The sequence below is a fragment of the Pezoporus occidentalis genome, unplaced genomic scaffold, assembly GCF_034315485.1.
Source record: "Pezoporus occidentalis ecotype Australia unplaced genomic scaffold, CSIRO_AGI_Poc_V1 ctg171, whole genome shotgun sequence".
Taxonomy (NCBI): Eukaryota; Metazoa; Chordata; class Aves; order Psittaciformes; family Psittacidae; genus Pezoporus; species Pezoporus occidentalis.
This window is the reverse complement of record NW_026913543.1, coordinates 743,933-887,794: the sequence shown is the minus strand read 5'-3', so window position 1 is coordinate 887,794 and position 143,862 is coordinate 743,933. Positions and strand designations below refer to the sequence as shown.

At 41.9% G+C, this 143,862-nt stretch overlaps 2 protein-coding genes and 2 long non-coding RNA genes across 6 annotated transcripts; all 4 read left to right on the top strand.

Annotated features, from left to right (window-relative positions):
* Positions 1-31,376: 31,376 nt before the first annotated feature.
* Positions 31,377-38,381, top strand: LOC134161272 (uncharacterized). 2 transcript variants are annotated; one of them, XR_009963918.1, is made up of 4 exons: positions 31,377-31,598; positions 33,874-34,009; positions 35,758-35,919; positions 37,041-38,381. It is a non-coding gene; the product is annotated as an uncharacterized LOC134161272 (long non-coding RNA). The 2 variants fall into 2 exon arrangements; XR_009963917.1 differs by having other exon boundaries at positions 36,926-38,381.
* Positions 38,382-54,300: 15,919 nt separating this feature from the next.
* On the top strand, positions 54,301-69,829 carry SALL4 (spalt like transcription factor 4). Of its 2 annotated transcripts, none has more exons than XM_062613952.1 (4): positions 54,301-55,071; positions 62,828-65,362; positions 66,005-66,312; positions 67,684-69,829. In XM_062613952.1, exons 1-4 carry the CDS (start codon positions 55,002-55,004, stop codon positions 68,104-68,106), a joined length of 3,336 nt encoding a protein of 1,111 aa, XP_062469936.1. In that variant the 5' UTR covers positions 54,301-55,001; the 3' UTR covers positions 68,107-69,829. The 2 variants fall into 2 exon arrangements, with proteins under 2 accessions (XP_062469936.1, XP_062469937.1); XM_062613953.1 differs by lacking the exon at positions 54,301-55,071 and adding an exon at positions 55,534-55,744.
* Positions 69,830-72,105: 2,276 nt separating this feature from the next.
* On the top strand, positions 72,106-79,407 carry LOC134161246 (uncharacterized). Its single transcript, XR_009963901.1, has 3 exons — positions 72,106-72,255; positions 77,215-77,268; positions 77,587-79,407. It is a non-coding gene; the product is annotated as an uncharacterized LOC134161246 (long non-coding RNA).
* Positions 79,408-80,930: 1,523 nt separating this feature from the next.
* On the top strand, positions 80,931-143,594 carry ATP9A (ATPase phospholipid transporting 9A (putative)). The gene is made up of 28 exons (XM_062613949.1): positions 80,931-81,168; positions 91,781-91,925; positions 92,219-92,332; positions 95,687-95,795; positions 102,462-102,520; positions 103,376-103,427; positions 103,992-104,086; positions 105,263-105,343; positions 106,623-106,698; positions 109,759-109,835; positions 110,418-110,578; positions 111,375-111,517; positions 112,229-112,341; positions 114,765-114,977; positions 120,031-120,192; positions 125,589-125,681; positions 126,526-126,609; positions 127,452-127,622; positions 130,110-130,208; positions 130,489-130,578; positions 130,707-130,851; positions 131,508-131,572; positions 132,354-132,509; positions 133,861-133,925; positions 134,724-134,832; positions 136,104-136,161; positions 137,935-138,138; positions 138,954-143,594. Exons 1-28 carry the CDS (start codon positions 81,101-81,103, stop codon positions 139,088-139,090), a joined length of 3,144 nt encoding a protein of 1,047 aa, XP_062469933.1. The 5' UTR covers positions 80,931-81,100; the 3' UTR covers positions 139,091-143,594.
* Positions 143,595-143,862: the final 268 nt, after the last annotated feature.

Below are 143,862 nucleotides of genomic sequence, written 5' to 3'. Positions count from 1 at the left end.
GGTTGCGAAATGCATGTAGAGAGAAGAAAAGGCACTCAGCTTAAAGGGCAAACACCTTTCTAAGTAGTGACAATATCACCCATTCATTTAATTCTTGTGCAATAAAATATAGCCATTTTCTCAAAATTGTTGCATTTTTTATTACTTTTGGCCTTTTTCTTTTTCTTTTTTTTTTTTAACCAGAAAATTCCCAAAGTGTGTGAAGTGTTTCATGGCTGTATAAAAAAGCTTTCTGTTGCACCCACTTTGCTATTCAGAATATGTATTTGTTTGGGTGGAAGGCAGATTAAGCCAGACTCATGTATTCCATTTGTATAATCTGTGGAAATGTATGAGCTAGGAATGGATGTACAGCAATGTATTCATGTATTACTTGTCATCTTCATAACGAATGCTGCCCTCTCTTTAACACTAAAGCAAAAGTATGTTGCAGTATGTGGCTGTATAACTGTGCAGCTCTGTAATCATGGCATAATTTAGAGTTTGGATCTGGGCTTGGAGTGATATTAATTAAGCAAGGAAATTCCTTCTCTGTCCATGATGAGTACAAGCAATGCCTCAGATGTCCTAAGCCTGTCTTGCTGACCAAGTACATCAGAGAGACAAGCTGATGTTAAATGGTTTTCTGGTAAAATGGCTACAAACACAATTTTTCCCTTTTTTGCCTTTTCATATAAAGCCACTGGCAGTGCAACCTCCTTTCTTTGTTGGATGCCTATCACAGAACATTAGGGGGGCAGAAGATTTAATGCAGTGAATGTTATTCTTTCTGATTCAGTTCTAAGATTTGACTGCTAACATGATGCTTTATTTAGTGCACTCCAAGCTAACCTGGAGCTAAAGTACCAAATTCATCTCTGTTGCATGTTCAGTGGTACAGCCATGGCTCAAAATATGCTGAAGTGGGTGCAAATCAAGGTTTTTTCCTCTCTGTTTCACTGTACTCTCCCACCAGAGGCTGGGAAGATGTCTGCAAGTGGATATTGTATTCTCCTAGGTGGAATTACTGCTTTCTGATAGTCCTTCTATGTCGGTGCAATAGCTGGACTTTGAATATCTGAAATTATCCACCACTATTAGGACTTGATGCATGTAAAAATGCTGCCGAGGTTCAGAAGTCCAAGATTTGCTTTTAGGGTGGGAATGTGTGGCCAGGGTGAGCAAGATGTACCCAGGACTCATCTTGCAAAGTGTTGGGTGAAATTCAGTTGCAAGCAGCAACATTTTTCATAGTTATGTGAAAGGCCTTTTGATAGATTGATTGTTCATAATCAATCTTTCACTGTGACTACATTGAAATTAAATCATATTCAGGTTCACATCCTGGCAACAACACAAAATATGATAGTTTAGCAGCTGGCATAATGATTCCAAGTTTCTGATCTTTTTCATTTTTAGCTCTGTTCTAAATATGAGATTATATAATGCACTATGGTCTCTGTAACAGCCTCACATGGCTTTACGTTATAATTTCACATCAGTTTTACCTCAGAGTTTCTAACAGGTCAAGTAACCTTCTGATTTCATTTAAAGTTTCTATTATTCTCTCCTGAAAGGGAAAATCTAGCTCTTGTTTGGACAGCTTTGGTAACTCCAAAGGAAAAATTGGGCATTATAGTGAATACAAAAGATTCACTTTCCATGCATTAGGCCTTTCAATTGCTTTCTTAATGCAAAGTTGGACAGGAGAGTATAGGCAGGAAAAAAAGATCATTTTGTGTCCATGGTCAGATGTCAATATTGACAAAAATAAATGGAATGTAACAATAGATCCTTGCAAAGATGAAGGTCATATGACTAAAATGTCTAACTAGACCTTGCACTATAGCTGTATCTTATTGCTGTTTGTGATAAATTGATGGGAGATTTTTTCCCCTTAGTTTAAAACATGCAAAAGGAAGGAAAGTCTGGAATTTTAAAACTACCTCATTTTAAGCAGCAAAATTGAAAGTGAATAAGAATGGAAGCACTTGGGGAATAAAATAAAATTAAATAAATTTAAAAAAAAAAAAAAGAAAGAAAGAAAGAAAAGGAAGAAAAAAAAAAGTCAGAGAAAAGCCTGAGGAGGTCAAGAGTATTTGGTCTCACTGAGGTCTGTGCACATCAGTCCCTGCTGCATTTTTCAAACTTTCTTTCTTCAAAACTGAGATGATGCAAACTGCTCCCTCTGCCCAGGGGCTGTTTGGAAATTGAGTTAATTAGTGATAGTCTGTAAACTCATTGTGTCTTAAACTGAGAGGTTTTTTCACTTCTTGCCTAAGCCAATTCTTTTATGAAATCAGCTTTTGAGATTCTTCCAGGTTTTTTTTCCTCGTTAACATCATTGTTTTAAAAGTAAAAAGCAAAGATATAATCTTGACGCTGTTTAACACTGAAGCCTTTTCCCCTAGAGATACTTTCCAATATGCAGCAGCAAACACAGCCCTGCACAGCACCATCAAGTTGGCTCATACATGTATGCCTGAGCAGAGGACTTCTGACCACATCGGCAGTGTCACTCAGGGGCGACCAAAGACTAAACATCAAGCAAAACCTGCTTTGATTCACAGGGGTAATAAAAAACTTAATTTGTGTTTGAGACCTTCCTCTTGGAGCCTCTTGACACTTTTGAAGTGCCATCATCTATATAGTCTCTAAGCACAGTTTCTCTGCTTACTGTAGCATCTCGTGCCATTGGTGTTCCTACCTCTTTTTCTCTTATTGTATGAAGGTCTATCACACAGGTTATCTGAATGCCTGCATATCTCTTGTGAGACTAAAAGATAAGCTCTTAGATGCCTATTGTTCCCTGTTCATAAATATTGTCAGATATCTTCTGTAAGCCAATTTAAAACCAAAACAACTAATTAAAAAAATACTTCAAGTACTTTAATTTGTAGCTGATTTATAGGCACAAAAGCTATTCTCTGGACTCGAAATTTTTTTTAAAAACAAATTACTCTCTTTTATTACCACTACAGTCTAAAAAGTTCCTTGTGTCTTCTCTTGTATGTGGAAAAATTGACCATTAGCTTAACTCCAGAAGACAAAGCGGTAGACAAAGGTTTCCTAACCATGGCATTGTCCTTCCAGAGTGCTGAACAGCCCCGCCAAGTTTGTTTCAATTACACTGCCATTTCCTAACTGAATCCAAGATATTTCTTCAAAAGGCTCCTCTGGTTTAGGGTCATGATCATAGGTGGAAGGTCAGTTAGTCATTTGCTGAGACATTCACTTCTCACTCAAATAATCTTTCATAAATCTTAAAGGAATGCAACAGTTTATGCCAGAAGAAGCAGGGAGGGTGGATGGCAAGAGAAGCTAAAAGATAGTTACACAAAATATATTTCTTCAAACTCAGTGTATTAGATTTTTTCTCTTTGTACCTGTGAAAAATTAGGCTGTTTCCCTTCCTCTGAAGTGGAAGGAGCTGGACTGCTCCCAAGCACAGAGGTCTTTGTCCAGCACTGGTGCAGGATCTGCCAGGGCACTTAGGTCAACGTACCTATGTCCGTTGGTTATATATACATACACATGTGTGCATAGAATAACGCTGGAATTAGCCACTCTTGTCTCTATGTGCCAGCAGAGCTCTTGTGGGGACATGAAGGGAAACGACTGAGAAAAATCCACCTGAAATTTCAATACAACCGTCAGGTCCAGGTTGTTTTGTTTTCTGATCATCTTGGTTCAGTATGTAGCAGTGAAGGGACCTACGGACGCAAACTGAGACCTCCAGATGGCCCTGGCAGACATGGCACTGTGTTCCTTCTTAGCTGGTGTCCTGAGTGGGTCATCTGGCTACAAGGGGATGTGATGCTCTGAATTGCCATTTCCCATCCATCAGCAGCTGGACCCCAAATGCTCTTCAGCAGCGCTGCTGGTAACTGCTGGGGAGAACTGGCTGCCTGGTTTCATCCTCGATCTGAAACTTTAAAGTACTGCCAATTTTAGTGCAATGCCAAGAGGCATTGTAGAGATTAGACAGAATCATTTCTCTGATTCTGAATATGAATAGTAACACTATGGGAAATTCTTATTCTAAATGTGATCAATCTGGCTCCTAGACTGCTGTAAGTGTGCCTGGGGCTTATCTGATCCTGGTGTAAATACAATGTGCCTGTCCCAGAAAGCCAACAGTGCTGCCACTGAATGGCAAAAGAAAAGTATGTTAAATAGATAGTAAAATAAACTATTACTATTTATCACATGCAAAGAGTAGAGGAAGAAATTCCAGCATACTGTTAGCTGCGTTGGAAAATGTACAGAAACTGTGTCAGTGCTTCAGTTTTCCCATGTAACCAAGTTTAATTATACTCTTTCCACAAGGGTGTTTTTCCTCAATTACAATAGTTTGTGAAGTTTGTTAGGTGAATGTTGTTAGAAAACATGTCGAGTATTAGTAGCAATATACCAGCACTGGTTTTGTTGCTTTAAAAGAAATACTGACTTCATAAATCTATGCTGTGGATTTATCCCATGAAAGCAGGATTTTTGGTGCCTCTAATAAAAATATATATGGGCTGATTCTCCCCTCATGATTGTCGGTAGAGCACAACAAAAGAGTTCTCCCCAGCGTTTCTGAACATGGGTTTGATGATGAGGTGTGAAATGTTTCAGTGATTTGTTTTGTGTTTGTTCCTTTCATTTCTAGATCATTCATGACAAACAGCAATGTATCAGCAGGACGAGACAATTTACCGCTGCATGAGCTAAAAGGTGAAAAAAGTTCCATACATTTTATATCCCTTTTGTAGTCACTATAGTACACTAAAGATGACCACGGGTCACAGTGCTTGTACTCACCGTAGTTTATGTGACAGTAATTCTTTCAGATGATCTCATCCTATTTATTTTAGCGTCCTTAGATAAGGATGATCATTGCCTGGGCTTTCTTTCATAGCAACCCCTTTCCTCACAATTCAAATGATTTCTTTCTTATTAAAATTTAAAAAAAAAAAAAAAAGAAAAAGCAAAACCAACCCTCAGCTGAAGCTTTTCCCCCTTCTCAACTAAATGGATTTTTCCTTTGTTTGTACATGACAATCTGGGGGGGGAGAATTTTGTGCTTAAACTACCCATGTGACTGAGTCACATGCGTATCAGCTACAAAAGGAGCTTTGGCATGTTATGTATAAATCTCCATTAGGAGAGAAAATAGGAAAGTTTTACGTGACTGGTATCTCATTCACAATAATTAACTCATTAGCCATCTAAAACTACTGTACAATCAAGGTCAAAACAAGCAGGCAAAAGAAACTTTTTTCTCACCCTGTAGCGCCTGCAGGAGTAGTTGGTACCGGTGTTCTCAGTCTCCAGTTCTCACGGTACAAAGTAAGTCTTTATAAATCTTAAAACCTACTGTCCTGATTTATGCAGGAAAGGAGACCTGGGTGATAACGTGGTGTCTCTTATTCTGCAGACATTTCCCCTCCAGCAGCTATAGAATTTGTTGCTTGGTCTGACCTAAATTTGATGGGGAGGCAGAAGTCTCAAAGATCATGATGCATTTCATGGAAAGAGCTGTATATCAGAAAAGGTCATCTGTATTTCCAGACTGCAGAGAAAGGGCTGTAATGTGTTCAGTCTTTACTAGACTTTACTGGAGTATTCTACTGCACAGTCTTCAGGAAACCTTTATTAATTTCATTGCTCATGCAACAGAAAAGGCTAGAAAGATAAAAAGGTGAGTGAAAAGCTATAGATACACGTCTCTTTCCAGTTTGGGACTTACTAATGAGGCTACAGCTCATGGCAGCTTGTCTTGGATGTCTTCTGATGGAGCTCACTGCCAATCCATCCTGCCTCCATGAGATGGCTTGGTGTGAGCTCTGATAGCTCCCTAGTAATCTGCTTCATCCTGAACTCACCTGGCTGTGAGTGCTGACACATCATTACCATTCTTCTTCCTAAGAGAAGGAAGAATTCTTCATACAGGAGCTCATAGAGTGAATCCCCCTGTGATAAGAGTGTGACTGAGAGCTGTGTGAGCACTCACTGTCTACAGAGCAGGCACAAACATGCACACATGGCCCCTGGCCTTTTTTACCTCTGGAATATGCAGGGCTCGTTGGATGTTAACCTGCTAACTGGTGGGATCCAGCCCTGAGGGAACCTCCAGGTAGGTGTTAGCCCATCTCCTGTAGTCCCAGCGCAGACTGGGCCTGGTGCTGTGTCTTCCTTACCCCCATTTTATTTCCCATGCAGGATAGCAGGCAGCAGGAGCTGTGCTGCTGTGAAACCCCAGAGGAGACAGCCCTGCTTGAGCGCGTGGTGAATAGGTGAGGTCAGCAGCAGCGGTGATGAGCTCACCTCCTCCCCATAAACACCAAAGTGCCTTGTCTCCACTTAGTTATCTCACTGTAAAATCCCACTGCAGGTTTGCTGGCTGGTTGTAAAAAGACACCTTTGTGTCGGTGAAGACAAAGCTTTACAGATGCTGGTTCAGAAAAGCTTTGAATTATGCACAGGTCCAGAGACGTGTAAATCCAGCAATGTCAGATTAAGTGCTCTTCTCACAGTCATGTTTCCAATGTAAATTATTAATTTAAAAGCTGATTTCCCTGACCGTTTTCTTCTATGTCAACAGCTGCTCTTTCTGTAAGAAATCCCCCAGCAAGAAAATCTCTTATATGGGGCAAACCACACGGGTGTGGGGACAACAGAGTAAAATTACTATGATTTTTCTCCTTAATTTGAAACCAATACTGAGGTTTGTTCCCAGCCCTCTACCTGCCAAAGATAAACAAGCCCTTTCACCTCCCACCATATAAAACTGAAAGGAAACAAGTTAAAACAGCCTGGGCAATCTTTGTTTTACCCATTAGCATTTTATGTTAATTTTGAGTGAAATCTCTGCTAAAGATGAGTTCCACTCTCTGAGAACACACCCACATCCCTCGCAGTGGAAACCCAGTGTAACTCTCCTGCAGGACATTGACTACTAGGGCAAGATTCCTTCTTTAATACTAGGCGAACTCTCTGAAATGTTCTGTGCTCATACTGGCTGAAGAAGTGCTCTAGTGTTTTAGATATATCAGGTTTGTTGCCTCTGTTTCAGCCAAGCATTTGCATTGGTGTGTGCTCACGTCCCAGCGGGCCAAAAGAGGCCCAAGAGATGGTACTCTTCCAGACAAAGAGGGTAGAAGAAGGATGGTCTCAGCCAAGTACTCCGATTCGCTTTCCTTTCTCTTCGCAGCAGACGCTGGAGCTAAGTGGTTGTTGTTATTAAGCTATAAAACAGGAGTCTGCATGAGGAGAAAATGGGCACATAAAATCCCCTGCAAAAGGCGACATCGCTGTGATTATTCCGGTTTTAAGAGGGTTTTTAATTTGTCCATTGGAGAAAGGAAACACAGCTTTTGTGCAGAGGTTCTGCTAAATATTTTTATGACAAGCGGCACTGAACATGTGGCAGAGGCAAGTTCTCTGTAGGTGTGAAAAGGTTCTGGGGCCAGCTGAGCTGTGTCAGCTGAGGGCATGATCTCTGCTGGAGAGGGAAGCAAAGCATAGCTTAGCCTCCAAAAAGCTGTGACAAAACAGGGTGGTTTTCAATATCATGGCCTGTCTGAGAGATTGACTTCTCTTTTCATGATACGTTAATAATGTTGGAGCAAGGTGAAATCAGGAGGTGAAGGTGAAAAATAACAAGTAGGCGTTATCCCAAGCAGCCCGTGTCAGCGTCTGCACAATTTCCACTTGCGATGAGCTTGCTCCAACACTTGTGGCTGCAATTCATTGTCAGTGGTACGACACGGGCTGGTTGTGTGCCATCCCCAGTGGGAACTGTAGGAGACAGCGCAACCTTTGAGAACTCTAATGTTCCCTAAAAACTTTGGGGACCATGTCCACTCTATTAGTCTTTTTAAAACTGGAGTTAGAGCATGCTCCTCTGTTGGAGCAGGGAATCTAATAGGCCACTAAAGGCTGTGCACAACCACCCTGGCATTCCCATACACTGCCAAGCACAGCGAGCCTTGGATTTACAAGGTCAGTCTGCAAACTGGTCTTGACTTGCTTTTGCATCTTTTCAATCTCCTGGCCTCACAGTTTTGGTTCTTAAGCTTCATTGCATGCAATCCTTTCTTTTTGAGGCAGTATGAAACTCCCGCTTGCATTTAGTGCATCAGCAAGAAGCAGCTTGACTTTGTGCTCTGGGCAGTCTACAAAGGAAGTCTCACTAAAATTGTTTATAGTCATAACTGAAAGGCACTTCCTTTCATACTTTGTTTTAAATGCAGCTCTGATGCTTGCTAATAGCAAAATACAAACTGGTCCCTGCACTTGAAAAAGCTAGCAAAGCACATAAGTGATTCTGGGATTTTCTTGTTTCCACTAAAAATGGCCAATGTCCTGTATTTGCACGGTCGCTAACATGATTTAGGTCTGGCCCGCTAAGCTCTTTTCAGTGTACTGTAGGTCTAATTGTATGATTTTTCCAAAGAGGAACACCAGCTTTCTTCCCCCTTTCTATGGCACAGAAACGCCCCTGCTGTGAACCTGCACCCGGGCTCAGCATCCCAGCGGGGCACAGGGGGGCACTTCCAGCCCCACTTCCTTCACCAGGCAGGGAGCGGGGGTCCCCAGGGCTTCCCTGCTCACCTCCGGGCACTGCTCTTTGGCGTTTGCCAGCTTGCAGCCACACCTGCTCAAGGCCACTAAACTCTTTTATGGGAAAAACACCTTCATACCTTCCAGTAAAAATCATTGCCGAGGTTCCCACCTCCTGTGCTTCCCTTCCAATTCCCCTCTGTATCTCCATTCTGAGCCCAATTCCCTGCCAGCCTGAACGATCCCACCTCTGTTTTTTATACATTTGGTATAAACATTTCCTGAAGCTCATAAACACCTCTGTCATTTATCAGTGCAGTGAAAGATGTTTATTGCCTAAATACAAAAACTATGATGCGATTAGAGTTAGGGAGGCTCGCTGCCTGTTCCCTCATAGTGATGTTCCCGAAAGTAGGGCCAAATCTGGGGCCAGGTTTTCATACTGAATGCAGAGGCCCCCTGCTTTTTAATTACTCATAGTGACGGTTGCAACTTCCAGCATTAAACAGTGAGCACTGTCTGACCAAAGCCCATTTTACAGCAGTTCTGGTATGTACCAAATTGAAGGAGGTAAAAGAAAAGGGTTGGGGTGGTGGGGGAGGAAGAGGAGATCTATAACTGGCATGTTAATAAAACTCCAGTTTGTCACTTCAGCAGCACACCCTGAGTGTAATAACTAAGCTTCCTTTCTATACCCCCTATGAGTTCCTTTGTATTGACAGATGCCATTTGTTCATTTACGACGTGATAATAAAAACCTTCAGTTTTACTGAATGTTGTTCTTTTCCTCCCCTGACACTGGGGCACCAAATGGTTTGTACTGCACTCAGCAGGCACTTTTCATTAAAGATCATGGCATGAAAATGAACTGTATTCGAAAACCATTTAGTAGAAGAAGTTCTGGTATTGAATAGGCTGCATATAAACCTTCCCCAGCTAGGAAGCAGCTTCCTGGGATCCTCCACACACATTTGCACACACATGCTGAAATAAGGGGTGTCTTTATGTTCAGGCAGTGCTGCTGCATTTGGGAGAGTCCAAGTGCTCAGATTCCTGTAGCAATTATTGTATGTTGGTATCAGTTTTCTGTAACTTTATTTTATTTATTTTTAATCTCTATCTGACTTTAAACAGCTCAAAAATCCTTTTGCCTTGTCTATACTTCTTCAAATTTATGATTTCAAATGTTTCCCAAAGTCTTCACACAAACACATAGATTAAGCCAAAACTGTGAATTCGGATGGCAGGAAACTAGCATTTGAATTGATAATTAAGCCTTTAGTCAGGAATGCTTTTAAACATCAGCTCAAACTATATTTTTAAGTACTAGTCAAAATTCAGCCTTAAAGCACCTAAATGTGACTTGGTTTGGAAAGACACTGAATGCTTAGAATTCCCATTGACCTGATAAAAAATACAAATGCATAGTTTTGGGTTAGACTCATCTTTGAAAATTATGCCCATAAGTTTGCAATGCTTCATCCGAAATGTAACACTATAAAACAAGTAAAAAAAAACCTTTAAATGTGTTGAACATCACTTGTTCAACACATTTTATGTATCTACTTAATATACTGGAGGATAAATAGTATTTCTATCACTCTGCAGAGGAGTCTGTTGTAAGTCTAGTAGACAGCTGTATTTTTTGCTGAGTAGTAAGTTTAAGTTTATTATAACTAGCAATGCATAGCAATAATCTGAATTATTATTCATAATTAAAATAAAATATTGTTAAAGCAAAATTAATTGGGTCAAACTGGAGCACAGCCACATACTGTACTAATGGAGTATAAATGCTCTCAGCATTCTTCCCAAGGCAAAGCTCTAGCAATACATGAGAAGCTTCTGCAACGCTGCGATATGACAATGTTAGTCTCTTTATTTTTTATTAGTATTATTATAATTCCTCATATTTCAATGTATGTGGCAAAATATCTGCAAATGAAGTGTTTCCTAACCACAAAAGAAAAAGGTAACAATAACTGTTATCATCCTTCCCTGATCATCCAGGAGAGACGTTTATCACTAACATTATCACTTGTTGCCAAACAAGTACAGAGATGTTAGCCCGGAGGATGAAATAGTTTAATCATGGGGAAACAATTTGCAGTGCACAGATCTCAGCTGGTTCCCCTTTCATCTGCTCTCAGTTACTAAGCGACTTCTGAAAATCTGGTTTGTAGCTGTAATAAAATTCATTCTATGGTCTCGCACACACACACCAAATGGTTTGCCTAATTCAGAAGCGTTACAATCATCTGGAACAAAGACAGAACTCGTAAGGTTTTTTTGGGTGGGTAGTTTGGGTTTTTTAATCACATAAACATAATATTTATCTTCTGAAAAGAAAAATAAAGAGGGCTTCTTCCTCCTGATTTCTCCTGGGGAAAAGAAAACCAAACCAAAGCAAAAACCTAACAAAACAACAAACAAAGAACAAACCAAGCAAACAAATCCCCAACCAAAAACCCATTGTGGTCAAGTTAGGCAAATTGTTGGAAAGATAAATCAACTTCGAATTTAAAGTGGCATTAACATCTCAATATCCAAACCTCATAAACTGTTAGAATAACACAATGGTTTCAAGTCTATATCCACACATGCTCAGGAGCATATTCTCCATGTTAAATAAACACAATATTTAATCTAAGGAAATTCTGAATAGTTGATAGAACTCAAGGAAGAGGAGAAATTTCTGGTATTAGCACAGGTAAAACCTCTGTGAAATCTCTTTCTGATCTGAAGTCTGTGGGATTCTTCACAATTATTTTGAGTCTGTATTTTTGTCCTTGTGCTCCTGGAGCAAATCCGGTGCCAAGACATCTTCTGACTCAGAGGAACAATATAGTCTGTTATAACATTTGGACTTCAGATGAAAGTTCTGTCTTTGAAGCATGTAAGTAACTTCCTCACTGAAACGTCTTGCTGAATTGGTAATACCCCAAGAACATCAGGCTGACTTCAGATGACCAGAAACTGCTCTGCTGCATTAAGACTGAAGCTTCCCTTGGACTTCATGTGTTTGCAACCCTGAAGTTAGCATACCTATATCCATTTAACATGCTTTGTTGAACTCTATTTCTCTGTTTCTTCGTGTGATATTGAGAGAAAAAGGCCACAAAGCTATTTTTACTCATTTTTTTTCTTTTATGTTAGGCATCATTGAGATCTCAACTTGCAACTCAACAGCCTGAGCATGAACTTCAGGCTTGGTACATGGTTTGCAACCCATGGAGTTTTACTAAGTACATCGGAAGTGTAGATAAAAGCACAGATAGCATGAGGAAGTGGAGGATGTGCTCATAGACTGTGTATCAGCAGGTAGTTTTGGATTTGGTTTCACTGTTTCTTAAAAGTCTTCACTTAAAGCCACCAACCCTGTTTAGCTGGACTGAAACAGCTGCATGGTGGGTTTCGATACCCTTACTCACACTGAATATGACTTCATCATCAGAAGCAACCCTGTTGAATTAGAAGCCATTTTTGTTTATTTACAGAAAGAGTAGATTGGGATTATTTATCCTTTCATCTTTCATGAAAGATTATGAAATCTGTTTGAGTGGCAGGTTACAATCAGCTTCAAAGTTGATTGAGCAGATTATAGATGTAGGGTTCAGATTTATCCCTAGATTTGTAAGAGCCATATGATGGAATAAGCCGTATTATGTGTGTTCTCACTCTCTGTATAGTTATGGTTTTAAAACACGACAGGTATATTTATTTAATAGCCCCTTTTTCTTAGTATGCTCACAAATATTTATTAACATGTTTTTGCTATAATATCAGTATATAAAAATGCATTTTTTAATGCATCTAATGCATTCTAATGCATCTAACGCTCCATAACACTCTTTAAAAATCTGTGCATTGGAATTTAAGAAATGGAAATAAATGTCTAATGTTTTTCATCTTATCTCTTCCTCTTGCACAAAAATTACTTTTGCTGAGCGACAGATAACATCTCTCAGCACAAAGCACTGGGGTTGATTCAATATGTTCCTCACCCTTCTTAGGCTCAACTGCTCATCAGGGTAAGGCAGGCCGTTATTGTGGTAATGTAATAACCAAAAAGAGAAAGTGCTTGGTTCACCCTGGAAAAGGAACTAGTAGAAACCTGTTTACAGCAAATCACCAATGCAGCATTGAAGGTAGGGCTTATGTACAAAGGAAAGCAAAGGGAACCTTCTAATTCTTGTGAGCAAAAGCAAGGAAGTTCAGTTAGGTCAGGATGTCTCTCTATCATCAGCATGTCAGATTGTGTCTGTGACTTACATCAGTCCCTGGGAGAGATTTATTGTTTGCTGCTTTACAGAGGGTACATGTAAGATTCAAATGCTCAACTTCCAGCCAGCAAGCAATGGAGCAGAAGTTAGTCCCGAAGTGTGGGGTAAGTTAAGTGACAACAGAAGGTAAGAGGTTAAACTGGTGCTGGCCAGTGGCTGGTTGGTTTGTAAGAGCACTGTTTTCTACCGGCTAAAGCAGTATGTCTGCCTTACCCCCCCCCACCTCGTGCCTCTTATGTCTCTACTCACTCCTTACACTTCTGAAATGCTGCACTGTCAACCTCCCAGTGTGGTGATTTGGAGAGTTCACAGCGTGACGCAGGGCAGCTCCAGTCCATGATTCACTCTTGCAGCTGGATTAAACAGAAACAGCCAGGTACCGACAGCTGGGCAAGAACATATAATCTAGCCACCAGACTACTTGGCCTGCTGTTAAAGTCCATGATTTGCTCACGGTGGCACAGGAGTCAGTGCAGGTTCTGTAGAGGGCACAAAAGGGGTGCATATGGCAACATGGGGCCTCTTGCAAACTTCTGGCAACAATTTTCCCATCAGATATAACATCTCCATGTAGTTTGCACAGCTCTTAAGCACCATTATTAATGACAAAGCTCACAAATACTAACTTAGACAGGAAGAGCTGCGTAGAGGGCAGTGTGCTGGCTGGGGACACTGACTGCCCATGTTTAGGTCCTCCCTTGACCGCAAACTTTCTGGGCAACCAAATGCAATTTAGCTGCTCTCTCTCTGACTCAGTTTCACCCCTTATACAGGGAAATGCACAGATTAAATATTTCTCAATGTCAGCATGATGTTGTGACATATCATATTCAGATACTCTGTAATAGGGACCATATAAATTCCATAGCTACTTTATCTGATCCGGTAGTCATGAGGCTGCCTGTCTGAAAGTTGCTGCTCGTGATAAGGAAACATTCCTGCTCTTAAAATTCCTTTTGAGAAAAGAGCAAGGAAGGTCTCAGCCATGTTCTGGTGAGCAGGTGCCTGATTAATGATCACACAGATTAATGGTCACACACCATGTCCTGGCCCAGTGCTGGCACTTTGTTAGGTGAGAGTCTCTGTAATGTGCATCCTGAACCCTGGAGAAGGGGCACCTATTTGACAGGCACCTCCTGCCACGTTTCTACAGTGCTAAGGTAGACCTGGAGCCCAAACCGAAACGTCATCCCTTTTCAACAAACTATGCAAGAATTTTAAGTTACTATTCTCATGGGTTTGGCTTGTCATATTTTTTTAAACAGCAAAATAATGGAAATTAATTATTATAATTCCATTTGCAAAAGCAATTTTTAATGTATTTATATATGCTTAGAAGCTCTTGATTTTACCCACTTATGAATGAAGCCAGTTTAAATTTTATCTCTCTGTAGCAGTTTTGCACCTAGTTTCAGCCAGTTGCAATAGCCTCTGAATATCTTTGTTCATTGTGGGGTGGCAGCTGACTCTTAAATTTAATATGGTGCTGTATTATTTATCTTCTGGTGTCAAACTACCCAAAAGAACTCCAGAACACACACATATTTACTCCATGTGCAAACAAAAAGAGGTTTCCAGGTTACAAATACCAATGGCAACACTGGAAACGTCTCAGCTAGGCTGACATCATGACAGCGTCCATGCAAATCCTTGGAGAAATGCCATTAGTGCTACTTCTGTGAGCCCAAAGACTGAGCAGCTCTAATGCTGTCTGTACACGTGAGCTTTCAATCCCACGGCAGCAAAGTCACAGACTTGTAATCTTTGTGTGTTTGTTACCAAAATCTCCCCATTTCATTTCATCTTCACACAGTCTTACACAGTTAATTTAAATAACGTGTTTATTACTACAGCAATTCACAACAAACATGACTTGTCCAGTTCTGTTTAGAGAGCATGTAAACGTTAGAATAAAATAACAACAAAGATCACACCAGTGAAATCGCCATCTGTATTTAAAACTGACCTCAAGTCTTTCCTGTAACAGAAATACCACTGTGAACATTCTGAAGCTTTTGGGACCTAAGCTACAGTATTTTCCATTTTTAACGATATACATCATTATCTTTTGTAATGGCGGTTCTTTACTGTGTACATTTATTTATGTTTTGTTGCTATGGTAGTTGCTGCTGGGTTTGAAAGGTAGGTATGTATTATCAGTCAACTGAAATCAGATTAATTGCGCTCCTTCTAATACAAAGATCTCAAATCAATACAGTGTTCACCTTGTAAAATGCACTTCTTTTTTTTTTCATGCCTCCTGAGATCAGATGCATTAAAATCCACGTGGAACTAACTTTTCTTTCTCTTCTCACCCCCACACTTCCCCATATGTGGTTCTGATTTTCCCCTCAGGGTACCTATGGGAGGTCTGGAAAACTCTTGGGAGCTTTCAAAGAATGTTAATATGTATAACACTGCAGTTTTTAAATAAAACATGTAAAGATTTTCCTTTTTGAGGATAAATAAGTAAAGCTGCTACTTAAAAACTATTTGTAAGAAAAAGTTCCCTCTTTCCATAAAAAAGCTTAATAACATTTAATGGTATTTCATAGCATTTGGCACCCATAGCATTAAGCATTTACAGTTCCTTGTAAAGTGTCTGGGCAACACTGACTTTTAATTCTCCTGACTTCTTTTTTTGTTGCTGTTGGGATTATTTTTTTTTCCTTCTTGGTAAGAAATTTCTACCTAATGGTCTTGTACAGCATTTGCTAATCCTTAAGCATTTTGTTTGCCCAAGAGCAGAATCTGGTCCCTGGTATCTATGCTGATCTTTACAAACCTCTTTTCTCTGCTGTGATACTTACTGTGAGTACTGTGATTGCAATCACAACTGGGAGCAGAGCTTTCTGCTATAAGTAATTCTACAGATAACAAGATAAACATTTATAAGATCAAACTCTCCAGCTCAAGCACACATGCTGACACAAAGACATGAGCACCTTTGGGCAGATGGCAATTTTGTGGTGGTGATCAACATGCATTAAGTTATTGGTTATAGCTGCACTCCCTCATTTTACCCTCACTTGGAAAGTTAGCTAGTCAGTGCTTCAGATAAAGTCTGTGAAATTTGATCACTGGAACTAAAATGGATGGCTTAGCTGCCTAATCTCCTCCATCCCGTTATCATCAGCTCCCAATCCCCTCCCCACACCACCTTCAAAATTGGGAAATAGCCCCAGACTTATGGGAATATGCTGCTGAGTTAAACAATTCTCTGAGACTGTGTGGCCTCAACCACAGGCTGCAGGTGGACCTGATGATGGGACCCAAACAGGGAAAATTAACTTTTGGAGAGGTTATAGCACGTTTGTCTGACAGATCAGCTTGTTAAAGTTGATAACTGATTGTGTTGATAGTAATAGTATCTGAAAATGTCTGCTAATATATTACTAATTTGTATAATCTGTCTTTATTCCAGCAAATTACCTCTGAAGACTAAATCCTCACAGACAAGGTATGCTATTTACAGTAAGGAGTTTAGCAAGTCTGGAGAATTAGATCTCTCTCATCAATGCAGTGCACTCATCAGTGCAGCACACAGGGTACAACAATGTGTTTAAACCAGCCCTCTGAATGAACTCCTGCAATGGACATAAGGATTTCTTCTGTTTCAGTGTGCTTTTCCTTAAAAAAAAAAAAAAGACTATTTCTCCATAAGTGCGGATTAAGTTAAGTTTTCTGCACCATGTTGCAGGATTGGTTACTGCTCCCATTCCTGTGGATACACAGAAAAGCCAGACTTGAGGTGAGGAGGCAATCCCAGCTGTGTTTTTGTGATGGTTTTCTGCACTGGAAAGGATGGTGTGCTGGCTGCCACTATCTGGTACACTCATGCATCTTCCAAAGCAAACTCTTCTCAGCTTTGCTAAATGCACATAGGCCTGCTATCTTAACTGTGTGTATGTTTTGTTAATGGAAGTTCCTTTACTAGAATTACTTAATGGGAACAAAAAATAATATTACTCCTGACAGTACATGTCCCTTTTACATTGATAGATATTACTGAGCTTCACAAAGGGGGAAAATTTTATTGATAGCAATTGTGAAGTACAACTAAAATCCTAGTTTAATAGGAGGTCTTGATTCCATACAGGAGCACATAGACATTATAATAAAATATATTAATCTTATCCCAAATTTGGACTGAATTAGGTGCTGGAAATAATTTTATCAAAAAAGGGTCCTTCCTTTTTCAAATTACTACAATATCTGTGTGAGAAAAGATAACAAAGTGGGACAGAAAGCAAATGGATTGGGTTGATAGTCTGAATCTCTGGCAGTTTCAATAATACATGCTCATTATTAGGTTTTAACTGAACACCTGATTCCGCATGTTGATAAAGTATCCCCCTCTACCTTCTGTACTAATGCATTTCCAAAAGATACGAGCCTCTGGTAATTAACCCAGATGTGATTATCTAAAGTGTTCTACAGGAATGTTGAATTTGCCAGTTTGACACTGGTCTGTAGGATCTGGGCTCCTGCTTCTGGCTGGGAGCAGCGTCTGCACTCTGGGCAAGAGTGAAAATCTCCCAGGTAAAGACAGAATGTTGTACGTGGCACTGGGGACTTGGCTTTAGTCTTCACAATGTGCCATAAGGTTTGCTGTGAAAGTAAGTAAATGATGGTCTATTTTACTCTATCATCATTAAACAGTATATATTTATTCTATTTAATTTCAAATCAAATGTCCTGTATCCAAAAAGAGAAGTATTTCTGACCCTGCACTCCCCATCCCCCTTACACAACCAAGGACATATTTAAAACTTAAGGGCAAATGTTCCATAAAACACTGCCCAACCCTTTGCAAATTCCCTGCATAACTCTCACATGCATCCTCTAACTTTAGTCCATCCCTACTCCAAAGTTGTAATTTGCCCTCCAGTCCTTTTTTTTTCCTTCTCTTTTTTCACAATCTTTGAGATGACAATTAGCTCAAGAGATGCATTTAGAGCTTTGCTTCAATTACAGATCCCTCCTCTCAAGCTATATGCTCCACTGTTTTATGCTAATTTAAACATTCTTTTGCATGAAACATCAGTCTGAATTCTCTAATTGTTCCCCCCTTATCTGAGATTTGTCTCGTGCTTTCCACCCATGGGTGTGGTGATCTGCATCCCACATAGTCCCAAAGGCTAACTCTTTTGCCTGGGCCGAGGTTTTGTTAAAGAAAATCCCTTGAGACAGAATCACTAAAGCTAAAGAAAAATAGCAGTATTAGTGCTGACCATTAATAGAGTCTTTTTCTCTCTAGAAATCTCACAAGCTTCACAAAGCTGAGTAAACGTTGTCATCTGCATTTAACAGGTACATAAACTGGGGCAAAGAGCAGAAGGTTACATTTGATAGATCAGGACAAAGACAGATCTGATATGGAACCATAGAGGTTTGGAGTATTTGATACTTGAGGACATTATGCCCCATTTTTCCTTAAATGATGATATAAAAGGGTGATATAGCTGAGCTACAAGGTTATCATGATTTTCCTTTCTCTTTATGTCCGTCAGTTTTTGTGGATTTTACCTGGAATACATGCAGGTGATCACTTGAAGTAAATGTTACTCCTCCTGTGAACCTCAACACTTCTGTCTTCAGCTTAACTCTATCAGTGCTTCCCAACCCATCCTTCCAAGATATTCCTTCTTTCTTCTGTGAAAACACTTGGGTGCAGAACACATTTAAATAATGTGTTGCAGGAGAAACATTAGGTTGAGGTACCAGATATCAGGCTACCAAATGCTCTGAAGCAGTCACTGGAAGAAGCAGCACAAGATGCCCTTGAGGATTTCAAGGAAGCAAAGAGAGCCTCTCTTCATGCCAGCAGTCCTGGCTGAAAAATGATGCTGGACTTAATGGCTGCAAAGACACAAAATCGTATGACACTTTCATTCCTGGTTGTGCTCCTCACCCCCAAATTTGTGCTGCTGTATATTAAGCATCCCCCTTGTGAAGTTAAAGTAGCTCATAAAAGTGTTAAGTAAAAAGTCAAAACTTACATGGGAACTGTTACATTTTCTCTGTGTGGCCATAATGAGGTTATTTATGGTACATGTAGGAAAGATTAAAGGTTTTCATAATAAAGGAAAGCAAGAGCTCAAGAATTGGGTGCCTCCTAACAGCACTGACTCTCAAGACAGGATAAATCACCCAAGCAACCATTAAAACTTCAAGAAGATTGCTTGTAAACCTCCAAGCAATGCCAATAAAGCATATTCCTTGCCATATAGCAGTCCATATGGTGAAGCTCAGCAGTTTTTCAAAACTGAGGGCTCTTCACAATTTAACCCTACTGTCTTTTTCCTTAGAGGGCATAGCGCAAATGAACCACTATCAAATCAATGCAATCTTTAAATGTGGGAGGGCAGGGAACATGGAGAGCAGACTCAGGAGAACTTAACTTACCAGGCTTCTCAGAAGCATGGAGATGGGCTGGATTCCTGTGCTAAGAACTCAGTGCCATTTTTCATTATGCTGCTTCTTGGGGGTCTGCCATCATAACACAGTGTTAGAGGCATGTTTTCATGGGCTCTCAGGAAGTTAGGAAAATATTCCAAGGCTTCTCAAGGTTCTGGTTCATTTGCATTTTAAAAAGTCAAGTCTGCCCGTCCCGTCCCTTCTACTCTGAAAGGCCAAGGTAGTGAAAACTGCAATAAATCACAATGTAAGCTTGCATGTGGCATAACATCAACTGTGTAGAACACAGCCAGAAGTCCCTCCTTAAGTTTTACACCAGAGAAAAGCCCCAAACCAAAGATATAGGTTGTTATTTTTATTTGTTAGTTTAGGGGTTTTTTTTAGGTTTCCCTTTCTTTTCTTTTCTTTTCTTTTCTTTTCATTTCCCTATTTCTTTTTCAGGAAAACCTAACCTAGAGTTAGAAATGCGACCCTACTGGCTCAGCCTATGCAGAGCTAAGTACTGAAGAAAGCAATGTCAGAGTTAATATGGGCCAGCACTTGCCTAAGAACAATTCCCAGAGACTGATCATGTCTGGGCCAAATCCTGCAAGCCTTCCCAGTGTATTTCTCTCTTGTTTCATTTTTTTCAAGCCTTACTCAAGAGAAGTTACCGAGTCTGATCTTCATGTTAATTCTTAAGCTTGATTTAAGACAGTAGAGCAAATTTATGAAGAGCCCTAATTCTGCAGACTGCAGATTCCCCATGGCGACATGCAGCCAGCTTCTGGGGAATTCTGGTAACAGACTTCCCACAACAACAGCTTGATTCCCACTGAGGGATTTCTAGTGTTATTACATAATAAATAACAATGATTATAATAAAGATAAGGAAAACCTATCAGTATTCAAATAATTCTGATTGAAGCAAATGTTCACATTTTGGCAAATACTTCCTCACCCACCCCCCCCCGGGCTGTATTGCATGAAAACAGTCCTGGGAGGAAAAGGAAGTAAATCTAAATCACTTATAAATACATTAACATTGGTCACTTGTGTAAATCAATTGAACTAGTACATCAGCTGATATGAATTATCGTTCTATTAGTTTTCAGAGACTTATTCTAAAGCTGTGCTGAGGTAATTGTCTTATTCAGTTGAAATCAGTGGATATCTTTGTTCAGTGACTTTGGTGCATATGTGAACTGGGACTTAACAATAGAGGGAGATGGATCCAAAGTGCCTGTCTATACAAACTACACTATCACAGTCTTCAATGCAAAGCCTGCAGAGGGTTCCCTGGAATAAGCCCCTCCAAGGAAAGTGGGAGCATAGATGTAGTAAGGCAAACGCTGGAGGGACCAACATGCATGAATCTCCAGCAAAGGCTCAGTCATGGTTCTCCTGCCATTGCTTGCACTAATCTAGGAAAATCTAGTCCAACACTTAACATGTAAATGGGGAGAGAGTTTTCTGTCTGGGGACACCAAGTTGCATTTCATGCATAGCCAAAATGTATTTTCTTTGTCTGTGGGAAGGTCAAAAGCACAGAAGATTCAGACCTACAGTCAGACCAAAGCAGAGGAAGAAAATTGGGAACTAATATTAAAACATTTTGGCCACTGTGATGCGAGTCCACTAAAATTCCTATTTATTTCTGCTCCCTTACTCCCCAGAAATGTGTATGTTGCCAGTACAGTGTCTGTATTTCTTTTTAAGTGCCCTTCTGAATTAACCATTGTATTTGCAGAGCAGAATCGTTCAGCAATCCACCCAGAAATGCCCATGAGATTTGAAGGTAGCCTGGAAATCTTTCAAAGGACACCAAAGATAACTACACTGGGTCTTCTATTGCATTTCCATTTTATGGCATCTTTTTATATTCTGTAGTAGGCTTTTCTGAATAAAAATGAGACAGCCTCTTAAGAGGCCTTTTTATTATTTGCATTTGGCAAAAACAGCCTTAATGAGCTGTTAAGAGTCATTCCCCAGTCCTATTGTTGGCGATGCATGGGAGCCTGTAAAGTGTTGAAAAGCCAAAAGACAATTTATGATCCCTGATGCTATCCCTTCCTGAGACAATTCTTCAGAAAGGAAGATATCTGGGGAGTAGGAAGTCCCATTATTTAAATGCCTGAGTAACTTTTACTGGAGTCATAACTGTGGAATTTGCTATTTTCATTTCAGAACTGTTTACACTCTCTGTGCTCACTTTAAAAGCAGCAATGTCATGCCTGCCCTGCATGTTCATTCCAATCTGCAGCACTAGAGAATATGAAGATGACTCAAAGAAAATTCCCCATTCATCCCCGGCATTGAATAAATAGCACCAAATTCCAAGCAGACACTAATCAATTTATGAATCTGTTATATTCTTTTCCAAGCAGCACTCATGCTTAATATCTGGAGGCAGCGGTCCTTTTGTCAGCACTAGTCACATTAGTCTGGTCCACACAGGTCTGGAAAGTGTAAAGGAACTCAGATTTACTGACATATGGACAGGAGGGTTATTCAGCACAGTGGGGAAAAAATGAAACAAAGAGTTTCACAGGTTTCTGAGGCAGAGCGATGTGTGGTTCTTGGCATTGTTTTCGCTTTGAAAATGGGCAGCAGCCAGTAAATGTCGGAGGTGTTTGTTAGTGACTGAGGGTGCTGATGAGACAATCAAATATTTGTGACAAAGGCAAAGACCTTGGACGTTATCGTTGACACCCAGACGTCTCCAGAAAAGAGCAAATATTGCATTCTTTGTATTGTCTCTTACTGTAAATGACAAAATGACATCTTTTACCATGCTCATGTGTATTGATCTGCTTCAGCCCTTACTAACTTAAATACTGTAAATGGATGAGGGATAGGTTTGTCTGTTTGACAGTAATTAAGTGATACTCTCAGTGTCTTAACAAAGAGATGACCCAATGAGGCCTTACAACCAGTGCAATTGTTCCTACTTTGAGAGCTGTAATCACTTCTACTATTAATGAAAGCAAGGAAGATATTAAAATAGTTGATGATTCAAAGCACTCTTTAAGAAGTCAGTTTTTACGCAGGAAATATTATCTTTTAATAAAAACAGACAGTATTCTCATTGTGATATTTCCAGCACATTCCTGGTCATATAATCTCAGCAAAACTCAGGTGTACAATAAGCATCCTACACAGACACCCAGCACTCAGAATTGATATATAAGAAGAGGGAAAAGTCATTCAAATGGTTAATTGAAGCACCTGGGGAAGCTTGATATAGTGACTGGGCAAAAGACACCACACCACAATCCAACCAACAAATGGCTCTAAATGCTGTTGCACCTCTGATAAGAAGCTCTCTGCTACAATCTGTCATTGCAAGATGCCTGTGTGTCACCCCAAAGGTGCCGAGTGGCTGACAGTTTAAAAGAGAGCAGAAGAAACCCAAAACTGCTACAGAAGTGGATTGTAGCCAACTCCAAGACCCCTGATCTGAACAAGAGGTGGGTCATCACCTGATTTTGCTGTGTGGATCTGCACTCACTGGGACATTTATACAGGGAGCATGGTGCAAGTAGTTCTGATAAGCAGGAGCCCCATGGGGTGCATCACCATAACCCAGCCCAGCATGGAGGGACTGGTGCCTTCCTTCCTTCCTTTAGTCCTTTAAGGGTGGTGGAAATCTCTAATGGGTTTGGAGGGAGCAATCTCTAATTCTGGGTACCACTGGCACAGATAGAACCAGGCAATGAGAATTCAGGCCATTGCTACATTTGGGATTTCATCTGCTTACAAAGGGCACACTGTGTGCTTTATTTGGATTTAGATGTATAATTTAAAAAACTATTTTTACCAAACAATTGAACTTGATTGCCTTCCTCTTATTGATACATGTAATAGTCACTTATGTTCTACTGTAACAGAATAGTGTCCAAAAATAAAGTAACTTGGTTTAATAAAACTGCCAGCACTGTTAAGCCTACCTACTAGTAAGCATGATAAAGTATCAGATCCTGCAGTGATTTTTCCAGATCAAATTTCCATCAATTCTAGCCTGTGCTTAATCTCTAATTTTTTTCAGGCACAATAATACTCTTGTATCTGAATTTGATTTTTAAAATCCTCTGAAACTTCAGGGTCTGACTCTAACCTTGCATCCCGAAATGCTCAGAGTGACTTTAAGACTTACTCCTTCTTCCATTAATAGCAATATAACCACTGTGTAATTTTGTCTTCCATCGGGGAAATATTGCCTTGCTGTTTTGTTCAAGCTCATGTCCTTTGTCTGAAATGTAATCATCAGCAATTACCCATGTGCAGAGCATTTTGTCACAGTTACTTACTGCTCACGAGCCAGCCCGACACAGTAAACAGTCAGATGTGAGGCCAGCCTCTCGCTGGTGGAAGCGGCTGTAAGAAGTGTGACAATAAAGAGATGCAAATCCACAACAGCTGGATTCTTGGCTCCTCACTTGGCTTCTGATTATTTGAAAATGTTCTTTCCTTCTGTAATTTTATTTGCATAAAAACACAACACAATAATTTGACGACTGCTCACCCTCACACCGTGCATAGGAGCAAAACAGCTTAACACAGAACTGAGCAATCAATTATTTTTTTTTTTCCCCTGAAATCACACATCTTTCACTTTCTTTTCTATGGTGTGACTTACAAAAGTGACTTACAGTGCAGCTGGGTTGTGCAGTAAAATGAGTAATTCGTACTTGTTAAAAGAAAGGATTATTCTTCTGTTAACTCACAGAACAAAGCTTCCCAATAAATGTTGTACTCTGCTATGCAGTGAGTGCTTTTGTCCAGTTCATAGCACAAATCATACTGTTCCCCGGTGCTCATCCACAGCAGTGTTCTTTAATGCTTAACTCAGTGACCTCACAAAAATAATTGGTGTGAAGCAAATTTACTTAGCCCTCTGCCTTTATTTGCAGTCTGAAAGGCTCAGAGAATTGTGCATATTGTTTATGTAAATGAAGAGGGAGAAAAGAAAACAGAACGTTACTCCCCAGATAAAGATGGGCCCATGCACAGAAGAAACACAGGGGCTTACTTAGCATGATGTCCCTGCCTGCATTATAGACACTTAATGAAAGATGCTGATCGACTAATGCAACTGCAAATCAGTTCAGTGACTGTGAAAATCCATTCCAGCTGCTGCGATTTAAAACAGTTAACATTTCTGATGTTGTTTTTAAGTTAAAATTTCAGGTTTAACTGTGAGTGTTGACTAATAATTATCCCCCAGATGCAAATAGCAATGATTTATGAGCAGATTTCTGTTGATTTACAAGTGAAAGAATAAGCCCAATTCTCATTTCTCAGTATAAATCTGTATTTAAAAGCTCTATTTGAAACTTTGGGGATTTTTTAGTTCCAGACCCAGGCCCTTGTTCCCGACTGTGCCTTCATTCTGCGCTGTTAGCACTGATACAGTCAGTAGCCTCACGCCTGGCAGCCCCTTTCATAGCAAGAGCCTTCAGAGAAAGGGGTGGGAAGAGTGCTGAGGAGCAGATCAAAACACTGATTATTTGTCTGCGTATATATTTATATGTATATGTATGTAAATCTTCCCCGTGCTAAAAAAAACAACCCTTTGGTTTAGAACAGGGTGATAGACATAACAGAATAGTTTTGCTTGATGTGCATGTGATATAACCATACCACAAAAGCAGCTTACCAAACAGCTTGCAGAGATTAGCTAACAAGAACTAAGCTATTCTTTTCAGAAGGTGTTATTAGCATATTTTTCATCAATACTATACTTAACAGCTACTACATAGCAGGAAGTGGTATTTAACCTCTTGTTACAATGTAACAAGATTACTTTGTATGGTTATGTTACATTCCATTCATAAAGGCCCTCCTGTGTCCAGTTAATTAGATTCACTGTTTGGCAGCATTAACTGGAAGAAAAATGCAACAGAATGTATTTGGAATATTGAGATTTTAAACTTGGTTTGGCTTTAATGTTATACTGAGAGCTATATGAAACTTGATGTTGAGAGATAAATGGCATTCAGCAAACTATTCCATCAGGTTCTGATGAATACAGGCGTTTATTCACTTAAATTCCCAATGTTTAAAGGAAAGCTAATTCTCGAAGTTATAGTCACCTGAAATAGATGAACATCACCTGATCTGGGGGCAAAACCAGGTGAAACTATTTTTCCTTGGTATGGTTATAAAACCCTGGGCTAGAAAGGACTCCTCTTCAAAGATTTGTGCTTTTCAGTGAATTATGGCTTGGTTTGGAAAAGGGCAGGAGCATTCTGAAGACATTTATCTGAATTTAGAATTTGGAATAAAGCTATAAAGCAGGTGAGTCCTATGGGATGTTGTATTTCTGTTATGAACAACATCTGTGGCCCTAATGATCTTTTTCCTGAAGATTTCCTGGGTTGCTGCAGTGCTATTTGTTATTCGGAAGATCCAAAGTTAGCTAACAAAAATATAATGTGAAAGAAAGAATAAACTTGTAGCAGCTGCTTCTAGTTTGGCAGAGTTACAGCAGCAGTTCTACCCCTTTGTAAAAGCTGTTCTGTGCTTCTGCACAAAAACCTTGGAAAACAGTTAACCAAGCCTGCTCTTCCATCTCCTGTGAAAGCATGGGTTACCTCTGTGGAAAAGAAGAGGGGAAAAAAAAGGGCTCATTAAATTCAGCAATGTAGCTTAACAATGCTACTATTTTGCTGTTTGCCTGTACAATGAGCATGCCTGGCTGCAGTATTACAGCAGCAGTTTCTTGTGCAGCAGCACAAAAGACACATCAGATCTCTTTTTTTTAACTCTCCTTCCACCCACCTTCCTAAGACTCCTCAGCACAGGCCTTACCATCGGTGTATTTTTCTTTAGCCGAAGAAAAATCTACATTGGGTTTGTGCCCAAGATTTAAATGTAAGGAAAACAAAAAAGGAAAAAATCTTGCTGGGATTCTTTTTTTTCCTACATGAAAAATGTAAGTTCTATTGAACTGCCTTTTAAAAATATTCTGAAAGTGCTAACATGTCATCATGAGTTTTACAGGGTGCCTGCTTAGGTGGGGGAGTTAGATGAGCTACAATCCTGAGGACAGCCAGAGAACAAAGTGTAATTTATGCTTTAGGAGCTTGTTGATGCGGATTAAATCCACAAGTGAAATCATATGCTAAGAAAGGACCGGAGGGGGGATGAGATGGGATCTGGCTGAACCTTTGAGTCTACCCTGGCTTTTCCAGGAGGTAGGATGGTGTTTGCTGTGGGGCATGGAGGTGTCCTCCATCTCCCTCCTGTGTATACAGCCCTTCCTGTACACGCTCCTCATCCTTTCTAGTGCAAAGACAACGTTCCCTGACATGGGTAGCAATTTTCTGGTGGATGGATGCATGCCTCATAGCTGCAAGCGGGAGTGCTGAGCTGCAGCGTCCCACCAGGCTGCCCAGCCAGCATGCAAAAGGGGACCCCTGTTTGTGCTTCACATGCTGCTCCTACCGGCAAACATCTTAAAGTAAATCAGCTTTCACCCCAACTTCACAGCCAGACCTCTTCCTGCTCTCCTGCCCCTTGGACAGGGGAGCCAGGTGAATGCAAAGAGAGCACCTAGGCAGGCCACCCTGCCATGCCATGGGTACACTGAGCCCTCCAGGCCTTGCCCCAGACAAGCAGTGCAGTGAATCTCAGCTTTGCCACTGCTCCTTCTTGGGATAAACTCTTTAAAAGATTTTGTTTGCGTGTTTCCAGGCTGCAAAGTTAATTTAAAGGGACACTGTCAAGGTTAGCAAGCTCAGAATTTGATTTGACTGGCCATGCGTGTTTCCTAATAATTGTTTGAAAAAGTCTGCATAGTTCTACTTCTTTTTCCTCTTTCTTTTTTTTCTCTTTCCTCAAGAAAAAGATATTTCTCCAGGGAAATATATCAAAGCTGCAGGTCAGACTTCATAGGCAATCCTGCTAAATCTGCCCAGTGTTCGTACATAATAGAGGAAAAGCAAATTGGAATGAAAGCAAGCTTCCTTTTTAAGTTTTCCAAAGAAATGGGTTTATTTAAAAGAAAAAGCAGCTGACCCAAGAGGAGGATTTTATAAATGCTGTACAATTCCTTAAGCAAAACTCTTTGAAATCTAAAAAACAAACAAACATAGCAAGTATTTGTCAGTGGATTATGGGGCACTTATTGACTTCCACAGTGGTACCCACACTTCCCAGGGTCACTCTTAAATAGTATCCCCTCACATCTGCTGCAGCCCCTCCAGATACAACTGCTAAATCCTGTCATCCAGACACTGTAATTACTGTGTGCTGGATTTATCAACTATTCAATCAATAACCTATAAGATGTGTATCCTGTTATATCTGTTTGCAGAATCTTCCTTTTTCTCCCTGTTACTATGACCTTTATGAAACAGAACATGGCGAAGCTTTTGGGTTCTCTGCTTCTAGGTTTTGGGTTTTTTTCAGGAATGAAATGAGGGCACCTGATTTGTTTCAAGGGCAGCTAAGCCTTTTAGGTTTTTTATGCTCTTAAGTTGTAGAGAGACACTAAGTAAATATGAACCCTGAAAGTTACTCCTGGTTCCAACAGGACTGCACTTACTTTTTGCAGGTATTCCTAGGAAAGCAAAGGATACTGTGATACAGGTACTCAAAGAAATCCTTGCAACACTAGGGCCACCATCAACAGATGAATTAATAACTGAGGCATTTGGAGTCCTTAGCATCTGAACATTAAACTCATATAGTGTCTCTGCAAGTCCACTACAACTGTGCACCCTATCTATCATCACCATTGGCTGAGAGATCAATGAGTTATTTTAGGATGCTGTATAGTATGGATAACACTAACAAAATCAATGCCTTACAGAATTTTATACAAACAGCGCAATGCTCAAAAAATAACTTTCCAAGTTTCATTTGTCACGTCTTCTCATGGCTCTTAAAAATACCACTTGTTTCACTCCCACTGGTCGGGATGGTGAGCACATTTTATACTGTTTATCAGGATCAGACCCATAGTGTTTTCTTTTACACAGAGATAAAATATTTTACCTCTGCAGATACAGTCCCCCAGAACTGTTAGAAATACTGCAAATGAAAACTGTGAAACACTGTGAATTTAGTTGAAAAGTTCCATTGCAACTAATTTGTTATTTTTCTGCTTTCAAGGCTAATCAAACTGGGTTTGATTTTAGTTTTTCCTTCTCTTTTCTGTAAGTTTTTCGTTTTTTTTTCCCCTTCTACTGCCACAATAGGGACTGAGAGAAAACAAAACACAAAAACAAACAACTTTCTTCTTTCTTGAAGATTATTATCGAAATAACTTCTGAAAAGCAGCTTGAAATTGAATTTTTAATTTTGCTTTTGAGACATCACATATTTCCTCATGACGGCCAAATCCCATGGAATTATTTCTGCAAACGAAAGCAAGGCGAGAGCCCTAGCTGAATTTTCCATGTGTTTCTACAGCCGCTTGTGGATGTTTCTCTGGACTGCCACTGCAGGAAGACCCGAGCTCGCTCCAGCAGAGCTCACTCCTCGTGTACGTGCGCGGATGAGGTCCCACAGCCCCCCGGCCCCGCAGCCCCGGGAGCTGTCCAGCAAGGGCTGGGAGTGGAGCGGCTTCTCCACCAGCAGGAACGGCCAGAGAGATATCCTGAAAGCCGACAAAACGCTGCTTTGCTCCTTTATGCTAGGCGAGAATTGAGGACTGTTTGTTTTCACCTCCTGTAGGTCTCACAGAGCTGCATCACCCTCCCAAAACAAGAAGCTGCAGAGGGAAGTGATGTGTGACAAGTTGCTTTATGAGCACAAATGCCCAGGCAGGCACCCTACATTTACAGCCTCGGTGTTTGCACTGGACAAACGTCCCGCAGCCCACAATACCCTCACTCTAGCTGCAGAGCGGGTGCCTCCTTCACCTTAAATTGTACCTGCAAAGGAAGGATTCACATACTACCACGGGAAATATGGTTCTGTTCAGTTTCCTCTAAAGCTCTGTAGTGATATTATAGGGTTTTAAAGCCTTCATTGTATCACCTATGTGAAAAATGAGTATCTGAAGAAATTGTCTTAACCTCCCTCTGCAGGCAGCATCTTTTTTTTCCCAAAAAAAAGCTGTGCCGTGCTTTAGGACTCCTTCCATCTCACTTCCCACTGGTAAGGCATTAAGCTTGAGACCAAAAGACAACACATCTGCTCCACTTGTTTTGTAAAAAGATAAGGGATAACTATCTATAAGGGATCAGTTATTTGGCTATAACTCAGCAAAGTACAGAGCCATGCACCAAAATTTAAATGCACGTGTTCTCTTGGGATTACTTATATGCTTAAAGTCGGGTGCATGTGTAAGCGGTTGGTTGAATCAGGGCCTAAAATGGCAAGCTATTGCTCAGTATCAATTTTACATTAAAGCTCATTCTAGAGCACCATGGTAAAATAAATCTTTATCTTAGCTACTTAGTACTAATGAAAAACAATATTGTCAGTACTTTTCCTATAGCAATTCACTTAAAGAGAAATGTACGATTACAGAGAATGTCTAACCATGCTTCTTGATCAACCTGATAATTAATAGGCATAGGGGAAAAGCCCAGTATTTCTGAGTGCTGATCAGGCAGCAAAGGCACTCCAAACATCTGAAGAAAAAACAGTTTGTTAATTGCTGTCTAGACAGTTTATTGCTGCAATAAGATCAAAACACAGAATACTGAGGTTTGTGGTATGAATCATGCAGACTAAACAATTGTTTTATTGCATTTACAGAGCACTTGATTTATAATGCAGTCAGCTTGGTAATAAAATTCCTCCATTGTATATCCTGAATAATTTCACATCTTTTCACATCTCTCTGTTTTAATTCTATATCAGGATGCTTTAAAAATGTCTGGATGGAGAGGGGATTACTGTCATGTATATATAAAGTTCCTTATCTTGGGTCTCTGTTATATCATCACTGAGCATACAGAGTTCAGCTGAGCCTTGATCAGCTGATGGTATTCTGGATACATTGAAGAACAGATTTATTGGGCTGCAGCCTGGAGTGAGTGCACTAGAGGGGAAATCAGGCTGTCCCATTGCAAGAGGTTTCATTCTGCTTCACATCCAGCCAAAAGAGGTCAATCAGGCAAGTGACTTCTTTTAAAAAAAACTTTATTACTCTACAAAATTTTAGTCACTGAGAAGAAAGATTTATTTGTCCATTTCTGTGGGTACTCCAAGGTTGAAGGGGAGTTTTTCTGGGAACTAAGAAACTCTTGGGATGATGGAAATTCCTCTTGTTTTAATTTAGCGCTGAGCTGGGATAAGGGAATAATTGCATGAAATCTCAGTCTGTGCAAAGTGCCAACTTTCCCTGAGAGCATAAAGTGATGTTGTCTGAGTCTTTGTATGAGACAATTTTGTTAGGGGTTGGATTTCTTTTTTTTTTCTTTCTTCATTTCCTTGTTTTAATAAATTATGATCATTCCAATGTCCACGAAGAGCAGAGAAGTAATAGACCAGATTGTAGCTCTAGACCAAAATCAAACCAGAGACCTAAATCTGGAGGATCCTAATTTCATAAATTACAGCCTGCAATCCTGGTCCCATAGGTTACAGGAGAAATGTTGTCATTGACTTCAGTGAGTCACTGTTACACCTACAAATGTGGAGAACTGTTTCCTGATAAATCTGAGAGTGCAGGGGTAAAGCAGATACTATTTCTCACTTTATAAATGCCTGTTTAAATAAGATTTTGAAGTACAAGCTGTTTGGGTAAGTTTAGATAAGTATCTTTGGTATAAGTATTGGGGGAAGGGGGAGAAATTCTTCTGAAGAGTAATCCCCTGCTTAAGAAGATCTGTGCTGTCTCATTGTAATATCTTAACTTGAATACCGTCTCTGTAGTTGTATTTCAAGTTAAGCTATTTAAAAGGGCAGGCCTGACTGGTAAAATATGTCTGAAGTGGAGGTATCTTTGCATATATCCACACTAGGCTTCACCATAAAGAGCTGATATTCCTTTTGGTCAAATGGAAATTCTTTAAGCTATTTAAGCACTAGGTCTGTATCAAGACTGTTCCATTCACAAAGCAGCTGAAGGGACTCTTCATTATTTCCTGGTTCAAACTGCACTCCAGGGAAATGACAGAAAATACTCCTGCTGCTTACCTTCCTGGTGTGTGGAAATCAGTCCTGGCTCCCTAAAAATCTCCCAGTATTACACTGCCTGTTTGCCTTGTAATTCCTCTTGCAGCTCTGCAGGAAGATCAGAGTGGCTCCATTTCATGCTGCACCTGGACCTCTAGCTTCTACCTAAGGCAGAACTAACCTTCCTGAATGTCCTTAGTGCATGAAGAGCCAAATCTGCAGGGGAGAGATGGTCCCTGAGAAATGTAGAGGCAGGAGTGTCTTGCAGAGGAAGAGCACTGAAGGAAGGAGCCAGCGTGAGTAAAGGTAGGTCTCTGCATACCAACCTGGAGAGTGTCTTGTGACTGATCCTACAGGCCTTGCGTTTCTGGAAAGCAAGAGTCTCTGAGCACACTCAGGTGGTGATCCTGCTGAAGGGTGATGCACTTTCAAAAGAGACCCACAGGTTCTTGGAGGACAGACAAACTCAGGCACACAACCCAGTGAAGAAGGGAAAGGCATTCGGCAGATACGATGTTCCCAAGAATACCACCTCCACAGACTTCTTTCTTTAAACGACAGAGAAACGAATACAAGCAGAGAACAAGAAAGTGCCTTTTTAAACAGCTTGTTTATTTATTTTTTAACGTAATGGTAGTCTTAGACAAAAGCAAATACTAAAAGCCACCATGATAGGGCAGGGCAAGACAGGCAAACAGGCTTTTAGCAGCATAAATCAATGTCTTGTGAACAGAAGGATGCTGAAAAGAATACCTGAGATGTAAACAGAACTCGGTAATCTTGCAGGCAATTTAAGAACTGACCACTTAGACCTAGAGATTTTCATGAGTAAAATTGTAAAGTAAATCTATAACGCTGATGTCAATAATGCAGAACTATAGTTCTCCAGTTTTGAAAGTCCAGATAAATTATTTGGTTACTTTCTAACAAAATGGAGCATCTGTTGCTGCCTGGGAGGATTTGGCACCAAATTAGCTGCTGGAAATAGCAGTAAAAGCTCTTTTTCAGAGCCCAGCTTCTATGCAGGTATTTCTTTAAGCCAAGTAAATATTTTGAGAAATGGTGCCTTAGTTTTATGTGTTAGGACACTGGCCCACATCACTAAAGCTACAAGAGGGTTTTTTTAATACCAGTTCAGGAAGTTTTCTCTTCTGGATCTCCAATGCTTTGTGTGCAATACAATGATGTCAGCCACCAGCGCATTAAGCAAAATTTGTGGTATGACTCCTGCATGTGTTGCCCAAGATGCTCTGGAGTCCTTCCTCTACTGCAGAGGACCTACCTGACAGCTCTTACCCACCCCACTACAAGTGGCCAGAATACATGGACAAGTCAAGGTATTCTTATGAAGAACTTCAAGAAAAAATTATGGAAATTTGTTTTGCCTACTTTTCAGCCTAATTTTGATTTACTCATCCCCAATGGCCTTGAGTGTGTTATTGTAGAGAATGACTTCCACCACCTGCTTGGAGTGTGAACCCAGGCAGGAGGGCAGCACAGATGATGTGTCCTCTGGTCCAAAACTGTCCTTGAGACAAAAGAGCAGAGGAATTTATGGTGGAGAAAGGCAGACTGAGAGAAGGTTGATGTCTAGGGAAAGACACCAAAATGTTGTAGATATGGTGAGCAACAAATGTAGGTGCTGAAAGGCATTATAGACCAAAGACCCAGAGAGTTACAGCATGGCAGGCAGTGTGTGACAGCCAGTGCTCCTCTGGCAAAGCACCTCCTCTCCCATCAGTGCAACAGAAGCTGTTACAAGCACACGTACTCGGGGGCAATCAGTATGCTTTCTTTTACATGGCTTTAAATGCTGTTAGAAGTATTTCTGTCATTTATTGCTACTCAATAAAGTTTTATCTTGTGAAAGTCATGATTTATTTACTCCATCTTGCAGAACAGACCTGTGCACTCTCCCACATCAGCAGCCCTTTACCAGATTCATAAAATGTGTTAACAATTCATTTAAAATTCATATACTAGCCGAGTACAGTTCCTTCACAACACTGCACCAAGTAATATAAAGCAGCACGTGCCCTGACATATGGCACACTGTCAGCGTATGCTCTTATGGTCTCTCTCAGCTGTAAGTACTTCAGTGTGCTTCTGTAATTGCTCTTGTGCCCAGCTAGTCAAACAGCATCTTTCCATTTTCCAGTTGTCACAGAGATTTTGTTAATTTTCCTTCCCAGCTACCAAGAAAACAGATTGTGAGAAGAGCTGGTTTAGAGACGGACTGGTCAAGAGTTTATCTCCATGCTTTCAGTTTATCAACTACTTGTTCAACTGGGGGCTTTCACCTGCCCAGACAAGATGCAGCTTTTTGCTGGTCTGTGTGAGTTATACAAGCAAAAAGGTAAGGTGGGAATCAAAACGAGGGTTTCTATCCCAGTGTGTCCCTCTAAGAAAATCATCTTTGCCTGCAGCTCTTCCAACAGTCCTTCTGAAAGGTGCAATCATCACGTGGCTTCAGTGACCTTTTACTAATGGCTGTGAAATATCTCTGGTTATTCATTTTCCCCAGTATATTTGGTTTTACTGCAGCATACCTGCTCACAGCACAGATATTTTCCTTTGCCAGCACCAAAGGACCCTGGCTTTGAACCTGACCCAGAAGCATCTCACCTCCAGGGTCTTTGCATCAGGATGCCACACTTCCAACCTCATCCAGGTGATGCAGACTTATGGAACACGGTCTCAGTCTTTGTTACCCTCTGGTATGTCACAATATCTGCATAATTCCCAACCCAATGAGGTGTGAGGGATCTGTGATATCTCTGCAGCCTGCTTGTTTCCTTGTATTCCTATTTTAACAGGGGTGTGCACGTGCAAAGACAGCCTGATATTTGTGAATTCCAGAGGGAAAACTACTGGCCATTTTGTGCTGGCCTAAACAGCAATGATAAAACTTTGGGGTGTGGACAGGACCCAAGTGTGTGCTTCAGGCCTTAACTGTCCTTCAAAAGAGAGCCCAGCTGGGTGACTCTGCTCTCTGTGAAGTTAGCAAGAGTCCTTGCTGCATTCCTCACAATGTTGCTACACACATTTGTGCAATATTTGGCTTCTTTGTGCAACATAATTAATGAAACATGTCTCATTGGCACCAGCATCCCTAGGGACCCCAAAGCAAATGGGAGCCTTTGAAGCCTTACAGGGTCTTAAAAGCAGAAAATATTTACCACAAGTTTATTAAACCAAGCTTTACCGGTAATAAATTAGCAGCCTGTAGACATGTCTTTTTCTTGAGGAGCTGACGTTAATCTTTTAGAGAAATATCGTAACAATTTAGAGTCTTCATAGCACCTTTCAATCTTTCCATTCGCATGCTGTAGGTACACTTTGCTACTAAAACCTCTAAGTTTGGTGGGGTGTCCCTTCCCAAGGCAGGTCCTCTTCAGGAACCAGCACTGAAGCGAGGGACTCATGTCCATATTCAGTTCTCACAAATTCCATGGAAGACATCGAGACTTATCTAGCACATACAGGTGCATGTGAGCAAAACCCCACATATTATACCATCATTTTATTCCTTTCCCATAGCCACTCATCCGTGACTCTGGAAGCATTTTAATGACTTTATCCTGAGTCTCAGTGATTGAGCTGGGGGTGGTTGATAGTCTGTCCTGTCCCTACATCTGCAGTTCAGGTTATGTGATCTTACCGTGCTGTTTTAAAACCGCAAAACACTGGGGGTGTATTTACGGATTTGCACGTCCCTTACACTGCACCATTGTATGGTAAATTATATTGGAGCCTTTCCTGAGCTCATTAACAAAAGCCCATTGTTTGAGGGTGTTATAGATCCCACGTGCTCTGCCCAGGAGTTATGCTTGTATCATGAAAGTGTTGGCGAGTTCACATGAGAACTGTTTTCTAGTATTTCTGTGTGGATTTTTAATGACATTTGTGCAGGTGCACAGCTTAAAAAAGGGCTCTTTTCTTAGCCTACAGGGGTCTTCCAACATTCAGCTGGAGCAGCAGTCATAGCAATGCTTGTTTTCAAAGAGTGATCTCAAAATGTTGTGCTGAATTCAGTTTTGTTTATTAACAGTATATTTGAGTATCTTTCCTCTAAATTGGATATATGAATGGGGACCAGCTTATGCAGTTCAGTGAAAGCTAAATCAAGTCCAAGGCAATTGCAGTTGAGGATGTGTGCAGATTAAGAAGTTACACTTAGAACATAAACTTTTAAATAATAAATGCTGTCTTAAGTTAATATGCAATAAAGATAGGATCAGGCCTTCTGTGTCAGTTAAAATTTTCCTCACTGTGTTTGACATAACGTGGTAACTATTAAAAGATCCAAAACCTGTGGACTGAACTGTGACATCTGTGACAGAAGAGCTTGGAGACAAAAAGGGCTTTGAGTGTTCTTGCCCCATTGCACTGTTCCCAGTTCTCATCCCGAGCTGGCTCTCCATCCCTTGTTTTTTGTGTGTGTGTGTGTGTGTGTGTTTTCAAGCTGGATCAGTTCGCTGCACTGGATGTCAGACTGATTTCACAACTAGATGGGTCAGCACAGGAAGGACTGTGGTGCATGGAAAGAAGCAATGTGGAGGGAATCCTGGATTGTTGGAAACCACAATTGCCTCAAAACTCGCCGTAACATGAATCCACAGATCAGGTTAGTCATAGCCTGCGATGTGCAGCTGATGACTGACCCCATGGGAGAATTGCTTCCCAGCAGTGTTGTGCAAGGGGCTGATACTCTGTCTTCCCAAATCCTGGAGGGCTGAAGCTTATTTGCACTCCAAACAAGGCCCAGTTAGAGTTTACCGTGCAGAATTGTCCCTCTCTAATATAATTCAGCTGTGTATGTATTTCATTGCAAAGAAAATATGCCTATGACTTCCACTAGGTTCCTTCTTCAATGGCCGTTACGTTAGTGCTTAATGTCCATTTGACTTACACATGCTAAAAGTACGTTGGGCAGGATTCTGAATAAATGCAAATCAAAGGTGAATCATCTAAAATATTTGGAGTTACAGGCACAAGCGGGATCCAAGTCAAGCAACTTGTCCTAGTTTCTGTCACACAAATACTAACCCTTTATAAATCATTAATTTCCAGACTGTTTATTATCCAGGGGAAGTAACAAAACAGTAGTATCACGTAACACATCCTAAGAATGCCTTGTTCATTTTAAGAGCAAATAAAACTAAATAGCACCAAGTTGTTAGTGATGCAGCCTACGAGACCAAGCAGAAACACAAAAAGGGGACCTTAATCAGGCTGAGGCCACAAAATAAACAGGGGAATCGGTAAAAAAAAAAAAAAGAAGAAAAAGGAAAAGGTTGGACAAGAGTGACTTCACATGGACTATCTTCACATAGATACTCTTTGTTTACTGTCACGTGGAAATTGCCTCTGCTCATTACATGGTGGGGCTTTCACCGGGGACACTGCAGCAGTGCTGTTAGAGCATGAATGGTTTCCACAGCTGCTGCTGCTGTTACCCTTAGCTGCCTTTCTCACAGGAATAATTTAACACCTATCCACAGGCAGAGAACTGAGCACAGCACCGTTTCCAATAATAATCACCAAAATTAATTACTCCATCAAGAAAGCAAACTTCTTGTTGTTTTGTTAGCACAGCCCCTCCTCTAATGTGTTTATCATGTGTTGCCCAGGAGTTGCTTGCGATGAAGCAATGACATTCATTCCCATCTGAAGATGAAGCAGAGAAAGAGCAATAGTGATGTTTCTCTTTCCTATAACTTCACTGAAGTTCACCTTCCTGTGCAGCACCAGCTCCAGGGGCATAGAACGGATCCTGCCATGGGGAGAGGATGCTGCAGCCCACAGACACCAAGGCACAGAGATTCAATCATTCACCTTGTTCCAAAATATCGTGACAGGCTTGCAAGCAGGAAGATGAGAGTTAGATAAAATAGGTGAACATTCTAATTTATTTTGCAGCCTTTCAATGGATAGTGCTGACAACTGAGAAAAGTGCAGCTGTTTATTCCTCGTGGGTTTGCTAATACAGCAATGCCAGGAATGGGACTGCTTTGGTACTGTCGAACCACAACAGCACAAAAAGTTTTGGCTTTTTGTCAATTTAGCTTAAATGACTCCCCACTTTAACTGGTAAAAAGTCCTTTTCTGGCCAGTATTCCAGAGTTTATATTGAACTGGCTCTTTTGCTGGCCTGATTAAGTACTGAGTAAAGCATTGTAGTTCTAAAAGTGCTGTTAGCAAAACTAATCCAGGCCTCACATGTTATTTTGGTCCATATGTTAGTTATTTTAGTCTCTGAAGGTTCCCAAACACTATATATTTACCACTGCCCTTTAAAGTTCTTGTTAGTTACAAAATATTAGAAACATAGTTTTATCTATAAAATGCATAATTAAATTAATCTTTACCATACTTTTTTTTACATCACACAGGAAATATTTCAGTCTGATGAATACCATGGATATATAATTAGTACTTTCTACCATAAACTAGATTATAACTTACACTGTCCACCCTGGCTCCAAAAATCCTTGCAGATTTTAATTCAATTGCTGCACTTTATCTGGATGAAAGCATTTGAATTCTATTATTATTATTATTCAGTATGGATGTGTGCCTTTATATAGGTTAGATGTGGTAGCAGTTTTAAACAGAAGTTTAGTGGAAGTCTCAAATTAGGCATTTTGCGTCTATATTTAGGCATCTACCAGATTTTAAATGCTGAACATCTAATTTTTCTAGCTGAGGTTTGCCTAAGTTAGGGTTTAATGGGACTCAAGGCTGGAGGATAAAAATAGAGGGAAACTAATTTTGAGGTATTTCTGAATTTCAATGGGAATAGGGCTCAGACTCTTTTGAAAGCCCTCTTACATGCCTGTCTGCGCCTTTCAACGCTTAAACACCTTTCAGAATCTGGCAGGACGCTTTGGATAAATGTTTAACAGTAAACCCAATAAAATCTGCTTGTCCTCTTTGATTTGTTCATTCCACTGCCTGAGAAACATTTAGATATTCTTGGCACCCAGACATCCCTTGAGGTAGATCTGCCCTTTTTAATTTCAGCTGAAGATAAGTTAGATGTGGTTGCAATTTAAAGACCTTTTAAAAATGGGATCCTGGAATTAGCCGCGCACTTCTATATTTAGGCATCTCCCACATTTAAACACAGAGCTCCTGGTCACGGCATTGATCTGCGGTTCCTCGCTGGTGCCGAGGGCTCCGCGGGGCGCGCAGCCTCCGCAGGGCTGCTGCAGGAAGCAGAGGCAGGCCATTTATTCTCCTATTACAGAGCCATTCCTGTGTTTATACCATCTTGTTTAGCTTACTCCTAATGCACATCCTAAGACGTACCTCTAATACACATCCTAAGACATGTTTATGAAAATTCTTTATAAGCAAAATATTTTACTTCCATTGAGTAAGTTCAGATACAGAACAGCCTCAGCACTATGGGCTGGTTCAACTGCACTCTGGCTCTCTCCCTGTGCATCTTTCATTTAAAAATTCAGCCTTCAGCCCACCCACATTACCACAGCAAGACCCAGTAACTGTAACATATGGATTCTCGGCCAACATTGTGCTGGTTTTGCTAACATGTTTGGCAAGCAGTAATTATTCTTCTAAAGATTAAATACCACTTAGAGCTGCAGAAGGTAAGTTGTTAGCTGGAGAATGAGCAACTGGGCTTTGGACTTGTTTGGGGGGTTAATTCTTTAAATGCTTCTTCAGAGCAGATAGCATATCCCTTTATGAAGCACATATTCCCAAGGTGTGATCCTCCACTCTCTGCTAATCAGGAAATCTGTTACATCAAATGGGCTTGAATCAATGGCACCAGTGAACTGGCTAAGCACCAAAAACCATGCCTTGATCTGAAAATGATCTTGAGCATTTACAGAGCCCACTGACTTCATTTGTGGGTGCTCAGCACTTCTGAAAATCAGGCAAGAAGCTTTTAAAGATTAAACAATACCCTGACTCCATCAGGAAGTAAAATCATTTAAAATTTGAAGAGAGACACATAAAAAGGGGACATGACATCCAAGAGATATTTTATTATATTAGACAGCAAATTCATAGGAAATGCTTTTTCAGAGAAGTGATTTATTGCACTGTGGGACTCATGGCCACCAAGACAAGGATTTTAAAGGTTTCATGCACAGACTAGATGACAGAACTATCTTTGTTTAACTGTTATAGCTAATGGCATTTATGCAAGGGTTGTTTAACCTCATGCTTCAGGGCCTAATCCATACTCTGATTTTCAGGTCAAGATGAAACTTAATGTGGTGGCTGATTATCTTGCATGGTCTTTTACATCATCTTCCCTGAGCATCAAAAGATGTTTAGTACCAGAAGTGGTTAATGAATGATACAGACACCTTCCCCTTGCCCTGGTTTACTTCTACATGGTAATTTTTGTTGTCATAAAATCAAGTTTTGGTGTTCACACATTGCAGGAAAGGTACTGTGCAAGAATGATTCTGCCTCTAGGAGATAAAGATGATGAGCTCTACAAGCACAGCAATAACCAGCTACCTGGACAAAAGTTTTCTTCCCTGGGTGCTATGATTAGTCCCCAGAGTCTTACTCCACATGGACCCAATCCCACATGCCCTAATCTCAGATTCATCAGGATTCAGGTGGGTGCCACTTGCCATACCCTGTACTCAGCCTTCTCCTGCATTATTTATGTTTATTCTTTCCTGGAAAGAAGAAAAAAAAAGAAGAAGTAAAAATATTTTACATGCTTTTTAAACTCATAAATATAACGCATCGAAGGCAATTTGGCAAACCTGCTTTATGGCTAGAGGCCCACCAGGGCTCTGCCCACTTAGTTAAACTCAATCTTGCTGAGGCATCTTTCTACCTCTGAAGAATCTGTCACTTGGAGCCAATCGATCATGGTGACGTCCAGTCCTTCCCCAGCACTCGAATGCATGTTTCTTTTTATTTGCCCATTCCTTCGCTTCCTGCCATCTATCTCCCTCAAGATTTCTTTTCCTTGTTTTTAATACCTTTTCCAAGTTGTATCTCCACAATCTATTTACCCACTGTGATCATCAGACTAAAACCAGAAAGAGACTGAAGCTCATATTCCCAGCAGGCTGCAATCTGATTTCCTCTGCCTGTTTTATTCACGTATCATTGATAGTATCTGGAAAACTGAATATGCACTGGCTTTGGATGAATAAATTTCACAGAGGAGTGAGGTAAACACAGCATTATGCCTTGCAGGTATTAGGAGGGGAAAAAGAAATACACACAAAAAAAACCCCAGACATTAGCTGAAATTACTCCAGAAGCTCAAAAATTACCTTAAAGTTATCTGAGATTTTAATATATATATAAATACATATATATAAACGCAGAGGATATATATAAATACTGTATATATATATATATGCTGGAAATAAATATATACACATACACACACACACACACACTGGAAACATATATATATATATATATACTGGAAATGTTCTGTTTACTTTCTGGGGGTTTGTGACCTTAGGATGAACCCCACGGAGACCCCACATTTTCAAGCTTTTCATTATTATCACATATTTTTTAAGATTACTTTACAGACCTGCAGAAGAAAGGCTTCTCTTACAACCATTTGTTTCTCCAGGAACCTCAGTTCTAAATGAAACAGCAAATATCGTGGGAGTTAGTAACCCAAAACCAAACAGTTTGTATCAAGAAACTGCTTGACATGAGCACTGCGTGCTCTGAATAGTAGTCATTCATTTTCAGAAGTGCCATCAGCTGGCCATGTAATAGCAAGTTTCCAGAATTATGGAAGTTTGCATAAATATCTCCTCAGGCACTATTGAATCAAAACGTTTTCCCTATTTATTTGTGTATGCGTGGATGGAATTTCCTTCATATTTCACAGATAACACATTGTCATGCTCTAAGGATTACATATAAGGTTTGATCAAAAAAAAAAGAAAATCAGTTTTTCTTGAATAAATGCTGAAAGTAGGGGGTGAGGTAGAAGAGAAGCTGGTGGACCACCTGCATTATGGGGTCAGAGCCTCAGCTGTTGCCCATCATACTGCTGATGTCAGAGCCCATTTAAACCCACCCCATCTTCCTAGAGCTCCTGCCAGTGCCTGAGGAACAAGCCAAAGGTTGGGAGGATGTATGTGGGATGCTGTTCTCTGACTGTGGAATAATGGCACAAAGGAAGAGCTGGACATCCCACTCCTTAGGGTTTGTGGAGACTAAGCAGGTGAATTTTTGGGTTGCTTTGTGCTTCCCCTCTTGTATTACAGGAGTGTTCTTCAGCTAGACTGGGTGCTAGTGAGCTAGTAAATTGGCACCTTCAGAGCTGCTGCAAATCCACTGCAGGGCCAGGGCAGAAATTGGAGGGGAGGCTCCAACACCTCCTTGGGACCAGCAAACCTGGTGTTTGTGCTGTGACTTGATCAAGCCTTTCCTTGTTTCATGAAACTCCAAGTTCTCTTTCAGTTTTTATTTACAGGAAGCTTATTTTGGAGATGTTGCTCCTGATTCACTTTCTGTAGACACCTAAATCTTTGAAAAGCTGCTTAACCCTGAGGAACACCCCCAGTGCTTCACTGTGAGGAGGCGGAGTAGAGTATTTTTAAACGTATGCCCATACTACACAACTCCATGACGAGGTAAATCCAGCCTAGCCCAGAAAACTGTATCCTGGGTTACTCATTCAGAGTACCTCTTCCAAGAGGCTGCTTGTTTGTGTATGGCTGCCCGAGGCTATTGCAGCAAAATTCCTTGTGCTGAAGCAACTCCATTCATACAGGCAGGCAGGTCCTGAAATAATGCACAGCGAAGCAACGTGCAGCTCATCAGTATTAGCCAGCAGCTCCAGATGTAAACCCTAACTGATCTGAATTCAGTTCTCTTTGCATACAGCCTTATTAATGCAATTAAAAATATATAGAAACAAAGCTGGAGGGAGAAATTCTTGCTGTTTATGTTTCTATCATGCATCCAACAGACTTTGCCATTTTGTGGAGGAGTTACAGAATGCATCAATTGAGCTTCAGGGTGGCTGATAATTGCATAATTGCAGACTAATTTCCCCCTTCCTAGAGGTGAAGTTACATCGGTAGCAAAAAAAAACCCTGCATAACTTCTGAAAACCAGAAATGCTCCTGCAGATGTGAGACCTGATCCTGCCCTGTCCAGGGCTGTATTGGCAAGAACCTCATAAAAGGGAGAGATGCTTATGGTGCAGGTACTGTGGATAGCAGGGGGCTGCAGGTGATGGCTGGTGTGGTCCAGTTCCACATGCTTTCACCTCTTTGCTGAATGGACCCACAAGCTTTTTCCATGGCTGTGGTCTGAGGAAACAATCCAGATGAGAGAGCAACCTTTTTCTTTTCCTTTTTCTTGTTTTTTTTTTTTTTTTTTTTGTTTTTTTTTTTTTTTTTTTTTTTTTTTTTTTTTTTTTTTTTTTTTTTTTTTTTTGGGGGGGGGGGGGGGGGGGGGGGTTAACAGGGTTATTTTCCAGCCACTGTAGCATAAAAAGAAGAAAAGAGAGGTGGGAGCACAAGCTGGTTTAGCCATGATGCTGTTCAGTGCTGGTACTCAAACTATTTAGTTTGGGGAGGCTTTGGCTCTGTGACCATGACAGAGACTTGCTGCCACGGTCCTTCCTCCTCCCATCTCTGGCTGGAAACAGGGATGGCTGCAAGCAGGTATTTTGGCTCTTCCCTTCACCCTAGGAGGAAACACCAGGTCTCCCGATTGTAAGCTGCTTGGCCTTTGTCATTTTCTGTGTTTAAACAGTCCTGAGAATGCTGCCTGCCCAAAATAAATAGTGGGGGGAATGGAATGAGAATGATGGTTCCTCCCTGATTGTAAGGTAGGTGGTGATACCATTTCTACTTTCATTGTGTCACAGAGAGGTAAAACTCCACACCTTGATGATGCATGATCAGGTCTTTCAACCCTCAGGCGATAACTTCATACTTCCTTTGACATAGCTGCAGGGATGGCAAACATATGCGTGTTTCTGAAGACTGCTTCAGGTGGTCTCTGAAGGCCCAGGTTCTTCATAAAAGTTTTGCTTTTCCAAAAAAAAATAAAAAAAAAAAGATTTCCCAACCATCTTACAACCTATTGGGAGTCCTGTAGCTTCAGACTCAAATTGCAACTCAAAAAGGCTTGTAGGAAACAAGTCTGCAAATGTATTTAGTGTATGAAAAATGATTTTCTAAAAAACATACAAGATGTTCTATTTCACCTTATTCTCTGTATTGATTTCTGTGGCATCATCTTCCTTCTCTTTTTCTTCTTTTAATGCATTTCTATTTCTTCCAAACACACAAAAACCCTGTTTCTTTTACAAAACAGAACAAAGAAGTTTTCCTACCCAATCAGTAATTTTGTTTTCTTTTGTAATTGTAAAAAGAAACTCCTGGAAAATCAATATATTATTGCCAAGTCATACACAACCGGGAATGGAGCAAGCTTAGTAAATAAAGGAAATTGCAATTCTTTTTCCTCTCTTTGGTCACCCTTTAGTGCATGCAAGGTGATTGCCAATCTCTTTGGTGCTTCCCATCTATTCTCCCCTTCTCCCCGAAAATTTAAAAGTTAATCCCAGAGATGAAAAGAAAAGTTTGAAAATAATTGGTTTTGGAGACAAAATTCCTGATGTCCTAAATTACAGCAACCCCCACCCCGAAGTGACTGGCTCCTTAAAGTAATCTGACCCCTCTCAATTAACTAGCACAGAGATAAAGATTGCTCATGCTAAAGTTGTCACATAACACCAGGCTTAGAAATTGGAAAATCTCAAATAAAAGAAAGATACCTGTTTGGCTCTACCAATAGTTTCAACATATATCAATATTTGGATACGATTTACTCTCTTGATGTGCAAAACTGAGTGAATTTATGTACCTAAACCTAACAAGAAGGGCTTTTTGTCAAATAACCACTTTAATTAAAACGTGTAAGGGACCATTTACTAGCTGAAGCTTTGAGAGAGCTAGGAGCTCTGTTGCTTTTCTCAAAGCACAACTGTCATCTGCAAAATATACACACAGAGTTTTGAAGCTCAGATGTGAGCTGCTTACAAATCTACGGGGGGCAGAAAAAGACGTTTTACTGACTTGATTTGCACCTGCAATTAAACAGATGCACAGGCTAGGCTAATTTACACTGAAACTTAATTGCAAGCATAAATCTTGCACATACAAATGACATATAAATAAAACCTCTTCTAGATGTCTATGATCTGTTACACAAAGGAGCCATGAGTCCAATATCTCCTTTTCTTCATGGTTATAGGTCTCACTTTGGGACACAGAATTACTCTAATGCATTTGTCCTCTTCCCTGGAAATACCTAACTGGGATGTCAAAAAATTAAATCAGGATCCGGTTTGTCCTGGAGTACCTTTAAACAGAGATGCTATTAATTAACAATCAGCAAAAACAGTGTGGAGAAACACAAGCATGTGGGATTCAATTTACTGACTGTAATTCCAGCTTGTCTGAGTGTCCTGCGAAGGTGCTTTGTTGCTCTTTGGTTTTTGTGGAGGGAACCAGTACGGAGTGGTATAAGGAACAGGTCAAGAGATACAGGTTATAGATTTGCTGAGGCCATTTTTATCTTCTAAGCAGTATTTCATGTGTGAAAGATCCAGGGATAAGCAATGTACAGCTGGACCAGCATTCTCTACGCGAGTGCCAAGTTCCTGATGAAGCCCAAAGGAGGAGGTAAAAAAGGGAACATCTGAAAAGGAACAAAAATCAACCCAAGTTGGGTGTTTCCCCTGAAAACACACCTCACAGAACAATTAATTTCCATATAAACTTGGATGTCTGGGGGCTTTTGAGGAGACTGAATGAGGCTAAGGTGTGGAGGGCTCAGGAAACTAAAGTTCTATTATGTCTGGACCAGAATGAAGCACCCTTTCAATAATGTTGCTATCTCTATGAAGGCTTATATTGAAACAGGACTAGATATTTTGGAGGTTGGATTTGAATTTCGTTTTGTCACATGGCTGCCCAGTTATGAGGCTGCGACATTTTTCTTTCTGTTCCACAAAATGTATTCTCTAGGTTTTTCCTACTGAGTTATGAGCCTGCTGTTATTCTGATAAGCCTGTTTATGGTGTGACCTACTTAACCAGAGCTCTGGTGGCTGGAGGCCGGCAGTAGTGCAAAGACTAAAGGCCACAAACAGGAAAAAATATCATATGAAAAAAAGTTTTCAGGCTTTTGTCCTTTACATGCTGCAAGGTGTCAAGCACTGAACCAGCGCAGAGACCATTGTTCAACCGACTGCTCTTTTCAAATGGAAATGTCTGCAAAAGCCATGTCAGCAAAAAGAATTCCTTGCTTAAACTGTGGCTCTTAGTTTATATCCTACAATAAAACTTGTGGCTTGCTAGTCAGTACTTAGGACTTCTTACTAGGTTTCGAAGCTCCTTTTAGGCACAGTTTCAGCCTAATCTGACTGTATCACTAGCACGTGAAGCTGCAAGGTTATGCTGATTTTTGACTTGCAAATGTCAAAAGTCTGGTTTATAGTTTCCACCAGTGGAATTGCCTTTTAAAAACTATCTTTCTGCAGAAGGTGCTGGAGCAACGCAGGACTAGCTACATCCACACAGGAAACAGGATCAAGGATTTCCAAAGGTCTGTTGATTTTTCAGCTTTCATGGTCTGAAGATATATTTCCTTTGAAGTGTCTCAAATAGGGTAGTATCCAATTATATTTGTAATCCCAATCTAATTCAATCAGGGCCTCCAATTATAGCTGATCTGTCTCTTAATCTAGTTAAAACCTGTAGAGTAGACTGCACCTTAGCTAATATAACTAAATTAAAATCAAGCTGTTGAACACTTGTAACCAGGGATAACCAAGTTACAGCCAGAACTAGCTGAAAAGTAGGAGGTTTGCAAGGGGAATGAGCTGATATTCTTTTAATGTCCAAACCTTGCATCAGTTCCACTTGCAGCTAACACTGACAAGCTTCTAATTACAAAAGTCCTTAAAAGGTACTTTTGAGCTGAGCCAAATACAACTACCTTAGCTTTATCTAGTTGTTTTCTTCTTCTTGAATGAACGCTTCACCCCAGCTCCCTAGGCAGTGGGCTCCCTAGGCAGGAGCAATAAAGCAGTCCCACTTCACAAATGCATTACCTTTCAACTCTTCAGAGCAAGTGGCCTAGCAGCTGCTTGTCATCTTACCTGCTCACTGTATGGCCATGGTGCATCTGGAGCAACCAGGCAGACACCCTGGTCCTGCTTAAATCCACCCCAGCTCCACAAAACAACCTTACCCAAAGAGTTTCCATGCAGTGCACTCTGAGGAACAGGAGACAGATGATCCAGCGCTCACCAGTGATGGGCCATGGTTAAGGTGCATCATTTACACTACTAGAGGGAGTAATAAGATAGCATTAAAAGTCTTGTAGGTATAAAAGCAGACAGATTGTGAAAGTGCTGTCAGGGGAACTTTACAGACAGCGGTATCTCTGCTAGCCAGTCATGCTGCATCAATGTGAATTTAGAAAACTCTAAACACTCTAGTTAACTAACCAATGTTAAAACCAGCAGGTCCTAAACCAGTTTGATCAGCCAGTGTGGACAGGGTTACCGTGAAACAACTGAGCTGCAGAGGTGGGAATACTTTAGGGTTGTGTGTTTTGGTTTTGTTATTTGGGGATTTCTTTTTTAATTTATACCAGAATTGGCTGGCTGAAGTGACCTTGGCCAACAAAACAGCAAAGATGTCCTATTGTGTTTAGTCATGCCAGGGGGCAGCTATTAAATTTAATTAGTTGTGTCCCAACTGCTAGTTGCTCAGTTTCAATTTATTTACCCACCAATTTCAGATGCACCATTTCAATTTTAAGGGCTGTACTTAAGCTGCCTTGATGAAGACAAAAGTGTTTCAACCATTTTGAGAGACAATGTATGAACTCTCAACAATCACTTCCTTTGTTTGAAGAGAAAATTGAATAGCAGCACTGTCTCTTGCTCAAAACAGTGTCTGACAGCAGGAACACCTTGCAGAAAATGCCCATTTACCCCAGTTTGGCCTGAACTTTATGATCTGACTTAAGACTTGTTTAGAAAGGCACATGCATTCTTTTGAGTACAGTATTATAGCTACATGGCTATGCAGCATCCAGACTGAATAAACACTCTGGGATTCATAGCATCATACCTGTGGCTTGAACTTTTGGTAGTGAATCTTCTTGTGCAAAGAAACTGGAATGTGATTTTTTTAGTTGTCCAGTCTAAGTCAAGATACAGAATAACATCAACAGTGTAGTCTTAACTCCAGTGGGCTCATTCTGGTGAGGCACTTCAGCATCTCTATGAAAACCCAGACAAAATCACTTTCATCATTCATTTAAAATAATGGCATTTGAAATTTTATCAGAACTGGAGATATGCATTTAAATCAGTGTTTCCTCAAATAACATTACTTATGGCAGACAGAACATACTATTATCTTCGAGTCGGTCATGAAATGATCTGTAGGAAAGTTGGAACAAGAAGAAGGAAGGGATGACTTTCTTCCAAACTTTACTCTTGGTACAAGTCCTATAAACTGTGAAAATAGAATACTATTCACAGTAAATTATGCAGATGTTCAAGAGCAATCACACTATTATATCCTCTCCATTTGTCCCTCATTCCTGGCATGAAGAATGGAGTACTAAACTGGATCATTTTAGATATTTAAGTCATCTTTCTGCAATTAAGCTATCACTTCACACAAAAAAGTTCAGTTCATAGGGGTTTTGTCCTCTTTCAGGCTGTCATTTGGCTAATTTTTGTTGACTTTATTCTAGTGATGGTTTTAAGTATTAATGTTTTGTTTTGTTTTTTTCCTATTGCCTTCCAGTAACAACAGTTGAAGACAGGGAATTGGAGATTTTTCATTGTTGCTAATTTTAGTTGTTTTTTGTTTTTTCATTTTTTAGCCAAAAGCTGAGCTATCAAAGACCAGATGACACCTTGAAAGCCTGCTAATGCACTGAATCTCCACTAACAATTGGTTGTTGGTCCTTTGTTTAGTACAGCATGAACCAAATTCACCCACATGGAAACTAGCCAAATTTAGGACTAGGATATAACTGATAAAACTAACTGGAAAAACTGCTGTAGTCAAACAATTAGAATTAGGTCTACTATATATATACATATAAAATCTTATTAATCATAGTCATAAAAGCAGAAAATGAGAGATAATTTTCCTAAGTAAAAGCCCGCTGCTAAGTGGTGTTTTGACATCTGAAAATAATTCAGTTTCGATCTTGGTGCTTCACTGACATGAACAAGGAAATTCATAATTCTCTCTCGGAGCTGTTGTTTCAAGCTGTCTCCACACAGATGATTGCAGATTGCTTGAGCCCAGTAAGCAGATTTTCTTTGCAACCACCAGGAACACCGACCTGGGAAGAGACCTTTTGGAACCAAGCTCAGCTCTTTACTAGGACAAGCAATGTGTTCCATGTGCTTTTCATGAGCTGCTTTTTAGGATAACATGACAGCACAATGTATCAACAAGCAGATTATGAAGCAGTATTACATGCAATTCAGTCATGGTTATCTGACACAGTAAGGATACGGGGGGACGACACACGACATTGTACTAATTTATTATGTACTAAGTTGTATTTAGCATTGCCATCGGATTAAGCATTTCACTATCACATTCAGATACGGTATGGTGTTCACTCAAGAAATTATACCTCCTAGTCAAAACTCAGTAGCCCGATTCCTAATTATGAAGGGGTTTTAACAATGGCAAATGACAGCCCTTATGTACAGGAGGCAGGGGCTGCCAGTTCACAGTGCTTATTCCAAGACCCTTACACCGCTGCTGGACCTACACCCCCTGTAAAACAGGATAATAATTAGACCACTCCAAAGGCTCTGTTACAGCTTAGTGCTAAAACAAAAGGTTTGTGTACCTTGTCTGGAAGGAAATGATCTCACAGGATTCCTGTTACTATCTGTGATGTGTCATTAGATCATGAAAGTCACTGAAGAGAGCACCACAAAGACAAGTTACGTTTAGCTCTTAGCGTTTCATTCAGAAGCAAGTAAGCGTTTGAAAATGAACAAATATTGCAGAGCAGGGGGAATGCTAATTACTTACCATGCAGTTAATCCATTCCTTATAATACTTGGTTTGTATTCTGGGGCAAAGCTGGACCTTTCATTCTCCAGATTGCATCTGCCATCTAATACAAGATATCATGGGAGGACGCTCTTCATGCTGTGAGAAATAGAGCTGATAATGTTTACTCTCGTGTAGATGAAACGCTTGGGCATTTTAACAAACTTCCAGAGATTTGTTTGTTTACCTGCCTAGCCCACATGCCTCTCATTCCTCCTGGCCGGGGAGCCAGTTGGTGGTTCATTCAGAACGTTACAATTCCTGTGTTATTCCTTCCCTTGCTGGGGAGAGCTGAGGTTTGAAATCAAGTCACTTCCTGCATCTTCAGTCAGATGCATCTTTGGTAAAATGCATTTTACCTGTAACAACCCAGAACCCATGGGATCAGCAGCTGCAGCAGGAGTACCATTATGAAAGTGGCATTTCTATAGTATTTATAAGATCTTAGAACTGGCAGTGTTGTCAGCCTGAGTACAAGAGACTCTTTACAAGAGGAAGGGTGGCTATGATTTTTTTCACTTGTTACACCCTCATGTTGTCTCCTTCTTCTTCACCTTTCTCTACTGTAATGGATGTGTCTTTCCACCCTGAACTCCTCCTCCCCTTCTCAGTCTCCTAAGCAATGTGTGGTGCAATCAGATGACTATGCAGGGTCACAGCTACTAAAGCAAGAGGGCTTCCTGCTGACAAAAAGCCTCAAAACACTATAAATGGCTGCTTACACCTAACAACTGGTTATTAATAACAGCTCTGTGATGCTGTCCATGTAACAGCATCACAGTGGTTTAGTGATGTTTGAGGAGTTTGTTTAGTGATGCGAGGAAAATATAACACTCTGTTAATACTTTTGTTGCTGCTCTTTAGTACTGTTTTACTTGATATTTTGGCTCTTAAATATTTAGGGCTGGGTGTCCAAGGGAATTCACTGCCTAGATTGCTTTAGAATGTTCAAAAGAAGCAACATAAAAGATTTTAGCACAGTGATAAGAAGACTGAAGCAAATTCAGAGTTTTAAATGCAACCTGAAGCTTATTTATGAGCAGGTGTACCCCCTAATTATATTGGCCTGCAAATACATATAAGGTATGCTTAGACCCATGGCTCTATTGAGGGTAGTTGTATTAACAATTCACACATGGAAGGTACTTAAGATACATTGCGGCTATACTAACTGCAGCTGTACTAAAAGCATCTCTAGGTCAAAAAGCAAGTTGTTTCCTGAGTAGTGGTCTAAGGAAGTCTGTTTATAAAGGGCTGTGTTCCATCATATTCCCACTCCTCTGTGTTTTCCCTGCTCAGTCCAGTATCTATGACCTGTTTGGGTGGTTGGTACCTGTATGTGTGGATCCCGGAGCAATGATTTGGCTGACAGGCCAGCAGTGCCTATGTGCTGTTTGTCTGGCTTGCTGGCGGCCATGTAGGTAAGGTTTGAACCATAATTCCTTATTTCAATGAGGATGTTAATTTGGATCGTTCTTCCCTATCCAGATGTTAATTGTCACACAGTTTACACAAACTCACATCTTTGAAACTGTTTCTCTACTATCAGGTTTGACTGAAATAGTCACAGGTTCAAAAAAAAAAGACGGATGGATGGACCAAGGAAAAATGTAATCCTTATTTGGTTATAAAGTAGGTAAAAAAAAAAAAATATCCCTAAATTAGCATAAAAACTGTTTAAATAGAGCATCTCCTGATTTTGGATCTTGTTAGAGTCTAGTCTGGAGGAGTCGTAAGTATTTATCAACGTGCAATTTAACATACTCATGAGCCACTTCTGAATTTGAATGTCTGGGTCTCTGCATTCAGTCTTGATTAACTGGCCCAACAATGAACGTTAATTACCTTTATTTACATTGCCTATAGAGCTATGGTCAACTTTGTATCAGCAAACTTGAAGCTTCCTAAACATGTTCCAACAGGGTAACATTCAAGTTGTCTTCCATGTAGTGGAGATAAGCCCTGAGAGCTTACACTGGGAGATACATTTTGCAATGAGCTGTGTAAGGAACAGGGGAAGAATATAAGAGGAAAGTGGAACTCGTGTGCCTCAAAGTACATAAGAGTCTTTCCCCTCACTCCTCAAGAAATAAAGACATAGGTAAGACACAATGCGACTAGGAAAAGGCATTTTTATTTACATTTAGAGTCTGAATATATAGGAAAAAAAAAAAAATTAAGTGTTAAGCTTGTGTGTTCTTCCCAGCAATAAACTGAGCTGACTACAGTAGGACAGCACAGGACTAAAGACAATATTCTTTACCTTGGTGGAAGTTAGTGAGTGTGCCTACAGAGATATATACTTAAATATATACATGTGTGTGTATATAATATATACATCTCCCCACAAACACGCTTATCTGATTTTCCATAGTTGTAGTCACTTTGCAGTGACATTCCTAAAGACAGGAATTTCCCGGGTTGGGCAGAGCTGTGGTTCCTGCCGCTGGCAACAGTTTCTTGTGGCAATGAGTTCCACGTGCTCCTAACACAGGGTGTTAAAAAAGCTTCCTTTTATCAGGTTCGAGGGCGAGGCCGGGCCGCTGCTGGAAGCGTGCCTATCAAGAGTGATGCCTCGGCTCTGTTGGTGGTAGAAGATTGTTCCTCTGGACTTTTCTTACAACAATAAATAAACGTCAAGCCAGAAAAGGAAGCCTGCTATTTTTCAAATCCAGAAGCTGTAATCACACTAATCCATATGATCGTGCTAAAGCCAAGCAACATGCCTTTTGCATATGATGTAATCATTCAGCGTAGCCTATTTATAACCATCGATGGCTGGGAACACCTTCCCAGGAAAATATAATCAGGAGAGGTTTTCCTTGATCGCATTCCTCCTCTTCCTCCCTGTATTTTTCAGTTAGTTGTGCTCTTTTTCCTACTTTTGCTGTCTTCCCAGCCTTAAATACAGCAGTGTCCCTTGCTTTTTTTATTTTTCGTTTTAAACTAACGCTTTCCACTTCTTTCAGTGTGTTAGAGCCATACTGAGTGAAATCCCAGTCCTCTGAAATCAATACCAAAACTTCTATTGATTTCATATAGTAGATTCTTTTAAATTCAGTACAAATGCTCCACATGACTCATCTATTTAAAATATGGATCTACTGTACAGAGCTGTCTGTCTCAGCTGGATACATAAAACAGCATGTTTAATAAATTTGCCGGTGTGGTTTGGTAGCATTATATGTAATAGATGAAAATCTGTTGGTTGTACTAAGGAGGATACCAAGTGTAAAGGGGGAAAATTCATCAATGTAAATATCTATCTGTGGATCAATTGGTATCAATCTTGTTTAACAGTCTATTTCCTCAGGACACACTTTGGAAACAAAGAGCATTTCAAACTGCTATTTAAACAAACAAATATATAGAAGCTCCTTGGGCAACATGCGGGTGGAGTAATCACCAGATAAAAATGGTCAGCGACTTTAAATACTTGTTAATCTCTTCTATTCTGTATTCCTAAATACAGTTTCTCTTGATGTAAAGTGTCCATTAAAGTGAAGAAGGAGTGGGGGTTTGTAAAACCATTATTTTGCAGAGGAAAGGGCAAGGAAAGTGGCCTGGAAAACAAAATTTGTCCCCTGACCTCTGTGTTCAATAATTGTCCAAGGAGGAGGGTAATGCCTTCTGCTCTGCAAGATTTTTTTTTTTCCTAAGGTTTGTATTATCCTTAGCTAAATAAAAGCTCTTATGAGACACTGTAAAAACAGAAACAAACCCCAAGAGGATATATAACTAATTAGATCATGATGCGCTGTTTATCTTGGTCTACAATGTTGAGATCTTTCATGCCTGTCCCATGCAAACTACAGCTCACACCTCCTCAAACATCCCCCCCCCCCAAGAGATAATCCTGGCCAGTGCCATGACTGCTTAGCATGACTGTATGCACAGGCTAAAGCTTTAGAATAAAGCATACGTTGTACAAACCACAGTGGGTTTATACAGTGAAAATGCCGGTAAAGTAACTGGTAAAATGAGACTGTGGTGTTGCACAATGTCCTGTGGCAGTTGCATGGCCTCAATAGGTATCATTGCTTCCTCCCACTGCCTTCCTGCTCGCTATCAAGACTTGGGTTTTCCACTCCACATCACTCTTTTGACCCGACCCCCCCATAATCTCTCAGGTGGATGTTTATCTTCACAGCAGCTCTGCACTGAAGAAACATCACCCTCCATTTGCAAGTGGGAAACTGAGGCACAGCCCCATGTAAATTGCTTACTGATGAATACAATGACAAGTGCATAGTGAGTCTGACTTCTGCTGAACCTAGATCTTCTGAACCCTTTCCAGGTGCCCTACTCCTCTGAATCAACAAAACCATCTCTTCACCAAACCAATCAATCTCTCCAGTGCCTTCCAGGAACCCATTTCGTTTTTCATAGATAGACCTGGGGGGAGGGTGGGAGTGTTCTACATGAAAACAAAGAGCAACCATGTTTCCCACAAAGACTGCGCAATCCACATATCCATATATTCCAAGGATCCTCACATTTTTGCTTAAGCAAGATCTGGCTGACTTCAGTGGGGGTCAGGGGGTGGACGTGACTCTGTGCTACAGCACTCAGGGGCTTTAATGCAAAGTAAATCTGAGACTTAACTGAGCTGGGTCCAGCAGTCAGTTCCAGCCGCATGGACTGTACACTAAAGTGCCACCCAGGGCCAGGGCCACCCAGCTAGGGCACGATTTAAATGTGGTGCTTCTTCCCACGGAACCCCACAGCAGGAGAGGGCAGTGAAAATGATTCCACTATACACTTACTCAGTCAGCTCAGTGCAGGAAAACACTTTCAGAGTGGTGGGGTTTTTCACATGAACTTTTTGCATTTCTTATGTTTTTTTTTTTAATTATTTTTTCTTAAAAATACTACTGGCTCGATTTTGTCACTTTCCCAGAAAATGAGACTTAAAAAGAAGTCTTTAAACAAGTGAACCAACGCCAAACATAATCACACGCCGTCTGGATCTGCTTTGAAAACCCCTTAACTTGCCCACGACACCAGGAGACCCTGGGCTCATCCCCTCGGACAATCAGTGCTTTTCCCTTTTCCACCTTATCTAAGAAAAGAGGGAAAATCAGCATTGTCCGGGCTCCTGCTTGCTTAGAGAAGGAAAAAAAAAAAAAAAAAAAAAAAAAAAAAAAAAGTAAAAAGGGGAAAACAGAAGTGTTTAAAGCACAATATAAACCGCGCAGGTGAGACAACAAAGGCATTGTCCCTCTTCAGCATGGAAAGTCGTGCTGCCGGGTTGTTTGTTTACTCGCGGGTTGGATCCTGCCCCCGCCGCCGGGGAAGGGGTGCCGGGGGTCCCGGCGCTGCCTTTGTGGCCGCCCGGGCGGGGCGGGCCGGGACTACATAGCCCAGCGTGCCCCGCTGCGCCCGGATCAATGGCCCTTATTTGAATAATCTGTGAGCCCTTGGACTCAGGCCAATCAGCTGTCAGGGGCCCATGATAAATCGCAATGCATTATTGATAATCATAATTACTCTGACATGCGCATTCCGCCCAATGGGGGTAATTTCCCAACTCTAGGAATTTGTTGTGAAGAGGAAAATAATTGCTACTATTTTGCTCCCGATGCTGGTGCACCATGTCGCGACGGAAGCAGGCGAAGCCCCAGCACATCAACTCCGAGGAGCAACCCCCAGATGCTGCAAGTGGTAAGGCGCAAAGGGGGGGTGCGCAGCCGCTGCGGTCCGGCTGACTTGATGCGCGGAGACGGCGGCGCGGGCGCTTCCCGGGGGCTTTTCCACCCTCGTGCTTCACCCCTCGCTCCTTTTCCCCCCTCTGGGCTCTGCCAGGAACCCGACCCCCAGCTACGCGCAGCCTTTGGGGGCCCCGAAATCCCCGCGGAGCCTCAGCGCGGGGTTGTTCCGCGGGGCTCCAGACCCTCGTTATCTCCCGCGGCTTTGCGCGGCTCCGGGTGCAGTTTTGCGCGGACCACGGAGCTGCCCGAAAACTCCCTCGCCGTGCCCGATCCCCCCCCCCCCCCCCCCGCCATGTCCAGCACCCCTAGTCCCGCGGAACTTGTGCCGGCCCTGCTACTGCTCTTGGGGTGCAGCCTCATGGGAGGTGACCCCCAAAGGGAGTGGGGGGGGGGGGGACACACGACACGAGAGATTGTTCGGAATCTTCACAGTGGTAGTGAATGGCTTGAGTTTGGTTTCCCCGGTCTGCTTAGCACTTTCTCGGTAGTTATATGAGCATTTTTGTGGGGCTTAAAAAAAAAAAAGACTCGCTCGGACTATTTTTGTTGGAGATCATAATCGCCCTGGACCTTTTGTAGCTTGACCTCCAGCCATCTTTGATTTCCGACTTCCTAAAATAACTCCGGTGAGCTAATGTGGGATGTGCGTGAGCGCTTTGGATTTGGGCGATGTGGGGGGATTCTGGTACCGCAAATCACTGTCTGTCCTTTTAGGGGAGCTCCTAGCCCTGCGCCTTCCGAAGGGAAAAGTTATGAATTTGCGCTCAAATTAGCCTTGGGCTCCCGGGGTGGCGGCTGTGCCGGGGAAACTGTGCAGGCACTCGCCTGCGTGCCCCCTCCTGCTCCAGGAGCGGGGAAGGGCCGGGGGCTCCCGGAGCGTGCCCGGTTCTCCTCATCGGGCAGCATCTTCCCGCAGCTGAGCTGCGGAGGAGCCTGGCGACTCACGGGGCTGCGGTGAGGGTTCTTCCGCCCGGTACTGCCGCCCTTGGTCCCGCAGAGCCGGAGAGAAGCTCCTTGTGTGCGGGTCCAGCTCCAGATCGGGAGGAGAGCAAGTCCCGTCCCGGGTGGGGAAGGGGAAGCGGGTGTTGAGCTGACCAGGGGTGCGTTTGGGAAGAGTTGTTGTGTTCAGACACTTTTGTATGTGACCCAAGAACTTTCTCTGGAGTCTCTGTCTTCCTCAGGGGCTGGTTTTTCGTGTTGTTTTTTTTTCCATTCCCAGAACTGATCAATACCAATGTACATTACAGGAGCTGCTTATTCCCAGACCGCAGGAGGTTCGGGCTCTTAATTTTTTCCCTCCTCTTTCCCTCCTCTTCCCCCCCCCCTTGAGTCGAAATGTGCGATTGTTGGGTCCGGTTAATGGTGACTTAAGAAACAGCAAGCTGGCCAGAAGGCAATAAATCCCATGTTTAATGCATGACTGTTTTCCTTTGTGCATATGGTTAGGTTGGGGGATGGAGGTGATGTTTCCACATGTAAATCTCTGCCCGCTGCTGGAAAGCCACCTCCGGCTCTGCGCTGAAACAAAAGGGTTAATAACTCCTGATGGGCTCGCTCGGGGCGGGGGAGGTGTGCGGGGCGGGGAGGATCGCTCCGCATCGCGCTCTCCGGGGCAATGGCCAGCTGCTTTTTTGTTGTTGGTTGTGGGGCTTTTTGTGTCCCCCTTTTCCTTTAACACCAGAACCCCGGCTGGAAATCCCTCCGGGAGCCGGGGCAGGGGTTGCACGGCCCGAGGGGGGACCTGCCGAAGCGCTCACCCCGCCTGGGGGGGTTGCATGGATGGGGCTGTGTTTTGTGGGTGGCGGAGCCGGAGACCCGAGGGGAGCGGGGGTCGCGGGGTTGCCGTGCGCCGCCCCGCGGCCGCGCCCCGCCGGACCTTCCGTGCGGGTGTCCGGGTCCGTCCTGCGCGATCCTTTCCTATGCTGCCTTCCGAAATGAACGCCGTGGCGGTGGCTCTCACCGCCCTCATGGGCTCGATTTTCCCCGCTCCAGGTGTGCCCGTAAATAACAAGTGATGAAGCTGCATAAGAAAGTCGAAATACCGCAGGGATTTGTCTGGGATATTATCAACTACACACATAATCGTTATAACAAAACCAAGCCCTTCTCTTTTGCAAGTGTTCCCCTTTTTTGGGGACCCACCTCTGTGAACAATGCAGCGTGTTAAGAGGCTGCTCCGCTAACCTGGTGATCAATTAACAGGTCAAAAAATCAGCAGGTGGTCACGGGGGAATAATGCTACATACTGAAAATTAGCATTTTCACAAAGGGGTTGAAAATGCTCATTGTGCTGGATTGCTCCCATTAAAAATCTGATTCGGTCTTAAAAATACAGTATCAAACTGCAACTTTTGGGTTGTTTTTCTCAGGGTAGAATCGGAGGTTGCATTTATTTAAAACCTCGCTTGGCGCCTTGAGCTCTGCAGAAGTGGAGAGAGGGGTAAAAACTTTTGGGGTGGTTCTTAATTTTCCTATAATTTTAGGGTGCTCGGAGCTCCTGTCGGCGGGACGGGAGGGATGGAGGGAGCACCCCGTGCTGTGCAGCCGGGGTGATGCAGCAGTGCGAGGGTGCTTGGAAGGCGGGGGGCGGTGGGTTGGTTCGGGGGGGGGGCATGCCAGGCTTGTTTTTCCTTTTACGTAAGTGAAACATTATATTGGTTGTAGTGATGAAGCCTTTTTGCTGGGCTCGGCGGCATGTGACGTTTTGACAGAGCTGCTGCTCTAACCTTTGCCTCCTCCCGCTTGCTGTGGGTGGTAAGTTGATGTCAGGCTCACAATTAGGACTCTCATGCAATTGACCTTGGCAGCGGGGTTTGTGCCGTTTAGCTCGGTCTTAAACACTGTACTAGTGTTAAGTGTGGTCCGGGGCCGCCGCCGTTACAGCTGCGGGAAGCGCCGGTGGGGAGGACCGGGCGGCGGGCAGGTACGGCGGGTGGCGCGGCGGCTGCTTCTGTGTGGGGGAACCTCCGCGTTTTGGGTTGTTATTGCCCGTTATCCCGGAGCACGCCGGGAAGCGCCCTTTGCTCCGGAGCAGCCCCTGTCGCGGGCGATGCCCGGGTGGCCGCAAGGCGCGGGGGGCGCGGGGGCTCCCCGCCGTGGCCCCGCCCGGGGGGCCGGTCCCGGGCAGCGCGCGGGGCCGAGCGGGCAGCGCGAGGCGCGAGTGCCCTCCACCGACCGGGAGCGGCTCGGCGCCGCGACAGGTAACTGCGGACGGGCCCCGGCAGCACGGGGCGGGGGTTCGAACCCTTTACGGGGGCTGCGGGAGGGGGGGTGTGCGGGAGCGGGGCTGCCGTGCTCCTCCGCTTGAAGCCAGCGCCTCTGATCTTGGCCTGATGCTGATGCTGCTGTTGCTCCTCGGGCGTTTATTCATGAGTTTCTTCAGCCCTTGGCCGAATGCTTCTCTTGATTACGTGGATAGTCAAAAGGGTGAAGCAGTAGGTAGATAACGAGGAAAATTTAAAGCCTTGAGAATCTGAAAGCACGTGGAATCCTAGTTGTAAAGTGTAATGTGTTTTCCGGCTCATTTTGGGTAGAAAAATGCTGATAAATTCAGTGTAGAAAACATCAAGGCCTTTGTAAATTTCAGTAAGTTATCAGTCATGTGTGTTGCTTACTCAAGGCAGTGGTTTTTGTCATTGAATATTATTTAAATAGTGCTTTATAGGGGGAGAAGAAAAGAACTTTGGGATCGTTTAAGTTCTTGGAAGTCCTAGCTTTTCAGGTAGGAACAGGAAAAAATGGGGGCAGCAGGCAATTGATGCAGAGGTTTTCACATCTAGGATGGGAGTGGATAGTTGCTAATCCATCAGGAGTTAATTTTAACTGGGGAAGCGTAGGGTTATGTTAAAGTAAAAATAGTTTGTCAGATGGAGTCTGGAAAAAATAAGCTCAGCAAAGGTATCAAACTCTTTGGGGGGGGGGGGGAGGGAAGGGGAAGCTTAAGCTCTGACTGTTTCCTCCCAATTCAAGTGAAATATAATTTTATCATAGTTGGGAGAATTAAAAAAGTCACCAGTTGCTCAGATGAGTGGTAGCCCGTAGACCCGCAGCACCCTTTCTGAAAGCACATCAAACCAGACAGGCCTTAGTTCACTCCTCTTTTACTGGTTCCCTTTAAATTGGAAAAAAAATAATTTGAGCTGTGTGGATTTTATCAGCCTTCCTTGTCGATGACCGTCTTGTCCTACACAATAGTGGATTTTTTCCATCCATTTGCCAGTGATTCAATCTACCCCCCCTGCTGGGTTTACTGCATTCTTCTAACTTATTGGATAACTAGATGCTGAGAGATAACATTCCTGAAATTCGGGGGTGGGAAGATAAAAAAAAAAAACCACAGTAGAAGTCCTATCCCTGGGAAGCCTTTGGAGAGGGTTAAGTGAAGTGCACAAGCAATTGTGGCAGGGCTCTCGGTAAATCCCTGTGTACTGTATGTGGACAAGGAGGTTTCTTTGCAGAGAAAACCCCGGATTTCAGACCGTTAAGTTCATGTTGGTGCTGAGTGCTGGGGGAGGGCAGGTTTGGGTAAATGAGGTGCTCTGATTGCAGGCAGTGGCTGCTCCCTCCAGGCTGGGGGGAGAGGGTGTAGAAATCAAGATGAAGAGCTTCAGAGAAACTGTTGGGTTTTTTTTAAAGAAACACTAAATTGCTCCTTTGTTATATTGGCTACTGCACAGTAACCAGGCGTCCTGCATCTCAAGCCCCTTTTTGAGATAGGGGAAGCTATTGCACTCATTTTTTTTCTAAGGTAGAAGGGAAAATGAGGTGTAACTCTTCCCTACTTGTCATGCAAGTCGCTACAAGCTGGGAATTGAATTTATTTGGCGTCCTGAGCCTTTACTGTCAGACAGGGCAGCTGGAAATTAAAATGTGTGGCAGTGGCAGCAAGAGCAGGCAGGGGCAGGGCTGATAATCTGCCTGCTGCTGCTGGACACAGGTACTTTCAGGTTACTTGAGTTTCTCTGTCTTGAGGTGGCAACCAGTGCTTAGGACCAGAAAAGTTACCCTTGAAATTCCTCAGAACTGCAACAATCAGGAGCAGGGACTGTGCTGGAGAGTGGAAAAAGGGGCTTTGAATTTCATATGGTCCTATCGGTGGAAAAGAGGAAAAATAAAGTACTATCAAGGGAAGGGAGATAAATGATCAGATGCTTTGAAGCTGTTAAAGTTGAGGACTTGTCTAGACGTAGTTATCCTGGAATATCTCCTTAGGGGTGGGCAACAGTCTTTCATGCAGACATTTGTATTCCACTTGAAACATTTTACATGGCTACTGCAGAGTGAAATGCATGTGCTCACGGAGGAGAGACTGCAAGGAAGAGCTTTGTGCTTTCTAAAGTAAAACCTACCCTTATTTTGCAACATGGGGAAACGGTGTAGTTCGGCCTGTGCGATTGACTGTTTAAGCCCCAAATGCTAAAGGATCTGGAAAAGAGGTCTTGATGTTTTAGCCTGTTCTGTGAAATATCTATTGAATTAGATGGAAATGGTTAGGAAAGTAGTAAAGACATCTTGAGCCAGTGTACAGACTAGTTACGGAAGCGTCTTGTATCTTTTTCAGCAACAGTGCTTGCTTTCCCATTGTATCTGCTTACACTCTTGCAAAGATAAGTTTAAAACCATCCATTTTTTACCTCGATTTACCCTATTTTTATTGACCAAGTTCTGAATCATCTATTATTTGTACTTGTCTGCAGACTAGATTTGTCTGCATATTTTCCCACAGAGTTAAATCAACTGTAGAGGCATCAATTTAATGCTATTTGGGGTGGGAAATGTGTGCTAACACTATGCTTTTACTTGTTGGGCTGAAAGAGAGGGGAATAGAAGTATTTCATTCACCCTGTTTAGATTTGAGGGATCCAAACAGTTTTCATCATAGCTGTGCTGAGAACACATTTCCTCTCTGCTGAAAGACTTGTAACCCTGAAGTCTGTGTGATTAACAGAATTGCATGCATATAGATTTGGATCCGTTGCTCTGTAGACCATTGCATAACGGGCCTCTGATATTTGCAGTTGATCAAGTTGTTTGGGTTTTGTTAATAAATTTTCATGTGTACTTCCTGTCACTCAGCATTAAGCAGTTGAGATTGATTTGTCATCAAATCATATAATACATATATATAATATATGTATTGACATACAATACCATTGTTAACCTAATAAATGTCAAGGTTTGCAATATCCTGCCTTGCAGAGCTTTTACATTACCCCAGAACAGTAAGTCAACATGGGTTGCTGCGTGGACATGCTTCCCCTCCACCCTGCCATGCACAGGATATACACATGTATCAGATGTGTGGTTCAGTTACACCTTTAAAATGAAAGCCGCAAAAAGCTTCTGTGCTTGCAGAGCCTTCTGTTCCCTTGTAAAGTGGCGTGGGCTAGCAATGTGGAACCAGAGCTAAGCCCTGAGGTGAATTACTGGGGGTGCAAGACCTGAACAGAAGAGATCTTGTAGTACAAATTCTCAGTTGTGGTTGATAATCTGCAGTGTTCCCCACTGGGTGCATGGGAGGTGAAATACTTGGGTTACTGCACCCTTGGCACCCATCAAAATGGGACCAGTTAATGCGTGTTACAGGACATTTCACCTGGTGGAGGCTGTAGCACATCTGCAGTCCTTCCCACTTCTCCCTCAGCTGTATGAGCCCAAAGCTTTCCCTCCTGAGGTCTCCAGCCTGCCGTGTCCCGAGTGCTAGCGTGCCTCGAGCCGGGTGCGAGTTTGTTGTTCGTAGGATGGCTAGGCTGAGCAAAAACATCCTGTTTGGGTTTAGCATTGCTCTTCACCTCTCTTCCAGTTACGAGAGTTCCCTGAATGCTGTTTTTTTTTGTGTCCACGTGCAAATTCTGCTCAGTCTGATGTGTGTGGTGCTGGTGGAGGAAGGGCAGGAGTGGACTTGCAGACCAGCTCTACTTTCCTTGCCCCTCCCTGAAGTGGCAGAGTTGCAGATGCAGCTGAACGGTGTCCTCAGTGGGTCTGAAACAGCTTCGTGTGTTTTGCACAGGACTTGGTGCTTCGCCGCCTAATAATCATCAATATTGTTGTGGGGTTCTGTAAGTTAATCAGCTTTCCTTTACTGCTGTGGCTTTTACGCATCTTTTTTTGCGAGTGTGCTTTTGAAGCGGTGAAAAGCTGATACTGGACTTACTTTTGGTTTTGTCAGACTTCTTCAGTAGTAATCACTTCCATAATGGTGGAGTAGAAGTTGCTTAATAGATCAGTGTACAATTAAGAACTGCTCTCATGTTCCTGTGTTAACAATCTGATGTGAATTTCTGAGGGATGGTTAACAAAGAATTATAAACTGAAGTGCAAACACCAAAGAAACTTACGTGGTGTTTTGCTCAGTTTTAAGATGCTTTCTCTGCCTTCCTTGTGTTCCTTTTAAACTGATTTGCAGGTGCTAGATGCCTTGCTGCGCTGTTCCCTTCTTACCTCTATGAAGGGATTTATGATAAACCTCTTCCGATTAAGTCTTGGGAGATTTCTTTCATATTATCATTTTTATTGAAAATGGAACTCAGATGCAGATTTGGGGCTGAGGTTCTTTGGGGCTACAAAGTGAATTGGCAAAACAAAGAGCAAAACTGATTCTGGTGTTTTGTATCTTTAACTTGCAATTAAGGTGAAGATGGTGATCTTAAGAATAGGAAATACTCAGTTTAAATCTAGGTATTAATAATGTGACTTTCTTTTATTTTAAGGGAGTCCACAAGACGTCCCAGGTGACAGAGATGGTGAAATGAGTTCCAAAAGGTGCCGCACGGAGGAAACTAAAATCTGTGAGAAATGCTGTGCAGAATTCTTTGATCTCTCTGAATTCCTTGAGCATAAGAAAAATTGCACTAAAAATCCACCTGTTCTAATCATGAATGACAGTGAGGGAGCAGTACCTCCCGAAAGCTTCTCTGAAGGTTCCCTAGGGAGCTTTCCAAGTGATCGAATGGATAGCAGGGCACGCAAGGACGTTCAGGCAAAGGGTTGCACTGCTTCTATGGAGAAGAGAGAAGGAAAAATGGATGCTGAATCAGTAGGAGGAATGTATCTTAAAATAGAGCCCCCCGTCACGCCTGCGGCTCCTGGCCTAAGCTATCTACCAAAATCCAAAGTACCAAACACTAACGTGACTTTGCAGACAATACGTGGCACTAAAGTGGCTGTGAACCAGCGGACCTCCGATGCCATCTCTTCTTCAGCAGCCAGTTTTAATGCTATCCCCATGATCCTGGAGCAGCTCGTGTGTTTGCAGCAGCAGCAACTCCAGCAAATTCAGTTGACAGAGCAAATTCGCATTCAGATTGCCATGATGGCTCCCCATGCCCTGCATCCTTCTATAGCAGCTGCTACTGACCCACTAAAAGCTCTGGGCGCTCACATGTCTCAGCAGCTTTCGGCTGCTGTTGCTTTAATCGGACAGAAATCTGGAAGCCAGAGCCTATCACTGGAATCCTTGAAGCAAGGAAAACTACCTCATTCTAACACTGGTGTTGCGGCCGCCAGCTCGCTGGCTGCTGGGCTTTCCTCTTCCTTCCCCTTGAAGCCAGAGGCAAGCAGAAGCCTCCCTGGCTCCATCTCTCAGTTCCCAAATCCTTTGCTACCTCAGTCCTCCAACTCGGTCATCTTCCAAAATCCACTGTCGGCTGTTTCTTCTGTTATAGATTCCTCAAAGAAGGGGAAGGGAAAACCTCCCAACATCAGCGTGTCTGAAAGCAAACCGAATGCAGAAGAGCCGTTCTTCAAACACAAGTGTAAATTCTGTGGCAAGGTCTTTGGCAATGACAGTGCCCTGCAGATTCACCTCCGATCCCACACCGGTGAAAGACCCTACAAGTGTAACATTTGTGGTAACCGCTTTACAACCAAAGGAAACCTTAAAGTGCATTTTCAGCGTCACAAAGACAAATACCCCCACATAAAGATGAATCCTTACCCAGTTCCTGAGCACCTGGACAATGTTCCCACCAGCACCGGAATCCCGTATGGGATGTCTGTGCCACTGGATGAGTCTAACCTAATAGTGGATAGCAAACCTCTCCTAACAACACTGCCTACCTCTGCAGCCACCAGTGCACCTCAGACCATCTCCAGCCTAGCAGGCATTAAGGAGTCTCTGCCTGGTACATTCTCAAGTGACCTGCAGTCAAGGCCTTCTCCAGAAAGTGAGGGTGGCTCTTCCTCATCAGGGGTGGTTGGTCATGAATCGGGAACAGAGCAGAGCTTGAGTTCACCGCGAGCTACCTGCAGCGTGAGCATCTTCCATGTAAGTGGGTCAAACGAGCAAGGCTCAGAAACATCAAAGCTTCAGCAACTGGTTGAAAATATCGACAAATCCACTGCTGACCCCAACGAGTGCCTGATCTGTCACAGAGTGCTGAGCTGCCAGAGTTCACTCAAAATGCATTATCGTACTCACACGGGAGAGAGGCCGTTCAAGTGTAAAATCTGTGGCCGTGCCTTCTCTACTAAAGGGAACCTTAAAACTCATTATGGTGTCCACAGGGCCAATACTCCTTTGAAGATGCAACATTCATGTCCTATTTGCCAGAAGAAGTTTACAAATGCAGTTGTGTTGCAGCAGCATATCCGCATGCATATGGGGGGACAAATACCCAATACACCAATGCCAGAAAACACCAGTGACAATACTGATGTGGATGCTACTGTGGCTGAGAAGAACGGAGACATCAGTCGCCCAGATGAGATCGTGGAAAGCATAGAGATAGAAGAGGACCTGGACTCTCAGGATGGCCCAAGGAGTTCTTCAAAACCTCCTACTCCGTACGATGCACAATCAGAATCACCAGCCACCACGGCCACCTTCTCTGGTATTGCAGCACTGGAGAATCAAATGAAGATCGTCAACTCTGCTTTGAACTTGCAGCGACAAAGCAGCTTGAAGTCTAGTGACAATGGCTCAGCAGAAAGTGATGGCATGACAAATGATTCTTCTTCTGTGGCAGGAGATCCAGACTACCAGAATGGCAGGAGTCCTGCTGCCTCCGAGTCTGCATCGCTCCAGGCTCTGTCCCCAGCCAACAGCCAAGCTGAGAGTGTAAGGTCGAAGTCACCTAGCTTCAACAATCAAGAAGATACAGGCATGGGAAGTAAATCAGAGGGTCCTGAGAACACTTCAGCAGAAATGGAAGGGATTGTTGGTGCTTTGGATTTAACTTACGGCAATATTGGTCGAAAGGTCATTAAAGAAGAGCCTGGGTTACATTTCGCAAATGGAGAATATGGTGAGTATTATGACATGTTTGCAATAACTTGGGGTGGGGTAGTAGGATTGGAGGAAATCCATCTGTAAAAGGACCAACAGGAGTCAAAATCTCCTCAGCTTTCCCCTCTTCCTTGCCTTGTATCAAAATAGGGGCATGTGCCTTGTAAAGTTTTCCTGACTCAGTCAGACTCAGAATTCATTAAAATTCAGACTTAAGTTCTGCCATCTCCTGCAAGGGGTAGCACAGATAGAGGCCCTTAAAATAGATAGAATCTGTGTACTTGCTGTCTTTCATGGGATCACCTATCGTGCTCTAAAGATCTGTCAGTATTTTCATGGAAAACTGCTTAACCTAAGATTGTGATACTAAAACTTTGGAATATTTTGTGGGATTTTCAAGCAATTTAGTATTGAGGCTAATGTTGACCTGAAAGTGAGCCTTTTGAATTCCTAAGATCACCAAAAAGATAGGGTGAACTGATTTCTGTCAAAGCATCCTAGCAAGTGTAACAGCAACCCTAACACATGACTTCAGAGGGCTTTGCAGGTGTGCTGTTTAGGCACGTGCAGCTCCAAAGTCAGGGCCTCTGGTATCTTAGCCAGACTCAAGCTTGGAAGCAGGAGGAGGTTGGGATAAACGTTATCTGTGCTCTCTTTCCAGGTCGAAGTAGTATTCCAGCTGCTTTTGTTAGAGCTCCCCCAGCCCTCATAAAAATGGAGATGCCCAGTGAGCGTCCCATTAGCACTAGCCATTTCATTGGCCCACCAGCTCTGTCCCCTGGTGTTGCCCCTCTTCTTGTGCCACGACCGAAATTCTGCCGTCCCGCCAAACAGCACATCTGCACTACGTGTGGGAAGAACTTCTCCTCTGCCAGCGCCCTTCAGATTCATGAGCGGACCCATACCGGTGAAAAGCCATTTGCCTGCACCATCTGTGGGAGAGCCTTCACAACAAAAGGAAACCTGAAGGTAAATCATCTCTTATGTTGTGATCTCCTTTGTAAGGCAAAGTCATACCAGAGATGAGATAAGTGCTGCTAATACTTATCCTGCCTTTGGGGACAACGTTGATTTTGGTTTAGTTCCTCAGATGGTTATCTTTGACTTTTGTATCTCCTTCCTGAGTTTCTTCACGCAACTTACTAAACAGTGTATTGAGATCACCCACAAAAGTGTTTGCTACTGCCCTTGACTTTCTTTTGGGTGGTAGCCCTTACTAAGCAGATTTTCGTTTGTATTCGGATGCACGGAGACATAAACTGTTCCATAGACTGAATGCTACAGAATTGTGCTTACAGTGTACATACATTACACCACACTGCTTGAAGCACAATGCAGGACAAGGAGGGATGAAACTGAGAGAATAATCCTGAGATGGCACAAAGTACTTGTGAATTGTGTTTAAGCACTTCTGAAGTGTAGCAGGTCTGTCCTTATTGTCAGATTAATCCATTTGCCTGTAAGGAACCTGCAGGTCCCTCGCTCACTTCCTATGAGAACCTCTTCATGCTTTTCAGCCTCTTGCATAAATGCTGATGGGGAGGGAAAAATACTGCTGTTTGTGAACAGTCACTTGCTGGAAGCACTAGCAGTATGTTTGTGGTGTGGAAGACATTAGCTTAGATATAACCTCTCTTCCAAATTTCTTGGTGAGGTTTTTTTTGCATTAACTAGTGTTTTTTTTTCAATATAGTCTACTCACAGCAAATAATGTGGCTGTTATTTATCTGGGGGGAGAGGGGCATCTTTGCCAACGCCACTTACTATAAGTGTAAAAATACTGTCCTACAAGCACTTCAGCAGTAAACTCTAGAGAACCATGATGATGCTGGGCAGGAGAATGACTATCTTACACATGCCAGGAAGAGAATAAAGACAAGAACTAGCCAGCTTAAATACTTACCTGAATGCAAATGGAGCGTACATGACTTCCTTTGAGCAGCTTGACTGTAAGCAAATTAGAACTAGAGTCATAGAATCATAGAATAGTTAGGGTTGGAAAGGACCTTCTGATCATCAAGTTCCAACCCCCCTGCCATGGGCAGGGACACCTCACACTAAACCATATCACCCAAGGCCTCGTCCTGCCTGCTCTTGAACACTTCCAGGGATGGAGCATTCACAACCTCCCTGGGCAGCCCGTTCCAGTGCCTCACCACCCTAACGGGAAAGAATTTCCTCCTTATGTCCAATCTAAACTTCCCCTGTTTTAAGTTTTAACCCGTTACCCCTTGTTCTGTCACTACAGTCCCTAATGAAGAGTCCCTCCCCAGCATCCTTATAGTATACAATAAAAGAACTTCAGTATTAATTATTCTTTTTTGTCCCCCTTTCTTGAAGGTCCATGTAGGCACTCACATGTGGAATAACTCTGCCAGGCGGGGAAGAAGGCTCTCGATTGATAACCCCATGGCTCTGCTGGGGAATGATCCCAAGAAGGTATCTGAAATGTTTCCAAAGGATATGATGCCTCCTTCAGTGAGCATTGACCCCACAGTATGGAATCAGTATGCAGCGGTACTCAGCAATGGCATAGCAATGAAGACTAACGAGATCTCGGTGATCCAGAGCGGTGGCTTACCTACCCTTCCAGTCACCATTGGAGGTGGTTCAGCAATAAATACTGCTACAGTCTCCAAAATAGATGGGACCCAGTCTGGGACTGGTTCTGATACTGAGAAGGCCAGTGGTGCTGCTGCAGACAGTGTGCCAAAACACCAATTCCCTCACTTCATGGAGGAGAACAAAATTGCTGTTAGTTAAAAACTCTAGTGAAGCTGACGTACAGAAAGAACAAATATATATACACAAACATATATTTTTAAGAGATTCCACTTCAGCCTCCTATTTTCCTATTGACGTGCAAATGATTTTATGGTTGTCTTTGTAAGAGTTGCCCAGAGTACAATCATGATATTGCTTTGCAAATAGTAAATAATAAAGTATAGGATTTCCTTCTATTTGGAAAGATGCGGGTCTTGCAAAGTAGTTCTTACGTGTGAGTAATGTGTACAGCCTTACAGAAGTTTCTACAACTTGAGATTCCAAAGGTTAGAATATTTACCTCTTAGTTTAGAGTGAAATACTTGGGGGATTTGAAATGAGTGGAAACAACCTACTGTTGACGGAAAAGCTTCTATTTACTGATGAGAAACGAAAACTATTAATGCGGGTAAATATCCTAGAATGTCTGGACCCTCTTAGGACTAGTTTTTCTGTTTGGATTTTTGGCTCTGTGTGGTTGCTGAATGTACTTTTTACTATAATGGCTATAAAAACTACAATTTTGTTTTATTCCTTTTCTGCCTCAGAAGTTCTAAGAAGAGAAAGTTGCTGTTTTTCTTTAATCATTGCTCCTAAAGACTTAATTCTCTGTATTGTTGACTGCTGCTTATTTAATACTACTACTAGGACAGTCCTTCAAATGTAGTGCCAAAACTCCCACTTCCAAAGATGTGCGGTTTTTCCTAGATGTTTTATTTCAATGCCGAGAGCCCCAAACAAGCATGGGTGGGTATGTATATACTTTTTTTTTTTCCTCTCTTGAAAGGGAAGGCTTGCCTTGGGAAGTCAGGTCTAAAAGCTCTGCAAGGAATCTCAGGTGACTGTTGCAATTGGGCATGGGAACTGGTTTCCTTAGCAAGAGGCTTTTTGATTTTGTTTTTATTTTCATTTGGGTAATTTAGAAGATCAGTCTGTGTAAACCTGTATTTAAATATGAAGTATTCATGTTTAGGTTAAATGTTTTGTGGGTTTTTGGATGGCATTCCTTCTCTGGTCATTAAGTTTCTTGGTGGTCTGTGAATTTGCATTCTGCCAAAAATGGTAATTAATGGTCCACGTGTATTGTATGAAGGTTGCTGGGATAGTCATCTGGATTCTAAGTTATCTACCTCATTTTTTCCTTATGTAGTTGTAGTGTCTATTTTTCTATTAATGACCACTGTAATGAACTGAGATTCAAGCAGATGCTTCCATGCACTATCTGAAACTAAAACCTGATGTATTAGTGGAAGTACCTGAAGATTTACTGGACTGACCTTTCACTATTCCTCTAATGTCTGCTGGAATTGTATGTGTAATGGGATCTAAACCAGACTGGAAAGTGAGTATTTGGTATGGAAGGACTGAACGATGGAAAGAAGTCTAGTTTGTTGACTGCAGGAAATCTTCAAGTCCAGTCTCCGTTGTGGAAGGCCCAAAAATGCAGATTACCAAAAGTTTGTGTAATGTTGTTGCACCTGATTCTTGCTTATGATCTCTGTATGCCGAGTTGTGCCTTTCCTGCTGGACTTGTAAGTAAGAACATACCAGTACCTGTTTACACTGTAAGATGGATATTGTTACATAGGCCATGCGAAAGGCATCCCAATTGTCAAGTTTCTGCATTGTGAATGTATGACTTTTAAGAACTCTGTAGTTTTGAGTATCTACTGATGCGTTTCTGTTGGACATTTTGAGAATAAATTTTGGGATGGCTTTTTCATATTTAGTGCTTAAATTTTTCTGGCAAAGCATTTGTCTCCTGAAGAGCAAGAAGAGGCAGCATGCTGTCTCACTCCAGTGACTCTTAAAATCCAGGGTGCAGGGTTATGCTTTAATTTAGGACTTAGGTAGCAGTGGAAGGGTCTCCAAATGAGTTTCTTGGGAACAGTTGGGGTTTGATACAGGAACTGGTACTTGCCAGGGATGTTGATTCCCACACTAAAATGGAATGTGGGCAAAATAAACACAGGAGCAAAAGAAAAGGTGACGTGTGGGAAGGTAGAAAGCATACAACACTTAGCTAGTCTGCGCAGAACATGCAGTTGTTTAAGAGCAGCGCTATAGTTTCAGGAGACAAAATAGTTGGTGCAAGAGAAGACATGACCCTGCTTTGTTAAGGGAAACCAAGGGATTATAATCTGAACCATGATAGGTGAGGAGTATAGCATGAGCTCTCTCAGTGCTGATAAGCAAAATAAATATACAGTTACGCTAGCGTGGATACTGTTCTCAGCCACTGAGCTAATAACCTGCTTTGTTGCAGTGTTGCTCTGGGTGCCCAGATGGGCTCATTGCCAGAGCTGCTCTGTTCCTTCAAACTTTGGGCTGGATTTCTGGCATGTTCCTTGTGCTGGTGCTTCTGGGCACCATGTGCAGGATGTGCTGGCTGTGCAGGATTAACTGGAGCAGCACTGAGACCAGTGTGGTGTCAAAGGGGAGGTGTTGGGTTTACAGAAGAGCTGGATCGTATCTAAAGACCTAGCTGGGAAATCTCAAGCATAGGCCAGCTATGGGTGTTGTAAAGAAGTGGCCTGGCTTCAAAAGAACATGCCTGCTCTCTACTGTGGTATAGGCGATGCCATGAAAATATGCTAGCAGCAGGAGGAAACGAGCAGTTTTGCTAGCAGGAAACCTACAAGACCTGCTGCCCTGGACCTCTGCACCTTAGTAGTGCCTGTTGATGTCTCCTCAGCCAAACACTGAGGTTTGGGATCCCTTCCTCTCTTAAATGTAGACTCTGAGCCTGTCTCATGAGTGCTGAGATCACATTACAACCTCATCTTAAAAAGTGCCTAAATGTAGTGCTGCCTTTTAGTGATCATCTATAAGAATGTAACTGTATATTTAGACCTTTACCTTCTTTAACTATTGGTCAACAGGTTAGAAATTAAGGGGAGATGAGGAGGAATTTATTGAAACATGAGCTCTGGTCTAGAAATAGAAGGTCAGGAAATGGCTAGGAAACCAGGACAAGAAGTTTTGGCAAATAGGTGTATCATGTCCAGCATAGGGTGGCACAGGGGAATCCAGACTGAGCTAGGGCCTGCCTTGGCCAGCCAGACAGCAGTGAAAATGAAACGATGTGACTTGGCACAGAGTCAGTACATGGCTTTGCTCTCCAGGACATTGTGTCAAGCTCTTGCTGTGCCTAAAGCTGTATCTCACAGCTCAGTGACACGGCAGCTCCAGGCTGGAGCATAGCAGGATCCCCAGCTAAGCTGATGTGAGGAAGTCATGGATCTTATCACAAAACCTGAAGAACGGGTAGGACCTATCTGACCAGTGTCCCCCCAGCAGAAAGTGGGCTATGTCATAGGACTGTTTCTGCTGGAGGTAGCTGGCTGGAGCCTGTGTTTCTGAAGCAAGCAGGACTGGGAATTGGCTGCTTTCCCATGTACTAAAAGAGAGAGCTGAACCAACACCTTCTGAAACAGCGTGGTGAAAACTGCCCTGGCAAGTGTGTACAGTTTACAGTAATGTTGCATCTCAACCATTTAAAAAGAGAGCTGATTTTTCCTGTGCTGATGTAAATTAGGAACAAGTTTACCAAAGGTAATACAGCTACACTGGTGTGAGTGCAGAAGTTAGCACGGTATGTGAGCTGTCTCTGCTCATTAGCTTTTCTTCTTGCCTAAAGGACTCTCCTGTTCTTATTTGTTAACTGCTTACTTTGTTCATCACGTAGAGGATTTGCCCAGGCTGTTGCTTTTGTGTAAGTAGCATATTTACTTGTGTGAGCTAAGGTAAAGGCTGGCCTACTTAAAATGTTAAATTTAAACTTTAAAGTTGCATTGTTTAAAAAAGAAAAATAAAGTGCATTAGCTTGATGTGTTAGCTCTATTCCTCTAAAGAAACATTTCTATTGACCTACCCCATCTGTTCAAAACTTACCAAAAAGTCAATGAGAACTCTGAGGAGCAAGTTTGTCTGAAAATCGTGGATAATCAGCTCTGGGCTGAGCTGGGTGAGGTTGATTGCCTTTCCCACAGCTGGCAGTGAGGAGGTGGGAGCCTTCCTGGGGCTGCTGATAAATACAGCATGGAGCAAAGCGTAAATGACCACTAAGGGGATCTGCAGAGGGGAGAGGACCTAGCTGAGGTGCTTGATCCAATAGGATGGCAAGGAGAGGCTGAAACAAAGGAAAAGGTATGCATATTGCATTAATTTTTCATTTTTCCTGTTGTAAGCCATTGTGCTTACTGCAGGGCTTGCAGTACATTTGGAATGAGGAAAGATGATGGCTTCTGTTTGCAAAATAACAGCTTAGGCAGAAAGCCTTTTTAGCATCTATGTGATCCCATGAGGTTGCTGCTACTGTGCTGAGGCTTTCTCAGTCCCTTGTGTTGTGTGTTCAGATGAGAGGGCTCTTCCCTGCATGCACTTCCTATGGCCTCCCTGCTCGCACTCACTGGTGAGTGCTCTTCATTAGTGATGTGTGGGTGAGCACTGGACTTGTGTGTGACTTCAGCTCACATTTGTCACTGACCTAGAAACACGTCTGTCATTGCACAGCCACAGCAGGACAGGAAACATACCTCAGAAGCGGAGAAGAGAACCGGCTATTGCACAGTCCTGCCTATTATCCTGTTACCTATTTCATTATTGTATCTTCTATTTTCTGCACTTTGGGTTAATTACTTGTAAAGAGCAGTGGTTTTGGCAACATTTTGATTGCTGTTAATATTGCTCATACTCGAAGTTTTGATTGATTTATTGGAAAGCATGCTTTTTAATGCCTATTGTAACTGAATTGTGCTGGATTTAGCCAACCTAAAAGCAGCATCCCTCTCTTTTCAAACTTGTTATTAGCCTTTCTGGTTGCTACATCTCTCAGTCCAAAGACTAACTCCTCTGACTCAATTGCTTCATGCAATTGAAGTTGCAAGTTCAAGAAAATGTCTTGATTCAGAATGAGAACAGGTGGATTTCATTGTTTGCCTTATTTTCCCCTACTTAGTTTAAGCAAAATTCAGACATTACTGAAGATTTGTGTAAAAGTGTCTTTAAAGAAAGCTAAAAAAAAAAAAAAAGCCCAAATCAAGTGAAATTCACAATACCCAGTGCTGTTTGATATATATTTATATATATATATTTAGTCAAACATAGACTCTATATACACGGAGGAAAAGCGTGTCCATAATGTCAACACAATGCCTAGAACTACAAGAGCAAAAGGGAAGAACAGGGTGAAATATAAAGACCACAACCTCAAGCAGCAATGGGAATTGGTGCAGGGACAGGAATACAGATCCACTCTTGCAGTGTTTGAATGTCTTTACACTGGAGTGTGGTCACAGCTTCTCTAGGCTTGGAAGCATGAAGAAACCCTGCTGAAATATGCTGTCAAACTGATGGTCACTAGGAGAATGCTGGAGCAGAAGCGGAAAAGCTGAAGAAGCTGAAGCCTGTATGCTGCAGGGAGGTATTCCCCAGCTCCTCTCTGATGCCGGACTGGCTTTGGTGGGCAGATACCACACCTGAGCACTCACAGTAGGTCAGGAATCCTCTTGGGTTCCTTCTCAGTCTGGTTAAACAGGATACATTGCACGAACAAAGCCGTTTTAAAAACAATTTGTTGTGCAGGGATGTTCCGATGCTTTTGCTTACGTGTTTAGGAGCAAATATGATTCAAAGCATAAATAAGATACCATTTTATTAATAATGAGTTAATAATCTTTATTAGATCATTATTAAATCAATCAGCTCATTTAAACATTCAAATAAAAAACTCCACAACAGCAGAAACCCAAACAAAACCAATTAAAAAAAACCCAAAAGCATCACCTCAAACCAAAGTGTGAGCTGACCGAAAGTCAGAGCACCCAGTCTGTGAAACCATGAGAATGTGAGGGCCACATGGGATGTTGCAGACAGAAAGGGGATGCAGGAGGAATATATGGAATAAATAATCACTCAACAAATAACCTGTATTCTTAATGTAGTAATGCAGAATCTGTCCTGCAACCTTTTATGCATATTATCTACCTGGATACTCAATAGTATGCGATGATAGGATACTTCTAAATCAAGTTAACTGAATTGGTTTAACAGCCCTTTACAGTCCTATAGAAAAATTTGTCTCCATGCAGTCTCGATATTCAAAATGCCAAACATTTTTAATTTATTAGTTTTTTATATGCTGTTGGTTTGTTTGTTAATACACTAGTTGTTCCCATGAAGCCAATTTGATTACTTAAGTCCTTGAAGTGCAGTACACATTCAAGTGGTTTACTGCTTTGTAGTACCTAAATCACTGTATGTATTAAAAGTACTCCACCTCTCTCAACTCATGATGTCCAGATCTGGAAAAAAATCAGATTTCCTCATTACCTATTCCTGTGTTCCCCTATAAATTCTTTCAGAATGAACTGACAAAATAATCACTTTCTGTGTGCAGGGGGTGTTGCTAAAATTTGCAAATATAAAATATGTAACAAATACCAACTTATTCTCATTTTATAGCTTTACATTTTTTTTATCACACCTACAGGATGTAACAGAAAAACACCATAGTGAGAATTCACAAAACAGCTACAGCTAATAGCAGAATCACTAACAAAACCAGAGCTAACAAAATAAAAATGTGAATTTATTTCTCTTGAAAACAGCACCTTTTTCTTTCTGAATTTCTTATATTTGACAGCTGTCCTAGATGTATGAGTTTGGCTATTATTGCTTGGAAAATTAGGTACTGAAGGGTTGTTTTCTTCTTGATCCGCAACACATAATTGTGCGAGGAAGAAAAAGATCCTGTACAAATACTGCACTTCCTCAGATCAGCGTGAGAAGTATCTGCTCTGAAACTTCATTATGAGAACGCCAAATGTTCTCTCAATAACAGAGCCTATGGCAGTATGAGCTTTATTGTAGTTTCCCTTAGCAAGTGTTGATGGATTTATGGAGGACTTCATTAAATATAGGCTTAAAGGATATCCGCTATCGCCCACTTGTCAAAAGAGAAAATAATATCAAAGCCATCCGTGCAGATCAGAGATGCAGGTGTTAACAGTGCATTCTAATCTGGTAGTGTTTAACTTGCCAGTTAATTGCAGTAGTCTTGTCTGAGTTCAGACATTTAAAAGATAAATTTAAAAGACAAATGTGCATTGTGTAGGCTCAGGGCACATGTACAATGATACCATATTGTTAATGATTCCTGCTTCAGCATCCCAGCTCATGTTTGTGCTTCTCTTACTAAAATGCAATGACTCTGTGCGTGCAGCTGCTAAGCCTTTGGAATGGGCAGCTTTGGCACATTTGCTCCCATTTCAAGGGACTGAATGTCACAGTCTGAGCCTGTTTTCAGTACTGCCTTGAGAAAGAGGGTAACAGTGACTTTTCACCACACCAAACTCGCCTCTTTCCTTGTCATTTGTGGGAATGAGTCAGTAGCATGGGGAAATAACACCGCGTACAAGGCTGCCTGCTGCACAGCTACTGCAGGACTGCAAGTTTTCAAGTCCTTAGCAACCAAATCCCTACTCCTGCCTGCTGTCTTCCTTATGCATGGTGCAGCTGCACATACAGCTCTGAAACAAAACACAAAACACCATGTGTAATGGGCTATGTTTTCAAAGAAGGTGCACCATGGTATTTGTAAAACATGCACTTACGAAATCAGATGACAGGGACAAAAATTGATGTCACAACTTCAATTGCCTGTGGAATCATAAACATTTTGTGCAACCAGTTACACACCTGTAGTCTGAGCCATCTCCTTAGATATCAGAATTATCTATAATTTGATACTCATATTTCCTTGTTTACAAAGTGAGCAAAATCAAATGTAGTTCCAAAATGTAATTAATCTTCCAGCATATAAAAAGTCAAGCAGGATGTTATTATTATGACCTTCTACAGTGTTCCTCAGGCAGAAACACTGGAGTCCTATGTGTAAACAAACATCATTTGTTTAGTAGCACAACTGAAATGGAAGAAAATTTATAGCATATTGTGCTGAATAGGCGATAAGTACAATTTGCAAGTGCATTGTCAAAACCACCTTCCATTGTTTCAGTGAGAAGCTGGCACTAGCACTTGTGCCTTGGAGGAATATAGGCACACCCCCAAAATCCAGTTTATTTACATGTTCTTTAACCAGTGGAGCTTAGAGACCTGGATGTATTTGAAGATCAGTGAAACATATTGGAAGGCATTGCCTGTAGGTGAGAAGCTGGTGTCACGGCCAGAGAAGAGGATGCAAAGCCAAGAGGACAAGGGAGTGGCGTGGCTCTGTAACACAGAGATGAAATGAGAAGTGGGGGAGAAGGGCAAAAAAGATAAGGCAGAAAGGCTCACTTCCAAAACACTGGGAACCACTATAGTACAGGCTCATGGATATAGAAATGTCTGGTTTGATTTAGGCACACTCTGCCAGCCAGTTGTGTCCATAGGCTGTGCTTTGCCAGATTGAACTTCGACTTTTCTTTGCAAACTTGAATGGCAGACCACGAGAGACTCATGACTATTCAATGCATAAAACATAATCCTACTTGCAGAACAAGTGTGCTTGTGCTGCCTGCTCTGGGAAAAGATACTAAATCATTCCAGTCAACAACATGATAGTTCTGTATAATCCCTCGCATAGAAAATGGGGGCTCAACTTTGGACTCGCCAATAAATGATTTCTGGGTTTGAAATTAGATCTATAATGTTCAGTGATGAAAACACTGACAGCTTTGATAAACTCTCCCTACAGGACAGACTCAGAGGAAGCCAAGTGATCCAGAATTGGTTCTATGACAAATCACTGGGGAAGGAGGAAGGGGGTGCAGCGAGGAGAATAAAACTCTGCTTGCTGTGGTGTTAATTTAATCCTCTGTGCAAAAGAAGTCCTGGGAGAAAAAAAGCACCACCATAGATAATGATTGAAAATTATGGAAAATAAATCAGCTTTTTTTAATTAGCAGTTGTACAGTGTAAATTCCGGAGCTTGCAGGGCTCCTTTGTGAGCCTGAAGTTCTGTTCTTGCAAAACTTGAGCATCAGAAAACAAGCCAGTAGCATCAGAAAAAAAAACAAAATAGGTTTTATTTCACTTGATTTAACAAATCTAACTTCTCAGACTGAGGCTGGAAGTTTTCTTTTGGGCACTCCTTCTCAACAGGCAAATGAAAATCAAAGGCTTGGAACTCAGGAGAGTGCATACCTACTGTGAAGGGTGAGATCATGTGTAAAATGTTTACAGCAAAGCTAATGCTATGCAAGAAGTATGTCAAGGAGGGGTTTATCCCACTGGGCTACAGCCTAGTCTAGATCTTTCACAGTGATCTTTTAACTGAAAATCAAAAGCATTACAATACAAGGCAGAGAATCAGGGTGCCCCTAAGGGAGGCTTTGAAAGTTTGTTTGAGTCCTCAGAAGCTGCAGGCTGCAGTATCGCTGTCGCTTGATTTCTGTCACTGTTTGCCAAGTTCATTATCCCTGATTATGCAGATAAATGTAAACCTGCCTGTGCATCCCTTTGCTCTTCTTCTAGGATTACTGGAATTGAGAGCCACCATATGACAGTCAGCTGCTTTTCCTCCCGTGTTCTGGGAAGGCAGAGTTGAGCAATGTGTAGAAATGATGTGCAGGAAGTTTAGCTGCTCCATATAAAGGAGAGATGTCATCTATTTCTGTCTGAAACATAAAGATATCAAGGTCCAAAATGTGGTGCTTCGAAGAATGTTGTTTGAAATCCAGTGGTACTTCCTCCTCAAAGCAAGTAACAATGACATTTGACAAGTTTTAATTACAGACTGAGCCTCAAGGCTGGAGTCTGAGTTTATCATTTCAGCCAGTTACAGCATTAGGCCAGTGGTTTTGTGGCAATGGTGTTACAGTTTAGGTCAAGTGCAACATCCTGTTTAGGATCTTCAGTTGCTCCGTTTATTTATATCATTTGAAGTGAATGCTGTCATATTTTTTTCTCTCATTAACAGAATATACCTGCAGTTGAGTATGAGAAAAAATGGGAGGAAATACATTTCATGAGCTGAAATGTTTGTGGAAGGAGAAGGGATTTTTATTTCTACTTCAGTTGTCCCCATGAGTGGATAAGAACAGTTGAGTGAGAAGTAAGATATTAAAACATCATATTACTAAATCGGAATACAGCTTAAATGTCAGTTCTACAAACAGTTTTTGTACTAAGACTGCCTTAGAATGGCATTGAAAATACCAACCTAAACATTGTCACTGCTGGTGCCTGAAACTGGTGTAACTGTTAATGACATAGCTGAAATGTCCTCATTACAAAATGCCAGGATGACTCTGCTTCAACTGTGAAGAAAAGAAATGACATCTGCAGGTTTGGTGCTGGTTGTAACCTATAGTGTAACCTGAGCTAGAACACAGCGAGGGCAGGAGAGAAGAGAGCTACCCAGGAACTCTGCTGTGACCCACTCTGCTTTGCTTACATGTTTTCATTTTTTAATAGCCTTCATTTTTCATGGGAAAAGTACTATTATTTAGGATTACCTTGAGCTCATTTTAAGATATACACAAACATCCCTTATCCTATAAAACCCCAGAACAGCTGAACACCAAAACAAACAACAAACCCCCCTACCCAAGCCAGTCAACTTCGTAAATGCTACTTTCTAGTACGTTAAAACAAATGGTGATTTTGAACTTTCATTTGGGTTTACCCACTCATTTCCTGCTCCTGGCCATTGTGATTGTGGTATTTAGTTCTGCAGAACCGTGAGCCATTTAGATTGGCTGTGCAGGTGGACAATATCTGGCAGTCCAGGACTGCAGGCAGCCTTAGGGAGTAACTATAACAACTAAGACACTCGTTGTAGGTGGTCTAAATACGGCTGCATGTGTATGTAGGCATGGTGAGTCTTTGCTTAGTGAACATTTCCAAGCAAGTTATTTGTTAAATGAAGGATTTTGCAGACTGTCTGCAAACGGGTGAGAGATAAACTGGCCGTGCACAAGACATATTCAGGCTTTGTGGTGACCAGGACCACACCGTGAGATGCTGAGAGGGATGTGTAGATCTGACTATTTCATATGATCTTTATCTGCAGTGGGCATTTCCTCCATCTGTATAGGTGCACCAGTGTAAATTTTGGTGTTTTCAAGCAGGAAGAAGCTATGCTGGCACGAATGACAGCCTACAACAGGTTTGCCCTCACTGGTGTGGCTACACAGGTAGTGGGAGCAAACTGAGATGGGCGATGCCCATGGCTAACACTCTACAGGGGCAGGTAGAGGCACTTTTACTAAAACAGTAGCCTTGCCAGCACCCATGGGCACCTGCTCACAGCAGCCTGGGGGACAGTGCAAGCATTGGCTTTGTTTATAGAACATGTCCAACATGATGTTACGATTCTCCTTGAGGCAAATCCCAGCCCATGTCCTTCTGAGGCTGCAGCACTCTGGCTGGCGCTGCCTGCTGTTTGCAGGCTACGCTCGGTATCCAGCGCCTAATGGGGTTTGACTGAAATAAATAAATAAAGGACCCCTCCCAGGCAGATGGTTTTTGTAAAAGCAGACCTTCTGCAGGGCTGATTTAGAGCACAGGCACACAAAGCGGAAAGCGTTAGAGAGGAGCAGTGAATGGGAGGAAGTGATTTGAAAGGGGTGGGGGCTGGATCCCCATCAGCCAGCTGTGACTCTGACACAGGGCCATTGCCTCACTTATTTACACAATCTGAAGCATTTTTTTTCCTTATTACTGACATTTTTGCTATCACTTGGTGGTTTTCCCCATTGACTTTAACCATGCTTTCACCAGCCTATCAGCACAATTTCTGGTGGCTGTCTAGATACCATCAATCCTGTTAGACTTTCCTACTTGCTGTTTTCTGGATGCAATTTAACGTTCCACATTTTAAGAAGGCTGTGTTATATCAGTATTTGTCTTCTTTTCATGGTAGCATCACTAGGAAAGCGTAATTCATTTGAATAGGATGATTGCAGTGCCTGGTTCTATTTCTCCCTATGAAATACATCTTTACTGCTGGAAATTTTGTTTTTCCTGTTTGAATGAAGAATAAAGCCAACAGCCTGAATGGGCTGCAGGCGAGCTGGGTTCCTTTTCTTAAAGGATTCCTTTGCTTTCTCATTTATGGACAAGAAGAAGATGAAGATATGGAGATGGCAGGAGGAAAATGGAGTGGAAGTGGAGGAGCTGGAGTGCAGCAAGATGAATGGATGGAGGAGGCAGAACAGGTGTCAAAACCACATTAAGCAGAGTTTAGCTGGGACAGAAATACAAAGCAACTGGTGGGATGGACTGGTAGCTTTCAGGAACCCTGCCTGATAAAATACAAAGATCATCAGCCAAGCATGTGTTTCAGCTTCTGTAGCCCAGTGCCTTTTTGAATCTAATCTGCATACTTAGTTTTAATGAAGACTTAGCTACTGTGATTGTAAAGAAGAGCTTGAAGTCATAAAAAGAGCAGAAATGCTGTAGCAATTTGCACCTAAACTTGCAGATGAAATCTGAATGAGGATCCAGAAACGCATGTTGCCAGGAGCAGATGAAGGTCACCATGCAAGAAGGGTGCAGGCAGCAGCACCATAAAGCACCGCCCTGAAACGTAGGTTGAAGAATTCTCTAAAGAAGAGGGATGAATTTGCGTCTCTGTGCTGGCTGCAAAAGGATGAGGACACGCGGGATGTTGCGTGGCCGTTCGCCTGAGGTGAAACCCAGGCGCGACCAGGATGGGAAATTGAGACGGGGCACGGAGGGATAGGGGCAGAATGGAGCCAGAGGCGGGCGGCGGGTGCGGGCTTAAAGACAGAGCAGGTGCCGGACCTTGCGGGGCTGTGTTGGGCTCTCTAGGTGTTGCAGACGGAGCTGGGAGATGCGCGCTGGTGCCGGGGATCAGAAGCGAACCGGACCGGGGGCGGAGCGCGGTGGGGCGGCACCTGCGTGCTGGGACCCGGCGGCGCCGAGCCCGGCCCCCTCGGCGGAGCCGCCAGACGGCGGCGGGCCGGGCCGAGGCGCTGCTGGAAAGCGCATCCCTCCCCGCTCCGCCCCGGCAGCCGCGGCCATGACCGACAACATCCCGCTGCAGCCGGTCCGGCAGAAGAAGCGGATGGACAGCAAGCACCGGAGCGGGTGAGCCGCTCCGCTCGGCGCTGACCGCGGGCCTGGGGCCTCGCTCCTCTTACGGCCGCCGCCTGCGTTGCGGGGGACGGGCGGTGCGAACCCCGCTCCCTCCCGCCTCGGGGCGGCGGCGGGGCCCGCACTCCCGGGGGTCTTTGCGGGATGCGCGGGGCTCAGCGGAAGGCGGGCGGGAGCCGCATCTGCCTGCGCTGCGCGGCCGCGGTCCGAGGCTGGGGAGAGGAGGAGGAGTGCGGGAGGGGGGCAGGCAGGCGCTGACAGGTTGTTCCTGACGCCATTGCCCTGGCACGCCCGGGCGGAGGGCAGGGTTCTGCCGGGCGTTGCTGCCGCCGGGGCTGGGCAGAGCGGAGCCGGCCATCGGGGCCGGTTGGCAGCCCCTTGCGTGGGGAAGAATCGGCCGCTGTCCTCATCGCCCTGCTCCATCGGAGCCCTCCAGACAAAGCGGTGCCGGGGCCGGACAGCAAGCGCCGGGCGGGGAGTCACCGGCGGCCCGGCTCGCCCCTGCACGCGGTCCGGCCCTGAATTGCCGCTGGTGCTGGAGCGAGCGCTCGGGCTTCACTGCGTTGGACCAGAAATGGTAGAGCTGTAACAAAGGTCTCTGTCTAACTGTAGCAGTTAAAGCAATACAGTATCCTTGGTGTGTGGTGGTGCAATATCCCGAGCATGGGATGTGGTCCTGAAGGAGGTGGTTATGTGTATTTACACTGGTATTCTTGTGCAGGGAGTTAAATAAGAAAAAATTAAATGATTTCTTACTTTTTTTTTTAGGAAATTGCACCTCTATCCAGGCAGGTTGGTTTGTACACAGTGGGGTGTGCAGGGTTACCTGGCTGTCAGTTATTGCGGTGCTTCATTTGTCCCTGGGTAATTTGGTTTGGTTTTTAAAATGTGGTGAGTGATATTAGTCAAATGAATCAAAATACCAAAGGGAAGCCTGACTGTTAGAGCAAGATGAGATTGATACTTGTTTATTATGTGTTTGGCTGATATTTTCTGATTCCTCTAACTGCAGTTGTTCTACGTAGTTTATTCATTATTAGAAATATTTCTTATTAACAGCATTGTTTCTTGTACTTGATGTAGCAATATCCATGCCAGCTGATACAGAGTTGGGAGGTGTGTGTGGTGCAGCAAGTGTCTGTCACATGCATCATTGGGCAAGTTCCACAAGGTGCAGCCACCATGGCATTAAATTTAGTGATGTGATTGAAAGGGATCAGGGAGAGATGGAGGCCTGAGAAATTTCTCAAGGCTTCTTGAATGATTGCTTTTCCTAAAGTTCTCTAATCTCCACCAAGTACTTGGGTACTCTTGGGTACTACAAGTGGTTAGTAATGTCTAACAGAAATTGCCCTCCTCTAACCTCAGCTATGCTTCATTGACTGGGGACTCTAGCTGATTAGCAGGCACAGAGATGACGTTTCCAGTGTTAGCAAGAAATTCTGGTAGTTGTGAAGGAAGATTGCCTAGGAATTTTCTCAATGGCAGTCTGAATAATGTGGATTTGGGGTTTCCCTTTGGTTCAGGAACTCTGGGGATCGGACTTATATATTTGGACCTTCTGTTTTACTGATAAGTAGCCAGCCTGTGGTATGTTAGTAGTTTGATTGAAGCATAGTGTGGATAGTAAAGCATTGAAGTCAAGTAAACCCAAGCCAGTATGATAAGCCAAAGAAGAAATTGACCAGCAAGTCAGGCAGCATCCCTAGTGTCCTATTGAGGATGGACTCCCGGGAATCCTAAGCCATACTCAAGACCTTATTTCTTCTGTTTATGCTGAGAAAAACCCAAAGAGAAGCCTTCTAAGTTATGTCCCTTGATACATATGAAAACCCAGGGATAAGAACATCTTAAAGGGCTTCAACTTAGCATAGCCCTGACTGCAGTTTCTGCAGTGGGGGCAAGTTCTCAGGACAGATATTTTTGTCAGTGTTGTCTTCTGGAGTGGCAAATAGATTTCTGTTCATGTACAGAATGACTTCATAGAAATCTTCTTGTTTGTTAACAAAAAAGTAAGAAATGCCTAATTCTTACATAGGGCAGGTGTCACCCAAGCAGGGCTTTCATTACAGCCTAAGACTGTACTTTGCTTTGAAGAGAAGCCAGAGAGGAACTCACAGTATCCTTGCAGAGATGAATGATGGTACAGATAGCTGCGATGTGTTGAAGAAAAATCATGTGCTTAATAAACCAGCAGGGGATATGGTTATCTGTTCCTGAGCATAACTTTAATGTGGATCTTCCTTGTTGCAATCAAAGGCTAAGCTCAGAATTCTGCAGCTTGATGCCTTGAATTCAGCCATATCCTTCCAAATACTTTGCAGCACCCTGAAAACCACTATGAGGTACGTGCCAGTGAGGAGGGAAGGATAGCATTAACTGCAGCAGGACTGCTTGTGGGATGGCATGTGAGTCTGAGCTTCCCAGGGGCTGAGCTCTGCCAGGGAGGGAGCTGAAAGTTCCTGAAGCACCCCAAGTGCTGTGTTTAGTGCATGACACAAGTTTTTCCCTAAATAGCGTATGTCTCAGTCCACAGTCCTGCAAGGCACTCTTTTTGAAACCAGCAAACTGCTGTGCTTATGCTGCATCTGCGATGGAAAAAGGCCTTGATCCAAAAATGTGGGGGGAAGAATGGGGAATGAGACAGGGAAGCAGGAGCTTTACAGTAACAGTTTGGCCATCCCCTTGTATGTGAGTGTATTCTGGGTCTATTTAAGTGGCAAATGCCTTTTCAAAGTCAACGGAGAGAGATGGTTGCTCCTGCACGTTGGTGTGCCTCCACACGTGTGAAGCTGGGCTGGTTTCCCACAGACAAGCTGGTTTGTACCACTGTTCTTGGTGGATGGGCAGGGGTGGGCTGCAGGAATAGCAGTGCTTACCCCCAGGTCTGAAATGGGGATGTTGGGATCAAGTAGAGGTGCAGAATAAAGCTATGTAGTTGTGTATGGCTCTGGTTTTTAATCGCTGGAAAATTCTCTATATACTTTTAAAATAATAAAATGTGGAAGGTTGGTTTGTGTATTAAAGGTGCCAAGAACTTAACAGCACAGCCTTTGAGAAACGTGGAAACAGCATTGGAGAAGAGTACTTGTTGTAGGAGTGATAGAATCATAGAATGTTTGGGGTTGGAAAAGACCTTAAGATCATCTAGTTCCAACACCCCTGAAATATGTAGATAAACTTCAGCACTAATTTGACAAATACTACTCCCCATTAGACATATATGACAATTTTTGTTTCCATTAGTTTTGCTTATGAAAGCATTTTTAATTTGCTCTCTCAAATACTTCTCCATCAAACGTGCTACATTTATAAATAAAACCTGCTTCTTTGCATTTCCCGTTAATCTAGCATCTGACAGTCAGTCTGTCCCCTTACTTTTCTTACCTCATCACTAAGAATGTGTTTTTGTAAACAAATACAATCCCAAGTGAAATAGACAGTAGATGCGCTCTTCAGCACCTCCTGTTCATTCAGATCCCTGTGCAGGTTTAAGGGCCCTGTCACTTAGAGCGCTCAAAGCTTCGGATGCAGTTCACATTGAAAGAGATGCTTTTGAGTGGTTGCGACTTTATTTTGGGATTTGTGAGTTAGGCTTTTTTATTATTTTTGCCATGGTATGATTTAAAATGTGAATAACAGTGTTGCAAGAGCTTCCCCATATAAGCTGCTTTCATATAGTTTTCATGTTCTTTCTATAAGACAGTAATTTTAAGAAGCTCATGGTGTACAGTGACTTACTAGTTTACTGTACTTGAGGGGCTGTTGCAATATTGTTCTTCAGTGCTTCAGTTGCAAAACAGCAGAAATGTTTAGGAATGTGTATGCCTCCTAAACTTTTATAGAAGACTTCTCACATTTCGGTAACTTTGTGATTCCCATTCCTGAAAAGTGCATGCTAATTTTGTGAGCCTCTCTAAGCAGCAATGTAAACTCTCAGCTGGTTTTTTTTAGATGAGTTTTCTTTCCCTTTCAAGGATGTAGTCTTCTGATTCTGATGGGAAGTATTTTATTATTCCTAATAACAGCAGTAGTTCTCTTCTGCCAGAAACAGTCAACTTCCACCAGTGACACTGACTTTGCTCTGAGCAGAAAACTTTGGAGTAATGTGATGGCATGAGCAGCCCCTTCCCTCCTCATCCAGGTCTTTAAGCTTGATACCCAAAATAGGGATGATATCCAGAGAAACAGTAGAATCACAGAACTATGCAATGGCTGTAAAATTCTTTGGGAATTTCTTCTTGGGAAGGAGCAAGTAAGTTAGCTGGCAAAAGCTGATAGCCCGGGTCACAAAATGACTTTCTGTTTAATGAGCACCAGACTAATCTGAAAACACATTTGTGTTCTTTCTGTATGTGCTCAGAGTTCTTTGTTTCTGGTACCCCACTGAATGGATTTGTCAGAATAGGTTTTTTTTTCTCGAGGTTAGGATTCCAGAGGAGAAAGGGAAAAGGAGGCTATCTGAAATGTTCCTTGTTAGGTTCACCACCCATCTTTCTGCCTCTTCTTTACTCTTGGTACAAGTTGTGTTTTGTCCTCCCAGCAGTGGGCACCCCAAGTCAGATATTTAGTGACACAGCCCAGGACTTCATACCCTAAGCATGGCTGACTCTCCCCGCAGTACGAGTCCTTGGCACCTTTGAGAGCTTTTCTTTGGCTCCTGTGAGCACACAGTAGTCATGCAGTGCAGGTGAGCACTGGGCTTTCACTGTGTCATACCGTGTGTTGTGCTAACACAACCTGGTGCAGTAATAAAAGCGACTGTAGAGACCAGTGTTTACTCACATTGCAACATCAGCACACATAAGGCAGAAAGGGTTCAGGTAGTGAAGCTGTGCTGTCTGAATGTGCCCTGGGTAGATCAATGAAACATGCCATTAGTCTGAAAACAGGATCTGCCATTGCAGCCACTCCCATTTTGTGTAAAGTTTTGTAAGGGTCACAGATGTCATAGATAGGATTTTAAAGCAGGACTAAGGACTTAGTAATGTATTCTTCCTTAATGAAGTTTAAAACATCATTAAAAAGTTTGGAAAAAAAAAATCATAAAAATTATGGCAATTGAGTATCTTTGGGGTTGGTGATAAACGTATGAATGAGCACATAGTTCTGTGCTTGGAAATGTCTTGTGTTCTTACCAAAACCTCATTTTCTAGCTTACTTCAATAAGCATGGGCTGGCACTTGAGCAATTAGTATGCAGAGATAACACTGTCACTAGCCCAGGGTTTGGATTGTGGGCTTCTGTTCTCTGTTCACCCAGCAAAGCACAGGCAGTGTGCTGTGTGGTTTGTGGGACAAGAGGGAAAAACCAGGTCACAGGATAGGTAGGAGTTAAATGCCATCACTGGGGTTGACTAGGTGCCCTCATAAGATAAAACTCTCTGGGGTTCTTTGAATGTGCATAGGATAAACATCATCATTTGCTGAGTTCCAGCCACTGGCACACAAGTTCCTTGCTAAGCATCGCAGGCTCTGGAGAAGGCTCCAGCAATGATGTAATGGGATTCCTGAGCGCTGATAAACCTCCCCACTTAAAGTGTTGCAACTTTAACTGGGGAGTTGAAACTGCAACTGTGACTCTGTTGTTGCTGGTTGTAGTATTGTGTTCATTGGTTGACTTTGGTATTTTCAATGGATTCCTTTACATTGCAGAGAAGCCTCATGCTATGTAGGAGAATTCTTAGTAGAACTGCTGCATATTCTTTACTAGAGCATTGATACTACAGGCAATCACCTTCAAAAGCTTGCTGGGCAGGAAGTTTTTCTTTTGTTTGCCTAATTCAGTTTGCCGTTTGCTTTCCCTGTATTTCAGGAGGTTGCGAAAACGGTGACTCCAGCCAGGCAGGAATATCACAGAACTGTTATTTTCCCACAGCAGATTCTCCCATGTCCCTTCTTGCTTATACTTGGATCTGCATTATTTTAGATTGATTCTAAAACTTATAGTAACACAGCATTTGTAAATTAAAATTCTCAAAGCAACAAATATCTTTGGGAACACTACAAGAGGTCAGGGCTTGGAATATGTGCTAAATTTGGGGTAATTTTACTTCTGTGCAATTGCCTTCTGCTTCCCTGCCTTTGTCTGTGCTGTCAGTATTGGGATCTGCCCTCTCATTTAGAGCCACACAAGTGTAAGCAATTTTGCAGAGCTAGGCGTAAGCATTCACAGACTAGTGAATTCATAGTAATTAGGAAAAGAAAATACTAAAAGCAGTATAATTGCATATAAGCAGATGGGCAGAGCACATTCTTCCTAAGGTAAAACATTCTGATTTTGTGGGGTTCATTTGCCATTTTCTTACACATTCATGAAGAAAAAAACACTGATAAGTCACTGAACTTACTAAAATGGCTAGAAATCTGCTTTAGAGAGTTAGGCACTGGTTTGAAGATCTGCCCAGATATTTGGAAAGTTCTTTGGAGTGTGATAGTGTATTTTACTTTGTATAAAAAAACACCTCTCAGCACAAGTAAAAATATATTAAATTGTAGTAGTGCCCTCTTTGAGTCTTATCCTATTGTAAATATTATGGTATAGGTGGGTAGGTATTTCTGCTGTTGAGTACAATCCCTAGAAGAGGCCCAACCTAAAAAATAAACAAAGGTAACTGGTTTCAGATGTCTCATTACAAGGACTGCCTGACTCTTTCTGTAACTGGGAAGCATGTTCTGATGATGAAATAGGGTGTGGGGATACCAAGTTTGCTCCCTTGGGCAAAGCCTCTTGTTTAGAGCCTTATCATAGAGGTCATTCTGAATTCACAGTCATTCAAACATGGACTCAAGGCTAATCTTGTGTGTTTTCTCTGTCATGGAAAAAATATATTTTTTTATAGAGCATATCTAATTTCTGTTGTGATCCAAATACCGCTATTTTCCATTAAAAATATTTGGGATGCAAGTGGCTGTCTTAGGTCTTCATCTGCAAACACAAAAGAAAACTGGATTAAAATGTGTCAAGCTACTGAAATATGCTTCTGTAGTAGAGTTTATAAATATGAGTGGTTTACACTATACTGTTTGTCTCATATTGGTAACTGCCTTTCAGATCTGGGTATTACGCACAGCTGTGTGGGGAAGACAGATCCATGAGTTAGGTTTTCTTAACAACAAAAAAAAGGTTTTATTTTTGACAAAAATCAATAGTTTCAAGGGCAAGTGTAAGTTTTTGGAGTGGGTTACATTTAGGGTGCTTATGCTAATTATGGGAGTAGTCAGAGATGGAAATCCCGTGCCTTAGAAATGTTACAAATGCAGAGTAACAGGCAATGTCCGTATAGAGGTATGCAGAGATGGCAGTAGTGGTGCTGCAAGTCTGTAGAATGTCAGATGCCTCTTGTATATACTTGAACAGTAAAGCATCCCCAGTTATTTTATTACGGTAGTTTGCTCTAGGTGTTCACAGGTATCAGTGTTTTGAACTGTTCACATTACCCACTGTGTTTATTTCTGTCAGGCTTTCCTGCATTCTCATCATTTTCTCCTCTTTGGCAAATGAACAGTTTGCAAGTCAAAGTTGACAACTGCAGGGGCTTTGGTAAAGCTGACCTCTGGAAGGCCAGTGATAAATGCATGTAGGTGAAAGCAGTAGGATAGTTATTGAAATTGGGGGATTTTACATACTCTGGATTTAGAATGGAGGGTTTGATTTAACTAGAGCTGGTAAGAGACTGTTCAGCACCATCCAAAACTTGTGATTTCATGTTCCTTCAGTACCAATGTGTGGGTGCGATGTAGCACTCTGCTGTCTTGTCAGCAGTTCAGTCTCAAAGCTCCCTTGAACAAGGAAACCTCTCCTGTGTTTGGGTGTCATCTCTATGCTTGTGGTTTAGGTTGGTTTTGAGTACAGGCTAGAGAAAATCCACTTTTTCTGGGTTTATCTGTTACTCTTCATGAAATATAATAATGTTGCTGTAATTTGATTATTCAAAAATCCCTTTATGTCTAGTTTTAAAAGCTTATGAGAAATTGTCTTACAAGTCAGCCTTGTAAAGTTAACGTCTGTGTCAGCTCATGGAGCACTGAAACACATGGTGAAACCTTTACTTCTGGAAGCAAAGTTGATTTCTATTCCTCTCCTGTACAGAAGGAACCGACTGAACTGAAAACTCTTCTTTCGATTTATTTGCATCCAGTGGGGCATGAAACATAAAACTCGGTATCTTTGTAGGAAACCACCTTCTGTGTAGTGAGTTGTAAACTGTTTTAACACGCTGCATGTATATTCAGTCAAGATGGTTACTTCAAGGGCCAAATGCTTTGTGTACTTCCTTAAATAGTTACTCCTTTGGTTAGCTGTGTATTTGATAGGACTTTTGTGGCCGAATGCTGTGATTGAAGAACAGATCTTAACAGTGGTTTCTGGAAAGATGCTTGTAAGAGCTCTGAAGCTTTTGGTTATCCATCTAGCTGACACTGGCTTTCCCAAACGTCAATGAAATTCAATAGGTGTGTTTTTAAAGGAACAAGAGGGATTGGGAAGAGATTGGCTTTCGGTGAGAAGCAGTGACAACAGAAAAATAACCCTTCTGGGCTTTGGAAGGGCACAATGCTGCAATCTTGAGTAGAGAGGCTTTTTTAAGGTACAGGAGGGATTGCTGATAAGTCCTTGCATCCCCTGCAAAGCAACCGTGCTCTGATTCATTGCCTCATGTCAGTATTTGTTACATTGAGCAGTACACAGTCTTCTTCACTAAATCTTGTGTGAGAGCTGGGTTTTTGCTGGCTGTATCAGCCAGGTTGAAGGCCCCATGAGGTGCCCTGAGCTGGTGGCAGGCAACCTGTGGAAAGCCTGGTTCTCAGGTGTTACGATTATTTAACAAATTGCACACTAATCCTTCATGTTCTTCTACAGAATGTTTCCTGTCACCTCATCCTAGCATCTTTTTGGTCGAGAAAAGCAACCTCTAGCCTGAAGCTTGTAGGCCATGCAATTGTTCCCAAAACAGGGGATGCAGTTTATTTAAGTATGACACCCAACTGTGTTCCAGAGGAGATTTTGAACTTGGGTATTTTCAAATACAGGCACCACATGCTATTGCTGGGATTTATTTATTGACTCTGGTTGTCTCCTTCACCAGGGAGAGGTGGAGGCACTGACTGTGTCGGGGCTGCAGAAAGGACCTTTGGTGAGGTGTTGTGTGCTGGTGGTTTGAACAGGCGCTCACAGCCAGCTTAGCTCACATCTCATATCCTAGATACTAAATATCTCCCCAGAGAGAAGAGAAAATCCTTTAGTGACCCTATCAGTTTTAGTGAACTTGGTTTGGCTTTCCTGAATGCGCATGTAACTTTTAGGAAAGGCCAGAAATGATGTTAAATAAATGGCTTTAATGTAAGACTGAGCTGAAAAAGTGAATAGTCAGGATACCAGTGTGTTCCTATTCTAATTTGAAGGGGGTTTTGGGAAACTGGCATTACAAGATATAAAAGGTGATTGTTGAACTGGATAATTGTGTCATGACAATATTTAAGAGCAGGAACAAAGATACTGCTGACAAAGTAGAAAAAAACACAGGGAAAGGAAGAGCGCAGAGGTTATACTGGACTAGTCCGGTTGAAAATAGGATGGATTTATATTCCTGTGTCTATTTCTCTGGCAATTTGGGTTTATGGCACTGGGTCCAGGCATTGGTTGGGGCTGCCTGAACTCTGCGGTGGTGCTGCAGTGGGACGGTCATCTCAAGAGCTGAAAATGGAAGTGACTACAGCTAAACTAACAAACCAGGACCTTGTGGCTGGATCTGCATGTCCTTCGTCAATGAGAATGTGTTATTCATTAGTAGATAACACAAAATCTGCTATTAACATAAATGCCGCTAATGACTGTAATACTGTATAAAAATAAAATCTGTAATCATTTTCCATCCATTTTCAGATTCCTTGTAAGGTTTAATTTTTAAAGGATTACACATTATTATTCCTTGGCAAGACTGTTTTAAAGTGCAAATATTCAAATACGCAAATATTAAACTCTTCTGTTAAAAAGGTGCAAATTCCTATGAAGCAGGGGTTGCAGGAAAGGAGAGAAGCATCTCTGTCTCCACCTCATCTCTTTAAGACATATGAGATCGTTCTACATATATGCATTCCTGTTTAAGTTCAGTTCGTAAATGGGAAAGCCCCCTTTTGTTTGAGGGAGTTTCAACAAGGAAACAGAAGAAAGACTAGAAAGCACTGCAGCTACTTTTTTAATGAGAGCTTTGTGGCATAAAACCTGCAATCCAGGATCAGTGCAAGGGGGACCTTTCTGCCTGTACCCCATACTCCTTGCTTCCTGGAGCTCTTTTATTCGCAGGAGGTAGAAGCTCTCCCAGTAGTCGGCAGTGATTGGTCCATGCTTCTCCATACGTTGGTTTCTTGAAAGCAAAGATGTAGTAATGGCTCCAACACCATATGAGATGTTTGCTCGCAGCTCAGTAGACTGCAAGGCAGGTCTGCAGTGGCTGTATTTGGTAGAAAGTCTAGTCTCACCAGAAGGGGTGACTGAGAAAGAAGTGATGCTCAGCTGTTGTGCTGGCTGGTGGCAAGGGTCTGGGGGGTGTGTGTGTATCAGAGAATTATGTTAAAAATTAACTTATTAATTAATGTTCCTTCTATAGGTGTTGTCAGTGCTTAAGATGCTGTGGAAGGAGAGACCCGAGGCCTCGTACAGTTTGGCTTGGCCATCCAGAGAAGAGAGACCAGAGATACCCTCGCAATGTTATCAACAATCAAAAGTACAACTTTTTTACATTTCTCCCTGGGGTAAGTGTGAGGAAAGTTGCTTTTCCTTATCCCACCTGAAAGCTTTCCCTAATTTCAGTGGTTTTACAGTAGACAGATGCAGAACTTGGAGCTTCTTTTAGGTTGTATTTGGTCGGCCTCCTTCAAAGGCTGCCTTAGGGCAGCAGCAAACCAGACACTGATCTGTCCTGGACTACTTTAACGCTGCCCTAAGTTATTTAGACACTAAAGTAGCATAGAAAAATGTTTTTGATAGTTAGTTTAATATTCATAACTTTTGAGCTTCATTACTCTCTTCCCTTTTTTCTTTTTAGGTGCTGTTCAACCAGTTCAAATACTTCTTCAACCTTTATTTCTTGCTTTTGGCCTGCTCTCAATTTGTCGTTGAAATGAGGCTTGGCGCACTTTACACATACTGGGTTCCTCTGGTAGGTCATTTATGGCTTATTTACTCAAGAAAGTTTCTTGTGCTGCCCTTTCTGTAGGGTGGAAGTTTGCACCATAACTAATTTTGTTAGCTTATTTCTTCAGGCTTACACTGTATGTGTTGTATTGTAGATGCCTGTTTTGGACTTAAGCTTTATTTTGTAGAGGTTTCACAGGGATGTGAGAGGACTCTGCCCCCAACTTGTTCATTTGTGAGATGTTAATGGGCACAGAGTTCTCATCACTGGATGCAGTGACTGCAAGGCCAGCAGGCCTTTGTGAATAACATGAGAAAACAAATGGAGGCTGGAGCAAATATCTTTCCCTGGCAATGTTTGTGCTGTTCACAGCTGCATCTAAACAAAGGGTGTGCTCATGGTAGGTCTGCATGGGGCATTGCACCCTCCTTGGGTGATCCACGCTTATGGGAGCCTGGACCAGCCTGGCAACAGCAGCAAAGGACAAGGGGCACCTTTCAAAAGTGACCTTAATGAGTGGCCATATGTGCAACGATGGCAAATTATGCTCCCCTGTCAAACAGTTTGACCTGCTGCCTTGGGATAGGTCAACAGGCTGCTTCATAGTTTAACTACATTGTAAAAAACAAATGAGAAAACTGAGAAGCCCACCACCACAAACCTCCCATGTATAAAAATCAATATATGGAGATGTCTATACTGGCTCAAGGTGCAGATACTCTTTCCTTCCTGAAAACTACTTGCCCTTTGATAGCCGTGTGTTTCACCTGTAATGAAAGGAAATCAATAATAACCAGTTCTGAGGCAGAAACTCCGGTGCAGAAAAAGGAATAGTTGCATGGAATCGGCTTCTTAAATCTACAAAATGCACTGTGTGAGCCAGTTAAACAGCTTAAATGCTTAAATATATGTACTTACATTTTTTATCACAGTAAAACTTACTTCTTTTTCTATGTGAAAAGCTGCTCTGCTGCACTTCAGCTCATAGTATTGTAGAATAATTTTGGTTCAGGGGGACCTCTGTTCCAACTGTCTGCTCAAAGCATGGCTGTCTTTAAACTTAGGTTGGTTTAACTCATCTGAGTTTTGAAAATCTCCCAAGACAGACATCCTTTTTACTTTAAAGAAATGACATAAACCCAACTGAAATTTGATTTAAATAAAAAGCACAGGGCTCTTTCAAGACACTACTTATGCAGTGATTTGAGAAATGGTGGTGGTAAAAATCTGTGGCTGTATTGAGGGAGCTCAGGAGTGACAAAGGAAACTTATTTTCTTCCCCTTATACTTTCAGAACAGTGAAATTCCTGCTAAAATTCAGAAAGAAGCAAAGGGGAAAGCTTTGGGATATTGCTGCTAAAAATCTGTTTGTGTTAAAGGCTGGATCGCACTGAATTCTCCCTCAAGTGTATGCCATGCTGCATTTGCTGTATGACTCTATTGATAGTTTCATAAGATCCTGTCCTGTAAATAAAGTATACATGCACACAGAGGATCTCTCTGGCTTTTCTATAAGCAGTTAAGACTTGTCTTTGCCAGGTGAGCAATTAGAATTTGGCATATGAGCTGCCAGAAAGCAGGATAAGAAAGGTCTTTGTTCATTACTGGCTGCTAATGTGAGTGTTGGGGATGGAATGATATATGAGATGACACAGTGAGTCAGCACATGTGGGAATATTTTGGGGTGATTATTTGAAGACTCTTCAAGCAGCTGAAACATGAGTTGAAAATAACTGATGCTTTTGTGTTTTATTTTGGAAAGCGGATAGGAATTTCTAGCTAAAGGCACAAATGCCACTTGTAAATAGAAATGTCCATTCTTTCCTTGATCTGTTGATTATGGGTAAGATATCTTCCACAGTTGTGCAGAACACATGGTTGTGGTACTGAATGCTGGGGGGTGAAATGTTTCTCTGAAAATACCGCATTAATGGCTTATTACTTTCAATGTTTGTAAATAGAGGATTGGATACAGGCATTTTTTAAGAAAATGATTGCCCATCCTTGGGTTTTTCTTCATGTGTCTTAATTTTTAAATACTGCAGAAACCCACGACATTGCATTTAAATACTGACATTAATTAATCTAGGTCATACTACTAGAATTAGGGACTCTGTGGGTTTATTATAGGGTTGTGAGAACCGGCAGGTGAAGTACCTCAGTGTTTTAATAATTAAGGAAACTGCTCTCCTTCCATCTTAGTAGTTCTTAGGTCATTCATCAGCATTTTTCTTTGTTTTAAAATATGTGAGCATTTGAATTGTTATTTAGTGTCAGTGATGCTCCATAGCAAGGCCCAGCTTAAGAGCTCATACACACAGTTTTTGGAGGAGTGTGCATAGCTGTTCTTTCTAAAAATGAGGTTACTTAAAGCTGGAAATTACAACCCACTGGCAAAGCCTCCTGTTTGCATAGGTGGTTATTTACAGATATTTTCATGTGGTTTTCATGTAACCCCCAGTTTCTAACATCACCCTGCCCCCTTGTTAAAATAAAGAAGTTTCTTATTAGCAGTCAGTATGTGGTTGCAATTTTCAAGCATATAGGTTGTAAAAAGTTCATTTTTCTTCTGTAATGAATGAAGAGTGTTTTAACTGTTCAGTGAGCCTGAGCTGAATAGTGCCTAATGAAAAATCTGCTTTGTAGTACTAGCCCCATCAAGAATTTTGTGTTCATTTGGTTTTTTTTTTATATGGATAGTGAATGATGTGATGTGGGCATTTTCCTCATGACAAGAGGAATAAAATGTCTTCTCAGATCCACAGAAAAGTAGGACTGAAACCCTAATTAGGCAAATATGTAATTATACTATGAGGAGTTCACGTTAATGTATTTAGGGTGCTTATTTGTGTAGGTTGAGTGTATGTATACATACACATGAATACACATGCATTATATCTGTATATAGGAAAAAGTGTTCCTATAGATTCCTATATAAAGAAATCTCCCAGGTTAGATGAGCTAATTTTGATGGCTCTGTGATGGATTGAGATTTGAGGGATCCTGTGTTACACTGCACTTTCGTGTAACCCCTCTCAGTCTTGGTTACTCACCTGTGATGTGCAGTGGGTGTTATTTAAACTCTTAAGATAAATTTCACAAAGATTTTTTTGGGGAGGTACTGGCAGAGCATCGTGGTAATGCTGAGGAAAAAAAAACACAGGGTTTTTTAAACAACAGGTCTGTTGTCAGTTTGCTATTGGGAGTTCCACTCAGCAGCACATAACATCACTATAATGATTTAGTGAGAGAAGATAGAATAAGGAAATGCAGATTGTTGGCATTGGTACTGATAAATGCTGCTCTTATTAGAGGCAGATGTGATTTCTTTTCCTGACCTTTGCATCCATTCTGTTCCCCCCTCCATGCTCCTTTTAGGGATTTGTGCTTGCTGTTACCGTCATCCGAGAGGCCGCGGAGGAGATCAGATGTTACATGCGCGACAAGGAAGTGAACTCGCAGATCTACAGCAAGCTCACAGCGAGAGGTCGGCTCGGCGGCTCCAGCGTGCCCGCTGCATCCCGGCGCGGCCGCGGCAGCACCGGGGGTTGCAACTCAATCAAATGCTGCTGACAGTTGGAGAAGCAGAGTTCAAGGAGCGGGGAGGGGGTTATGGGCTCGCAGGCACGTGGCTTTGTGGCCACGCTGCTGCTCCTGCACCGTCGGGGGGCCGGGTGGCTTCTCACGGATGGCTCCTTGCCAGGGTGTGGTGGATGCTGGGCTTTGCTGAGGGTTTCCTAGGGAGATGAGCAGCTAATGTGAGGCGAGTGTGTGTTAATTGCTTCAAATAACTGCAGAGCATCATCTTGGCAGCTTCAGGGCATGGGGAGAGGGCAGCCCCATGCGTTTACATGTGCAGGAGACTGCTCGGTTGGCTGGGAGGTCACTGCAGCCAGCGCCAGGCAGGGGTGAACTTCCAAGTTGCTGATGGGATAGTTCTAAACCCTGCTTGCTCGGAACTCTAGTGTAGACCAAAACATCATCGCAGTTATTGTCCCTTCTTCGTGATTGGAGTCACCAAAGAAAATGAAACTGGATCTGAATTGCTCTAGGTTGTGGAGGTGGGTGTTTCCAGAAGGAAAATGCGTTTTCCTTCCTGCAAAGCTGTGACGTGAGAGAAGCACTCTGTAAAGTTGTATAGATGAAGGCAAATAAAGCAATCAGCATAGTAGGAAGAAAACAAGAATGGAGCTATAGTAGATGTGATATGATGTCTGGGTTCTACTTGTTTGTTTGTGTTACACTGTTACCAAAACCAGATCATCTTCCCCCGTGTGTGTTTTTTCTTGCCCTGTCGGTGAAAGGTACCAATATATATTCTTCAGTGGAAACAATAAATGTGTGCTTAAAAAAGGGAGGAGGATCCACACAGGCTGATCATCTCCAAAAGCAGTTTACTGGAAGAATTAAACTAGGTCTGTGAAACTGTCAGGCGATGGTTATGCAGAGGGAGAGTCAATTAGTGGGGGTGAAGGTAGCCTATGTTCTGGTGTCTTAGGACTCAGGACCCTTTGAGCACATGTACCACAAGTCGTAGTTAACTACTCTGTGTACTGAAGGAGCTTGTGAGTGCATGTGTTAAAGTGAATTGCTTGATGTAATGACGTGTTCCATCACTTACCGAACGTGCAGTACCTGTTGAGTTTCATATTTTTTTTCTGTGTTGTACCAGACAGGGACTTACTTCATGCAAGTCCTTTGCTAAAAGAGACTGTGTGATATGTTACCCCAGCTTTTGTGCTTCTGTTAGCAGCAGTTGGTGTAGTTCCTCAATATTGGTGAGTTCCTCAATATTGCCCCTTCTTCAAACTGTGAGGAGTTTGAGACCTCACTTATGAGTGAGCCCAGGCTGCGCCTCAGCTGTGTCTGATCCCTGGCTCTGGCCATTGTTTATAGCTGTGCCATACCTAACAAAGACATTTAAATTCTCATTTGAAAAATAGAATGCTGCCTTGCTATGGAGTTTCTCCTAATACCATGACAATGATGGTGAGGCCAGGGCTTTGTTTTTAACAAGGGAATGAACTGAAGTTAAGCAACTTCTTTTTTTTTCGTTTCCAGTTTCTTTGTTGTGAAGGTTTATACCCCTGAATTAAGATGCTGTGAACTGGGTGTGGTAAAAATATGCTTCTTTCAACACTTACACTTTTAGGAATAAGGCTGCTTTTAAAACATAATTGCTTAAGGCTGTATGTATTTCACATGCCGGGAATTATGAGGCAACTCCGAACTAGGGAGTTTGAGTTTCTGAATATTAAATCCCCTTTTAATAACATGTTCTTATGACAACACTTAAAATGCTTGGCAACCAACAAAAGCTTCATCCGAGAGGGGTGTACTAGATCTATTTAAAGATGTAAAAGAGTTGCCTTCTGGATTCTATTCAATGATCTATAAGGGGCCTGACCTCTCCTTTAGTTCTTTTCATATTGCTGTTACGTTTCCCATGAATGATTTCCCTCCCCCCAGTCCTTTAACTTTTCTAATTTTCTGAAAGAAACCAAGGAGGATTGGCAGCTGGGAAATAGCTGAAAATCTTAAGGCACTTTATTTAGTATGAATTTGGTGCAGAAACAGGAGCGAGACTCTCCAGCAGTATAGTTTTGATGAGGAAAGCCACAGGAAATTATTTGTGATTGTCTTGTGGTTTGGGGAGAAAAGTAATTTTCTGTCTTTCTCTGAATCTCAGTATTCAAACTTTTCAGGAGACCTGAGCATCTGCTTTTCCACTGATTAAAAACCTAGAAGCAGGAAAGTACCTTGTGCAGCCACCATGGCTGAGGGGGGATGGAAGAGTGTTGGCTTTGGTTTATCATACGTATTAATACAGTTGGGGAAAGTAGGCAAGCTTTGAAGGAATCAGAATAAGTTGAGAACAGCTCATCTTTACCTTTAGTTTTCAATGTGAGTGATAAAACTCCAGGTTTTGCCTTGGACTTTTACGGGCTTTTTGCCTTTTTTTGCGTTAAATAGCACAGTTCATGCTTCAGGATATTGGCATAGCCCTGTACTGAATAGGGGCAGAAGGCTACGGATGCACAAAAGCCATCTGAAGTGTTGCTATATGTATTATTATTTTTTTTTCAAACTTCACAATAGTTTCACCTCTAAAGCCAGTGGTTTGGGAGAGGGAGATTTGGTGAGGCTTGACACTGAGCACTGGTGTCTTGAAGATTGGCTATAATGGATCTAATGGAGCACTTTCTCCAAGCTATTTTTTATTTCTCCTGAGTATTTGCACTAAGCTGCAGTTAAGGTGAATGGAGAATAGCTTCTCCCATCTCTAACCCTGGCCTCCCAGTGCAACCTCACAGATGTAAATACATACTTAGGTCTGAATGAAGTCAGGCAGACTTAAGCACTTGCTTATACGCAGTTTTGAATAGGGATAGAAGTAAGCAGAGATTTAAGTGCTTTCCCAAACCGAGATCCTCTTGTCCCCTTTGTGTGCAGTTCCTTGTGCCCTGAGCAGAGGCAGGGCTGGAGTGGCTGGGCACAGCTCCTGCCTCCAGTCAGGAGCACAACAGCTCCAGCACTCCTGGCAGCCTGGTCCCCACCTCTGGCGCGTAGTTTGGATTTGCAGGTTTGCTGCTGTACATAAACTTGTTTCACACACTCTTCTTGTTAAGCTTTTTAAGATTCACTAAGCTGCTTGCTTTGTAGAGAAAAAGGAAGAATCCGCTTGGGTCACATCTTCTCATATAGTTGTTAAATTCTGGGGACTAATCTTTTTGGAGGGTAGCGTGAGGCTGAGTAGACAGGATTATATTTTTTGCGTTCCTTTATTTCATGTAACGTCAAAAAACCTCCACCCTGAGCCTCTTTTTCTGGCGATACGATCCTTTTATTTTCCAAAGTGATGAAACCAGCAGACTTCTGGAAAGCATTTTTAAAAATGGAAAGTTCTCCATTTACAGGACAGTTGTTTGGATTGTAATAAAAAATAATCAGATTTCAATCCCCTATTCATAAACCCACAAGCCTCCTTGTGTGCAGAAGTCTGTGTGCTGACTTTCTGCTTGATAGAAAGCTAGAACTGGGCTTGCAAATTCCTGGTTTGTTTTTCTTCTCTTTCAGCCCCCCCTCCCCGGGTAACACTGCATAATAGAGAGAAACTCCACAGAAAGAAATGGGAAGAGACCTCCTACTGAGGGGTGCTACTTAAGATACAGATCATTGGCATTTACCAGCCATATAAAAACAATATTTTCCCAAACCCTCTGAGTCCTGCTCTACAGTTTATACAGCATGAGGCTGCAAAAGCCAGAAGTTTGGTGCAGCACATCCAAACAACCTTTTTTGTTCTTAGAGATGCATTTAATTAGTTCTAACAAACCTCTGGCTTTGTCTTTAATTCCAAATTAAGTGTTTTGAGCTGTACCTTAGTGAAGCTCTGCAGAGCTGTTGTGAAATCTTAAGTGTTCACATGGTAGAAAAAGGCATTTCTTCTGGCTGTATTTAAATAATCTGCTTTATGGTACATCCATCACACTGCAGGTTTTGTAATCATTTCAAAGGCCAGAGCTTAAGTTGGAACAAACTGTTTGCATTCTGTTATGTTTACTTTTTTGTTTTCACTGTCAGGATACAGCAAAGAATGAAGCAAATACCAATCCCATTTGAAGAGCAGAGGGTTTTGTTCACATAAGAGATCAAGACTAGTTGCTTTTTAAAACTGTTTTAATTACCTACTTGTATTCTGATTAACTTCAGAAAATATGAACAGTATTTAGCACTGTAAGTGCTAAATAAACCTGTGTGTATTTAGAAGAAGCTCTTTAGGTGCATTTATAAAAGCAGTAATTTATTACTCCAGAAATACTTAATTAGCAGAGCAATACTGGGAAATGAAGCAGTTGTGTTATTAGCTAATTTCTTAAACATGCATGAGAGCATCTAATGTTTAGGAGGGAGTTTCCCCCTAGAAAGAAAAAGGGATTACAGAATTCCCAAGATCAAAATAAAACTAATTCAAGTAAGTTGCTTTATGGGAGTCCTGAGTCAAAGGAAACATCTGGTCCCATGCCTTCTTAGCAGGACGTGTGGTATATACTGCAGAGATCTCATCCATGAGAGGCCAGGAGTATGGCTGGAAAAGCAAAATTAGCTTTGCTACCCAAATAGGGCATCTCATTTATACAGGAGTTATAAAAATGTGCATTGGTTAGAAAGGTCCTCTCTTTCTTTTACCTTAAAACAGCTGAGGTTGGGAGGGTTATTGAGCAAGACAAATCTGCTCCAGCTGCTTTGATTTTTCTCAAATTGGAAATATTTAAAAGCAGATGATAATTGCTTTAGGAATAATGATCCAAAAAGCCTTTTATGTGTGTAATGATAGGAAATCATCATGTTGTAGCTTTGCCCAGGTGTTAATTTTTCTTTTCCAGCATTAATTTACATCATTAAGGAAAGCACTACAAAAATAAGTTTCTATTCCTGAACCCTGCAGATAGTACTTCCTACACTGACAGTTACCGAATAAATCCTTTCTCTTTAAGAGAAATACATAAAACATGGTTAAACAAATCCACCTCTCCTTCCAAGAGCACAGTGGTTTAGGAATTGCTGTTCCTGTGTGGGGAGAGCACATGGGGGCTTTTTCCCTTCTTTGCACAGGAGAATATTCAAAAGCACTTTTTGTTGTTTTGTGAATAACCGTATTAAAAGGGGAGGAAGAGATGTTATCTGTCAGACCCTTTTAGTGTCATAGTACCTAACTTTGTGTAGCCCATACAGAAGACTGCCAGGGATGCTTTTTTTGATCCTCTTGGAGTGCGGCTTTTCTTTTCAAGCCTCTGCGTAATGGACTCTTAATCCCTGGTATGCTTCCTGCCCCGGCAGAGATGTCTTTAGCCCAGCATTCATTTTGTTTACCTTTTTTTCTAACTAAAAATCTCACAAGGCAAAACCTAGAATCCATGGAAGACCTATGAGATATTTGTGAAATGGGCCATGACTGCTTATAATTTGTAGGAATAATTACAGCATGTAAGGAAGTCTGCATTTATTAGCAGCAGTGATGAAGCATGTTGTTAAGCACACAGTGTGTCACCAAAGCAGCAGGCTGCTGGGAGCCCAGAATGGCTTTCATTGTTAATTTGGAGCAGAAACACTGAAGCATATCCTGAGAAGGATGCTAATGAAGGGACTGCCAGTAGTAAAATCCTAGTGACCTTTGTGCTTTGTGCTAATTTCTATCCCCCCTCCCTTCCCCGTTCTTTCCCCCTGAGCTGCTATCTGGCCAGTTAGCCCATGAATTTCGAGGTACAGTAGGGGTGCTGTCCATGCTGGGGTGAGCTCCACGTGCCTCCCCCACTTCCACTCAAATCACAGCAGATTAAAGAGTCTTTTGTTGAAATATAACAGGCAGACACATAGAGGCAGGGTTCAAATTAACTGATTATAAATCACTAGTTACTCTGAGAAGCCAAATCTCGAGCTGGCTAATGATTTAAAATTACTAGCCAATTGTTAAATTAATCCCCTGTTTTAAAGCAACTGGGAAATGTTTGACAGCTGCAAAGAAATAAATATTTACGTGTTTTCTGTAGGACCTGTACTCTACAGGGCTTGTTCAGGCTGTGTCCATTGAGAGGCGACGGAGAGGTGGTAGAGCTGAGCCAGATACAAGAGCTGTGGTGTGGAAGGAAATGAGCCTATTCTTTAAGATGGGCCCATTGTACCTTACAGCTTCTAGATCTTGGCTTGAGTGTTGAGCTTTAAACTTTCAGCTGCTTAAGGGAAAGAAGTTGGGAGCTGATGGTTCCCTACTGTAATTTTCCTATGGTTGCTTCTGTTTTCTGCCTGACACAAAGTGTTTTTGAATTCTTGGGTTAAGTGGTACAACATAAGGGCTTGTTTCAGAGTGGTTGCCAGAGAGTGATCGGGGATTCCTGCAGCCAAGGGTGAGATCTGGAGCTGATAGATGAGAGCTTTCAGCCCTTTTCACAGATTGAGACCCAGTGCTTTACTCAGTGGGAGCTACGGGCTTGATGAGTCTTTACAGGGCAGTGTTGCTTAATTCTTGTAACAGAAACATTACCCATTTTCTCCAGAATAGTGAGGTGGAAGAAAGGGATGTAAGGAGCACTGCACAGCACCCACAAACCCTGCGCTACTGCTGCTCTGATGCACTGATAACTTTCCTTTGCAGGTACTGTGAAGGTGAAGAGCTCTAATATACAAGTAGGCGACCTCATCATTGTTGAAAAGGTTAGTCTTTATGTGTATTGTTTTTGTGTACTTTTTTGCAAGACCATAGAAAATGAGATGTTTTGAAGTCATATTTGTTTTATATAGGCTTAGAACATCAAGTAATGAGCACTAGTTAAAATATTTAATAACTTTCCAGGGTTTCTGCTCCCCCCAGTACAGCCTTGTCATCTTTACAAATGAGTGCAAATCTGTAGATATGCGGCAATAACCTAATTTTTCCACTTACACTATATCAAGACAAAAAGCCTCCCTGGTTCTATCTGTGACTGTGGGACACAGGTTAAACACTTGATACCAATGCAAGGTCCAGATTTTGCTTTGCGTGTAAGCAGCACAAGTATTGGGAGATACAGTCGCTTGTTACAGGTATATTTCCTCCTTTCTACAAGTTTGTGTGGGTTTTTTTAGCCACTGATTTTTGTTTTCACACTCTGTGGAAGCAGCTATGACCTCAAAAACCATCAATATGAAAATATTCAGTACGAAGAAGAGGAGAATAGTAGCTGTAGATTTGAGATACGTGCTTTCTTCTAGCATGGGCCTTCTTGAAACAAAACCAGCATTAGTTTAAAATGTCTTCATACTTCTAGAATTACTCACTAGCCCTTTTGTAAACCTAGTAGCTGATTGGTCTGGTCAGTGGGAGCTGGCACCAGTTATTATTCTGTACTTGGAATTCTTCAGGGAAGTGATTTTTAGGATTCAAACCAAAATGAATACCAAGCTTCAGTTTGACAAAGAAATCCTCTTTCTCTTCCATATCCCTTTTGCTTGTCACAGTGGGGCTGTGGAAGGCGGCTGCACACGCGTGGAGGGCTGTATACACAATAATGGCTTTTCTTCTCCTAACAGAACCAGCGAGTCCCTGCTGACATGATCTTCCTGAGGACATCAGAGAAGAATGGTAAACATCTGGAACCAATTGTCAAAATAGCCATTAACCTTTCACTGGTTGCTTAGAGAAAATTATCTTCTGGAAACGTGAAAGAAATAGATAATAGTAAAATTTTAGAGAGACAGAGGATTCAAATGGGTTTATGGGCCACCGCTTCTCGACAAAAACTCTGGTTTTGTTTGCTTGTCAAGGAATGTAGGTGGTTGAATCCAGGGTAAATGAATCTGGTTGCATAACAGTTTGCATTTTAGATGTAAATAGTTTTACTTGCCCTTCAGGTTTGTTTTGTTAATTGTGGGGTAAGGAAATGTCTGATCAGAAGAATTGGAAAACACAAAGGCTAATGAGAACATTTGAAATGTCTTAAAGATACAGTGCAGAGTCTCACTGTATTCTGGACCAGTGGAAGGAAATCAATGTGTGATGCAAGAGTATCTTAACGTTATTCACAGATATTACTTGAAATCAGGTACTGTTGGTAAAGAAAGAAGGATGTCGTAGATATAAAGCCATTTCATATAGATGTACCTGAGACATCTGGAAAGAGCACTGACTGGTGTTGAAAATCCGCAGGGTCTTGCTTCCTTCGCACTGACCAGCTGGATGGTGAGACAGACTGGAAACTACGGCTGCCTGTTACCTGTACTCAGAGGCTGCCAACCGCTTCTGTAAGCTGCCTTTGTACAAAACACTGTACTTGGTAAACAAGTGTATCTGTTTGACCTGAAAAATGTTTGGGTGCTGCTTCACTTAATGGGCTGTTTTGAGAAATGGGCTAATGTGGCATTGTTCTGCACAGGCCTCAGCGCATGCTACACTAATATTAGCTTTGGCAACAAACATAAGGCTGAACAAGCCCTTCCCAAGCTCCAGGCAAGGTTTCAGGTTAGGTGAAGCTAGGTGTCTCTGTGCTGCATGGCTGTGGCCACAGAGCTCTGCAGATAGGCACCCGGGTTGGCAGCTAGAGAATGACCTTGCAGCAGAAGGTGGCTAATAGTAGGATGCTCCTGTTTTCTTTTTTCTCTCCAGAGACCATTGCAGTAACTTACTGCAGGTCCTGTAGAATAGGCACCATTGGTGATGGTACTTCTCAGATGCTCCATTTCATTCCTTGCACAGCAGGATGTTCAGAGGCACAGTTCATGGAGTGGCTTCAGAGGCTGTTAAGTTTTCATTGCTTGCCTTTATGAAAGGAGTAGCGTCACCGTGGAAGCCCTACTGTATGATCTGAAATAAGCATCTTCATAAATCGTGCTGTTCCGCAAAATCACATGCTGAAGTAGATGTGTGTTACTGTTTTGGTTTTTTTAAAAAGAAAACAAGAAAAAGCAGGAATCAGAGTACCTGCATTACTGGTGTTCTATCTGTGCAAGGTTATTTCATACAAAGGCTTTGAAGCAAGGCATTCTTTCCATGGAATTCATGCATGTGTAGGAGTCAGCAGTGAAGAACACTGAAGGATTGGTGTATCTTCTTGTCACCACAGAACTGTTCCTAGAGACAACTGTTCCTTGGTTACTTTAGAAGACTAGTCCAAACCTTCTTTGCTACAAAGTAATAAGTGTCCTAGGCTGTCTTGAGTATTTGGGCTGAAATTTCTGTTATGAGGGCATTGACATTTAAATAACTCTCGGGAGTCTCGGGCATCAGTTCAAGAAATATTCTTCAGTGAAGCTGGTATATCAATTGTATGTTCTCTTAAACAGCTGGGTTCCAGTAAGTAACATGATTTAGTGATTATCTTAACTTGATAAATAACTCTTGCTCAAAGTATTTTGGTAGAAGCATTTGAACATCATTAAAATGTGGTTGCCTAACTGTCTGCCGAAACATGGCTTTTACAGGAACTGCTGCAAATCCGATCCTACGTATATGCGGAAGAACCCAATATTGATATACATAACTTCGTGGGGACCTTCACAAGGGTGAGTCTTGTTGACATACTTGAAATCATATCTATAGTGTTCACTATGCAAGCTTGTTGAATGCTACCAGGCTGCCAATTTTTTTAGGAGAAAGTGAAGTCTGTATTCTCATTCCTTCTTGTTTGTTTTTTTTTTTCTGTCTTTATTTATTTTTTTTTAACTTTTCCTTCATAAAATCCATCAAATCTGAAAGAAAAATACAATTATTGAAGCTTTGACTTGGAAACAATGTCATAGGCTGTTTGGAATTGAGGATCTTACTCTGAAGGTATTAGACCTGAACTCTCTGACAGATTGGTAGTTGTGTATTAGTGGTGCCTGTTCAGAAGGAAACCTGGACCACTATGGACTCTGTAGGATTCAAATCCTTTAACTGTGAAAAGACAGAGGATCTTAACTAGGTCAGGCAATAGCAGTCTTAATTCTGAATCAGTTGGGTCTTTGCCCTCCATTGCATGCAAGCTGTGTGAACTCAGTTCTGTGTCTGTCCCCTATTTCAGAGGGCAGCAGCTCAGAGCCATTGTGAAGTATCACTGTTAAAATACATATCTCTTGTCTTGCTGGGAAGCTGCATTGGCTTCCTGGGGCAAAAGGCTGGGTTTTCTTCCTCTCGGTGAGATTATGAAAATTTTAAAATGCATCTCAATTCAAGGATTTCCCCTGGGGAGCTTTCAGAGGACAAATCATTTTGTAACAGATTGGAGCTTTAGACAAGTTGTTTGCTGGTATTTTAGTTCAAAATTGTAGGTTTTGGCTTCTTCTCTTTATGTGGCACAGTTTTATCTGGTTTAATAGTGCTGGCATGGAAGAGGAGTTTGAGTGGCTTGGGGAGGCAGTTCTTGTAAAAGAAGCCTGCACAAACATTAATTTCCTTTCTCATGCAAAGGTAAAATTGTGTAGGATTAATCTTTTGGTGCCTAAGAGCAGTTGTGCTTTCTTGTGGGAATGGTTTCCTGTAGCCCCTGGAGAGCTGCTGACAAATCCTTTTCTCGTTTATGATTCCTGGGGACATTCAGCAGGCAGAGGTATCTTAATAGATGGAGGGTTTTTTGGTTGGTTGGTTTTGGTTTCCCAGTCCTTCTGTTCCACTGCAAGAAAGTGGTCATGTGTTTAACCCAACCAGAGATTTACCTGGGTTTATCAAAGTCCTCCGTCCTATCAAGAAGCCCTCTACCAACTCTCCCAGTAGCCCCCTCCAAACAGCTCTGTATGACTCTGTCATACACTGATCTTTTGCACTGCTGACAAATCTGTTATTTTTCCTTTTATCCTGGTGTAGGAAGACAGTGACCCTCCAGTAAATGAGAGTTTAAGTATAGAAAACACCCTGTGGGCCAGCACAGTGATTGCATCAGGTAAGATGGAGGCATGTGTAAATCTATTTTAAGGGAATATGTTAACAATTTTTAAAGGTCTTTTTGTAATGGAATAATAATCTCTGTCAGTTGGAGAAATTAGCAGTTGGAATGAGGTTTCCCACTTGTCCTAACACCTCTGGGGAGCTGAGCTGACATCTAATTGCCTCTTGGACATTCCTAGATGTGAAAGAATTGGCGTGGCCTTTGGGCACTTTAGCATCTAGGACCAGAATAGCACTTAATTGCTCTCCACATTGACATCCTAATCTGTAACAGAAATGGTGTCAAATAGATTCTGGTAACAGAAGCTAACATGAAAGATTTCCAGGTAAGTGCTTCCATTGAGTTTGTCTTATATACTTTTAAAAAGGAAAAAAAATAAATTCTTTGACAGATTTTGGCTTCTATATACGGTAAGCTCCCAAGGCTTGAGATTAATCAATGCCCTTTTGTAGAGGCTTGTCAAAGTAAAAGCCTTGTGCCTCTCCTGTCCAGCGTGTTGCAAAGTTTGCAGGGCAATAGCTGGAGGAGAGTGAAATTCTGTAATATGGTTCTGGAATTAAAGTTGTTGGATGGAGAGCCTTGACAGTGTGGTATGAGGGTGTACATAGAATTGATAATAATAGGTAGGAGTTTGAATTTCAGAAGATGTTTTTGATGCACCAAAAAGGTTTTGATTTGCTGTCTTAAAAGCAGAAAACAGTAAATAAATTTTATTCCTATATGTTTCTATCTAATCCTGCTCTGACTCTTCTTTGAAGTGTATTACAGTGTTGTCACAGTGCTGTGAGCAAGATTGTAAAAAAAGCTAGTTGTCCAAATACAATTTAATCAAGGTCCAAATAAAATTTAACCAAGTAAATTCTGTTTATAGATTAGTGATTGCCATGCACTAGGTACCTTACCTTCCTCCCCTCTGAGTGCAGACACATGTAGTCAGCCTGGCAGTTTTTGATACCCATCAGACTGCTTAATACATGAGTCTCAGCTCATCCTGCTTTTGAACAAAATAGATGGAGAAGTGGAAAGCCATTTGTTTTGTGACTGTGTGCTGTATGGCTCCTCTCCCCACAGCACCCTTTCCCAGCGGTGCTTTCTTGCCTCTTGTATCAAAGCTTTAATTTGTACCAGCACTTGAACTGTTGCAGATATTAAAGTGCAGTGGCCAAGTTTAACATAGGAATGTATTACAGTGAAGAGCTCTACTGAATTCAGAGACAAATGCTGTCAAAGCTCTTCCTCTACTTTACACTCAGCTGAGTGTATTACACAAGTGGGTGCAGGCGCTTTTCCCCGAAGGAGGACACAGTGCACGCTCTGCCTCACCTGGTCATTACTTCAGTGCTGTGTAGAAGTCCTGGGTGGTCTTTGTCTCTGTATCAGGGCAAGCAACAACCTCCTCTTTGCCCAAATGAACTTCCTGTTGGAATCCAGTCCTCCCTGCCAAATATGAACAATGTTCTTTGTAGGTAGACGTCTTTGAGTTCAGTTAATAGGAATAATGCTTGCAAATATTTTCATAATTGCAAATGCTTTCTGCAATTGAGTCTGTTCTGAGTGGCCATAAAACAACTAGAAACATTCTTTATATACATACCAGTCTGCCTTCAAGCTGTTTTCTAGCCCTGGCAGGTTTTTCCTCTCGTTTTGACTGACTTGATCAATACAATACTCAGTTTTGTTTCTCCTATGGCGATAATAAATAGCATGTTTTAGGTTATTCCAGTTAGGAAAAAAACATTAATATTCTTTTAAGTGAAAGCTGTCAACTTGTGGTGATGCCATCTTGCTGGGTCAGCCTTTGCTAGTAAGACGTAGCAGAGGTATGTGGCTTTCTCCATCTGCTGTAGTAGGAACGGGTCTGACTCTGACTGTTTGCAGTTGGTTTGGAGTAGCTGTGCCATCTGCTGATTTGAATTGTGATGATCTCACCATCACCTGCCATCTGGCTCCGGTGATTTGTTTTGTTTTTCTAAAGGAATGCTTCCCAGTGTATTATTAGAAACCACCTCTTCTGAATCAGTCTTATTTAAAAATAATTCACTTGAAGCTTGTTCAAACTTTGGGAGCAGGGAAATAGCAGAGCATAAAATAGCACTGTATTTGCTGGAATGCTTTTTTCAGTGGTGTTTTTCTCCATTTTTAATGACTCCTAAAATTTTCTAGTAAAACACTAGAATCAGACTTTGGTAGTAGCAGCTTTTAGACTCTTGATGGTAGATAGCTTTTTCTTTATGGCTTTTTGCACAGTCTGTAAGAGAAGTTGGTAGAAATCCAGTAATTTATGGTACTAAACTGTATTATGTTTCTTTGAGAAAAGGAAGAACTTTGTTGCTCTCAGCTGTTTAGCAACTGTGGGACATAGCATTAAAATACACTGGTAAGCTCCCAGCAGCTCCATCTGTTACAGTAAGGTAGGAGTTGGTATGATTCGCCTTTCAGTATGAGCAGCAGTTAAACAAATACTAAGTAAATTGTAGATTTTTAAATAAGGTAATTCTGTCTTTGAAAGCTGTTGGAATTAATTGATTTTACTGTGATTGTGGCAACTTTCACCAGTAAAGAACTGTAGCCCAAAGCACTGATTTAATTTTGACGGACCACTATCTAGTGTAAGGCAAACTTACCCACACCTAAGTGGGATTCTTGCTGGTGGGAGGAAAACCAAGAAATCCTCCACCCTTAGCAACTTCTATTTATAGCAAGACAAGTGACATCAAAAGGGGGTCAAGGAAAGTGGAAAGAGCAAAGCAGTTGACTTCTCTTTCCATGCACATTAGTTGATGCAGTCTGTGATGCTGCATCAAGTCCAGCCACATGGGCAGCGTGGTTGAAGTCTTAACTGACTGTTTGTAGGTTATCTTCTGTTCAAAGTCTGTGTTTTCATAGGTGTTATATTTTAGGTACCATTTTTAATTTCTGGTTGCTATTGCTTCTGAAATTAACCTGCTAAAAATCCTTCCTAACTGTCAAGCCTTTGGATCCAACAAGTATTTTTATAGTGAAAACTAATGGAGCTTGGTTATCTTCTGCTGATGCATGCTCGGTTTTCTTTAGGTACTGTTGTAGGAGTTGTCCTCTACACTGGAAGGGAACTACGCAGTGTGATGAACACTTCAAACCCAAGAAGTAAGGTATGGTGAGGAAAGAGTCATAATACATAAAAAGAGGCAGAAACTTGTAATATTTTAAAGGAAATCCTTCCGAATGCTGTATGTACATGCTATAGGGACAGCTTCACAGGAATAATGATTCATATCTTCCAGCTTGTGATTTAAGATAGTCACCATAGCAGAACCTGTTTCTGCTTATTTTTTTGGTCTGTTATACATGTGTCTTACCACTTCAAGATTGGTAAAACCATTGTTTTATACTGTTATAATGAAATAGTCCCAGTTAGAATAGGAAAGCTTATTTTGCTGCATTCTTCTATTATAGCAAAGCTAAGACAAGGTGCAGGGATGTTTATATAGACAGCAGGTTTTGGCAGCAGGAGTCCTCTCACACCTCTTTATGCCTTGCTTTGCTTTCAAAGGCTGGAAGTCTTGTTTAAGAAGCTGGCAACAGTATTGTTTGTAAATTTAAATGTTTGTAGTGTTTTAAAAGAGATGTTGGCCAGTGGGGAATGGCTCTTTGGCAGTTGATTTCCTTTGTGAATACTGCATTGCGCTGACATCCTCATTTGTGTGCTTGAAATGTCTCTCTCATTTCTTTAGATTGGTCTTTTTGATCTGGAAGTGAACTGTCTTACCAAGATCCTATTTGGGGCCCTTGTGGTTGTCTCACTTGTCATGGTGGCCCTTCAGCACTTTGCTGGCCGCTGGTATCTTCAGATCATAAGATTTCTCCTTCTGTTCTCAAACATCATTCCCATTAGGTAAGGTGTTCTCTAATTCTACCCAGCAAAATAGTTCCTGCTTTGTGTCTTCCTCCATGCTTCTGGTGTGAACAAGCACATAAGCATCGGGGGGCGGGTGCCTATCGATGATCAGGAACCCGTCGGAGGGGGGCGTTTGGCAGCTAAGCAAACCCAAAAATAGAAATCGAGTTACTGTTCAAACATAAAGAATTGCTTTGTTGTTTCTGCTGAATGTGTTCAGCATATTCACCCGTTCACTGACTAACTCGGTCTGTGGATTAGTCATTTAAGGCCCCTTCTTTCAGTGTTCGGGCTACCTGGTACTTTGATCAGAGCAGAGCAAAAAGGGGAAAAGTGTTATTTACACAGCACGTAGCATGATAAGACCCAGTTGCCTTTTAGAGGAGATTAAAACTTCAGTGTTTAATTGTGCTATATTAACAAGTAGACCGTTACTTTCACTGTAGGTCTGGGAATTAATTTCCAGTTCCATTTTTAACGTGCTGTCTGTGTATCAGTCATGGTGTCCTTACTTGTGTGTGTCCGTCTTCCACTCAAATGATATCTGTTCTTCTCAATTCTATTGTCTATTTTTGAATTACAGTACCACTGCAGCAATGCACAGTCCTCCTCCCCATTTGCCACACAGTCACTGACTTTAAATATAATTCTCCAGAGACACCCTCTTTGGCAGCTCAAATTCATCATGGAGGAAGTGTCCTTTCATTTTCCTGTGGCAGTTCATGATGACTTTTTCCAAAGTTTAACTGGCAATACATTTCCTTGTTCTTTTTCCCCTCTTCTTCCTGCATAGTTTACGTGTGAATCTGGACATGGGGAAGATTGTCTACAGCTGGGTCATCCGCAGAGATTCCAAAATCCCTGGGACTGTGGTTCGGTCCAGCACTATTCCTGAGCAGCTGGGGAGAATATCCTATTTGCTTACAGACAAAACAGGTATTTCATCTGAGGTTTAGAGTCATGGTATGTTGTTTGGATTTTGTGATGGGTTTGGCCAGCCAGAGAGTATAATGTAAGATTTCTTTGGACTAGAAGAAATACGCATTTCCCGTCACTTCGACAGTATGATTTAATCTGTCTTTTTTTTGTGTGTTCTGAATGCATTATAAGTAGGATAGGGCAGAAATATTATGCTACTTCAAAGATCACTTGAAGTATGCTATTAAACCAAAGATTGGGGTATGAATAAAAGCAACTTCTTAGAGTTAGTTTTCAAAGCCAGATGAAGATAGTTTACACATGTAGGCAGAAACATACCATCCATCTCTCTGCTGCAAGACCTAAGCTGTAATGAAAAGCTTGGTCTGACATAAAATCCTGGTCCATTGAAGCTGTTTCTAGTTGTCTTTGGTTCCAACAGAACCATAATTATGCCTGCAGCCTTTGCTGGCGTCGACTTTGGGGTTAATCTCATTCTTATTTACTGGCACAGTGATGCACACCACTGCTTGTAGGGAGAATCAGCCCTCAGGCTTGTTAATATTGTCTTTCTTGGTGGCCTCAGCCTTTTCTGTAAGCCTGGTGCAGTGACTGATTCAGGTGCTGGCTTAGTTTCTTTTGAATTTGGGGTGCAGCAAAGATGGGAAGGTCTGCTGTGGAACAGGTGTGTTGGCTCTCACTCCATGCCTGGTGCTGCTTCTGTTACAGGAACTCTTACACAGAACGAGATGGTCTTCAAGCGACTTCACCTGGGAACAGTAGCTTATGGCCTGGACTCCATGGATGAAGTACAGAGCCACATATTCAGTATATATACACAGGTAGAATTAAGTTGCATTACTTAAATCACTGTTCACAAGTTTTCCAGGTCACTGGTCTAATGATGAGTTAATATGGCATGGATCTGCTTATACTTCTTGGGAAGGTCTGAAGGACTCGGTAAGCAATAACAGAGAACAGTAGAACAGTGTATCAGTATCACTGCTTTAGGCCCAATGGTTAAAAAAGAAAATGGTAGAAGTGGAATTCTTTCACTAATACACTAACGATTTCTTGGTGGATAACTGACATCTGCTTTGAGAACTATCTGTGCCTAAAGAAGGCGGCAAAGTCAACATGTAAAGCACAGAACAGGAAAATCCTGTTTTGGGAAGTTTCTCCCTACCATTCCTCTTCCAGTATCAAAGATGAGCCAGCATCTACAAAGCCTTCATCTCTATTCTTAATTTCAGGTTTTTATGATAACCAGGTAATGCCATGTGACTTGTCTGGGTCTGCAAATAATATTCCTTAGCATGTTACAATGGACAATCAAAGCTTCATATAGATGCATATACTTCCTTTGTAAAACAAGGGATGAGGTTTTACTTAAGAATACTACTACCTTGAGGAAAAAAATATTCAGCTGTCAGTGACTGATGTTCCAGCTGCCTCTCTGTGTGGTATTTACAAAACATGTAAGAATTGTCACTAATAATATAATCATGGAAGCATTATTTTCCATATTCTGTTACTAACCAATCTCTCAACTTCAGATAGAAACATTTATCTTGTGACTTACTATTAGATTTTTTTTTCCTGTTGTAAAATGTGATTCCAGAGACGCAATCTGCAGACATTAGTGATGAGTTACCATTCCCATGTCATATGTGAAACATTTTCATTTCTTGAGAGTTGTGGAATAGCTTCATTCCTATGGAAACTGCAGAAGTAGTTCCTGAAGTGCCTGTGCCTTGATGATGCACACCCAATGCAGTGAACTGGGTTTTTCACATCACATTGATTTTGCTTTGCTTTAGAGGTTTTAGACTCAAGTACACTTTCTATACCCCCCACGAAGTGAAACATGAAGCCAGCATTCTTGCCTGGAAAAAAGGCACCATGTACTGTAAATGGGATTCTTATTTTTGGCTTTTGTTCATGGTGGTAAAGACACACAGCAGGTTTCCTTGACCTCGGTGATCTGTTTGGTGGCATAGCCCTTTACTGGGCAGGCTGTCGGGATGCAATGTGCTTTTAACTAAGCGTATGATAGTTGATAAAATACCTGGTATTTTGAGTAATTCTCTTCTTCACTGTCATGTGTCACCAGTAACTTGTAACTCCTCTTGCTATTCCTCTCTCCACCCCCCTCTGTTTTCACAGCCACCTTAGCATCTGGTTCTTCTCTTGGTATTGAGATCCTTAAATGACTGAACTGTACTTAAACAACAACAAAAAAACAGATTTCAGATCTATTTACTCTCATTTTTTACTCAGTCTCCAGAGAAAACTTGACTACTTGTTAATTATTTGCCAAAGTATTCAATACACAGATGTTTGGGTGACTGACAAGTCCAGTTTGTGACCAGTGCTTTATATCAGTTTAAATGCACCTCAGCTGAAGGTTTGCCGTTGTTTGATTTGGTCAAAGCCTGTTGCAAAAGTACTGATAAGCGGGAATATTAAATTTTTTTGTGTGTTGTAATCCCTAGAGCATGGAAAATAGCATGTGGAATTAAACTGGTAAAGGTTATGTCTCATAAAATGTTTATAATTACCAAATGAGATTCCCTATAATGAGAAGCATTTGCTGGCAGTGATTCATTTTGAACTGTAGTTCTTATTCTTTGCTCTTATTTTTACCATGTTGTGGCCTTTGACCTGGAAGTGAAACTTTTGTCCTTTTGACACTAAAGGTTAACAGAGCAGGAAACTAGATCACTGTGTGTCCCTTCTTCAACCGGGATAATTTAGTAATTGTGTAATTATCTGAAGTCTCCCATTCTGATACTAAAAATAGTATTAAAAATTAAATGAATGTAATTAATTCTAGGCCCATACAAGTCATCTGTTTTGTGGTTTTGGCAATTATATTCTCTTGTGCATGGAATGCAATTGACTGAATTTTCAGAGTCACCAGTCTTTTATGGAGCTAAATGTGGTTTCACCAAGTCCTCTGACTGGTCTCTTGCCAGTTGCTGTTTGGATCTGCGACAAAGGGTCATCTTCACAGGGTACAGTTCCAAAACCTTAGGTACATCTTTTGGGGCACTTCACCAGTAGCAATGGTTGCATTACAACGGGATGTGTTCCCAGCAATGGTCTGAGTTAAGGTGTATGAAGAGTGCATCTCATTGCTGGGGACATGAACCTGTGCAGCTGATACATGTATGATCTTCACTGAAGTGAAAACTTACTTTAAATTATCTTCTTTTCTTTTCTTCCTGCAATAAGACTTTATTCCGCTTTCCTTTTTTATAAGCAATCTCAGGACCCACCTGCTGTGAAGGGCCTTACCTTGGCCACCAAGGTACGTAAAACCATGAGCAGCCGAGTACACGAGGCAGTGAAGGCAATTGCTCTGTGCCACAACGTGACACCAGTGTACGAGTCCAATGGAGTGACAGACCAGGCTGAAGCTGAGAGACACTATGAGGACTCCTGCAGGGTGTACCAGGCCTCCAGTCCTGATGAGGTCAGTATCCATTTGGCTGTATAAAAATATAAATACGACCTTGCTTGCCCCTGGGGAAAAAAACTATTTGGTGAAAGTATTCCTGTCTAGTGAAGGGGATAATATTTTAATGCATTTATTGCACTGATAACTGACAGACCATGAGTGCCCTCTCAGCTGATACACTTAAGCCAAATCTGCCTCTCTGCCTGAAGCTACAGAGCTACATAATGACTATGATCTGGCTCTTCTGCATCGCAGTTTTGCTGGTGTTTCTGCACATTTTGTCCAGGGTATATTTTGCAGTTCAGTGATGTGAATCCCTTTGACAATGTTTGTTAAATTATAGGTAATCTTGTTTTATTTGGGGGATAATGGCTTGTGGAAGGGGTTAGAGCACTCCCGCAAGTCAGCTTGTCCCTGACCTTCAAGGTTCAGATTTCTGGACCAAGTGAAGAGTTGTAAATCACACTGGATGATATCATTGCTAATCCAGGACGCATCCCTTCCCATGGAGACAGGACAGACCTAGAGCCCTGGTTAACTCTGCACAGTGAGTTAAGTGCATGAGTTTGTCTCAGGGCAAAGCTGGGCCCTGCCAGTTCTCTGCTGGCACTCAGTCCAGCCAGGGCTATGCAGGGATGTACAGTAGGGATGAACTTTACAGCTCACTGGAGACTCTTACTTGAACACCTGAGAGATCAAATTCACTACAGGATTTAGGGCTGAAGCATTCTTTACCACCCTCTGCAAAGCTTGGAAAATCTAATAAGTGTGTTGTTTCCTTCTGTGATGAAGACAGGAGGAATAAAATAGGGTTTCCTGTATCAGTTGTACTTCTTGGATACTTCTTTAGTGCAACCAAGGTAAAACAACTTGTTTTCTGTTAATCTGTACAATTACACTTGCTCTGTGCCATTTGAAAGACTGAAGTTTGAAACTTCTCATAAGAATCCTAGTGGCAGCATGAGATCTTATCATCCATTTGACTACATTTGGAGGGTTCTTCCGTCTATTGCCCCAGATAAAACAGGTTTGCCCCCTGTAATAACCTTTTCACCTTTGACATCAGAAAGGAAGCTGGCTTTCCTCATTCTTAGAGGTGAGAAATTGTATGCGTAGGAATAAATTTATTCATTAGAAGCCCAGCTGTGTGAGGATTTAGAGATTGTCCCATGTATTACTGAAGGACTGGCACACAGAGTTAGCTTCTGCGTTTCATGTGCATTCAAAATACTCCCTGCAGTGTTTCTTCCAAAGTAGACCATTCATTTCACGCAGTGTCTTCTTGTCTGTACTATACAAAGCTGCACCCTTACTTTCTTATCTCCCACCTCTGTTGGTGTGCCTATAGTGACAAGCGCTTACTCCTCCCTGGCTTTGGAGCTGGTGAGCAGTGTGCATCTATGTCCTTTCCCACCACGTAATCTGGGACAGTATTTTGCTTACCTGCTTTTCTCCTCTAGTGTGTTGCTGTCCCCTGTACAGCTGACAGAAAGCAACTGCCTTTGGATTGAAATGAGGTCTGAATGATTTCCAGATGGTATTTTTTTGTGATCTCCATTTGAGTGGGGTTTTTTGGTTTTGTTGGTTTTTTTTTTTTCCCCAAAGCATTTACTGGCTATTTTTTGCCCAGATCTTCTGTTTATTTACATGTATGCAGTGGTATATAGTGAAGTCAGCTATTTTTCTTTTCCTTTTTTGCTTTATACTGTTCTGTCTTTAAAATATTTATGCAGCAATTTGTCTCAGATACCCAAGGGACTATTGTTTGTTTGTTTTACTATAGCATGATAACTAACCCGTGTTTATTGTTTAAATTCTTTTTTCCTTTCTTGTGGTGTCTTAAGTGGTGAATTACAGTGGGTTCAGAAATCAGATATGTTTTGCTGCACTGAGGAAATCTTGTCTGTAGGTCTTAGATATACAAATACTGTTTAGACATGCTCTGTGTATGTCATACTAGATGGTACAAAATGCAGGATCAGCACAAGTTGAGTCCTTTAGAAAAGAGCAATGCTGTTAAATAGCATTCCCTGCAGAGGAATGGCTCTGGACTCCTGTTAAAGCCAGCCTTTGAAATCCTATATCAATAAAATATTGCCATGGCAGGGAAGGTCAGTTTATGAAATGAGTACAAAAACTTGTATTCTCTTTACTTTAACAGCAAGGGTAATTTCTACCAGTTGGCATAGGATTCATTTCCTGTAACAGAAAGCAGGATTTCCTAAATTTGTTTCCTGTGCACACTGCCATTTAGAAGTCTTGAAGTATCTTTATTCAGATATCAGTTACAGCCTTGGGGCTCTGCAAGCCAGTTGTCAGTTGTAGCCATACAGTAACTAACAGGGGAAATGAAATAGATATAATCTGATCAGAGATAAGAGTGCCTGGGATTCCTGGGCAAACAGTCTTTAACCCTGACAACCCGCTGCAGCTGCCAGGACATGAAAGGGTGCACCGATCAATTGGTTTCTGCTTGCTGTCTGCCTGCCTAGGCAACCCTAAATGGGACGTTTGTAGAGCAACTCATGGCACAGAAGGATCAATTTGTCTCTTTAGAATGAAATTTATTAGTCGATATCCACTTCAGTGGCGGCTTGGGTAATTCAGTTGTCAGAAAGAGCAAAGTTTGGGGAATAGTGTGTAGCTGCTCTGCTTTGTAATGCTCAGATCTGTATCTGACTTGGCCTGGATGGAGCTGCAGAATCCTGGAGTGTGGTTAGGGTCTTTGTTCGTTTCCCCTCATCAGTGAGTGTGGACTCTCTTGAAGGTGTTTGAGGGGTTTCAAGCCTGTTTTTAAATCTAACTGGTTTAAGCTTAAACGTATTTTTGCATTTTGAATGTTTCTTTTTGCTGTGACTGAGAGCACGTCTATCTGTTTGGACGGCACAGAGCGAAACTCTTCTGTCTCACAACTGAGCTGGAATGTGCTCCCTGTCTTGGGGTGCCCAGACCCTGCAGAAGAGCCATCAGCACTTCCCAAAGCCTGGGCCTGTTGTGCTGCTTGTTGAATGGGGATGGTAATTTCAATGCTTTTAGTACATCTGACGGGAGCACTTCAAAATTATATCACTTTCTTTCCCAGTAATTTATTCATTAAGCACTACAGAGGCTGGGAAATGGCATGTTCAAAGGGGTCAGCCCCACTTCCCCTCTGGTGCTGAATGCAGTTCACCTGGAGGGCCATTAAGGGTTGGCAGGACCCATGCCTTCTCAGGAGCAGAATGGCAAAGGGGGATATCTTTCATTATTCATCCCTTCCATTGATGTATCTTTTTGCGGTCTCACGGCTGTTGGGAGTGGCTGGTGTTTCTCAGTGCAGCACAGTTTGAAGCATGTCACGGGCATGACGCAGCACCTCTGACGTGCTGCTCATCCATTTGTTCCTCTGCACAAGGCTTCAATACTTCCGGACATAGGATTTAAATGAGATTGTCAGGGGAGGAGGTGCCTGTGAAAGAAAGTAGCAAAGGAGATGCTTTAAGGGCTGAGCTGGGAGCAGAGATTTCTCTCTCCAGAGATTTGCAGTTTACCACCATGGGCAGATCAACAGTGCTGCGCACATGGAGCATCGCATAACTTCATGCTGTGAAAAATTCCTGATCATTATTTCTTAACCAGAGTATTAGAGACCCAAACCCCATCTGCTCTGGGAGACAGTTAAGAGGATTATCTGACTGCACACCTTAATGCACCAAGGATGGCTTGAAGAAACTTTTGGACACGATAAGCTTGAACGGGCCTTTGATTTGTTGTAATCTTTGTGAATAAGCTTGCAAAAACTTGCTAATGTTAAACCAAATATTGATTCAAATTGATTTAAAGGTCTTTATTATAAATGCTTCCATTTTTATCTGTATCTTATGTATAATTTCCCCAAATAAATTCTGTTTTTGTCAAAGGCATTTGTGGTCACTTAAGGCATTAAAGGCAGAACCTGAAAGGCACAAGGGATAATAAACCTTCAAGTCAGCAGCAACCATGTGCCCAGCACTCTCATGCCTTTGAAAATGTCACTGTAAAATACTTCCAGTATTTCATGTCTGTTTGGAGAAAGTATCCCTTGATCCTTTCTGGAGGCCAGTGATATATGGGCTCATGTCAGCTGCTGCTCCCATCTGTTACTGCCAAGACAGCTTCTAGAATTAAACCCCTGTATCTCAGGAGCCTGGATCTTAGATGGATGTGTCAGCTGAGGTGAGGATTCTGGTGGAATTGTCAGGGAAGCAAAATAAAGGCTTGGGTTGTCTGTCATGACTGGTTGTAATCTAAGTGAAAGCTTATGATGGATTTATTGGTGTAGGTCCTTAAATTGTAGGAGCTGCAATCAAGATGATACCCACATAAGTTCATTTAAATTAGTTCTGGTGTGTGCCTTGAACGCTTTGGGGTCTGTTTGGGGGTTTTTATTTTGGTAGGGTGTTTTTAATGTTTGGGGAGAAGTGACTCTCTGCTAAGAGGTGCCTGAGCCAGCCTTCAGCTGTCTTGCAGTGTAGAGGTTGGAAGCTGTTGATGAACTGTTACTACCAGAGTGTAACACAGAGCTCATTTTGTTTGCCTTTTCTTTAATGTGAATTGTTAATGTGCTCTGCATTAGTGTTTCGCTTTGATACTGTAAATCCAGGGTGAATGCACTGTTTTGAATTCTTGATTTCATAAACAGCAAACTGGGAAAAAGCACATTCAAGAAGTGTTTGCAAAGAGATGTGCCTGATGTGCCCGAGCACCTCTGGTCTGGGCGAAGGGTGCCAGTGCCTGCCATGGCTGCAGGGTTGTCCTTTGGGGTGTGGTAGTCAAAGGCAGGGATCTGTCCACCTCCTGCTGATAGTCCATCAGCTGAATCAGGCAGGAGCTGGGCTGCCCAAACCCCCAAAACACTGGTAGTAAGCTTCTAACCTCAGGAAGAGCTAGCTAGAAGGAGCCATGTAGGAGCATGTATGAACTGATCCGTAGTGCCAGTAATGACTAATGAGCTTCTCTGCAGCCCCCACCCACTACCCCTTCCCCTCTGGTGCTCCTCGGGGAGCTATGGCTTGGCCTGGCTTCCCTCACTGTGGCCTTCTCCTTTCAGGTGGCCCTGGTACAGTGGACTGAGAGCGTGGGCTTAACACTGGTGGGTAGAGATCAGTCCTCCGTGCAGCTGAGGACACCGGGTGGCCACATCCTGAACTTCACCATCCTCCAGATCTTCCCCTTCACTTACGAGAGCAAGCGCATGGGGATAATCGTTCGGGTAAGTGGCTTCGGGTAAGCTCTCGTGTCTCCGACTCTCCTGCTAACCCAGTGTGAAACCTGTAAACCACTTGTTCTCACCCGTGCTGCTCTTCCTGGCTGAGTTTTGCAGTCTTTTCTAGCTCAGGCTCTAGGTTAGCTCTCTGTTTTGAGCTAATGGCATCTCACTGCTGGGTGATATATCTTTTTCCTTGTCTGTATTTTGTAGTAAGTGCTGTAATGCCCTGGAATATCATATTGATCTTGCATCAGCCTTCCAGTCCTTATAGCAGCCTTCCCATACCTAAAGGGGCCTACAAGAAAGCTGGAGAGGGACTTCTTACAACGGCAGGTAGGGAGAGGACAAGGGGGAATGGCTTTGAAGCCTCAATCTGTGACCCTGGGGCTGTCTTTTCATCTGTCCAAAAGCTCCTGCCTGTCCTATCCATGCTACAGTTGTGCTGGCAGAGCTGGGGGGACTGTATGATAGACTGGGGCTGTGAGGTGACCCAGGTCACAGATGCTTTCCCTTCCTTAGGGTCAGCCAGGAGCAGGAACTCAAACAGGTTCACAGGTCCAGCTTAAACTGCGTCTCCGAAGCAGTTGTGGTGGTACATCAGGGAGTGATGGAGATGACAGCAAGTGGGAAGGAGGGAGGGGATCCTGACTGATGCCACAACAAATAACTTTTGGTTATTGTTAGTGGGTTTTTTTGGAAGTTCTCCCCAGGCATTGAAAGTTCCTTCAGATCCCATGGAAGTACAGCATGGCAGCAGGAATGCACTGGATTCCACTCCCATGGAAGCACTTAACAGCTGCAGGGATCTTTTTTTGAGCTATATACTAGAGCCTGCAGCCATGCTGAGAATGTGGTGTCATGAGCAGGGCTTGAAAATAGCTGAGTAAATGTAAAAGGGTGCATTTGTGCAAGTACCTTGATCAGCAGCCGCAGGGACTGCGCACGCTAAATACGTGCCCAGTTGAAATTGCATGTGTAACTTTATGGTTCTGTATACAAATACAATAAAAGACTGGACTTTCAGAAAAAAAAGGTACTTTAAAAGAAAGAAGAAAGTCTGGGTGTTAAAACCATTTGAGACCAGTTCTCTGTTATCGTCTTTGGTTTTCAAGATAGTGCTGGAGAGCCTGTGTTAGCAAGGTAAACAAGCCCAGCTATGGTAAGACACTTCCATTTGCCTGCGAATCAAACAATGTGAAGCACTCTGAATATTTCTTTTGGAGATAATTACAACATCCACGTTAATTTCTACTGAGAGTACAGATAGATAAGTGGTGCCAGGAATCTAAACCATGAATATGAAACCTATAATCCAGGGCACGATATAATTTGTTGTATCATTTCTTGGGAAGTGCAAGTTTGTTATATGTTTGTTAGGGTGGAAGGGGTAGGTAAGATTGGTGGGTTTGTAACTATCCCCCGGCCCTTCATTTACTCTGTGGTAAAACTGGCTGTGTTTTGGGGTGTCAGGAAATAGGGTGTACAAATATCTTCTGCCTCATGTATTTTAAGTTACAATAGGAGGAGTTGCCTTTGCTTTTAGTTAGAAGCAGTCAGGATCAGCGCTGCATGCATGGCTCTCATCGACAGCAGATTAATGTAGTCTGCTTTATCGGCTGATATTTGGTAGCTTCACGAATCTCAGCTTCCCTGGAGGCCTGGGAGGGCACAGCCACTGTCAGAAATGAAGGGCATCTCAAAAGGGTGACGTAAAATGGAGCAATGCAGTGGTTGTGTTCAACAACAACAAATATTAGAGAACTTCAGTATTGCTGCTACCAAGATATCTGGTGATAAAGATGGAACTGTAATAGGTGCATACAGTTATTTCCACAAACCATGAAGGTCAAGATGTGTTTAATGTGGATTGAACATTGTTAAAGCTCACGCAAGTGGCTGTATTTGTGTTATCCCGTCTGAGTATTATGGATGTGAATCTACTGTTGTTCAAGGAACTGTTTTTGAGTTCTGGATCACACAACACAACAGTGTATGGGGCACAAATTTGTTTTTCGAGTTGTTCCAGGCTTTGGAATATTAAAACATGCCCAAGGGCAGGAACGTTAGTTGAAGTGGGCTGATAGGCTGAGCTTGTGCAAAGTAATCAGTGTGTTAAATCTGTGAATCTAGAGTTCAACAAAATGCCATTGAAAGTACATAGCCAGCAATGTTAGTGTTCTCGCAAATGTGCTGTGTGGGGCAGCTGCAGCAAGTATAGTGCATATCCATTTAAATACAGCAAATGTCGATCCTTCGGGTTATTTATTTTTATAGTGGAAATTATGAGGACACTTCAGGTAACCTTTTCAAGACCTAGAATAAAAACGTTAGCAATAAAAGATGGAGGATTAAACCATCTCCCTCCACACTGCTTATTGAAAGTGCAAACTTCAGATGAGATGCTGTTTTATCATAGTTGTAAGAAATGGGCTGAGAATCGAAGCCGGGGTGCGCTTCGTTAAAGCGTGTTCACATGCTCAGCAGAGAAGTGCATGCTCTGAAATTTCCCATCTAAGTGGATGAGAGTCTTTCCCTTCCTCCCTCACTTTGATTTGAAGCTTATTCATTTTAAGTTATCTACTACCTACATTCTCCCCCATTAGGAAGAAAAAGATTTCTATTTTGCATTTCTGTATTTAGAATATTAATGCTACCAAAACCAGCAAAACTCCCACTTGTGGTCAGTGGGAGCAACATCAGGCACAGATCTTGACTGTAAATACTGTTAATAGAAGCACTGGCCCCTCTCTGTTGTGCTTGTTAATTGAGTATCTATTTTGCTGATAAGTTGCTGTTAAGCCGCTAAGATCAGCTGCCTATGTACCCTGTGCGGAAGTAGGGTGTGAGTAGCACATGTTGGGCGCCTAGGTATTACTTTGCTATGTTCCTATGTACTCCCCAAATACTACTTTAAGCAGGGTTTTCATTTCTATTGAAAAGAAAAAGGGGAAAAAAAGGGTTTACAAACAGGTACTTGTCAAGTTAAATTTTTCTTTGATTAAATATACATGTATGCATGTGTAGGCACGCCATTTGGTTTTGATCCACAACACAAACACAAGGTGTTTACCTTTTCAGTGTATCTTCTAAACCTGTTAAAAAACAGTTTAAAACTTGGTTAAAAATTTGTATCTTTTAAAACTTATTTAAAAAACAGAAATAAAAGGAAGGAAAGTAGCTTGAAGTATCCAGAAGACACCAGAGTGAGCAACCAGGAAGGAGAGGGAGGGAGAACTGCCGACTGAGACTGCACTCAGAACTGTAGTGAGTAGAATTCAAATGGCAGTATTTTCTGTTCCACCATACGAATATTGCTTGTTCTTGTAAAGTGCATCCACTGCAGGAGCCAGTGGGATCATCCTGCCAGGCTTCCTGTACAGTCTGGGTATGGAGTTTCAGTGAGTGATTCATGTGCCCACCCCTACAGTGCTGTTACTGATGGCAGAGTCAGCCATCTCCCTGCTGGTCCTGTCCACTCTGGCTCCTATAAAAAGATCTCCTTCAACATATAACTTTTAGTGAATAAAGTTGTAGTTAATGCTGGAAACAAGTAGCAGATGTTGCCTTGTTTGGGATATTTTTGTCCTATCTCCGTGTTTGCTAGTAAGCAACTGTCAATTCTGCAGCTGATTATTTTAGTTCTGAGAAGTCTTGTTTCTACCAAAGCAGCCGCTCTTCACTGTCCTGTTTACTGACTTATCTTCTTGAAAGAAGGCCTGTTTTTTTGACCACAATATTTTCCATTCTTCTTTTTCTTTGCATTTTTTTCCCCTTACCCATGTGGAATGATCTTTGTTGTAAAGGAAAGATAGTGCTATTGTCATATCTGGAATTGAAAGAAGCCTTTGAACCATGACCAGAGTCAGACCATGGTGGAAAAAGATGCCTCTCCAAAACAATATAACTGGCAAATCTCCGTGTAGATTTATAGTGTGATCTTACCATAATATGAGAATGCACTAACCTCCTATTGAACTCGGTGAGAGGAAATGACTAATGCAAGGAGATAGCTGATACAGTATTTATATTGGACAAAAAAATCTAAACTATCTTAAGCCAGTTCTGCAGCACGGGAAGTGGAGTCTTTATTCAGTTTCCTACAGAGATGTTGTTAGACACTTTTTAATCAAATAATTTAATAGATAAACCTTTACCTTTAGCTACTGCCAAAAGTGTTGTTTTATTTAAGCGGATTCTGGTTGTTTTGGTAGGCTGACACACATTTTGCTTTGGGGATGTGGGGGTATCAGTATACGAAGTTTTTGTGTTGGATGTGTCACTGAAAACTGTGCTTAAGCTGAATTATAAGAATCTTCCTCGTGAATATCTCTATGAGTTTGGCAAAAATATTCAGTAAAGGAGCTTTGTTATCTTTGGCTACTCCTAATTTCCCTAGCAAAGACACTTGCTTCTCATCTTTGCTTTTTTATCCACATTAGCTGCTGCTTTTCTTTTAAGCTGTGGTTATAAACTGTTTTGCCGTTGCCACAGGGTGTTAGACTTCTACCTACCAACTCAAACTGTTAGTGTATGAGAACCTTCACTGCTATTTTCTGTAATAGTGGAAGAGATTGCCATGTATATTAATAGTGTAAGAAAGAAAGTGTCCACTGTGCTTTTCTTTAATACCTTTTTTTTTACTCGAGTATTTTCCGCCCTTCATTTGCAGCTGTGTATTTCCAGACCTTCCTGGGCTTTTTGTTTTACTGTGTTAAGTTTATTTTCTTCTTATCCCTGGTGGCTATCTTGGTTTACAGAGCAGTTTGTCCCTTACTCATTGTTTTGTCTCCTTTGAGGAAATTGCCAGGGCTTCCATTAGCTTGTAATACTAATAGCTGTGACCTCCTTAGATATCTGCCTGGTTAGAAGGGATTTTTTAATTTGTAGTAATGTAAATATGCTTTGCTTGCAGCCTACAAATTACTTGTATCGGGTAAGGCAGGCAGCAGTCTAACCTTTCTGTGGCAAATGTAAACTTTAATTATGCTTATGCTGTATAATGTAACAGAGGGGGTAAATTAGATTGGATTTTACTCTGTTAAGCTTCGTGCATCTGTTTTATTGCTTCAGGTAAGTATGAAATAAATTTTCAAGGTGAGGACCAGAGGTTATTCCAAAGGCACGCACAATCAAGACTGAGAGGTGTCTGCATGGAAATGCCATGTTGCAGATTAAAAAGCTCATCATCCTTGTCTAAACCATTAATTTCTACTCTAAATTAACCACGTTGCAGTTGAATAGGCATCTGCTTTTGGCCCCCAGACAGATGGACCTTCAGCCTGAATCAGTGCAGGCATTTTTTATGACTGGTGTGCAGAAAACTCATCACTTAGCTTACTGAGGCCACTCCAGATATGCTAATAGTAGCCCAACTTAGACTCTCTGTTTCTTATCTGCAGGATGAATCAACAGGAGAGATCACATTCTATATGAAGGGCGCTGATGTAGTGATGGCTGGGATCGTGCAGTACAATGACTGGCTGGAGGAGGAGGTATGGGTCTGTCTCCCCTATGTATGCAGGGTTTCTCATGCGAGTGCTTTTCTCCTTCCAGGGCAATGCATGACAAAGTTTGTCAGCGTGGCAGGGTGTTCATAAGTGCTAAAACATCTGTGAGTCAGAAGGTCACTGATGTCTTGGCAGTTCATTGAATTAGACTTCAGCCAAATATATATATTGGAACAAAAAAAGTCAGGTGGCGAGTTCAACACACTTACTGCAGAAAGTCCTGTAAGTAAAATGGATTTTGCTCAGAACAGATTGCCACTCAAGGTCACCACATTTGTCCTGGGCTTGATCCTGTGTTTGTATTTATTGTAGACTGAAAGGTCTAGTTTCAAAACTACATTGGGCAGCTTTATACTGGGATATCCCTGTCAGGTCAGTAGTAACGCTGATGCAGAGTTCACAGCAGTACCTTCCGTTACTGATTCTCCCCACCTCCAAACCCTGGTGTTCAAAGAAATAGTATTACTTTGGTCTTATTTTAAAGAGTTGATGGCCAAATAGGTGAAGTCTGCAAATGAAAGGCTTGTGTCCATTTACTTACACATGGAGGAAATGAAATCAGTGGGGTTGGTTTTGTCACACTGGTACAGCAGAGAGAACATTTTTTGTTTCTGATCACTGGTATAGATCACAAACTATTGCAGGTCTCCTTTTTTCCTCTCAGGTTTATCATGCACTTTATCAGATGCTATAGACTCACTAGGGTTGCTCAGATAGGATGGTTATTTTCTTAACTTGCTACCTTACATTGCCATCTCTGCAATGCTGTGCATAAATCATCTTACCTGTGATGGAGTTCACAGTCTACAGTGTGATATTTCTTTTCCAGTGTGGTAACATGGCTCGGGAAGGCCTGAGGGTTCTTGTCGTAGCCAAGAAGTCTCTGACGGAAGAGCAGTATCAAGACTTTGAAGTAAGTTTTTGTTTGTTTACTTTTCTTTGGTTTTAAACAAACAGTCACTGAAGTGATTCTGACAGACCTCTGGTGATAATGCTGCCTCTCATCTCCCTCCTCCTGCTAGCATTGTCATCCTTCAATGTCAAAGTTGCTTTTTAAGTGATACGTATGAAATTGGATCCCAGCCTGGACCCTCCAAAACAGTTCCTGAATCCTGCCTTATAATCTTTCACACTGATAAATTCTGCAAATCTTCATCATTTGTTAGACAAGTTGTGTTTGTGTGGGGAAATGTGTTGGCTTTCAGTTTTCATTGTTGCATTCTGACATCCATGGAAACTACAAACAACCACAATATAACCCAGCTGAGCTTCATGGAAACGCAGGCTTCACACGTGAGGTTTGTTAGATGGGTCTTTACACACAGCACTATGTTGCTTACCCCAGACAGGCAAAATGTGAACCGGAACTGTTAAGTTAAATGCAGAGAGGAGATAGTGGAAATGCTTAGGATTCTCCATTGCCATTGTTTGTAGATGTGTTAGTTGTGAAAACCATGGTTAGACCTGTGGTACAAGGGAGTTGCTTCCAGGGTTTCTGTAGATGCCACTTCAGCAGCTGCTGTGCATTGGTGTGCGCATGGATGTGATGTGCACTGTGCTGCCCAGCTGTAACAGGACAGGGACAAAATGACAGTAACTTCCTGAAGTAATTTCCACCTTATTCTGTAACACACACCTCATGTTCGCCAGCCATTACAGGTGGCATCCCTTGAATGAGAGTTAACAGCAGGAGGTTAACTGGTTAACCTGCAGGCTGGCTGTGTGAGTGAGTGGTTGTGTCTGCTCTGTCCTCAGGCACGCTACGTCCAGGCGAAGCTAAGTGTGCATGACCGCTCCTTGAAGGTAGCCACAGTCATCGAGAGCCTGGAAATGGAGATGGAGCTGCTGTGTCTCACCGGCGTGGAGGATCAGCTCCAGACGGACGTCAGACCCACTCTGGAGACACTGAGGAATGCTGGCATTAAGGTCTGTCCAACATGGTGTTATTCCCAGCTGGAACACTTAGACCCTCTGGAGTATGCGGCACTGCCCTACAGCCAGTGAGTCCTGGCAGTGTGGAGGCCCTGTCAGGCTGCATGCTTCACCAGGTGTCATTTCTAAGTGGGAACAGTAGGGCTGGTCAATGCATTTTAAACATCACGTTGGGAACAGAACATGCTGGAAACAGTAAATGTTAACTGAGCACATGAAAGCATGTCACCTTTTGTGCTTTTCTTCTGATCTTGTTTAAACCCTGCTGGTAACTAAGGACCACACAGCCACTTGCTCACTCTCCCCATTTCCCCTCCCTGGACAGGATGGGGAGGAGAATCAAAGGAATGTAAAACCCACAGGTTGAGATAAGAACGGTTTAATATGAAATAAAGTAAAATACAGTGATAATAGAAATAATAACATTAACGATACTGATTCTAATAATAGGGAACAACAAAAAAAGAAAAATGAAAATTGAGAAAACACAAGCAATGTGCTCACCACCCACTGACAGATGCCCAGCCAGTCCCTGAGCAGTGATCAGCCCCTCCTGGCTAACGCCCCCCACTTTATATACTGTGCATAATGTTCTATGGTATGGAATACCCCTTTGGCTAGTTCAGGTCCTGGCTGTGCTCTCTCTGGCTTCTTGTTCTCCTCACTGGCAGAGCATGGGAAACTGAAAAGTCCTTGATCAGGGCAAGTGCTACTTAGCAACAACTAAAACATTGGTGTGTTATCAGCATTATTCTCAGACTAAAGCCAAAACACAGCACTGCACCAGCTACTAGGAAGAAAACTAACTCTGTTCCAGCTGAAAACAGGATATCTTCCCGTAACATGCTCTGGCTCCATCGGCAGAGAAGCCGAGTGTGTAGGCAGGGACTTTTGGGCAATAGTTTGTTTCAGATGTTGTACGAAACAAGTGTGGTTTGGGTGTGTGGGGTCCCTGGTGCACCAACTCCTGCGCGGGGGTTGAAGCTGTGCGTATACAGCTTTTCAGTAGCCACTAGAGGGGGTGTGAGCCAAGAGAATCGGGGGCTGGACTGACTTTTAGTTCTGTGTGCTCAGCGGCGGGGGAACCGGTGGTGCTGCTTAGTTCCCATCTAGGGAAACCTGTCGGTCAGAGCCCAAACTTGCAAAAAGGAGTTAAAAAAATATATATAAATGGAGTAAATATTCAAATTTGGGTGAAAAAAGTGGGTAAAAGGTTCTGGTCGTGATTTCTCTGCTGTAAGCAGCAATGGGAGCAAAAATCTTGATCCATGCTGTGAATCCAGAGCAGGGCTGTGTGTTTGGGATTTAGGTAGGAAGTGGAATTCAAGGCTTGGGGCAAGCTTCCAAAAGTGTTTTCTGTTTGGAACCATCCCTGTCAACAGCGAGGACTTGAGCAGAGAAGTGAGATGAGTGGAATCAAGACAATTCTTTAGCAGCACTGTGGGTTTTTCCCCCTGCAGCGTAGCCCTGGCCAGTTATTCCAAAGCTGGTTTTGCTTTTTTTCTCTCCACCTTGGCTGGAGTCAGTGTCAGGGTGTGGGCTGTGTCATCACACAGCCAGGCCGGCACTTCAGAGCACTCCTTGCAATGGTATGTTCATTAGGGCATTGCATGCAAGAAGTAAATCAAGAGGGAAGGCGGTCTTGTAATTCATTACAGGGACCATCTTGTTAAGATCAAATCTCTTTCCAACCTCAGATTATTGAACAAATAAGTGAGTCTTTGTGTGGTTTGGTTTGTTTTGGTTTGTTTTTTCCCTTTGTGTTAGGTATAAATATATATATTTTTTAAAGTTTCATGAAATACTCTTGGGTGGTGTCTTGAAAGAATAAAACATCAGTGGAAAAACAAAAATCCAACCCCAAAACTCTGGTATATTTACACTATTGAGAGAATTTCCTGTCAGATTATAACCGGGTATTGCTGCTGGGTATAGCTGCTGACATTGCTTTCTAACACCCCCCCTCACCAGCACAAAATAAAAGGAGCAGTGTATATTTAACAAGAAAAAAATAGAAAAGCAACAACCAACGGCGTCTGTTCCAGACGCACACATCAGCAGTGAGCTAACCCCAGTTGCATCATCCATATTTCAGGCAGGGCCACGAGGGATCTTTATGCAGCAGGGCCCGTTTGTTTCAGCGTATGAGAAATAGGTGGGGTGGGACCCATTAGCACACGCATACACATTCTTTAGCTTGAGTTTTGTGGGTTTATCAGCAGAATCTTGAAATATTGCAGGTGGGAAAAAATGTTATACATAGTTTGTAACTTCTGCATTTCAGCCTCTTTAAAAGCTTTGCTTTCATCTGTGAGACTTTTCTTGTATGTTTTAAAATAAGGCTTTCTTTTTAGAAGAATAGTTTGTAGATGTATTCTAACAATCCTTTTGTATGCCTGAACTGGCAGGTGGTACTTCTAGGTGTTCGGCAGACGTGGTTGTTGAGTTTTGTATTTAAGGCATTAAATATTTGCATTTTAGGTGTGGATGCTGACAGGGGATAAGTTGGAGACAGCCACGTGTACGGCCAAGAACGCACATTTGGTGACACGGACACAGGACATCCATATATTCAGGCTAGTGAGTAACACCCACATACCCCTCGGGACTTATTTGTGACCCCAAATTCTGGAGCAGGAGGGGAGCTGAGATCACAACTGTTTTCTAGCAGTAGACTCAGAATCTCATTATCCTTTTGACACAGCTTTCTATTCCCTGAGTTTTTGTTTATCTGACTATGTGCTCTGAATAATTCCTTGTGCTGCCCATCCGTATTGCTTTGGCTCCCTCCGAGACTTGTTTGTTTGGTTTCTCACCCCACTGAAGCAAACCCTTCCTCAGTTGCCATGTTTTTCCCCAGGTGACTAACCGTGGAGAAGCCCATCTCGAGCTGAACGCCTTCCGCCGGAAGCACGACTGTGCTCTTGTTATTTCTGGTGACTCGTTGGAGGTAGGCTCCAAACACCTCGGGCTGCTCAGGAACAGCCCCAAATCACTGCGGCTGAATTTGGGTTATGTTATTTTAAGGAAACTTTCCTAGTACAAACACCGGTGACGCTTCTGATCTCTGTAAATTAGGTGTGTCTGAAATACTATGAGTATGAGTTCATGGAGCTGGCTTGCCAGTGCCCTGCTGTCGTGTGCTGCAGATGTGCTCCAACACAGAAGGCCCAGATTGTGCGATTGCTCCAGGAAAGGACTGGAAAGCTCACCTGTGCAGTAGGTAAGGGGCTAGTTAGGGAGGAGAAACCATGTAGGGTGATGGCTTTACTACTACTACTACATTTGAGTGAACAGTCCTGTGTTATCTCATAATAACCCTGAAGTGCTGAGTTAGGAAGCAGGTTTTTGTGAGATGGTGGAGAAGATGAAGTTTTGTATATGGGAACTTCAATGAGAAAATACTCATAAATATTTAGGGTGATATCTTTGCAAAACGGAGCTTAAATTTGATCAGGTAAAGTGTCATTGTTAATTCGTGAGCTTTATTTCAGCACTGTAGGTACTTAAAGTAAGTGATTACTTGTAGGTGCACTTACATGACAGATAAAGTGATCAGACCTCTGGCTCTATTAAAAACTAAACTTCCTAAAAAGTGAATGCAAGTGCTTGGTGATAGGCAACCAGAAGTCTGATTTTCAGCCGCTAAGGGGTGGGGCTGTCATCCAACTGCCCTTGCACTGCTAAGGCATCCAGCAAAGATAAGAAATGTCAAATTCAAAATTCATTATTTCTATTTACAGTCTTGCTTTTGTTGTTTAGAATCCTGCTTATTTGATAGGCTTAAATGTTTCTTTTAATGTCTGGTGCAGATGTCTTCAGTGGATTTGCAAGTTGCCCTTGTTGCTTAACTACTGATGTCATTTGTCTGACCTGCAGGTGATGGAGGGAATGATGTTAGCATGATTCAGGAGGCTGACTGTGGTGTTGGAGTTGAAGGAAAGGTGAGATTACCTCGTGTTTAATAAGGCTTCTGATGGCAATTCAGGAGCTAGTTCACAAGTAACTCTTAAATGAATCTTCAGAAATTTATGCAAGAACATGAAGAGTTTCCACAAGAATAATCATCAGACCCATAGCCTTATCGTGAAAAATAACTTGGCTGCAAAGGAGACTACTGCTTGACAGAGTTCAAGTTTGTTATTTGATTCTTGTCCAAATTCAGGGAATCTGCCCATCATAGTTAGTTTTTGGAGCTTTTAATCACACATAGGTGCTCCAGATGATAGAGTTATATTTACCCTGATAACCTCTACTCCACATTTACAATTAAAAGCTGTTTATGTTTGTTTAGAAAGCAAACTCTAGATTAGAGCTCTGGTTCCTGCATGTAGAGCTGCTTGGAGTGACAAGGCTGGATTGGAGGCAGTGGGAAGACTCTGCATGGAGTGAGCCAAAACATTAAAATTGATTGAACTTTTGAGACTGAAAATTTGCATTCAGTACTGACTTGATATGAGTGTCACGTTAGCATGCACGTTGTGAATCATAATCCAGAGGATTGCTTAGAATTGGAGCCCAGGGTTCAAATGGGAATTATTCTCATTTTTGCTCTCTGCTTATAAGCCATGGTGGAAAGCAGAAGTGTTGAGGTAATACTCTCCTCCACCTAATGTATTGCAAATTTTCTTGGAAATTGTGTCAGCAATAACTAAATAATGTGATATTTCTTTGTTTCCAATAATGAAATGATCTCCCTGTGCTTTTACTTGCTGTTGTACACAGGAAGGAAAACAGGCATCACTTGCAGCTGATTTCTCTATCACTCAGTTTAAACATCTGGGTCGTTTGCTAATGGTGCATGGAAGGAACAGTTACAAACGGTCTGCAGCTCTCAGTCAGTTTGTTATCCACAGGAGCCTGTGCATCAGTACAATGCAGGTAAATGGACTGTCATGAGGGTTTTTCTAGTGGAGAGGTGAAAAAGCCAAATCAAAAAGTAGAGGTTTTTCATTTTACCCTTTCCTAAAGGGTAAAAGTGTTTCATTCTGGATGCAACTATTTATTTTCCTGCAAATTTTCATGGATTGGAACTTAAGGTTGTTACTTTTATTGAAAACACACAAGAAAGTTACTGGTATTGGGAAAACAATATTCTACCTTAGAAAACACGGCTTTCACGCAGCATGTCAGCGCTGTTGTTTAGTAATGGTGGGAAATACTGAAAATCTGAAGCAGGGCAATACTCTCAAGGCCTCTGTTGAGTAAGTGCACTTATTTTCAGGTGTATTTTAACTTCAGTTGCACTATTTGAAGCCCTTATTTAAGCAACTGAGGAGGACCTGGCTCAGACCTTGATGAGGTTACCCACAGCTCAGTCTCGTGTGCTGTGAAGTGTTCATCGGAGCTGTGCTCAAAGGCTGCTGAAGCTCCTGTTAACCTTCCCAGGTACTCAGCAGCTCACTGCAGCATCATGGAGGCATTCTCTTCCTCTCTGTTTCAAAGGGAACCTTAGAAATAGATTTGTTATTAACAAAATTTACATTGCTCATGTGCAGAGCCTCAGTGTAACAAATACACAATTGCCAGTTGGCAGGGAGAGCTGAAAGAGATTTTAAGAGTTTTAAGAGTCTTAGCTGTGTGACTTGAGCGAAAGTCAGAGTGAAGAACAGAGATTACTCTTTGGGAGCTGCATTTTCATGCCAGAAAGTACTGATATATTCCTGAAAAATCCTACATGCTTTTTGAGCAAAATACTTCGTATTTTTGAGAAGGCTGGTTCTGCCTATTCCCCTCTTTGGAATAAACGTGTTGGAGAGGGATGCACAGAGACAAAAGGTTCAGGCTTAAGGGGCAGTCTAGCTTACTCTGCAGCTGAAGGCAAGAACAGAAAACAAACCCATAACTTCTGACAAAAAAGAAGTCATAGTGAACTCTTTGGAGTTTGTATTGGTGAGTGTTCACTCTTTTTATGATGTGAAGGCATCATCCAAGCATAAATAAGTACACATCTGCTCTTCACATCTGGATCAAACCAGTGGCCTGTGGAGGAAACTCTTTCTGTTACATTACAAAAAGTTTTCCAAGTCCAGCTCTCCAGTGTTTGCTGTTAAACATCACTTTCATGCAAGATTTGCATAGGAATAAAAAGGGTTGATATTACATTCTTCTGTATTCATTTCAGGAACTCGGAGAGCCTGCTGCAAGTATGTTCCAGTTTGAGCAGAGTATATTTTTAAGCTGTTACTGCAATATCTTAACACCTGAGAACCTTATTTCTTTTATTTTCTAGGCTGTTTTCTCATCAGTATTTTACTTTGCTTCAGTTCCTCTCTATCAAGGCTTTCTCATCATTGGGTAAGAGCTCACTTTTTACTACTAGTGTGGAAAACCTGTGCACAATGAATAGATTTGGGTTAATTAATGCACAGAGCATGCACATCTCCACTCTGCATGTTTCACAGCATTCCTTAAGACGATGTATGTGGTCCTTGTCCCCCTTCTGCTCCTCTGCACTGAGCAAAGCCACTGAGCCAGTTACAGAAAGCTTTCCGCAAGGACAGTTTGTCACATTCAGAACATGAGAGGCAAGCCATCCTCCCTGAGCTGTTGCCTTGATCCTACTAAAAAGTAGAGGGACAGTCTTTGTGCTTTGGTGCCTGCACAGCAGTAAGAGCCAGTGCCCAATTCCTCATAGCGTCAGAAGCAGGGAACAACCCAAACTTTTCAACAGGAGGAATGAGTTCCTGTCCCAGATATACTGGGATTACACTTGTAATCCTATGACTTTACATTTTTGAGTACATAATTAAAAAAAAAACAAACAGCAAATTCATCTCCATTTCCCCTGATGCAAACAGGATGAAGCCTGAAGTGTAGAGCAGACTTTGGGGTTTGGACAGGCCTGTCCTTGGCTCCATTAACACCAATTGCAATACTTGAACCAATCATCTGTGTATGAGGGTTTCTAATCAAAAGCCATTCAAAAAGTAAATCCTGCAGGTTTTTTCTACATGCACAACTCCATTTGCAAGTTTTTATAACATGTATGTCACTTGGCACTTCAAGAATATTGTATTTCCTTTCTGAAGACTTGCATTTCTGTTTGCTCATCTACGCCTTAAATAATTTACTGGTCTTCTACCTTCTTGCCAGGTACTCCACAATTTACACGATGTTTCCAGTGTTTTCTCTAGTCCTGGACAAGGATGTTAAATCTGAAGTTGCAATGTTGTACCCAGAGCTCTACAAAGATCTTCTTAAGGTGTGAGAGACTTCTGTTTGTCTGTTTTAGTTTAGGGCAAGATGTTCATCTTGATTTGAAACTCTTCAAATGTGTAAAGTCAAACATATTACCAATAGATACAGAGCCTTATCATGTGTTTTCAAGCAAAATTGTTTTAAAGGCAAATTTGAATCAAGAGATACAACCAGATTTCCTGGCAGTTTGTTATTGAATGCTACATGAAATGCAATTTATTAAAAACGGCTGGGAAAATAGAATTTCCATTCTGTGGGAAATTCTAAGGATTTAATATTGCTGATTTGTTCCAAAATAAAGGGGAAAGAGAAATTGTTGGGGATTTGGCACTATCCTGAAGCCAGAGAAGGGGGTGGGGAGGAGGGATATGCTCACTTGATGGAGGGAGGAGGTTATCACATAGTTTTTTGAATAGAAATTTGTCTTGTGGATGATCTAAAGGGACCTAAAGGTTTGGTTGCTGTGCCATTTTTGTAGCTTTAACATGAAAGTTGGGTCCTTCTCATTAAAGAAAGAAAACTTAATTTGATATTTACCATGGAAATATCAGGAAGGTAAATCCTGGCTTAGGTTCCTTTTGTTTTCTTTAAGGTATTTTTTTATCTCTCCTGGAAAACTGTGAATAACTGGGGTATGCAGACTGGCAACATCCTTCTTAACAGAAGGAAAGGGTGGACTGAGTCTTCAACAGATCCTTTCCCTCAAGGATTTTTGTTAAACAGATACTCTCAAAAGCAAAGCCTGTTTTTCCAACAGCCTGAATAAGGCTCCATCTGGTTTCACTTGTATGTTGTCTCTTATGTCATAAACCACTAATTCTCCAACCATCCTTAGGCCTGGTCTAAACATAGGGGGGTTTTGTGCTGGTATAGCTGTGTTGGCTGGAGATGCTTTTTCTTAAAGAAAAAAAACCTATCTGCCTTCAAGATGATGGTGATTTGTGTGTGTGTGTCTAGAAATAAAATATTAATATGTTCATATATATGTGTATACACACATCCTATATTTCATAGTACAATGACTAAACTCACGAGACTCTTGGCATTGAATTAATTGTGTGTGCAGTAAGGACGAGGTTGTACTGTACTGTACAAGCAGTGAGCTTCCACAGTCCCAGGCCTCCTTCATCCATTGTGGAAAAATGAGAGTAAAGACATGGTACCTCAGGGCTGGTTGGTTCTCTTTTGTCAGTTGCTGAGTTAATCTGTCAGTGAATGTTCATAGAAGAAAACCCCAATGGCACTATGTCTTTTTTTTTCTTCTTTCCCCCGCAGGGACGACCATTATCGTACAAAACTTTTTTAATATGGGTCTTAATAAGCATCTATCAAGGTAAGAAATCAACTTCTGCTTGTGCCTTCAGATGTTTTAATGAGTACAGAATATCTGATTTCTTTGTATTGCAGGAAGTGAAGTAAGGGAATTTAGCAATTCTTCCTTGGGTTAATGAATATATATTTTTTGTCTCAGAAAATCTTGGTAGCATTACCAAAGGAAGGAATTATCTAAATCTAAATATTGGCAGCAACTGGCCTACCCTATTGTAGGCAGCGATGTAGAAGTTCAAAGCATTGTGCCTCTTGCCGTTAGGACCATCATTTGTAATTCTGTGCACGTTCCTTTTGGTGCTTTAATTGCTCCATCGGTAGAGTAGAACCTGTGACTCTTGCTTTCTTTTGGGAGAGTTTTGCAAACCTGTACATTAGACAGGTTAAGTCAGCATGCAAAGTACAGAATCTGTAGCTTTGTGTATTTTTATTTAAACCGTGTGTAATAGAAGTGGCAGTAGCTCTAGCAGGTCTTTTCTTTTGTCTATCTTTTATCAAGTAATGTCAAAGTCAAATACTTCCTATAAGATTAATCAGGGAATTATGGAAAGCATGTAAATAACATGGAGCTATAAAGCTGAAATGGTGATATGATTCTGTGACAATATTTCGTGTTTTCCAAAACTTCTTTATGAAAAAGAGTCAGAATAAATGTGCCAAAGTAAGCAGATAATTCTTACTGATTTAATGGATACAATCATGCTCAGTAGGGAGTGAATCCAAGAATATGAAACCTCTGTTAGCATTATTTTCTGAAACCTAATGTGGTAGAACCCTACAACAGGGATGATGGTCTTCTGGTGCTATATAAATATGATGGCAAAGCCAAGGCATTTATAGAAAACTCACAAGTGGTGGAAAGCTAAAGCCGGAGGGTGATGCATTGAGGGAAAGATTTCTTCTAGAGCTAAGACCACTATCTGGTTACAATATTTGGTTAAAGTGACCTCATTTCTGATGTGCTAAATAACTAGAAAACAGCAGGCCAAACAATTGGGCTAGTTACTAGCAGAGATGAGCCTAACCAAAAACTTGAGTAGACCTAAACTTTGGAAAGTTCACAGCTGGATTTGAACTTTGTGGCTCAAACTCTGGTCACTTGCAGGTTTTCCCTTCCGAAAAGAGCCTAGTGTGATGGATGTTGGTGCAGATTACTCATGCTGCTAACATGAGTTATTTGTGCAGGTGGCTGTGTGGAGAGTTGTGAGCATTCCCTGGCCAGCCAGAATAGGAGCACGAAACAATGCATCATTAACAGTGCTTTAATATGTACTCCTTTTAGGGGGAAGTGTAAAAGGGGAGAGATCTTGGCCAAAGTAGTGCAAAGAGAAGCTAACTTGTATCCACTGAGCTTTTCAACACCTTGCTTCCAGCTGGGCACTGAGGCAATGCAGTAGGTTTTAGAAGTATTTAATATATTTTAGCTTCTGAGTAGTGACCAACTGCTTTTCTGGGAGAAAGATAGAGTTTGGGGATGTTAGAAATCTGCAGCTGCCAAAATAAGCGTGTATTAATTTCCTATCTCCATGTGTCTGTGAATATAATAGACTGTTACAAAAGTCTGGGCACCTCTGCTGTAACTTTTCCCTGTCTTCTCATCAGTTCTGTCGCCTAAATAGTAACTGATTTGTTGTCATTACATTAATCAGATTTCGTGAAAAACACTCTCAAGACATGTCTATGTTTCAGCCTTTCCAAGACCTAAGGGTTTTACAGAGGGCTTTAGAGCTTAAACTGGTGTTTGAATAAAAGACCCAAATGTTCCATTCCCTTGCAGGCAGCATCATCATGTATGGAGCACTCCTCCTCTTTGAATCTGAATTTGTCCATATTGTTGCCATTTCCTTCACTTCCTTGATTCTCACTGAGTTATTGATGGTGGCGTTGACGATCCAAACGTGGCACTGGCTCATGATAGTGGCTGAGCTGCTTAGTCTCTCCTGCTACATAGCTTCTCTGGTCTTCCTACATGAGTTTATTGGTAAGGTTAAATGCCTTTTCTCTAATCAGTTAGTTTATAACCTGAATAGTAACAGGACTGTAAGGAGCTGAATTGAGCTTAAAGGCTGATAATGAAGCCAAAAATAATTACAATGACAGTATTTCAGACCTGAGTAAGCTGTGTTATTTGAATGCTCTTTAAAGGCATTTTGTGGTTTCTTCTCACAGCAAAATGCTGCAGGAGGTAAAGGTGGTCAGTAGAGTATGTGCTGCCCAGTGAATGTCATCTGTACTTTCAGAGCTCCACCACATATCAGCTGTCATATACAAGTATTCTTCAGTTCCGTAAGGGACTGAACTTGGGACTACAGATAGAAACCTCTGTTGCTGGTTTGAAAGATCTCATCTTTTAACTGGGTGAAGGAGCTGCCCCCTAAAACTTATTTTGTCTCCTTCACTGGGGCCCCTCTCTTGTGGGTTCACTTGTTGATTGGTGGGGCTTTTTTAGTTGCCTGAAACGAAGCTAATCCTTTTCCCTGTCTAAAGGAAAAGGGTGACAAATTCCAGCTTCCCCCAGTAGCTGTCTAGTTGCAAATATCAGATACATAGGGTTTCTTCCAGTGTTCATGCAGAAACCACAAGATGTCACTGCTTCTTCCGTAAAGCTCTTTGCTAACACTGAGGACAATGAGGATAACTTTACATTGGGCTAGATCTGCATCCCTTGCATGTGGGTATACCAGCTTTATTTTGAGCAATGCTTCAACTATCTTTGCAGAGATTCTGAGGTATTATAACCTGTTCCCAGGATGTACTTCCCATCTTCCTTGACTTTGTGCTCTTTTCTTTATACAGATGTTTACTTCATTGCGACTTTGTCGTTCTTGTGGAAAGTCACAGTCATCACTCTGGTGAGCTGTCTTCCCCTCTACGTCCTCAAGTACCTGAGACGAAGGTTTTCTCCCCCCAGCTATTCGAAGCTCACGTCTTAGGGCTGCTCTCCTTGCACACCAGAGGCAAATATTGCACATGGCTGAGAGACAAAATCATGTAGTTGTTACTATAATGAATGTCTGATATTTGCATAAGGATCATGTGGTAATCTCTATTACATGCTGCTTTATTGAAAAAGACTTCACAGCTGCTGTGAACGGAAACCTAATGATAAAAGGGAGTTTTCTGAGGGTGGAGGCACTTGTTAGTTCATCCAGTCCTTACTGCTTTTGTTCAACTTAACTGGGGTCAAATGCATGTAACTGTGATGATGGGCTTCTCATGCATGGTTAAAAGTATCTGAAAGCTGCTAACTGACCTCAGAATTCACATTTGAGAAATTTGTTCCTTTTTTAAGTATCTGTGCTGTTCCTTGCATTGTGTTATGTTATTTTATATTATTTATCTTTTCGGTTCAAGTAGTTACATTCTTCTTGCATCTTGGAAATCCCTTAATGTAGGTGACGCACTATACTGCTGACAGCTGATTCCTGATTTATGGCATGCTGTTTCCATAATGGGGCTCCAGCATGTCGGATCTACACACACTTGAGAATCTGAGCGTGTTTGAGATCTTCCTTCAGTTGAAATGTGGTCACCCTAGTGATTTTGGAGGTATACAGGCATTAATAAATACAGAGAAATGCTAGTCCAAAATGAAGAAATTCAGTTTTGTTTAGCTTTTGTGCTTCCTGTTAAAAGGAGCTGGTGATATAATAGCTTTACTTGGTGTTTATTTGTATAGGAGAAAATTATCTAAACTAAGGCAAATCCTCTTTGGGAAAGAAACTTGCAGTTGATCAGACTTGAAATGTGTTGACAACGTGAGAAGAGACTCGTACTGTTCTGCAGACAATGTGGCAGTCGTGTCTTGAATCCTTGGAGACTGAAAGGAGAGGTCACAGAGCTGCTACTCCTCACAGCTACATGAAATCTGTTTCCTGTTAGGATGAAACTGTGAAGATGAGCTGCAAATAAGCTGAGGCACTCCTAGGTGGATGTTGTTCATGACATACTCCCTGCAGAGAGGCAGTTTTTTACTTGCTTTGCAGTTTTGCACTTGCTTTGCTCTAAAAACTGAACTTGAATCACAGAAGTGGGATTCATATGAAGGTATTAAGCTCATGTACCGAGCAATTTTATGAATTTATTTTTCATTTTCAAAAATTAAACTCAGCGAGTTCTGTTTTTATAATAAGCTTCGGTCCACGCTATAATACCATGAGGAGAGCAACACGTACGTAGGCTGCTCAGGAGAAGGACAGAGTTATGGGAGCCTTTTGCAGTTGGGCCCATGCATCAAACACGTATGAGCTTTTAGTGGCAGACATCCTCATCTAATGGCTGTTTAGTCTGTGCTAAATTAGTTGCTTGCTGTCTCATTCCTGCATCATAAAAAGCACTGTTGGAGCTGGCACTGTTTGGCACCGTTGTTGGTCGACTGCATGGAGGGACCAGGAATGGCAGAGCCCAGGGCCTGAGCTCCCCTCTCGTTTCTCAAGGCAGCTCTTCCAGGCCAGGACAGTCATGCTGGTGTGAGGAGCCAAAGCTCCATGGTCGTCTGTGTGCCATGCTGAACCTCTTTAATGGGCTGCCAGCTTCCATTGCTATTGCTACAGGCGCTCCGCTGTCGCAAGCAGCACAATGCTGCATTAAAAAGTCTGATGTGAAAATCTGTGGAAAATGGGAGTGTTGTTTTAAAAGAGCTGGAGTCTGTGTTGACCCAGAGTGGGTATGGCTTGAATTTTCAGATCTAAGATAGCCGCGGCTTATGTGGTCAATGTGTGGTAATTGCTCCGGGGGATGTTTTGCACAACCTGACCTGCCTTGCTTGATCTTGGATCCTGCGAGTAAATATCAAAGAGGAGGGAAGCAAGTTCCAGAAGATTTAGAGACAAATTAGATGTGCTTCTTAATGTGTGTGGCTCGGGGGAGAGGAAGGTACAAGTCCGTATGACCTTTTCGTTGTTTCATGTAGTGGAAGCCCTCCTAATTCAGAAAATTATGTTTCAGGATCCTTCAGGAGTAAGAACAGCAAATGCTCTGCAATCTTAACTCGCTGGTTTTTCTTTTGTGCCACTCTTCTGATAGGTGCTTGTCTGAAGTCCTGATACATAGCAACCACCTTCAGAAACAACCTGCAGCCTAAGGAAAGCTAATTCTTAGTATTGACTTTTGTATAAAATATGCCTCTTTTCTTGTCTTCTTCCCGCTCCTAAAAATGACAATATGCATTTCTACTTGACACACGTGTTCATGTGGGCCCCAGAAGTCCAATATTCCCAGTGATTTGTCTCACAGAGGAAAAGCGGTGCCTGGACAGCCCATTTGCTTGGGGAGTTGGGCTGGCAGCCTTTTGTGAATTATGCCACTTTGCCAAAAGGATACTTAATGTTGTCTTTAGTATGACTTGCTCCAGCTCCTGCATAGTGTCAGCCATGCAGGTGCTCTGGAGTTCCTCAGTCGGCATTTGGTTTAAGCAGATTTAAATACAAGAATCAAGAATTTCTTTTGGCTACTCCTTGTGGCTGAGAAGTCAAGTCCCTCTTGACTGTTGGCAGACACATTGCATACGCGTCTTTGTAAAGCCCTGTCCCTATCCAGTGTGTATTAGGAGTTAAATGTCCTGCAAGAATAACAGTGCCATGCTACTGTATGTAAATATTTGGGACGTATAGATGGTAGAAGTCACTGTCTCCTGAAGTCAATACAGTTTACACTGAGTGGACCATATTTGCAAAATATTAGCTTACACCAAGAAAGGGAGAGAATTGTGATTTCATTTATATTTATTGAATCATAACTATAAAAAGGAACTCATATTTAGTGAATAGGTAGTAATGTATAGCTGTGTTTTGGGGTGCGAATGTTCCTTTGCAGGTAGTTTTTTGCACAAGGTTGTAAATCCAGGAGGTAATTTCTGTCTGGGTGTACACTGCATCTTTTTAAAGCAATTGGAAAATTGAAACTGCCATTTAACAAACAGCAGGAAAGAGGAATGATTGTTGTATTTTTCAAGTTTAGCACTTTATGTCTGCAATCTATTTCTCTTAAGTTATTTAAAAAATGTTTTTAAAAGCAAAGTTTAATACATATGTTCATACTTACTGTACATTGAATAAATGGATTCTCTGCTGGAAATAGAATCTTTTTCTTCTAGTAAGCTCCTAATTTGTGCTTTTTGGGAGTGAAGCATTGCTTTCTTCTATGTAGTATCTTGTTTGTAGCCTTACTTAGTATTCTTCCTATTCCTTTTTTTTGTTCTGGTTTGCGTACTGTAGCAGTTCATGTAACCTGTGTGCTTTGGAACTATGCTCCAAGTGATGCTGTAGGATAGCAGTGTATGTCTCTCTTGCTTCCCATGGATGCTTAGGGAAGCCCATGCTCCGTGCTGTGCTGCTGCAGTGGTTAGTTATCGTGGAGGTTTTGTGACATGCACTGTTTTCTTCTTGCATCTCAGCAGTAATTCAGATGCATTGTAATCCTCTTGTTTTATTTTTTTCCTTTAACTATATTTGTTTCCTCCACAGAGCTTGTCCTGTTTATCTTGCAAATGTTCATTTTGCTCAGCTTATAATGCAACATTCTTTGTTCAACAGCAGCAGCTTAAATCTCTGCAGGGTCTTACCAGAACTGGGCTGAGGAGTGATAAGTGACATCTCTGGTGTCCCCTTGGTGTTGAGAACTACGTGATGAGAGCTACAGCTGTGGCTGGACCAAACAGCAGCACCAAAGGTGTTGTTTTAATGTGGTCTACTGTCCTGTCACAACTAAACACTATGACAACCTCATCCTCTGCAGTTGCTGAGGAAGAATTTGCTATAGTTGAGCTGTTTGTCAGGGAGGCGCAGAACATTAGATTTGTGAAGCCCTAAAGCTTGTCTTCTGGGTTTGTCTTTTAAAGAAAGCTGCTGCACCATCTGATGCATCATAAATCCTTGGTTTGCAGAAGCAGTGCTCTAAACCAGGTATGTGAGCTGCTACTGCCTGCGGCTCACCATCACAAGTTCTTTGGACACAACTGTTTGGATGGGGTTTGACTCATCTCCACAGTTGCTGATGCCAGTCCAGTGCCCATTAAAATCTTCAGTGTGAGCTGAATGGGCTTTCATTTATTATTATTTCATAATTAATAAACTCTGATTTGCATGAAATCCTGGGTTCTACAGCTTTGCCAATATGGTCCATTACTACTGCCTACTACAACCTGTGTACTTATATGCCTTTGAGAACATTTTTAATTGTTACAACTGTTAAAAAAATGTTAATTTCATTTTTAATTGGGGAAATGGATTATGGTGTCAAAATTATATTTACTGTAATGCCAATGTTTTGTACCTGTCATCTAGTTAAACAATGTGTACATACTCTTGATTCAAGAGAAATATGAATGCCAATTATTTATTGTTCTGTGGAGTTATATGTTGCAGATGTGTAAGATCTTAAAAGGGAATGTTGTAAAACAAGGTGGAAAAATAAATTTTATGCAACTTCTTTACTTCATCCGTACGCACCATGTATGATGCACCTGAGTTAGTCCTGGCATGATCAGTCCAAGCTGTGTGTAAACAGAATTGTAAGTGCGTAGGTCAGGTTGCACTGTGGCCTGTTAACTTCTCTGCCTGGGGAATGAGTATCTGAGAAATGATCTGTGCTTTCTGCTGATCAGTGTAGACCTGCTTCATTAAATTCTTTGCTATAAATAGTTTCCTAAGAGTCACTGCAGGAAGGGTTTGAGGGTTTCTTTTGGGAGGGGTTGATTGGGTTTTAT

What these genes read in the sequence shown, in the direction of transcription:
- ATP9A (XM_062613949.1), top strand. Translation starts at nt 81,101, where the DNA reads ATGACCGACAACATCCCGCTGCAGCCGGTCCGGCAGAAGAAGCGGATG. An exon ending in TTTGCTTACAGACAAAACAG is followed by an intron (nt 111,518 to 112,228) that starts GTATTTCATCTG and finishes CTTCTGTTACAG; the next exon opens with GAACTCTTACACAGAACGAG. An exon ending in TGAGGAATGCTGGCATTAAG is followed by an intron (nt 127,623 to 130,109) that starts GTCTGTCCAACA and finishes TTTGCATTTTAG; the next exon opens with GTGTGGATGCTGACAGGGGA.
- SALL4 (XM_062613952.1), top strand. Translation starts at nt 55,002, where the DNA reads ATGTCGCGACGGAAGCAGGCGAAGCCCCAGCACATCAACTCCGAGGAG. An exon ending in ACCCCCAGATGCTGCAAGTG is followed by an intron (nt 55,072 to 62,827) that starts GTAAGGCGCAAA and finishes TTTTATTTTAAG; the next exon opens with GGAGTCCACAAGACGTCCCA. An exon ending in TTTCGCAAATGGAGAATATG is followed by an intron (nt 65,363 to 66,004) that starts GTGAGTATTATG and finishes CTCTCTTTCCAG; the next exon opens with GTCGAAGTAGTATTCCAGCT.